Source organism: Vipera ursinii (assembly GCF_947247035.1).
Source record: "Vipera ursinii genome assembly, chromosome: 1".
NCBI classification, from domain to species: domain Eukaryota; kingdom Metazoa; phylum Chordata; class Lepidosauria; order Squamata; family Viperidae; genus Vipera; species Vipera ursinii.
The window spans coordinates 109,746,226-109,890,404 of NC_139512.1; the positions used below are offsets into that span (position 1 = coordinate 109,746,226).

General features: G+C 40.2%; 1 protein-coding gene across 9 annotated transcripts; it reads right to left on the reverse strand.

Annotated features, from left to right (window-relative positions):
• Window positions 1-10,055: 10,055 nt before the first annotated feature.
• RASSF7 (Ras association domain family member 7) lies at window positions 10,056-79,134 on the reverse strand. Of its 9 annotated transcripts, none has more exons than XM_083348289.1 (7): window positions 78,809-79,134; window positions 28,313-28,432; window positions 25,761-25,913; window positions 20,514-21,421; window positions 17,806-17,974; window positions 14,103-14,210; window positions 10,056-12,959 (listed from the first exon to the last, which is right to left on the reverse strand). In XM_083348289.1, the coding sequence occupies exons 3-7, from the start codon at window positions 25,861-25,863 to the stop codon at window positions 12,928-12,930; spliced, it is 1,320 nt and encodes a 439-aa protein (XP_083204415.1). In that variant the 5' UTR covers window positions 25,864-25,913; window positions 28,313-28,432; window positions 78,809-79,134; the 3' UTR covers window positions 10,056-12,927. The 9 variants fall into 9 exon arrangements, with proteins under 9 accessions (XP_083204415.1, XP_083204412.1, XP_083204416.1 ...); XM_083348286.1 differs by lacking the exon at window positions 78,809-79,134 and adding an exon at window positions 41,096-41,201 and having other exon boundaries at window positions 28,317-28,432; XM_083348290.1 differs by lacking the exon at window positions 78,809-79,134 and adding an exon at window positions 41,096-41,181.
• Between the last annotated feature and the right edge of the window lie 65,045 nt (window positions 79,135-144,179).

Sequence of the window (144,179 nt, forward strand, 5' to 3'; positions counted from 1 at the left end):
AGATATAAGGTTCAGATGGGAGATTCCTCAGGGGCTGATGGTGATGCATGAAGGTAAAAGGTACCGGTTGATTACTGTGAAGCAAGCGCGTGATTTCTACAATAATGTCCTAAAAGCAACCCCATTAACGCTCCTGGAAGCTGGAAAGGGATCTGGAGAAGAGGAACAACAAGAGGAGGAAACAGAGGAAAGTGGTGCGGGAGGAGATCAAGTTACAATTTCTTTGGATGATCCTAGAGAGCAAAGAGTGACGCGTGCTGCTTTAAAACGAGCAAAGAAAATAAAAGAACAAGATCAGCAAAAGTCTTCAGTTTCTTCGCAACGTACATACAGTCAAGCTGTGGGAGGAGCACGGCCTAAAGAAGTTAGTCCCATCAAAGCTGTGGTCCAAGAGCTTCTGGAGGATATGCATGGCAACTAAATTTTTAACTTGGAATGTTAATGGACTGAATTCACCGCAGAAGAGGAAGAAAGTTTTTCAATATTTAAAGCAATTTAAGATAGACGTTATATGTTTGCAAGAAACGCATATTAGAGTTTTGGATCAAAAATATTTACTGAACTCGAGACTGGGTACGCATTTTGTTGCCTCTGCAGAGAATAAGAAAAATGGAGTAGTTGTTTATGTTAAAAGTGCCTTAACAGCAGATTTAATTGAAGCAGATAAGCATGGAAGATATGTTATGATTGAGCTGCTGTTAGAAGGTAAAAAGATGCTTCTAGTTGGACTATATGCACCTAACCAACAACAAGCTGATTTTTTTAGCTTACTTCATACAAAGCTTACCCAGTTGGATTATAAATCTTTTATTTTTATGGGAGATTGGAATGGTGTTCTGGATGTACACTTGGATAAAGTTGGAGCCTTTAAGCGTATTCCCAGCCACGCCAGACTGCCTAAAACTTTTTTTGAATTGAAGGATGATCTGGAATTGCGAGATATCTGGCGTGAGAGGCACCTGCAGGAGAAGGATTATACTTTTTACTCTGACAGACACCAATCTTTCTCAAGGATTGATTTTATTTTGTTGACTAATGATTTCTTTTTGAGAACTAAAAAAGTGAAGATATGTGCAAGAACTATTTCAGACCACAGTCCAGTTTGGTTGGAGATTGATAAGGAGAAAAGAGACAGGCGCTCGTGGCGCGTAAATGAGAACTTGTTTAGAGATCAGAGAAATGTGGAAGAATGTAAACAGCGGATGAAGGATTTTTTTGAGATTAACATGAATAAGGGTACCTCTATGGATATGGTTTGGGATGCTAGTAAGGCCTATATGAGAGGTGTGTTGATATATATGAATAATAGACGTAGACGTGTAGTGGAAACTAGAAGGAAAGAACTGGAGAATGAAATAAAGGAAAAAGAAAGGGCTTTGATTTTGAATCCAGGGGACGTGAAGATTAAGGAGGCTATTAGGCTGTTAAGAGGACAATTTGATAAATTAATGGCAGACCAAGTGGCAACCAATCTGCGGTTTGCTAGGCATAATACTTTTTGCAACGCTAATAAACCAGGCAGATGGTTAGCCTATAGACTGAGGAAGAAACAAAGGGCCTCTAATATAGACAAGATTGAATATAAAGGAAGGGTTGTGTTTCAACAGAATCTTATTAAGGATGCTTTTGTGGATTTTTATTCGAAATTATATACCAAAGAGGAAATTGAGGTAAAAGACATTGATAAATATTTGGAGAATGCTAATATTCCGGTCCTTACGCAAGCACAAAGAGAGGGGATTAACCAACTGATCACAGAAGAAGAAATCCTTACAGCAATTAAGGATTTGAAGGTTGATAAGGCGCCCGGTACGGATGGCTTGACTGCGGCCTTTTATAAAAATTTACAATTTGAGATGATAAAACCATTAAAGGAACTGTTCCAGACAATCCAGAGGGGGGGAAAGGTGCCACCGTCTTGGAGAACAGCTTTTATCTCATTGATTCCGAAGGAAGATCAGGATGCTACTCAAGTTAAAAATTACAGACCGATTTCGCTTTTAAATACAGATTATAAGATATTTGCTAAGGTTTTGGCTAATAGACTGATGAGGGTTCTGCAACAGGTGATTCATGGGGATCAAACGGGGTTTATTAGTGGTAGGCAAATGAAAAATAATGTTAGACATATAGTTGATGTGTTAGAGTTTTTGGAAAGACACAACCAGATCTCTGCAGCGCTAATCTTTTTAGATGCTGAAAAGGCTTTTGATCAATTGAATTGGCAATTTCTGTTGAGAATGTTAGAAAAAATGGATTTTGGGGAAAATTTCTTACAGCCGATTAGGGCATTATATCAAAAGCAAACTGCCCGAATCATAGTTAACAATAGCCTGACGGCAGTATGTAATATTGAGAAGGGTACAAGGCAAGGATGTCCGTTATCGCCCTTGTTATTTGTGTTAACTTTAGAGATATTATTGAACAAGATTCGGAATTCGGAAAAAATTAAGGGGATACAAGTTGGAGATCAGGACTATAGATTGAGAGCATTTGCAGATGATCTGGTTGTTACAGTGACCCAGCCAGAGAATTCTGTTGTGGACCTGATAGAGATAATAACACAATATGGGAAGGTTTCTGGATTTAAAGTAAACATACAGAAAACTAAAATTTTGGCTAGAAACATGACAGTTTCACAGAAGGCCTTCTTGGAAGGATTAACTGGATTTGAGATTGTTAAAAGGGTTAAATATTTGGGGGTAATTTTGTCGCCCTCGAATACAAAGCTATATAAAAATAATTATGAAAAATTGTGGGGGAAAATTCAAAAAGAATTGGAGAGTTGGCAAAAATTGCAATTGACTTTGTTGGGACGGATCGCAGCAGTGAAAATGAATGTCCTGCCCAAATTTTTATTTTTATTTCAAATGATACCGATTCTTAAGAAAGATTCTAATTTGGAGGAATGGCAGCGTGGTATCAATAAATTTGTGTGGGCAGGGAAAAAGCCACGAGTTAAACTTAAGATTATGCAGGATATTCGTGAGAGAGGTGGCCTTAAATTGCCTAATTTTAAATTATATTATGAAGCTGCTGCATTAGTAGGAATAAGTGATTGGATCAATTTGACGCAATCGAGGTTATTAAATCTTGAGGGCCATGATTTGTTGTTTGGCTGGCATGCATATTTGTTGTATGATAAGAAGGTAGGTACTGTGTTTAGGACGCATATTTTAAGACAGGCATTGCTGAGAGTTTGGAAGAAGTATAGACATAAGCTAAGTTGTAAGATACCATTGTGGGCAATTCCAAAACACGCAATAGAAAATATACATGCTGGTTTCAAACACGATGAGACTACCTACAAGGAAATTTTAAGTTTGGAAAGGAATGTTTGGTGCTTGAAATCATATAGTTTCTTGCGAGAAGAGAAGGTTGTTCAAACATGGTTTCAATATACTCAGTTACGGGCCAGGTGGAAAGAAGACCAGAAAATTGGATTTGCAACGATTGATGAAAATTTGATAAAGCAAATTAGAAATCAGGGACCTGCACACATTAAACGGATATATCTTGCATTGATAGAGATTGATTCAGAAACAGAGCTTGTTAAGGACTGTATGATAAAATGGGCCCAAAATATCCAGGAAGTTATTACAATGGACATGTGGGAGAAGATTTGGGTGAGGAATGTGAAATTTACTCAAGCTCAAAATTTAAGAGAGAATTTTTATAAGATGTTTTATAGATGGCATTTAGATCCTAAAAAGCTTGCAAGTATGTACCCGAATTATCAGCCTAAGTGTTGGAGGTGCGGGGTTGAAGATGCAACATATTTTCACATATGGTGGACATGTAAAAAGGTTAAGGCCTTTTGGATTAAAATCTGGTGGAATATACAGAAGATTTTTAAAAGGAGGATAAAGTTTTGTCCGCAATTTTTTTTGTTGGGAATAATTGTTGATGCTACAGTGGTGGACTCTAAGTTGATGCTGAATTTAGTTACGGCAGCAAGACTTTTGATAGGACAATATTGGAAGAAAGAGGAGCTGCCGACCATAGAAGAATGGACTTTAAAGGTTTCCGACCTGGCAGAGATGGCGAAGATATCGGCTTATTTGAAAGATCATTCGCAAGAACGTTATATTATGGAATGGAGAAAGTGGATTGAGTTTATCCAGAATAAGTATAGGGTTAAGAAGTTTTATCTAGCATTCGAATAAGTCTTCTTTCGTGTTTTTTCTTCTCTTTTCCTATTTTCTTTTTTATATATATTTAATAATGTTAAGTTTTGTTTGTTCTTATATAAGTTAGAGAGTGATGGATTTTAGAATTTATGGTTGTTAGTATATGGTTGCTTATGATTGCTTTTTATATATATATACCTTGTATTTAGCTCTGGGAAGTCCGGGGGGGGAGGGGGGTGGGGGGGAGGTAGGGGAGGGAAGAGGGAGGGGGGAAGGGGGGAGGTAAGGGGGGAGGGTAGAGGGAGGGGGGAGGTAGGGAGGGGAGGGTGGAGGGGGATGGGGGTTTTTAAAGGAAAATTGTATTGTAAAACTTTTCAATAAAAAAAAAAAGAATTTCACATTCTAGCTTGTAAATGAAGTAGGAACATACCAGCAACATCTCACAAAAAATCAAAATGACATACATGTTACTGTGCAAATAGCATGATTATATAATGAGACCATAACGTTTGAAACAAATACATGATGGCATTTGAGTGATGTCTTGCATGTGCTGTGGATTAAGGCCTCTCCCCCAGATTTCCATAGTTTATACCATTCTTCACATGCTAATTGCCGCAAGTATGATAAAATCTGGTAAATGTAGGATTATTTTTTTAAAAAATTAAGATAAAAAATTAAGCTTGACCATTTGTTTTGGAAAATATAGTCAGTGGAAATATATTAATCTCTAACTTTATAGCATTTTCTATTTTTCTATTCCTTGTTTAGGACAAAGGCTTTAAATACATTAATACGCTCTCTACATGGGGCTTCCCTTGAGGACCACTTGGAGGCTCCAACTGGTACAGAATGCAGCCGCAAGAGTTGTCTTGGGAGTCTCCCGATACTCCCATGTTACACCTCTGCTCCGCGAGCTGCATTGGCTACCAGTTGTCTTCCGAGTGAGATTCAAGGTTTTGGTAATGGTTTTCAAGGCCCTACATGGCATGGGTCCGGAGTACCTCGGGGATCACCTGCTGCCGGCGTCAACTTCCCTCCGCCCTGTGCGTTCCCACAGAGAGGGCCTCCTCAGGGTGCCACCGGTCAGAGAATGTCGTCTGGTGGCCCCCAGGGGGAGGGCCTTCTCTGTGGGCGCCCCAGACTTATGGAATCAGTTGCCGGTTGAGCTCCGGACGGCGCCTGACCTTCGCTCCTTCCGACGCGATCTGAAGACTATTTATTTGAACAAGCCGGCCTGGCCTGATGGGGGATGTGTTGGGGTTTTTATTGTGGTTTTTACACTATATTTATTGTTTTAGCTTGGGCTTTGTATTTAATTCTCTTTTAACTTTTGTATTTTGTATTTTATATGTGCCCTGTTCACCGCCCTGAGTCCTTCGGGAGAAGGGCGGTATACAAATATAATAAACTATAAATTATAAACTATTAATTCCTCAGGATCAGAAAGAAATGGCAATTGTCCTGATAACTAAAGAATCTAATGCATGTTTAGTTACTATCAATTGACCTTTGTTTTAATTCCTATTATTACTTATTTTAACCCAAATAATAATAATAATAATAAAATGTTTTAACTGGTCCCGAGAAGCAGAAGATGCCATACTAACATTATTAGGGTTAGATGTTAAAAAGATACATCTTTATTTTTTACCTGTTTGGCGCAATTAAAGAAATTACATTGAAATTCAATTAGGTTTTAGCTGGCCTCATCCTGTTTTCTTAGTGGTTCCACCTCATGACAGCAATTTTGTGGAAGTGTGGCTGGCAGTGCAAATGCACCCACATGCACCAACAGATTTCCTAATGTTGTGGTACACTATGTCTGGTATTAGTGGAGGACCCCAAGGATTACCTCTTAACATGGTAAAATAATTCAGTAATTCCAGTGACCCTGAGGGCAAATGGTACAGGTAGTCCTTGATTTTTAACCATTCGTTTGGGAACTGTTCACAACAGCACTGGGAAAAATGACTTATGACTGTTTTCACACTTACGACTGTTGCAGCAGCTCCGTGGTCACATGTTCAAAATCCAGATGCTTGGCAGCTGGTTCAGATTTATGATGGTTGCAGTGTGATCACCTTTTGCAACCTTTTGACAAGTAAAGTCATTGGGGAAGCCAGAATCACAACTGCTTACTAACTTAACAATTAGCAGTGATTCACTTAACAATTGTGGCAAGAAAGCTTGTAAAATGGGGCAAAACTCAAAACTGTCTTGCTTAGCAACAGAAATTTTGGATCAATTGTGGCTGTAAGTCAAGGACTACCTGTAATATTTTCTGTATTCCCCCTTCCTCCTTTAAAAAAAAAAGTGAATAAGACTTATTCAGTAAAAGTTTGCCTGGAAGCAGTGCTAGAGACTTAGTCACTTTCCAAACTATTTTTAATTTTGTGCATTTCTTTATTTGTCCTCAATGCAAAGCTGAAAGGACTGAGTATTGTCTTTTCTCATAAGGGAGTTGGTCTATCTGTTGATTAATAATGAATTTAGTGAGCGATAAATTAGTAATCCAGTTTACCCCCATGCCACACAATGAGCTGGTGAATACTGGCTGAATCACTGATCATGCTGTGTAAGGGGCAGTCTGGATGAGTGCTTTTGTTTGCTTGCTCAAGCAACATGCAATGATAAGTTTCCTTTTTGGCAGAAATCCAGATGACACATGCAGCTCCACTGTTTCAGGTTTGAGTGGAATGTGCTTGATTGTTGCAAATATTGTGTGGGAAGTTAATAAAAAAATATAGCAAGGTTTGCTAAAACAGCTCTTAAAAGATATGCAAGTCAGTAAGTCTCCTGTTGTAATGATCTACTATTAAATAAACACTCTTGCTCTTCAATTTATTTCACATTTTGGGGTTTTTTGATGGAGGACACAGGCCTTCTTCATCTGCAAATATGCTGAGCCAAATGTGAACCTAGGTGTTGTGATTAGCTAATTTATAGGTAAGTGAAGTGTCTGAATCTAGCCAACAGTGGCTTATTGAACAAACCTGGTTAATAAAATGGAAGTTTAGTGCAGCATTGACATCCTGCTACTGCACACACACACCCACTCCCCGTTCGCTGTTTGTTCATAAGCATCAATATACTTGGGGAAGCCACAATATGCATTTTTAAGAAATACAGCATTAGCCCATGTTCATCAGTATGTTGTGACAATATATTTTGAAGTGTCTTTCTTCACGTTCTCCACCTTTCATATTTTTTTAGATTTTTAAAAAATGAAATGGAAATTAGTGTGTTGTAAAACAAAGCACCAAGCTGGATTCCTAACTATTGCTAAATGGCTGTAAGCAGCCAGCCCTCCATCAACTTCATCTGATGCAGTTAACAGACCTTATGGAAACATCCAATATGTTCACCTCAGCAGAAACTCTTGCTTCTATCCCACTCCAGGAAGGGAGAAAAGCCAAGGCCAGGCAAGGCTCCTGCTTCATCATCATTGTGGATTTGTGGAATAGACTCCCTTTAGAATTAAGGTTTGCCCCGTGTTACAAACCCTTTGGGGGCTCTTCTGAAGAACATTGGTGGCTAGTGAACTCTCACTCTCTTTTATTTTTACCAATAGTTATCAATCGCTCTGTACTATGTTTTACCTGCTGACTATTAGATTCTCTAATCAATAAAATAACTTCCTTCAGTGCCTTTGAGAATCATCTAGACTCCAAAAACAGGCTGTAGTCCGTGGGTGTCAAACTCTCGACGTCACGTGACGTGTTGCAATGTATCACGACTTTTTTCCCATTGCCGGCAATGGGGTGGGTGCAGTTTTGGCGTGATGCATCTGGCCCATGGGCCGGCAATTTGACACCCTTGCTGTAGTCTAATACTTTCCCTTCCAAGATAGAAGAATTTTGTGACTGGACATCCCTACTATGGCAAATGTGTCCATAATACTCCTGTGGTGGTTTTAAGAAAATGCTAACATTTTGTTTTCAGGTCCTGTTAAGCATCATAAAGATCCATAATTTTCCTCAGTTATTTTTTTATAATTTTCCTCAGCACTTTTTAAAGGCTAGGAGCAAGTGCCATTAACTCAAACTGGGATTGCATTTACTTCCGTACTTACAAATGCAGAGGATATTTATTGGTTAGCTGGAAGTGACCAGTGTGGTTTAATTGCTCTAGTAATGTGTGAGTTTTATTACTCATGAACCCTGGATTGTTTGTCCCAGGTCTAGTTTCTAATGCTGGCTGGCAGGCATGGTAAGAGGGGATAAAAACTTGCTTCATTCTACAAAGGGTGATTGATCTTTTTGCAGAAACAGGCAGACATGATTAGATTATTTTTGAAAGGAGCCTGCAGAGCTGATTAACTTTGCTTGTGAAAAAAGGCACGTAATGTGCTCCACAAAGAAGAGATGTCTACTGTCACCGGACTGTACAACTGTTTAGTGAGAATACAATGAAAAACAGTCTGTTTCACTAGATGGAAACCATATGATTCCAGAAAGTCCTCAGTCTCTCTTAACATTATAAAGTAAGTTCAACTTGCCTTTCTCATTCGGTTTTCCCAGTAGAAATCACATGGGTCTGACAGAGTTCCTCAAAAGGGAAATTCAGCCAGGAAACCAAGAAGCAAGAGTGCCTCTGAGAGTGTGCATGTTGCATACCCTCGTGCTGAACAGTCACAACTGGATAAAAGCAGAAAATATTACTCTGTGTGTCAGTGTGAGGCTGCGTGGGTGGTTGAAAGGGGTGGGGAGAGAGAGGAACCTTATACTGTAGTATCTAATACCACTAGATGGCACTCACTGGCAATTTTTTAAGATTTAGCCAAACTGTCACATAAATTTGGCCATTTAATTATACATACTGTATCTTTGAAATTTTTCTTATAACTCGCGAATTTTGCTGACTTCTCTTATAAAAGGACATATGTTTGGCTTATGCTGAAATCTATGATTATTTCTTGTGCTGTAATCTGATCCAGATGATTGGACCTTGCATCACTTCCCAAGTTTTTAAATGCAGCTCCAATATATCCCTTTTTAAAAGTGGAGAGGAGAGCCATTCCCCACAATATGCATACAAGGCAACGTATTCTTAATCCCATCTTCCTAAAAGATTGGCTGAATGGTGTATGCAACCTGTAGGTAACCACCAGAATACTTTGGCTTAAGACTGCTAGCTTTGTGCACCCTTGAGAGCTGAAAGGGTTTTTAAAAAAATGTTGAAGAGCAAAATAAAATTGGTGCATGCTTGAGGCTTATTGCTGCTTGAATGTAACAAGTACAGGAAGTCCTCGACTTACAACAGTTCATTCAGTGAGCGTTCAAAGTTACCAGTGACTTATGACCATTTTTCATCTTCTGTAGCATCCCCACAATCATGTGATCAAAATTCAGATTCTTGGCAACTGGTTCATACCTAGGACTGTTGCTGTGTCCCAAGGTGATGCGATCACCTTTTGCAACCTTTTGACAAGTAAAATCAATGGGGAAGTCAGATCTACCGAACAACTGTGTTACTAACTTAACTGCGGTGATTCACTTAACAACTGTGGGAAGAAAGGTCATAAAATGGGGCAAAATTCAGTTAACAAATGCCTCCCTTAAGAACAGAAATTTTGAGCTCAGTTGTGGTCCTTGTCGAGGACTACCTGTATTACATACGTCAAATGTGTTATCTGAAACAGGCAACGCTACAAATGTGAGTTCTGCAAGTTCACTGCAATCCCTAATTTGACCTTATGCTGTTTGGAACTACATCTCTTGTCTAAAATGAGATTCTTATTGGGAAATATCCCAGACCTGCAGCTGCCTGTATGACTAGAGAGAATCTCTCTAGAACCGCCATGTGCAAGTACAGAATGTAGAAAAGTTTCCATTGCAGCAAATGTACAGCAGAGGACGGTAGTTGTGTTCTTTGCAATCCTTGCTACAAATTACAAGAGACCCCTTTATGAAATCTTTCCAATGTTTTATTACAGTCTCAATCCAGAAAATATCATTAGTTCATGGGATATATACATTCTTACATGGAACCCCCTCGCCCCACTTTTTAAGCAGGCAATTGTATTTCATATACGATTCATGGACATGATATACATCAAACATTAAAAAAGAAGTTCGGGAATTCCAAGGCTATTTGTGGTCCCCCAGGCCTTTCGTGTATACATTTGCTTTTCTTGGTCATACTTCAGCTGTGAGCAACTAAATGCATACAAACCCTCCCAAATGTACTGGCCAAAAAGAGAGATTGGCAAGAAATGCTACCAAGAATTACTTTCGTAGTTCAGTAATCTGCAGTTATTAAGAGTCTCAACTGCCCATTTCAAAAATGGAGTTACCTTTGTCTACGGCAGGGGTGTCAAACTGCCGGCCCGCGGGCCAGATGCATCATGCCAAAAACGCGCCCACCCCATTGCCAGAGCAATGGAAAAAAAGTCGTGATACGTTGTGACACATCACATAATGTTGCGAGTTTGACACCCCTGGTTTACCGTCAGTGAGACATGACTAGGTTACACAGAGCAAGCTCAATAAAATGTCTGGGTTTTTATTTGGTTCCATTAATGCAGTTCCCCTATGCTGCTGTCATAATGCTGTTTAGTATTTCAAAGTAAACTGAGTTTGCAAGTGAAGATGGTAGTAAAATGCTAATTACTAAGTTAAGTGCAATAATGTCATTTTTTCCATTCTAATCCGTGTTCCAGGCTTCATTTAAAAGTGGTAACCACCACTTGCCTTTAAAAATATGAGCACTTAAAAGAAAAAGAAAGTCCAGAAGGTTTTTTTCTTTAAAAAAAAACAACAAAACTTGAAAATATTTTATCTTGAAAAAAATCAGCTCATTTTTACTGAAGGACAGAGTTTATAGAAAGTATTTTAAAAATGCTAGGTTTTTAAATGGCACACAAGTTCAGAAAAAAAAGAGAATGATTTCACTCTCTGTCCAAAACTGAAGTCCAGATTTTTAGCCTACCTGGGAAGAGCACTTCTGAAAAAGATATTGTGCCCTGGGACTCTTTCTAACATGCCCAATCTTTACTACGTTTTTTTAAAAATTATTTTTCTACCTCAACTACCTCAAAAAGGTTGTACTGGTACTGGGTGGTATATCTGGAGAATAATCTGGCTCATTTAGTGTTCCCACTAAAGATCACTTTAGCTGTTAATCAAAGTTCAACATATCCACACCAGTATTCACATAGCTTCTCAGTCTATTCTGAGAATGGTCAAAAACAACCGACAAAGGAAGAAGCTATTGAAAGCAGCCAGAAAGTCATAATTAGAGGAGAACATATATAATTTTGGGCAGTGGCCATCTCAAAGATTTGTCCAGGCATACACGTGGCCTCTTTCCTTTCCTTGCACTACGTTCAACAGTAGCACAAATTGTATTATTATAAAGCTAAGGTGCTGCTGGGAATGAGAAGGGAAGGGTATATTTTCCTTCCTTTCGTTGCTGCTTTCAGATTTCTCCTTCCTCATGTCCTCGAAATCCTCAGATCAGGTTCCAATACACAGTGAATTAAATCTATTATGAGGCCAAATCAGCTGCAGCTAGTTGGAGGAGCAGAGGTAGCAATATTCTTTATCCTTAAATCAAAGCAAGTATCTTAACAAGAAACACCTTTCAAATGCTATTCAGGCTTTTGCCAAAAATGATCGGGCATAGACAAGCTTCACATTTCAGGATGGACTACAATTCCCATCCATTCCCTATTATTTGTCATGGTAGCAGTTGATGAGACTTATAATCCAAAATATCTGAAAAGTTCTAAATTGCTTATCCCCTGTGGAGACCATAATGTATTGCAGTTTGTTGCACCACCTCTGCATTGGCAATTCTCCTGTGCAACTCAGAATATATAACTAACCCACCAGAAGCTGCTCTGAAAAGAAGAAAGACCACCAGTTGCTCTAAAGTGGAAGACGGTCCTTCTTATGGCTGGCTTCCACTGGAACATATCTATTTTCCACCGTATGAAAGTATCAAGAATTCGTTCACTTGGTAAAATTTTATTTTTACATCTTGGGTTTTAGAATAGTCCAGAATTATTGTGTGAGTAGAGAATATACATTTCTATGCTGGAGCAATTCATATGCAAAATTACATTGTACAACACTGGATGACAAAATACTTGGCATGAGACACAAATGGCAAGACAGGACTAGCACCTTGATCCCATCTTTTATCAGAGCTGAAGGATTTTTATATATATATAAAAGTCTGACTCAGGATCAACCACACCATTAAAGGCATCTGTGGATGGTCAAAAAACCTCTGTCCCAGAGCAGTATTTCTGGTTTTTATATTCTTATCAGGAATGAGATAATTTCTCTCTCATCAAGTTTTTTTTAAAAAACCCAGCCACTTACTTTACAAAATATTATCATCATTCAACAAAAAAATCATCATCCAGCAAACAATAAGAAATGCTCCAGTGCATTGATAGAGTTCAGTAAAGAAATCCAGTTGGTAATACACACCTCCTTTGTTGGACGTTCTCTGCTTTGAACACTTCTCCAGCAGTTTATAGCCCTCCAGGACAATTGCTATTCAGTCCAAAGCATTATCATAGAATGGAGTCTTATATACATTTTCAACAAAGCTGTTCCAGTTTTTTCATTTGAAATTATAACAGGCACATTTTAAAAACAAAAACAAAAACAAGCAGTCTGCTTCCTCCAAGGATCGTTTTTACTTTAAAAAAAAATCCTGTAAAAATATTCTGCACAACCATCTATATCCATCTAAGAAGGCAAATATACATAGGTAAAAAGAGTTTTATCTGTGCATCTGTTAAATTCGCAAAACTATCAGTCCTTCTTGGCTGGCCTTTTTACCTCCAGATGCTCTGCTTTGCTGATACGACTGCAAGACACATAAAAATAAATGAAGTGATCCCATTATTAAAGCTTAACATTTGAGAAACAAAAGGATAATAAAGTGTGGAGTTAAAAATGTTATTCCATGCAACCGAAAAATAGTGATAATCTTTACAATGGTTTCTTCAAAAATAAAGTCCAGATTTGGAACCTGCTACATATTTTAAGCTCCTGGACTTAAAAGCAATCTGAAAATTCAACCTCCTCCAGCAAAGGAAAAACAGTTTGAGGAAGCTAAATCGATTTAACAAAGCAGAACAAAAAGAAAGAGAGAAATATGGAGAATCTGGCTTTTTTATTCTCTTCTTTCTAGAATCATGGTTCAGGAATATACCCAAAGCATTCTAATGAAGGCTGCTGGGATTAAGAATATGATAGCAGAATAATTATTGCAGATTTAAATAAAAGGGACTTGCATAGGAGAAATAAACAGTACAGTATCTGTTTGTAGTAATATATTCTCAAAGCATCAGAGACAATTTCACCAATTAAAACCAATTAGGTTTTCCAAGATTAATATCTGGAGTTTGAGCCTAAGCCTGAACCATGCTCTGAGTTTATCTAACTCAAGGTCATGGAGTATGAGGGTTTTCTGAGAAGTCACCTTTTTCAATTGGAACTATTACTCATTATGAACCAGACCGTTTAAAATTAAGGTAAATTTCCTTCCAAGTACAAATAGCATTTTTTTAAATCGTGGAATATAGTTCCTCAGATGTTTAAATTGTTTTTAAGGACTCTGAATTAAATCCCTTCATTTCCTATTCTTTCATTACTTAAAAAAAACATGGCACCTCAATAACACATACAAGTAGTTCTTGACTTACAACGGTTCAATGACCATTCAAATTTACAATGACACTGAAAAAAATTGACTTATGACTGTTTTTCATACAACCATGGCAGCATCCCCATGGTCACCACCGCCATTTGCCAGGTGTGATTGCCGGCTTTGATAACCATGGAAAGACAAGCCATTCGAGCTCTAAAGAGGAAAGAGGACGAGCTAAAGCATTTGTGATTTCTTGTAGCTGGAAGCTACCCCCACCAAAGGAAGAACATTATATCTGGAGACCTGCTTGACAAGACCAGGCACAAAAGAAACTTAGGCCCCTTCAAACATACACACCCTCGGGGTTCAAGCTGGACACCAGGGGATTCTGCAGGTTCCGTGGATTGCCGAGGAAATGCTTGGCTGTAGTTCTGGGAGGTGAGTCTCTGCCGAGTTCTGACAAATCTAAGGAAAATGATAGTTTAATATAGCTTCCTTGACCCAAAGATTTGATTTTGATTTTGATATGATTTTGATTTTCAAGGCTCACATTTCAATGCACACACACCAACTATTTTACTGTCTTTCCGTACTTCCACTCACAATCCACATTCAGAGATACCCATTTTTATCCATGGTGCTTTTTTATTGGCTGGGTGCAGCGTTGACTAATGGTGGCAGAGTTGTGTCCTAGCTCATAAATCCATCATTTATTCATAAATCAGCATTAGTGAATATTAATAATGCCAATTTTGTTTTCCTTCGCTCTTCTGAGAAAGAAAGGGGGGATCCAAACCTTTGAGCTGGATCAACTGTAATGGGTATGAGAGTGCAAGAGTTGAAGTGGGAACCAATTATTCCCAGGCTAGAAACTTGTGTTATGTAAACATGTGTTTGTTTAGCACATTTCTCCATCGCCCATTACATCTAAGTGACTCTGAGTGGTTTATACAGATAGTCCTCAACTTACAACAGTTCATTTAGTGACCATTCAAAGTTATAAATGCCACTGACAAAAGTAACTTATGACCGTTTTTCACACTTACGACCGCTGCAGTATCCCCCTAGTCACATGATCAAAATTTGGACGCCTGGCAACTGACTTATATTTATGAAGAGTTGCAGTGTCCCAAGGTCATGCAATCACCTTTTGTGACCTTCTTAACAGGAAGGTCAATGGGGAAGTGAGACTCACTTTACAACTGTACAACTTTACAACTCACTTTACACCTTAGCAAGTGCAGTGATTCACTTAACAACTGTGGCAAGAAAGGTCATAAAATGGGGCAAAAATCACTTAACAAATTTTCGCTTAGCCACAGAAAATTTGGGCTCAATCGTGTCGTAAGTCGAGGACTACCTGTAATAAAAAAACATACTGTAATTATAAAAAGCAGAGATAAAAACAGAAATAAAACAAAATATCCCCTCTGGGGGCAAGTGTTCCAAAGGGCAAAGGTAATAGTAGAAAGGGCTCTTTCCCTGGATCCCACCAATTGAAATCTTTAACATATTTCAGCTTATCTCAGCTGCTTCCACCGAAGACCATCAAAGGACCAGCTAAGCATCTGTAAATTTGGAAGGCCAGGAGGCTTTGGAGGGACTTTTATGTGCTTCCCTATGCTGGGCAATCATGTCTGAGGATTCATTCTTATCTGCAATTCGGTTTGTAAATTAGCTGAACTGTATTTTAAAGTCTAGTCAAGAGCTGAATTAAAAGTATCTAGAAACCTGTACAGGTAGTCCTTGACTTACAACCATTTGTTTAGTGACCATTCGCAGTTACGACGACACTGAAAGAAGTAACTTATGACTGTTTTGACACACACTTATGATGATGCAGCATCCTCATGGTCATGATCAAAATTTGGGCACTTGGCAACTGACTTGCATTTATGACTGTTGCACTGTCCCCAGGTCAAACGATCACCATTTGTAACTTTCCCAGCAGGCTTCCGACAAGCAATGTCAATGGGGGAAGCCAGATTCACTTAGCGACCATATGATTCACTTAAAAACTGCAATGATTCACTTAACACCTGTGGCAAAAAAGGTCATAAAATGGGAAAAAGCTCACTTAACAACTGCCTTCTTTAACAACAGAAATTGTAAATTTGATAATGGCAGCTAGATTAGTGATGGTTAAATATTGGAGACGGAATTGGGTTATTCAAAGAAATGAGTGGTATAATGAAATATGAAATATGGCAATAAATGATAAATTAACAACAGAAATTAAGTTTAAAAAAGGGATGATTAAATTAATTATAATGAAGTATGAGAGGATTTTATAAAAACAGTCTTGGTGAAAGGCAAAGGGAATAAACTTTTGTTTTGGAGGAGATAAGGCGACAATTGAAATATATTGTATATTGTTAGTTGTTATATGAGAAGAAATATAGAGGGGCACTATAATATTTGTACTTTTTAATACCGTTTTTTATTTAGACTTATATGTATTGTGTTTGTATTATTTGTATTTGAATAAAATTAAAAAAAATTAAAACAACAACAACAGAGAATTTTGGGCTCAATTGTGGTCAAGAAGACAAGGACTAGTTGTAATTTACTTCTGAGCCTGAATTTGAAGCCTGATAATTAGAAGGCAAATAAAATTCACAATATCGTTTGCACTAGATGGGTCATGCCAAGATAGTGTCAGGGATCAGCAGGATTCACAACAGCTTTGGCTCAGGAAGCTTAACTCAGGTTAAGTGATAGCTAGTCAAATGCTACACTTTACCAAAAAGGCATATTGTTTCTACAGCAATTGTTTATTTAAACTGAGATTTTTGAAGGCTGCACATTGGGGTTACTATCATAATATTCTTCACTGTTTCTTCTAAAGCAAAGATGGGAAACCAACACAAACCCAATTTCCGTAATATGTACTATAAATTCAAGTCAACCACAGATCTTGGTGATCAAATGGACACACCCTATGCAGTTTTCTGGGAAGGCAAAGTATGGATTTTTCAAATGTTCCTAGTCTAACCTGCAGCCCCGGAATTCCTGATGGTCTCCTATTTTTAAGAACTAAGTACATTTAGCCCCGCTTAAGTTCCAAGCCCACATAAATAGCACTAGTCAAGTTCTGACACCTGCTGAGACCAATCTGAAAAATAAAAAAGTGCTGTAGAAGTAAGAAAGAATACATATTTCAAATACCACTACCAAGACTACAATCTTCCACACTTATGTCTGCCTGCTAATGACTGCTGCGCAGAAAAATTAAAATCTGCATAAATAGTTGTGAATGCCTATCATGCCCATTCCCCCAAAAGCAAAAGCCATCTGAAAATGGACTAGGTTGGATGTAAGATAACTAGGGTTGAACCTCCCCTTCTTGAATTGTTAGCTTTTAACTCAGAACCTCCACTGTGCACTATCCTGTTCCATTCTTCTGCAGTTTTAGTCCAGTCAATAATGCACTAAATACTCAACGGAGCTGGGCCTCCACATCTATCCAGAATTTAAAAAGATGGTCAGTTAATTGTTCTTTCACATGCCCCATTACATACAGGGTGTACCAAAAGCCAAGCCCATAGGTCATAGGACAATCACAATATGTTTTATTGATTAAAAAAATCTGCAGAGAAAATGTTGCGGTACTTTGGAATTTTTAAAGATCATGCATTGAACAAGCAAGGAAGTATTTAGAACAAAATAGCAGCCAATTTGAAGGTTTAATGAAATGTATATGCTAAACTGGTATATCCTGTATTTTTATACAGAAAAGGGTTTGTTTTTGCTATTTGCTTCTCTGAAAGATTCTTTCAACTGAGGTTTGAACAGAAATCACTCTCACTCCACTATTTAACTACCATTTCTATGGATTCCATTTACAGCTATCAAAAATGGTTTGATGGAAATACTAATGATAATACTCTTTTTTCTCACATCCTAGTGCCTTCTAAATATGTTGGCTAATGCTTCTCATAATTGCCTAGTGACATGGCCACTACCTGTATATATAAAGCACCTCTGAAGGGGTACCAGACTGGGGAAGCCTTAAAACAATTCTCCTTCCTCTTTCCTGCCCAGTGAGTTATATTCTGACCTCCATTTCTCTGGTAAGTTGGCAACTCTTGGCTAATTTGATCCAGCTGCGATTCTGCCTCTGATCTGGCCTGTGGAGTAGTCACCATGGCTCCTGTCTGCTGGATGAATTGTTGTAAATTACATTGCCTGAGTTCCTTATTCAATTCCTCCAGCTCTTGGTTCTGGGCCTGAAAGACAGAGGAGGAACAGGCAGAGTAAATTCCAAATCTTGTCTTTATTTGAAATAATAATCAACTCAAATTGCAGGGAATAAAAGGTTTGTAATTTCATCTAAGCTCCACTCAGTTTAACTCTTTTCTCTTTGTTCCTTAAATATGTAGTAGAAATCTATCAGAATTTTCAAGGCAAGTGGTAAATGGTATCAAGGCACACCTATCTGATCTTTCAAAAGTGGAGGAGAAAATTGCCTCCTTTGTTATGGAGTCATATTAAACAGGCAGCCCATTGTCTGGTATGTATGTGTGATGGTGCTTATGGAGGGTGTTGGGTAGAAGTGGAAATCCATCCAATACTTCAAGGCAATTTATTATAATTTGTAAGATATCAAAAAGCACATAATCTCAAGATCAGCTCTCTTCCATTCAAACACACTTTGGCAAAGGCAGCCAAAGATAATCTTGCCCAGCTCACATTACCTCACACTGGTCAGTCTTTGGGTGCTTTCCTCATTCCAGGGGTTTGATTAAGATCAGCTGCTGTAAAACTATCTATTCGGGATCAAAGCCGTTGTACTGTAATTAATCCCTTGTTAAGACTTCTATGGTCTATATAAGCAGATGCCATTACCATTAACAGCTCTCTCTCCAGATAGTTGGAAGTCGTGGAAACACCTTTATCATTTAGAAATACCTTTATTGCATGTAGAATAGCTTTCAGCATGGTGAGGTGCACTCAGATGATGTTTGTCAGTATTTCCAAGATCAGAAAATGGTAATACTCCCAGTGTCTGCACATGTCTGCTGTTATCACGTTTGCTGGTTAAAGGAGAAAGAGAAGTCTCTAGGGACAAAGGAGGAGTAAGTCCATCCCAGAAAGGGGAGGGAAGAGGAAATACATGATAGGGTAGGAGGGTCTGACTGCCCACATTGTAAATTCTCCAAAACAGCCATGTGGTGGCAGCACACTATCTCTATTTACAAAGTGGAAAAGAGGGGACCTACTGGTATATCTGTTTTATCACAGATGGAGAATTCAGTGGACAATGATAAGTTTTTCTACCATAAAGGAGGAGAGTTGCTGGGAGGAGGGCATATCAGTGCACTATTTTACAGACGGACACTATTTCTAATGTAGTCCCTATGTTAAAAAAAAGAGCATCTAGGAATCTGATAACCAGCAACATTCCAGTAGGAATAGGCAACAAATTAAGAAAGTATTTGGACACAAATATTTTTGCTTTATAACTCTGCATCCAGTGGAACTAAGCACCCAGAACATGAGATTTTATCTAAATAATATTAAATAAGTTACAGGCTTATTATAGCTGTGCAGAGTATAAAATATGATGCAGGACTGCAGAGAATTTCAGTTTAGAAACTCTCCGTTTTTCTCATCCACTCATAACTAGTGAAGATCTTTACTACTTTTACTTTAGATAGGAGACATAACAAGTTAATACAGATGCCACACTGGATGAATCTTGGAAGAAGTGAGGAAGCAGACAAAAGCTAGACATTTAGTCAGCCTCCAATCAAAAAACTGCCAACAAGATAGCATATTTAGAGGAGTAGACATAAATTGTATGGTGCAAGAAGGAAAAAATAATTATTTATTCCAGGAATAAAGAATTATCTTGAGTTTCCCAATGGCCTAGTAGTACGATATATTTAGTTACTTTTTCCTTTCAGCAAGAATAGAAATTCTCAAGGCTTTTTCTTTGATCACAAAACTGCAAACAAGACCTGTATCAAAGAAGCCAAATTATGGGCTATGGCAAGTTTAGAACGAATCCAAAGCTTTAATCTTTATATGTGCTGAAAATAAATTTATATATAGGAGTTAGTTTATGCCTGGCCGGCCTGCTATACTTCAGGTATTACATTCTTATATGTCCCATTATACCATAAAATGAAAAGCAAGTTGATCTTTGAAGACAAAAAACTGTGAGGAGACAAGGTTTATGTAATGTACAGAATTTCTAGCCAGTATGGATAATGAATGTGCTGGTTGGAAATACTGGGCACTGTAGTATCTTCACACCTGAACAAGGGAAGGCAAAATTAGCTTACCACATGCAATTAATGAAAACTAGCCATCTCCCCCCACTCCCCTCTTCCCAAATCTCATATAGGGCATGAAAGTAGCCAGAATTGCTTTAACAGTCATATAACTTTTAATCATAGGATAGCTTCATGAAGCCATAGCATAGAGCATATGCGTAAGGTGGAGGGAGAGGAAATAAATATCCAGCTTAAATTAAAAATGCAGTTTGGTTATTATGTTGATTTGCAATGATTTTGTTTGGATCACATTATCTCATACTTGAACATAATTTGAAGGTGGTTCCCAAAGAGATATGCATAGGCATCTAATTCTGCTCCTAAGCACTGTCATGGAGGAAACAGGTGTAGCAGAGATGCAGTGTGGAACAGTCATTAGAAGTAAGCAAAATCAGAGAAGCATATCGTGAGTGCACATGGTGAAGGACAATCCTTTGGACTCACGTGTGGCTTGCTAAGAAAAAGATCATTATCTGTAAGCACAAACCTGCAGACTGTGCTCTACTTCCTCCAAGGCCCTCCCAACCGTATCCAGGCTGCTTTCAAGCTGGGCACTTTGCTTGGACTTGGCTTCCAGGTCTCTTTTTATTTTAGCTGCCATCTCCTCTAGCTCAGTAGGATTCACGGTAGAGGTTTCCTTGGTCCTCTTGGCTCTCTCAGCAATTTCCCACTGGATTTCTCTTTCCAAGGTCTCCGTTTTTACCATCAGCTCATGGATTTTTTTTGTATACTCCTCCATTGTGGCCCTCAGGCTGTGCACTTTTTCCCGCCGCTCCCTTTCATGCTCTTTTTCGGACTGTAGCTCCTTCTGCCAAAATTCTTCCTCACTCAGCTGACTCTCGTTTTGGCGGATCAGCTGCTCCAGCTGCAAAATCTCCTCCTCCTGATATGAGCCCTGGCTGCATTCCCAGTGCCTGATGTCCATTTCCAAGGCATCACCTTGCATCTCCAGGGTGCAGAGATGCTCCTGTTGGTGTAAGACAGTCTTGAATAGCTCCTCTTTGGAAAGTAACCCTCCTCTGGCTCCATCTCTAACACCCATCGGGTCCTTTCTGGGCTGCCTGAGTTTGTTTTTAGCGCAGGCATCACTTGAACTCACAGGACCCAAGTTGAAGGTTAAAGATTTTTTGGGTTGCCTGGTTCTAGGTACTTCTGTGCTGAGCGGTCTAGGTTTAATAGGCAAGCTAGCCCTGACAAACGTCCTCTCAGGCATCTGGGGGGCGCTTTCTGAAGACGGCCTCTCTATGAGGCTGGGGCCAGTACGTTGCAATATAAATTGCACATCCTGGGCATACTGGCCACATTTGGATAGAGACTCTGCAGGACATTCATGAGGGAGAAGCTGTCTCTCCTTCTCACGTAGCCTTTGGATGAGAACATAGCGGCCTGTTTGACCTGAGAAAACAAGAGAGAGATTATGAGGAAAAGATTCCTTTGCTACAAAAAAAACGCCAGTAAATTTCCTTTCTCCTATCCAGCTGTATCAGGCTCACATTCCACAGTAATTCCCCTTGCCAGCCCACACCCATTGGCCCCTGAAGGCAAAAAGCTTTGGAGAATGGGGCAACTGATTCCCAAAGAAGCATGGAGAGGCCTGTAAATAGTGAAGTAATAAGAAGGATTGCCAGTGGTCTTCTATTTTTCTTTGCTATTTGAGTCTATATACCTAAACAAGGTACCTCCACACAGAACTAAGATTTAGGGTGTTTTTTTTTTTAACTGGAGGTACCAGTTTTAAAAGCAGTTGTGATTTGGGAAGTGAGAATTTGAGAAGCGGCTTGTGCATTCATGCAGCAACATTTCTTCAAATTAAGCATGACCTTCACAGATACCCTCATCTATGTCGATAGCTCATATGTTAGTATTACAAAAGCACTTTGGAAAAATGTCACAGTAAGTGCATTACTTTTACCTGTGCTCCACATGGTCACTTTAACAAAATGGGCATGCTCTCATCTGCAGCATTTTTGCTCATTTAACAAATATTCTTCACAACATACCACATATTATCCAAAATGTTTCTATCATACTTTCAAGTCTTATTTTTTTTCCATATTTAATAAAAAATCCTGCCAAGTAACAAATTTGGATACTTGCTCTATTTTTCATCATTCATGTATCACTTCCAACTGTTCACTCCATTGTGAAAAATAATTAACTTGGTCTTTGTTATACTAATTTTCAGATATATGCTCCTTGTTCCATCATATAATTTTCTAATATTTGCTGCAAATCAGTTGGACTCTGAGTCAGTTCTATGGCATACAAGAATACATGCTCATTCACATCCCTGATCAACACACTTCTAATGTTGCACAAGCATTTATTTGTAAAATTTGTCACCCGTATCGTATCCAATGACTCTGGGCGGACAAGCATTCCTTAAACAATGATGCAAAAATGCATTAAACCAGGGGTCCCCAACCCCGGTCCACGCACCGGCACCGAACCACGGTATGCCAGAAACTGGGCCGTGCAAACAAGCAAAGCCCCATCCGTGGGATGCAGAGGAAGTACATGAAACCATGCCCCCTCCAGTCCACAGAAAAACCTCTCTCCACGGAACCAGTTCCTGGTGCCCAAAAGGTTGGGGACCTCTGCATTAAACAACCAAGGGACATTATACCCACTTGTCTTACACTGCTCAGAGTTGAACCATTCAGGGAGTTTTCCATTTATTTTTTATGTGTGCTTTGTTTTCATCATACACGGCTCTTAATGTACTGAACAATCAACCTTTGATTCCATATTCATGCAAAATATTCATTTTATTGTACGCTTTCACTAAATCAACAAACCTGCAATAAACTTCCTCTCTCACACTCATGTTTTTCTTGATGATCTGCCAAAGAGCAAAATCTGTTCTTGCATGGGATATAGCCATACAGCATTTCTCAAATTTTGCTCATTGTCAATTTCACATACTCTTTTGGTCAGAATTCTGCCAAACACTTTCCCAAGCATGCTTACAACACACTAATCCTCCTGTAATTTTTTGCATTTTTTTCTTCCTTCCTTCTCTTTGTACGGGGGAACAATAAAAGCATTCTAGCGACTGTTAAGGCAAATATAGGCTTCAAAATATTAATCAAATTGCGCAGCCACTCTATAAGCATATCACATTCATATTTTAACATTTCTCCACTTACACCATCTACAGCTGCAACTTTACAAATTTTCAACATTTTCCTCTTTTTCATTATTTTTTCATGGAGTTCTCTATTTAATCTTACCCTTTTTCTTTGCTGACTATATGCTCTTTCCTATCTCTTCACTTTCCTCTACATACCCATTATCCAGTATCTTTCTCTCATGCTAATTTATAGCAGCAACTGTTCTCTTATGTAGATTTTTATCATCCAGAGGTTTGTTTTTTTTACTTCATCCCACTCGGTGTCTTTTCCATATTCCTTGGAATTAACTTTTTACATTGGATTCTGTAATTTGATTCTCTTCACTCTCTCCAAGCAGCTTCCATGTCCCTCTTTATTACAGGTAGTCCTGGTTTAACGAACTTAATTGGGAGTAGAAATTTCACTGTTAAGTGACATGGCTGTAAGTTGAAAAATCATCTAATTATGCTACTTAGTGACAGCAGTTCTGGCAGCTGACATCATTAAACAAGGGCCACATAAGTCATTAAGCGAGGACCTCCAATGACTGCAACTTTCAACTTCCTGCCAGCTTCCCCACTGACTTTGCTTCTGAGAAGCTGGCAGGGAATGATGCAAATCACAATGATGTGACTGTGGGGATGCTGTGCTGTACAAGATTCCGGTCATAACTACTATTTGCTCAGTGCCATCATAAGTTGGAACTGTCAGCGAACAAGAAGTTCACCTGTACTTCCAACTCAACATTTAATCTAGACTTTCCTCAATAGAGTCCATTTTTTTCTTTCTGTAGTCATTCTATAACAGTATTTGCACTCAAGTTTCCTTTCCTTTTATGCCCATTCCCCTCCCCCTATCTTCTTCTGACTGTATGAATAGCAGTCTGTCCCAAATTCAACAGCCTCTCATCACCTTCTCTCAACATTTCATTATAATCAACCAATTCCATCTTGCTTCAAGATTCTTTCCTTTACCGTATGAATACATGAAAGGACATATGTTTAAACCATGTATTTAAAACAAACAGCCCTTCTTCCAACCAGTTATTCATAATCATTCCCATTCATTCTTGGTTACTTTTCCCCCTCTTGTACTCTTGTCTCATTCCAGGCTTCCATTCATGCCATTTAACAAAAAAAATCACCCCTCCTTACCTCAACAGCATTCATTCAAATTGTTGCATTCAACATAAAAGCTATTACCATCCCATGAATTCCTACCTGTATATTCACCCAAATCATTCTAGATAAGTTACATATTGTACTTTGATACTGAGTTTTGCCCTTTCATTCATAATTAAATGTACATTCTTACTTACATGCATTTATTCATCAATTCCATTCCACAAGATCAGAATACTGTCATGCAAATCTATTCCGTCCTTTTTTAATTTCATTTTTAAAAAAAAATCCTTTGTGAATTCAGGTTTTTTTTAATCTTAAATTTCTTTCACATTCCAAGTTGTAATCATCGCTATATCAGACATTGCATGCTGACCAGTTTTCTTAGTTTTGATATATTGGTTTTTAGTAAGATAAAGGAGCTGTAATCTAGGTGACCAGCTTTTCTTATAGCCATACCACATGCAGTGTTCCATGCTTATATTATGAACAGTACTAGTCAGTTCTGGCATATTTTGGCCAGCATGTTATGAACACAACCGAAGTCCAGTTTTACCCTAGACCTGGCATGATCACCCCGTACAATGCAAAGCAGAATTCCAATCTAGAGACTATCTTGTAAGCCAACATAATGTTTTCTCCTTTGATTTTTTTTCCTGTTGCCAAGTCCACTACTTTTCCCACATGGTCACACATGTGCAGCACTGTAAGGAAGGTGCAATGTAAGGGAGGAGAAAAAAGATTTCACAGCATAAAAGGATATTCTTAGTTTGTGAAAACAAATCTTTATTAGTAAAATCTGTTAAAGATGGAGCAGATGAACAATTACTATACCAGCAGAAAAGAATATTTAAAATAATTTTGCAAATCTTGGCAATAATAATTTTGAACAGTGTTTTTCAACTTTGGCAACATTAAGATGTGTGGACTTCAACTCCCAGAATTCCACCACCATAATTGTGGGAGCAGGAATTGCTTAAAATTGCCAAGGTTAAAAAATGTTGTTTTAGAACAGGGGTTCCCAAACGGGGGTGCTCGCACCCCCTGAGGGTGCGAGATGATATTCCAGGGGGTGTGAAAAATTGGATTTTCAAAATTATAGTTTATATGCATAATTCGTTGCTATTATTTTGAACTTTTGTAAGGGGTGCGTGAATGTATCAGAAGCATTCTATGGGTGTGGGGTATAGAAAAGGTTGGGAGCTGCTGCTTTAGAAGAAAGAAATGTCAACAGACATTGTGAAAAAACTTCCTATCATTCAAGTTGTTGTATTTATACAACTGTTTACACAAACAATTTCCTCTTGGATATCACATCTATACAGCACTATTTTGCCAATCAGTTTTTTAAAAATAATTTTGGACAGGAGACTAATCTGCAATTCTATATACACTTACCTTGGAAGTAAATCCCCTCAGTGATAGATGTTTCTAAGTAAACATGTTTAGGACTGGACTACATAAATCCTATTAGGCATCATGAATATAAAAACTACTTACCAATGGCCCGTGCCAGTGCTATGACAACTTCCTGACACGTTGTCTGATCTGAAACGCCACATACAACCCGCTGGACTCCATCTACCCAGACTTTCAACTCCATCACAAAAAGGTAGAGGATTAAACTTTCTGGATCATTTCTGTGATTTGTTCCTACGACAACAGTTAAAAATACAAACAGAAATGTAAGCACAGTATGTTGTTTGATTTCATTTACATGTAAGCAGTATGGAACAAGGAAACATAGAAGCAACGCTTTGGAATGCTTGAATATGGCTTCTTTCCACATGTCACATTTCTAGCTCTCTTGCTCTAATAGTTTTAGGTAGAGCACTAGTAGAAGTTCAAATGAAAGGATTAGCCATAAGCAAACAAAGCTTTTCAGTTTCACTGCTTCATAGATCCACTACTCCAAAATGTTACATAATATAAATATGAATGTTCAATACTCTAAATAAGCCAGCAATATCTGACTTGAATCTTTAGAAATCAATCCAATTACGTTACTAACTACAATTATGCCATTTTTGCTTGTGCTTGATTTCTCAAAAACTGTATTGGGGCCTTAAGTCAATGAAAAGTAACAGGACTGTACACTGTAGTTTTATTTTTTTAACCACTAGCTCATTGCAATAATGAGCATTATATGGTACCTACATGCCACCCATAAGCATGAAATGAAATAAATTGCTCAATTTAAGAGCTTTGGTAAGCTATGGAGATAAGGTCAACTAAACATATATGGATATAAAGTGGATTTAACTTCTATTTATTATTGATTAGCCTACATGTAAGCTAACATGTAAGCTAACCGAAATGTAAACTTAACATTAAGAAAACCAAGATCATGGCATCCGGCCCTCTCAATTCCTGGCAAATAGATGGGGAAGAAATGGAGGTAGTGGCAGATTTTATTTTCCTGGGCTCCAAGATCACCGCATATGGGGACTGTACCCAAGAAATTAAAAGACGCTTGCTCCTGGGGAGGAAAACAATGGTAAATCTAGACAGCACACTAAAAAGCAGAGACATCACCCTGTCAACAAAAGTGCATATAGTTAAGGCTATGGTCTTCCCAGTTGCAATGTATGGCAGTGAAAGTTGGACCATGGAAGCAGTAGATGTGAGCTTAAATGGACTCCAGAAGATGGTAGAGGACAGAAAGGCCTGGAGGAACATTGTCCATGGGGTTGTGATGGGTTGGATATGACTTCGCAGCTAACAACAACAAGCTAACTAGAGCTAAGGAGAAATTTCCTGACAATTAGAACAATTAATCAGCAGAAGAACCTGCCTCCAGAAGTTGTGAATGCTCCAATACTGGAAGTTTTTAAGAAGAGACTAGACATCCATTTGTCTGAAATTGTAAAGGGTATCCTGCCTGAGCAGGGGGTTGGACTAGATGACCTCTAAGGTACCTTCCAACTTTATTATCATTATTATCATTATCATTCATACACATATAATACAGCATATAAACACTGAAGTCACAGACCTAGAATATGCCAGGCAATGCAAACGCATCTGCATTAGGCTACATGTTATTAATTGCCAGAAATAGGTGTTGCTTAAATATGAACAATTATTAGCACAGAGATTAGTAAAAACTACAATGTCACTTCCATTCTCTTTAAACATCGAATAAAATGGTTTCATCTCTAGCAATATTTCTGTGTTTTTCATATGTATTTAAAGCCTTGGAAGAAAGATGGGTAATTTAGTTGTTTTTTTAATACTGGGTTGGGCTGGAGAGTGAAACAGATCCATTCTAACATGAAACTGATAAAGAGCTAAAAAAAATAATACAAAGCAGTCCAAAAAGCATTTCTGTGCTTTCTCCATTTCTTTCTTCCAATTTTAATTAAATATAAATGGCTAAGTCTTCCAGTACCTCAAATAACAAAAACAAACATTGCATAGATGTTACTGCTAAGCTTGTAAGCCGCCCTGAGTCTTCGGAGAAGGGCGGGATATAAATGGAATTAAAATAAAAAATAAAAATAAAAATAGATATGATTTTGAATAATACAAATATGGTATGAATGAATCAACCACCAAAACTGAAAATAATGAAGACTTAGGATTTGGGGCAGATTATCAACTTGTTGGAATTTAGTCCTGACTAAAAAGACAATACTACACCTAAAAATCCTTCTCCCAACTAGAATAACATGAAACAAATACAATAACCTGAGAAAGGAGAAAACAAAACAAAAACAATACCAACAGCTTAATAGCTGGACATCAACACCCCATCAACAACTAAAAAGCCACACACCCTCAGACATCATATAAATACCACACAGTGAACATAGCCCAAAGCACACGCTCTCTAGAAAGAAGTTCCCTGTGGATGGGCTCCAGCATGGGTCCGAAAGCTTGGAAGACTAAACCTGTGGTCCCAGATTGGATCCTGCAACATTATCCTGGGACACGTGTACTTGTCTTCATTCGTAAAACAAAAACAAAACAAATACATACACTCAACGGCTGCAACATGTTGAAAATACTTTTCTATAAAGTTTTATTTACATATCTCAGCTTTTTCTCACCTACTTCAATAACCAAGTTTTTAGCCCTGGGTCTTCACTTTGTCAATAAAAGGGACAATTTTTTGCTCTAGGCAAAAGGAAGCCAGCCTAACATAATCCTCCTTTAAGGATTTTCAGGGTCTAAGAAGAAATAAATGTAATTAGGCATACATATTTGTGGTATTTATGGAGAGGGGGAAAAGGAAATATTGGTGTACAACATATTTTAAATTTGAAACATCTCAAAATACTCCACTCTGAATTTAAAATGCTCTGTTCTGAATTCAAAACAGCTATTGTGATATTGCCAGAAGTATTTTGATATTATTGATATTCCTGGAGGCTGTATATAGATAGAATTAGAATGAACTAATAACTGAAGGATAAAGTTAATTCATCAGAAAATCTTGTTCCATGACTTCCAAAAGTACATTTTTAAAAGGATGGTTGTCAATTTTTTATGTTGGCAATGTGAAAAATTCAAAGGCACTCTGACTTATGATCTGATCTGTTCTATCCTGGTTCTTTTTTGATTTCAAGTCATCACTTCTGTAAATACAGCTATGGCAAAAAAAAAAATTCTTAATGTTTAAAGATGTAAAGGTCATGCTTCAAAATTACATAGTACTTTGCCACTGTATGCTGCTCTGTATAGTGTGGCTATCAAAATGAGAATTTTGTTATTATTGCTTCTTTGGCTATTGTCCTGATTGTTTTATCTTTTAAATTTTATTTTGGTTTTACTTGCTTATAAACTGCTATGATTTTATCTGATTTAGAAGCATATGTCTATTGTGAATTGATAAATAAGAGCTGAAGATCTATTCTAAGGTCATATTGTTTTTTTAAGCTTTGAGTCTTTTTGTTTTGGCTGCCATACAAGTCAAATAAAGAAATGTTTTGCCCTTAGCCAAGTCAGAACACTCCCAATGGAATATTTTAATGGGGATGTTTTGTTCTGTGTGTAAACTGAAACATTTATTTTTGCACACTTATATTCACATGGTCATTTCCAAAATCATCCTTTTTCAGGGACATATCTTTAAAAATCATGTGTTTGGGACAGACCCTTAAACAGAGGAACATTACACCAGAATATGTCACATTATACTCTTGCCTAATGAATGAGAAGATTCATTTCAATTTCAGGATGCTGATGTGTGGGGGTTAAGCAAAGTCCAGAGGCACAACCTAATAGGAAACAATCAGGCTTGGCCAACATACTTGGAACTCAAATGAATCATAAACAAGAAGCAGCAAATATAGAAGCATTTCCAGATGACAAACTAAAACAAAAAGTTATGTAATAAGCATGTATAGAATGTTATATTTTATAGAGAGCATCAATAACATTTTAGAACAAAAACAAAGATTACTCAATCTGTAGCAGAAAATCCTTAAAACTAAACTAAAATATTAACAAAAGTACAATGAATATTTTTTTCCTCAGCTTTCCCTTGAACCTTGAATTTGTATTAAACTGTATTCATTAAATTCAAGTTCAAGGGAAAGCTGAGGAATTATTACAGAATAAAAATATTAAAATCACAGCAATTCACTTCAGAATTACATACTATTTTTCACTACAAGCTATTGGCTATGAACTATTAGAGAATATAGGCATTACTTTCCTGTCCACTTAATAATCTCCACCTAGCACTCTCCTGAAAAATCCCCATTCCTAGTTGAGCTGCCTCTAAAAAACGTTGTAAAAGACTTCTTGATTTTGAGTTATATTCTTATTATATACAACTTCTCCCCCACCCACTAATGAAGGCATTGTGCGGAAAGTTGAGCCAACCTCTTTTGAACAATAAATGGAAAGATACTGTAAAGAGATACCTCTATTAACATCAGGTAGTTAATGAAACCACTTTTAGACTTCTAAACTAAGAGATATGTAATTTTGATTTTGGAATTTGATGATTAGAATTGTATGAGATTAGAGAAATAATATAGACTACTGTTAATTTTAGAGTAAGATTTGGATATATTTTTTATCTGTACCAAAAACTGTTGAAATTCTTCCTTTACTCTCATTTTTTGCACCTTTATGTTGCTTTTTGTCTCTTTTTGTCTTGCTTGTTTACTTTTTATTCATGTTTTCAATATTTAATAAATTATACCTGAAAAACCTATCATAAACTAAGATAACAAAATGAAATGTTCTTAATTACTTTGAACTGAGAGGTTATTTTCTATTGCCACTTTAAAAAATGTTAATTTTATCTGTACCATGTTGCAAAACATTATAAAGTTGCATCCCCCAAAATTTAATCATAACACATCTGACTTGCTAATTTTTTTAATTTTCATTTACAGATGAAATCTACATATTCACTTCTTGAGAGATAAAAATACAATTGGGGGAGGTGGTGGAAGAAAAGGAGTACTGTGTACATAAATTGCAGGAATATGCAGGTGTTTTTAGCATCCAGTCCAATACACAGTGTGTGTGTGTGTGTACACACATACATACATTTTATATATATAAAAATATAAAATATAAAAATAGAAGTAACTATGATTGCCTGTGTGTGTAGAATATATACCACTATGCAACTATGGCCTTTTGTGCTTCTATCCATCCATCCAAATAAAAATAGTTGCAGTGTTACACATTATATTGCAGAATCACTAATCACAAAAGCAACTAATGTTTTAAAAGCAGAGAAGACATAAGCAATTTATCAGACCAATTCCAAAGGGACCATATATCTCTCTGTCTTCAGAGATTATACAAAAGTCTTTAATTTATTTTTTAAAATTAGAGATAGAACTATCAAGGATTTGTACCAGATACAACTATTAGAATCTCTTTGCACTCTGCATTCCCAAACAGACTCAAAAAGCTTAAAGACGTCGTCTCTGCCTTCCTTTTCCACTGTATTCTCTCCCCCCCAACTCCCGGTGTTACTCATTCCTTGTCTCTTCCATCCTTAGGAGTGTAGAATGTTCATTTATTCCATCCAAGTGCAGATATTATGAGGGAAGAAAAACTCCCTCTTTCTTGGCTGGATCTGAAGGGGATTATAGCCTTGTGACTTTTCTAATCCTTTCTGTAATGCCATCTTCCCAATCAGATCCATATTCCCTCAGAATTGTTAACAGATGCCAAGGTCAGAACATGTGGCTTGTCAGGAGGCATAAGTTGTGAGGATACTGCAGTTGCAACTACTGAACTAGGAGAAGACATGTACATCCTGTTCCTCCCCTCTTTCTGAGTTCTGGGTAATCTTCCAAATGAATGAAACATTTACCTCTTCTGTGCTGGGTCAACAATTTATACAACTTTGAATTCTTTCTTCCTCTATCAAAACAGGGAATGATATAATAGAAGTACTTAAGATGCAAAGATGACATCCCAACATTAAGAGGGTTGAGGAAAACAGGATATATCTTCAGTGTGGGCGGAAGCTACACATAAAACAGGTTCACATCAGTGTGTGTAAATATAAGAAAATGTTTGGTACATTTGGCATCTGGTATGTCCAGGGGAGAAGTTCTGCAGAAAGATACTTGTAGATTTCTACAGAAATGGGAGGGCCTTCCAGAAATGCCAGTTCCTAAAAACCTAAGTAGGAGCCCTATCATGATCTACATGATCTTCGAAGTGATGCTAAATGGTCTGAATAGAAAATGGGAGGACTCTGGGATGGGAGGGAACTGGGAAGCATTACGGTAAGTAGCAGTGTCAGGCAATGATTGTAGGTGTCCTGAAATGATGACATCTGATTAAAGATATGAAGTCAATTATTTAGTGAACTCAGCCTCAGTAAATTATTAGGTCAGTTGGTATTTAACCTAGCAATGCAAGTAGCATTTGTCCTCTCTGTATACCATCCCACTGTGCATGATGGGCACAGAATAGGTGACATTGTACATCCAAGAGATGACATAGAGATTTCCAACAGTGTGCTGCAAAGTGTGTGAGTCTCTATCAGAAATCAGATCATTAAGCAAGCTATGTTTCTGGAAAACCTATCAAACAAATAGACAAGTTGTCTCAGAAGCACAGAGGAAGCTGCAATACAGAATCAAATGGGCCAGCTTAGAGCCAGGCCAGGCACTGCTAAATCATCCAGGCTGTCTAGACACATGACAGGCCAGTAATAAAAATTTAAGGAAAATGTGTCCCAAGCTCCCTGATGAGATGAATTTGAGATAGATGGAGCCACTTAAGATGCCCTAAATACCAACCTCAAAGGGAATGGCCCAGAATTACCCTGTGGTAAGTTGGGCAGCCAATATATTTGATAAAAAACAAACAAACAAAACTAGCAAGCAGGCACCTCAGGCTTGCATGCGGCTGGAGGCAGCACGAGCATCTGGATCTAGGATCTCCTCATAGCCCTCTTCAATTAATACTGAATGAACTTCAGTGAGTTGAAATACAATTTATCAAGATTTATAACAACCTAATAAAGAAAAGAAAAAACAAAACCCTACTCCTTGGAACCTGGACCAGTTGATGACTTTTATTTGGATTTCTGGACTGGGATATGACTGCCCACTTTGGACTCTGGCTCTTTGGAACTCAACAGTGGGTAAGCTCCCCAAAGATTTGGAAATTTGCTCCTATATATGCGCACGAATGCCTTGCCTGCTAAATCCTAAGTAACGCTTTTTTCAAACTACTATTTGGTGCTTCTGCACACGTGGCCTAGGAGAGGACACTGAGGAGAGGAGAGCCAACATCAATCCAGTTGGTGTGTGGTTAAGAGGCATGGTGTGGTAGAAAGAATATCACTTTAACCAGAGACCACAGTAAGACATGGAAAACAAGATGCTTCATTTTAAAGGTCTTAGTGATGGTTTTTAAGTCCCTACATGGCATGGGTCCGGAATACCTCGGGGACCACCTGCTGCCGGCGTCAACTCCCCTCCGCCCTGTGCGTTCCCACAGAGAGGGCCTCCTCAGGGTGCCTCCGGTCAGAGAATGCCGGCTGGTGGCCCCCAGGGGGAGGGCCTTCTCTGTGGGCGCCCCGGCTTTGTGGAATCAACTGCCGGTGGAGCTCCGGATGGCACCGGATCTCCGCTCCTTCCGGCGCGGGTTAAAGACCCACCTATTTGAACAAGCTGGCCTGGCCTGATGGGGAGTTAATTTGGGTTTTAAATATTTGTATATTTTATTGTTTTATCTTGGGCATTAATTTAATTCTATTTTAACTTTTGTAGTTTTGTATTTTTATTATATGCCCTGTTCACCGCCCTGAGTCCTTCGGGAGAAGGGCGGTATAAAAATTTAATAAAACTAAAAACTAACTAAACTAAATTTCCAAAATGTCCAGCTGGCTAGCTGTCAAGGAAGAGATGAGATTTCTTCCATCAGAGGAGGGATATATAGTTGTTTCTTTTGATGCAGTTCTCTTTTGTTCCCAACAGAAGAGGATGGGGAAGATGCAGGACTTCTGAAGTTGATTTATTTGAGTTGGCACAAATGGTCTCATTGATGCCGAGTATAGATTAGAGAGGTTAGAGAAGAAATGTCCCCTCCACCTCCAAGCATCTCACATGAGGAGGGGTGGGATGGGACAGAAGATTTGGGGAAGTTTATAGGACAAGAAATATGATCTTATGTGACAAAATATTAATCTATTCTGGAACTAGAAATGTAAAATATAGAAAAAGGAAAAAGAATTGTGCTTGCTGAACTTGCTAGTTAACTGGTCCATCTCAAGTGCACCAATAACGCATTGGTGACTTGATTCATGAACAACAGGTTTGCAAGAGGATCTATTTATAGTTGCTTAATCTCAGACTATTCTCTTGTAGTAATGGGAGCATCCCCTTTATGGATTACTGCCTTGTCGTGGCGAAGGGGCTTGCGTAACTCAATGAAGCTATGAGCTATGCCGTGCAGGGCCACCCAAGACGGAAAGGTCATAGCAGAGAGTTCTGACAAAACGTGATCCACTGGAGAAGGAAATGGCAAACCACTCCAGTATCTTTGCCATGAAAACCCTATGGACAGTACTAAAAGGCAAAACGATATGACGCTGGAAGATGAGCCCCTCAGGTCGGAAGGCGTCCAATATGCTACTGGGGAAGAGCAGAGGGCTAGTACTAGTAGCGCCAGAAAGAATGAAACGACTGGGCCAAAGCCGAAAGGACGCTCAGCTGTGGATGTGTCTGGTGGTGAAAGGAAAGTTTGATGCTGTAAAGATCTATTCTCCATAGGAACCTGGAATGTAAGATCCATGAATCAAGGAAAGCTGGAGGTGGTCAAAGAAGAGATGACAAGACTGAACATCGACATCTTAGGAATCAGCAAACTAAAATGGACAGGAATGGGTGAATTTAACTCAGATGACCATCAGGTATACTACTGCGGGCAAGAATCCCTAAGAAGAAATGGAGTAGCCTTCATAGTCAATAAAAGAGTAGGAAAAGCAATACTGTGATACAATTCCCAAAATGACAGAATGATCTCAGTGCAAATCCAAGGCAAACCATTCAATATCACAGTAGTCCAAGTCTATGCCCCAACCACTGGTGCTGAAGAGGATGAAATTGACTAGTTCTATGAAGCCCTACAGCACCTTATAGAACTAACACCAAAAAATGATGTCCTTATCATCATGGGGGATTGGAATGCTAAAGTAGAAAGCCAAAAGATAACCGGAATAACAGGCAAGTTTGACCTTGAAATACAAAATGAAGCAGGGAACAGGCTGATAGAATTTTGTCAAGAGAATATGATGGTCATAGCAAACACTATTTTCCAACAACCCAAGAGACGGCTCTACACATGGACATCACCAGATGGTCAACACAAAAATCAGATTGACTATATGCTCTGCAGCCAAAGTTGGAGAAGCTCTATACAGTCAGTAAAAACAAAACCAGGAGCTCACTGTGGCTCAGATCATGAGCTTCTCACTGCAAAATTTAGGCTTAAATTGAAGAAACTAGGGAGAAGCACTAGGCCACTCAGATATGAACTAAATCATATCCCTGATGAATATACAGTAGAGGTGACAAATAGATTTAAGGAAATAGATCTGATAGACAGATTGCCTGAAGAATTATGGACGGAGTTTCGCAACATTGTACAAGAGGTAGCAACTTAAACCATCCCAAAGAAAAAGAAATGCAAGAAAGCAAAATGGCTGTCTGAGGAAGCTTTGTAGTAGCTGAGGAAAGAAGGGAAGTGAAAGGTAAGGGAGAAAGAGAAAGATACACCCAATTGAATGCAGAATTCCAGAGAACAGCTAGAAGAGATAAGAATGCCTTCTTAAATAAACAGTGCAAAGAAATAGAAGAAAACAATAGAATAGGGAGGACCAGAGATCTCTTCAAGAAAATTGGAGATGAAGGGAACGTTTCATGCAAAGATGGGCATGATACAGGAACAAAATGGCAGGGACCTAACAGAGGCAGAAGAGATTAAGAAGAAGTGGCAAAACTACACAGAAGAACTACCGTATATACTTGAGTATAAGCCGACTCGAGTATAAGCCGAGACCCCAAATTTCACCCCCAAAAACTGGAAAAAGTTGTTGACTCGAGTATAAGCCGATCCGCCGTTCTGCAAGCCTCTGCCGCCAGCAGAGGCTCGATCCGCCATTTTGCAAGCCTGAATACACAGTCGCCGGGTCTCCGTTCCTCTGTGCCCTGCCTGCCTGCTTCTTTCCACAACGGAAAGAAGCAGGCAGGCAGGGGGCGGAGGAACGGAGACCCGGCGACGTTTGGGGAGGTTTGGGCGCCTCTCCAAATATCCCCAAACGTCGCCGGGTCTCCGTTCCTCTGTGCCCTGCCTGCCTGCTTCTTTCCACAGCGGAAAGAAGCAGGCAGGCAGGGGGCGGAGGAACGGAGACCCGGCGACGTTTGGGGAGGTTTGGGCGCCTCTCCAAATATCCCCAAACGTCGCCGGGTCTCCGTTCCTCTGTGCCCTGCCTGCCTGCTTCTTTCCACAGCGGAAAGAAGCAGGCAGGCAGGGGGCGGAGGAACGGAGACCCGGCGACGTTTGGGGAGGTTTGGGCGCCTCTCCAAATATCCCCAAACGTCGCCGGGTCTCCGTTCCTCTGTGCCCTGCCTGCCTGCTTCTTTCCACAGCGGAAAGAAGCAGGCAGGCAGGGGGCGGAGGAACGGAGACCCGGCGACGTTTGGGGAGGTTTGGGCGCCTCTCCAAATATCCCCAAACGTCGCCGGGTCTCCGTTCCTCTGTGCCCTGCCTGCCTGCTTCTTTCCACAGCGGAAAGAAGCAGGCAGGCAGGGGGCGGAGGAACGGAGACCCGGCGACGTTTGGGGAGGTTTGGGCGCCTCTCCAAATATCCCCAAACGTCGCCGGGTCTCCGTTCCTCTGCGCCCTGCCTGCCTGCTTCTTTCCACAGCGGAAAGAAGCAGGCAGGCAGGGGGCGGAGGAACGGAGACCCGGCGACGTTTGGGGAGGTTTGGGCGCCTCTCCAAATATCCCCAAACGTCGCCGGGTCTCCGTTCCTCTGTGCCCTGCCTGCCTGCTTCTTTCCACAGCGGAAAGAAGCAGGCAGGCAGGGGGCGGAGGAACGGAGACCCGGCGACGAAGAAGCAGGCAGGCAGGGCACGGAGGAACAGAGACCCGGCGACGTTTGGGGATATTTGGAGAGGCGCCCAAACCTCCCCAAACGTCGCCGGGTCTCCGTTCCTCCGCCCCCTGCCTGCCTGCTTCTTTCCGCTGTGGAAAGAAGCAGGCAGGCAGGGCGCAGAGGAACGGAGACCCGGCGACGTTTGGGGATATTTGGAGAGGCGCCCAAACCTCCCCAAACGTCGCCGGGTCTCCGTTCCTCCGCCCCCTGCCTGCCTGCTTCTTTCCGCTGTGGAAAGAAGCAGGCAGGCAGGGCGCAGAGGAACGGAGACCCGGCGACGTTTGGGGATATTTGGAGAGGCGCCCAAACCTCCCCAAACGTCGCCGGGTCTCCGTTCCTCCGAGCCCTGCCTGCCTGCTTCTTTCCGCTGTGGAAAGAAGCAGGCAGGCAGGGCGCAGAGGAACGGAGACCCGGCTTCGTTTGGGGAGGTTTGGGGAGGTGCGCGCGCACCTCCCCAAACCTCCCCAAACTTCGGCAGGTCTACGGACGGCGGTGGCTTGGGAGAGGTGAGCGCGATCCCGGAAGCTCCAAAGCCTCGGCCGCGCACAAGTCCTTGGTAAGTTTTTTTTGTTGACTGGAGTATAAGCCGAAGTGGAATTTTTCAGCCCAAAAAGTGGGCTGAAAAATTCGGCTTATACTCAAGTATATACGGTATACAAGAATGAGTTTAACGTCCCAAATAACCACGATGGGGCGGTCACTGACCCTGAGCCAGACATCCTAGAATGTGAAGTGAAATGGGCCTTAGGAAATCTGAGCAACAACAAAGCTAGTGGAGGTGACAGTATTCCAGCTGAGCTATTCAAAATCTTAAAAGACGATGCAGTAAAGGTGCTACACGCAATTTGCCAGCAAATTTGGAAAACTCAACAGTGACCACAGGATTGGAAAAGGTCAGTTTACATTTCAGTTCCAAAGAAAAGTAATGCCAAAGAATGTTCAAACTATCGCACCATTGCACTCATTTCACATGCTAGTAAAGTTATGCTTAAAATCCTACCAGCTAGACTCCAGCAGTATGCAGATTGAGAACTACCAGAAGTACAGGCAGGATTTCGAAGAGTCAGAGGAATACGCGGGATCATGGAGAAAGTAGGGAGTTGCAGAAAAACATCTACTTCTGCTTCATTGACTATGCCAAAGCCTTTGATTGTGTGGATCACAACAAATTGTGGCAAGTTCTTAAAGAGATGGGAGTACCAGACCATCTTATTTGTCTCTTGAGAAACCTATATGCGGGCCAAGAAGCAACAGTGAAAACTGGACACAGAACCACTGATTGGTTCAAAATTGGGAAAGGAGTCCGGCAAGGCTGTATACTGTCACCCTGCCTATTTAACTTATATGCAGAGCACATCATGAGAAAGGCAGGGATAGATGAATCAAAAGTTGGAATTAAGATTGCCGGGAGAAATATCAACAACCTAAGATATGCAGATGATACGACTCTAATAGCAGAAAGTGAAGAGGAACTAAAAAACTTCTTGTTGCGGGTGAAGAAGGAGAGTGCAAAAGTTGGCTTAAAACTTAACATTAAGAAAACCAAGATCATGGCATCCGGCCCTCTCAATTCCTGGCAAATAGATGGGGAAGAAATGGAGGTAGTGACAGATTTTATTTTCCTGGGCTCCAAGATCACTGCACATTGGGACTGCAGCCAAGAAATTAAAAGATGCTTGGCTCCTGGAGAGGAAAGCTATGGCAAATCTAGACAGCATACTAAAAAGCAGAGACATCACCCTGCCTACAAAAGTGTGTATAGTCAAGGCCATGGTTTTCCCAGTTGCAATGTATGGTTGTGAAAGTTGGACCAGTAAGAAAGGCTGAGTGCCAAAGAATTGAGGCCTTTGAACTATGGTGCTGGAGAAGACTCCTGCGACTCCCTTGGACTGCAAGGCATTCAAACCAGTCAGTCCTAGAGGAGATCAACCCTGACTGCTCTTTAGAAGGCCAGATCCTGAAGTTGAAACTCAAATACTTTGGCCACCTAATGAGAAGGAAGGACTCACTGGGAAAGATTGAGGGCAATAGAAGAAGGGGATGCCAGAGAAGGAGATGGATGGATGGAGTCACTGAAGCAGTAGGTGTGAGCTTAAATGGACTGCAGAAGATGGTAGAGGGCAGGAAGGCCTGGAGGAACATTGTCCATGGGGTTGTGATGGGTCAGACACGACTTCACAACTAACAACAACAATGGGAGCAGTGATCTGACAATCTGCTCTTCATTTCACCAACAACAGACTTTCTCACTTTGCAGACTAGACAAGTTTAGATGACTTTATTGCATAGAATTAGGAAGTCCTACAATACAAGATATGTTCAAACTAAAATAACAAAAAAAACATTCTTTTTTATAGTTTCAACTTTAGTTCCAAGGTTTGAACTTATGTATTCTTCCGATTCTCTTGAGGCAACAACTGTGTCACTACTCATTTCGTGGTTTTGAATGTTTCTGTGATCTGGTCCACATTCAGAAAATGACTTACTTTGGCAGCAGAATCAGAAACTTTTACCTTACTAGCCTCTATCTTTAAAGTACAAGAATCATTGGATTAAAACTTTTATAGGTTATGATTACTGAAAATGTGGGTGGTAGCTGATTGATCACTGAAATTATTTTATCTGGAACCTTCAAGCTACTAAGCAATAAGTGAAACAGAAAAATATAAGCTTACTTTGCTTCACTCTATAAGGACAGCAATGGAAGTCTAGTAAAGATTATATTTTCATCACAGTGTGCTAACCTATAATCCAAGCCTCCATTACATCTTCACACTGGTACTATAATTAATGTAACCCATGATTCACTTCATTTTAAGAAAAGATAAGGGTGAAAAACGCAGCCTTCTACAAATCAGCACTAATGGGAGATAAGAAGCTCTCTTTGGATGCCTACCTATCTAGGATTTACTGTTGCTCCTTATGGTAATTATGTCTTCTAGGTACTTCACAAAGTCAAATCTCAATCTAATTTTATTATGTGATTTATAAACATGAAGAAAATTGCATATGTAATGAATTACCAACAACAAAAAGTAGATTGAGAAAGGTAAGGTAGGAAGAAGACAGCAAAGCAAGGCAAGGTAATGTTTAATCAGGTCTACAACTACTGGTAGGAATCTATATAAATTCAGATTAAGCCCCCACACAAACCACAATGCCCTCCAAGAGAATGAAAATACTGCCATTTCTTAGATGGGAAAGCCAAAATGAGAAGTCAATGAAAAACCATCTCTATATTATGTCCAAAAAACAATGTCTATATAGTTGAGCTCAGGTTGAAGGGATCTTCACTAATCAGCTTCTGCAACTCAGGTCTCTCTTCAGAGGGCTCCTTAATCTACTAGCCAAGTATTTGCAGAAATTGTATATAGTACCTCAGGGAGTATATCAAAAGAGCCATTGTGGTACAAAGGTTAAAGTGTTGGACCAGGAACAGAGAGCACCAAATACTAACTTACTATAAGCCATGGAAGTTTTACCAGGCAACTTTGGGCGAGTTACTCATTCTCAGCACAAGCCATCTCACAGGTTATCATGGAGAGAAATAGGATGAGGGATTCATAAACCATTTGAGCTCGTGAATGAAGGACAGGACTTATAAGCTGACAAATAAACACTCCAACATAAAATTAACTGGCATATAAAATTCTATGTAATTTTACAACTTTTGAAATCTATGCTAGCAAAGTTCATCAAGCTTGCTATTCCACCAATATAAATTGTGATAAAAATTACATTGTACATTTGTTTGTCTGGTGAATATAGTTTTCAATAATACTAAAATTTCTACTTCCTTATCAATTTAGATGCAAAGTGCACCTTTCTAATTCAGTAAATAACAAAGGAAAACAAAAGGCTGTATTTTGAGGATGTTAATTAGTCAAACAACAAACTGAGAATATTTCAATTATAAACTTTTTCTTTTCTCTAGCCTGCCACTAACTAATCCAGCACTTAATCAGTTATTTTGGGGCCCACTTCATATTCTAAGCATTATGTGGCGCGTCATATAAAGAATGCTACATTTCCTGAAAACGAAACAGTAAATTAAAAAGCCATGCAGTTATTACTAACCAGTCAATGCTTCTTTCTTTCTAAGGAAGAAGGAAAGTCAGAAATAAATGGTGGAGTGGGGGCAGGGGAGGAAGCACCATTAAAGAACACAAGCTGCTGCTAAGTGCAGCTGTGTTCAATCTATTCAAGCAGAAAGAACCAGCTATTTTTACATACTTACATTATCAAATTTGTTTCAAACATTTCAAACAGGAAAAATTATCTCAGCTTACTGCTTCGTTTCTGTTCTGCCCTAGTCACTCATTTACCACCCGTGGCAATCATTAACCAGCCTTCTTCTGCAGTACTTCCAAACAAAATGTAGGAAAAACAAAATGAACTACGTTTACTTTGAACGTATAATTGTTTTCACTAAGAATGAAAAAGGAAAAAAAAACTCATTCCAAACAACTTGCGTAATCAAAATTGCTCTTTCATTCTGGGTAATATCACAATGCTCCTTTATTCCCTGCTCTGCTTCCTGTTGGCTCTGCCCATGTGTATATACACACAAAAACTATTTAAAATATTTCAAGGAATTTATTTTTTTTACCTGGGGTTTTGGTGAAAACTTCCATTCACCAGGTAATAATAGGCCATGGTTTCAATCTTCCAACTCAGTTCAAGCTACAAATTGACTCATCCTTAAAAAGTAAAGAGGCACAACAGCACTTGGAAAGTGGGCAGTTGTATGACTGAGCAGATGAACTTGTTCAAAATGAGTTTTGCAGATAATGTTATTGCTGTATGAACAATATTTTTCCCCTCTACAGATTTAAGGAGTAAAGAAGGGAGCTTGAAGACAGCAGCCAAGGAAGGATAACAAAACAGCAACAATTGTTTGATAAATAACACATCTCTGCTATAAGACCAACTAGACCAGGGGTCGGCAACCTCGGCTCTTTTATGACTCGTGGACTTCAACTCCCAGAATTCCTGAGCCAGCATAGCTGGCTCAGGAATTCTGGGAGTTGAAGTCCACGAGTCATAAAAGAGCCGAGGTTGCCGACCCCTGAACTAGACTATCCTTCAGAGAAACAAAGATGGAAGACAGTAGTCCCAACAGAGTGCTGATATGAATGGGATCAATATGCCATTAGGTTTTGGAACAGTTACATTAATAGCAATAGGATAGAGTTGTTGTATTAACAACAATATAACTGTACTAATGTGACTACGATAGAGAGAGAGAGAGCAGGATAGGAATGGAAGAAAGTCAAATTGCCTTCAGAGGATTAGAGTTAATTTGGTATAGTGGTTAAGGCACCAGCCTAGAAAATGGGAGACGTGAATTCAAGTCTCGTCTTAGCTATGAATACTAGCTGTGTGACTTTGGGCCAGTCACTCTTCTCTTAGCCCAACCCACCTCACAGGGTTGCTGTGGGGAAAATAAGAGGAAGGTATGTTATACATGTTCATTGCTTTGAGTTATTTGTAAAAAAAAATAAAAATAAAGATGGGATATCAATAAATAAATTAGCATTGAGAAGTCTTATAGCAACACTGCATACCTATAGTAGTTACTGTAAAAACATTTTTCCTGAAATTGCATTTTTTTCTTCCGATACTACCCTGACTCCCATTAATCAGTATCCAATAAATGAACCACTCCCACAGGTGAGATATTAAGAAATGTAATAATAATGTGACTATTCAACATATCTGAGAAGGAAACGCCTCTAAATTAACAGCTGTTGATTCTCAAGCTCTTGATCCCTCAGTTCTAATGGCTGACTTAGTCCCGAATATACTGAGTTACCTGAACTCAACTTTATCTTCTTAAAAAACCTCAGATAGTAATGATGCCCTATACTTGGAAGAAGACCAATTTAGACTCATATTGAGTAGAAACAGAACAATGAAAGAACTGACTTTTCCCCAGCCTTATTTTAAGACATATGATCTCAAAGTTTCTAGAGTCAAAGTTCAAATGGCTGTAATCAGGCACCACACTTCCTTCAACCAGCTGTTCCATTAACAAGTCAATGGAACTTTCAAGATAGCACTACATTCTGTTTTTTCTATGTCTGAATCTAAAACTTCAAATCCTTCTCTTAAAAAGCCCTGAAGAAAGATACTTTGCTTCTCCTTCCTTTCCTAGGGCAATATGGTATTCTTCAAATGATTGTGACTAGATCTTTCATTACCCAGATAATTAAAGGTAAAGGTAAAGGTTCCCCTGTACATGCGTACTAGTCGTTTCCAACTCTAGGGGCCGGTGCTCATCTCCGTTTCAAAGCCGAAGAGCCAGCGGTTGTCCGAGGACGTCTCCGTGGTCATGTGGCCAGCATGACTAGACGCCAAAGGCGGACAGAACGCTGTTACCTTCTCACCGTAGTGGTCCCTATTTTTCTACTTGCATTTTTACGTGCTTTCGAACTGCTAGGTTGGCAGAAGCTGGGACGAGTAACAAGCACTCACTCTGCTACGCGGCACTCGGGATTCGACCCGCCAAACTGCCGATCTTCTGATCGACAAGCTCAGTGTCCTAACCCACTGAGCCACCGCGTCCCTTACCCAGATAATTAGGGCATACTAAAATCTAGCTGCAAACTACTGACTTTCATGAATCAGCGAAGTAAGTCTTTGGATGGATTTCTAGTTTACACATGAACATTCATTCCACTGAGCTTCTCTAAAGGAAAACAACTTTTTGTGCCATAGACAGTGAATGTGCTGAAGAGGTCAAGCAGAAGTACCAGAAAAAGATCCAAAAGGAAATGACACACTAGAGTGTTTATGGAGAGAATCAATCATCCAGATCATGGATGTCCCAAAGGTGCTTTTCAAAAGGCAACTGGACTTTCTTGGGTTTTTTTTTCCTTGAAAAGTCCAGTTGCCTTTTGAAAAGCACCCTTGGGACACACCAGAATATTAAAAATGAATATTGTCAACAAAATGAGGATTCAAAACTTTCTGAAATATTCTGCACTATCAAACCACTACGGCATATGGGGACATGTTCTATTGATAAAGGAGAATGTTTGTAGCTCAAGAGAGCTCAGGATCCTTGGAGCTCTCTGGGCTTTGGGTGGGTTTTTGTTGTTGTTGTTGTTTTGGTAGATGTTTCATAAACCAAACTGATGATGTTACCTAGTTTGGGTAACAAAATGTCTGCAAGAAAACAACCAAGTTCAGAGAGCACCAAGACTCCCACATGTACTATTGTTCTGAAAGTTACTATGGAATTGTAGGGCGAAAAAGCCCATATGCGTCTACTGGTCTATGTGTTCTATCAAGATGGCTACTAAGGAAGAAAAATCTCTCTTGTTAAATATAATAAACCAAAGAAGCAAAGGCAAGAAAAGAAATGATCGGTCAAATATTTTTTTTCCAGTTTTTGGGAGCTTGACAACTTTGTTCTAAATTATGCTGGGAAATGGAGAAAGTTGAAATGTTATATTTCCAACTTTTTCTGGACATTGGATGCACAATTGAAAAAATCCTTCCAAGCAGGAAACTACATTAAGGAAAGACATTACCTGTGGATTCTTTGCCCCAGGATCACAATTCTGCGGTCTAACTGCAGGAAACAGGTCCAGGCTAAAAATAATAATAATAAAGGGCACAACAGTGCAGGTTCGCGTCCCACCAGGCTCAAGGTTGACTCAGCCTTCCATCCTTCTGAGGTAGGTAAAATGAGGACCCAGATTGTTGGGGGCAATAAGCTGACTTTGTAATAATGCCGCTTTGGGGGGGGGGAAAGCCCTAATAAGCAGGCATATACATAGAATGAAGGCTATTGCTAAGCACATTGATTTGTGCTTTAGATTGTAAGCCGCCCTGAGTCTTCGGAGAAGGGCGGGATATAAATGGGATTAAAAAAAACACAATGCGAGGTTTAAAACCAGAGCCTAGTTCTGAGCAAGTAATTTTCACACAGAGGGTGTGTGTGTGTGTGTGTGTGTTACAAAACAAACAAAAAAAGGAGGAGAATTTAGAGATTAAGTTTACTTTAAATATAAAACATAATTTGAAAAAATCCAATTGTTTTCAGTTTGGCACACAAATTGGTGTAAAAGAATTTAAAACATGACTGAAAAGAGAGCAGGAAACAATTTTTAAAAAGTAACATAACAAAAGGGTTTTCCAAGGATATGGGATTGGTTTTGTAAGGTGCATTTGTAAGCTTGCCAAATCAGCAAGCAAACACATTCCAAAGACTCATAACTAGAAAAAACGCTGATAACAGTAAGTCAATTAGCAGTTAGATTAAATGTAACCATTCAGGAAAAGGTTTCACTATGGTAATATTAAGAGGATGCTATTCTCCCTATGAAAGAATATTGAGCCATAGGATTTTCTGTTTTGGGGTCTTTGTAGCAATACATTTTAAAGAACCCACATTAGCAAGAACAATTGAAATATGCTTTAGTTGTTTAATCTACAGCTACAATTACCACTTGGGGAACAAGTGGTAATTGAATTAAGGGTAATTTTCCTACTCTTAGAACAAACAGTTAAAGGTTACAGCCAGTTTGCTAAATAAGCAGGAATAGGAAAGTAAGCAGGCAGGCAAGAAGCCTTAGGGCAGAGGTCCCCAACCTTTTGGGCACCAGGTTTTTCCGTGGACCAGAGGGTGCGTGTTTTTGTGTGCTGCCTGCATCCTGCAGATGGGGCCTTGCTTGTTTGTGCGGACCGGTTGCTGGCATGCCGTGGCCCGGTACTGTTCCATGGACTGAGGGTTGGGGACCCCTGCCTTAGGGCATGTGTGTAAGTGTAAATTTGGAATGGACATCTGGTAGCAAATACCATATCTACGTTATTTACACAGTAATTAAAATTAATATTAATCAAGCATAGCAAATCAGTTTAATTTACTTGGTGTTGTTAGCTGCGAAGTCGTGTCCAACCCATCGCGACCCCATGGACAACATTCTTCCAGGCCTTCCTGTCCTCTACCATCTTCTGGAGTCCATTTAACCTCACGCCTACTGCTTCAGTGACTCCATCCAGCCACCTCATTCTCTGTTGTCCCCTTCTTCTCTTGCCCTCAACCTTTCCCAGCATTTGGCTCTTCTCCAGTGAGTCCTTCCTTCTCATTAGGTGGCCAAAGTATTTGAGTTTCAACTTCAGGATCTGGCCTTCTAAAGAACAGTCAGGATTGATCTCCTCTAAGACTGACCGATTTGATCACCTTGCAGTCCAAGGAACTTGCAGGAATCTTCTCCAGCACCATAGTTCAAAGTCCTCAATTCTTTGGCACTCTTTCTTATGGTCCAACTTTCACATCCATACATTGCAACTGGGAAGACCATAGCCTTGAATATATGCACTTTGGTTGGCAGGGTGATGTCTCTGCTTTTAGTGTGCTGTCTAGATTTGCCATGGCTTTCCGCCCTAGGAGCAAGCGTCTTGGCTGCAGTCCCCATCTGCAGTGATCTTGGAGCCCAGGAAAATAAAATCTGTTTAATTTACTTAAGTACAGTGCATTACATGATCAACTTGATCATGCAGAAGATAAAAATGCAGAAACAAAGGTCCCAGGGCATTATCTGCTTCCAAAAACACTCTGGTTTCCAATAACTTTTCTAAAATTAATTACAAATGTGATTTTTAATGTTCAAAAATGGTAAATATTATTAAAAATTAGGAGAATAAATCATACTAAGTGTAGTAAAGTAATCCAGTGCCACTATACCATTACATTTAAAATTAAATCCATTTAAATGTGTGTCCTGAGGTCACCAGGGAAATCTTTTGGCCCATCCACAGAATTATGCACCCTTGTTCTGAGAGAAAACTGCAATTCGTATGTAACTTCCATTCCATTATATATTTCTAATGCCTATAAAACTGGCTCAGTTACAGAACAATAATTTCTCATGCTACTTATAAGACAATGGGAGACATAACCTACCCTGCATCCTCACCACATGGCACAAAATATTTTATTTTTTCTATATATAAATGGTTGGCTTCTTCCAAACATCATCTAAAAAGCTATTTTTTCTTTTCTCTGTTCTCTGCAACCAAAATCAGCAGAAAAAATAGAATACAAGGCCTATTAATCCTTGTGCAAGAGAATGCAGGGCTTATCTTCAATGTTTATATCACGGAGTTTAATTAAGTGACTCCCAAATAGTAGGAAGATCCATGCCAACACTCCCCATATGTACATTATGTTGTGATTTTTAGCAGCAGGACACATCAACACTTCCACGATACCAGGAAGTATAACTCAAACCAGATGAGCAAGTGTATTTACATTTAAACAAGTTCTTATAAAGATAAACGGCTGTAACACTGCTTCTAAGAACAGGTATTTCCAGTTGCTGGGAAACATCAAGTAGGTCATCACAGACTTGGGGTTACAGTACTTTTTTAAAATAACCAGATCACAGGTAACAAAAACCTCTTTATCTCTTCAACTGTGAGGCTTTCTTTATGCTTATCCCTAATTCCAGAGATACTCACTCATTGTATAAGATACTCATCCCCAGCCCCCACTCCTTTTAAAAGCCTGGCTTCAAGTAAACTGAATCTGCTCATTTGTCTTCTCAGAATGATAAATTCCTCTTCTATTCTTGTTTCATTCTTCATGCTAGTTCTAGTCAGCGAGCGGTTCATTTAAAATATATTCTCAAGGATTCCTTTAACACTTCGGATTTAGGAGACAATGATGGAATACGGTAATTTGCTGTTTGCAACCCAGAAATAAAAAGAGGAGGATATGTGATACAAATCACAGTGGTAGTTATCAATACAGTAGTATGAAATAGCTTTTCTGAATAGACTATGGTCAGCAAAACAGGCAATGCAAAAGTAATGATTAATACAAATTCTTTAATAATCTAACAAATTTATACTGCCGGTAAAATCTGGGAGAAAACAATCTCTAAATAGATATTTAAATTAGCATGCTAGTAACTAAATAAGGGACGCGGTGGCTCAGTGGGTTAGGACGCTGAGCTTGTCGATCGGAAGGTCGGCAGTTTGGCAGGTCGAATCCCGAGTGCCGCGTAACAAAGTGAGTGCCTGTTACTCATCCCAGCTTCTGCCAACCTAGCAGTTCGAAAGCACGTAAAAATGCAAGCAGAAAAATAGGGACCACTACGGTGAGAAGGTAACAGCGTTCCGTGCGCCTTTGGCGTCTAGTCATGCCGGCCACATGACCACGGAGACGTCCTCGGACAAGCGCTCGCTCTTCAGCTTTGAAACGGAGATGAGCACTGGCCCCTAGAGTCGGAAACGACTAGCACGCATGTGCGGGGGAACCTTTACCTTTACCTTTAACTAAATAAAACCAAAAACAAGATAAAGCCTTCAGGAGATCTGGTCTAGAATCCGCTTAAGGATGCTAAGGAAATGCTGGCAGATGTGGCCTCTATGATAGATATCAAAATAATATGGACTCATTCCATAGAAATAAACAATATGACTTTAGAAATAAAACATAGATCTTGTCTTCAAAGGCTAAAGGTTTGGAGAATTAAGAAAGAGTAAACAATATCTTTCCAATATAACTTTCAAGTGACCTGGATCTTGAAAATAGGTATAATTGTTTGAACATGGGCACTATTCTAACAATGGCTTTCATTTCTTCCAGAAGATAAAAAAAAATCTGGAAAACACTTAGTTCATGAGGAAGCTTCTAAGGGCAGTGGGAAACTGAAACACCAGACCTTTTCTGGGAGTACCAGGGCACACTGAGACATTGATAAAAAACAGAATAAACTACCACTGGGGATTCCCCTTTCATCTTACTGTTTCACAGAACAAAGTTTACACTGCTTAAAACATAGAATTATGCAACCTGCTGATCTTAGTTCTGATATTCCAAAACATCTGGCACAAGTGGATGTTAATATAGACCAGCAAAGCACTCTCATTAATGAATAAAAATTGTTAACGTTGCTTCATAATATTTGCAAATTTTCTCATGTCCTAAAATAGTTTTGGCAGTTTTACTTTCATAGAACAGATCTTTGATGTCAGAAATCTTGTTCTAAACTTAAACCTAAATCTTCTTAACAGGTTCCCATTTCATGGAACATTTATATATATGTTTATTTTTGACAGCAGTAAATTGAGGGAGGGGAGGATCAAAAGTATCTTATACTTACAATGTATTTTTAATTTTCTTGGTATTTTTATATAAATACTACATACTATTTCCGCTGAACCAGAATGGACAAAAAATGTTCGGGTAATGTTATAGTCCAAGAATGTACATTAAAAAAAAATCCCAATCTTAAATCCACTAATTTTATCAAACAATTTTCATTAGCAGATCTATTCAAAGGATAGAGCATATCTGTTCTGTCAATGTTCGGCTTTAATGCATGTGGCTTTAATGGAAGTGCCTCTTCATAAGTGGTTAGCAAGGCCTCTTATCAATACACAGCAAAAAAAAAACCAACTTTAAACTTTTTTCAGGAATTTACAAATAATACTCAATACTTACTAAAGAACAGTAACAAATTAAACAAGACTGCCATCAGAAAAATTATTTGCTTTCAATTTTTGCCAAGATGTTATTAAAAAATACACAAATTTCAGATACCAGCAATATGAAACTTATTATAATCATCTTCATGTCAGCATCCACAGCATTTCTACAGCAGATGATACAGTATATTTTGGCCCAATTTACAATCTCTCTCTCTCTCTCTCTCTCTCTCTCAGAATATATCTTTATTCTTAAGATGTTGATCTAACAATGATTCTAGCACAAAAAAACAAAAACCCAGACCATACACTTTTGCTAAGTACAACTAAGTGTAACAGGGCTGTTCATAGCTTCAACATAAACAGTAAATTTTTACTCACTCCCCAGGCCACCGGCATTGCTGATGTTTGAGATAAAAATGGGAGAAAGAAGGTTTAGTTGCTTGATTATAGTCTGCAGAGGTGAAGGGCCTAATAGTAGAAAATGTCAGCAGTGAAAAAAACAAGATAAAGTCAATTTCATGCCATTTATATTTGCAACTCATTTTTAAACTGAATACTGTTCTGATCTGTTATTGTACTGTAAGACATTTTTTATGTGTTATAAACACTTTAAAAAGCTGTTTGTATCGGATAGCATTTAAAAGCTTTGCTTTTAAAGTTCCAAACAAACTCAAATGTACGTCAAATGATTATTATTTGGAGTCTCAATCTTGGGACTCAAAACAGAAAGTGACACTTTTAACATGGTTGTGCATAATTTAATCCAAAAGTTCTTTGTTTATTGTCTTGGAGAAAAATCCATCTATCTGTGTGGTCACTAAGAGTAGACATTGACTTGATGGTACATAATTAATCGTCAATCTTTTTTTTTTTTTTTTGCTTAAAAATGTTGCCAGGTACAGACACTTCAGACAGGAACATCTGAGGCATGCAGAGCAGATGGAGTAATGAGATCACACTATTTGGCTTAAGTTTATATTTGGCTTATAATCAAGTGGGAAAAAAGGAAGTGTATGCATGTGCAGCAAATATATAAAGTAGGTGAGAAAGAAACATTTAAAGATCAACAGCATAGCTAGAACTTGACACTGCAGGTCAGGAGTCCCTATTCTCAAATTAGAAGAGCGTTGAAACGGACGTGGGGATGCTGAGGGAAACCTGGATGCTGCCATTTTTTTTAAAAAAAAATTGAAAACAAGTCTGTCTGTACCCAGATAGAGTATACATTACAGGCATGATAGCAAGTTAGATTCCAATTAACTGCATTTAAGTCCTCCTGAAATCAGCAATGGATCACATGTACTCCTCAATCCACCTCCTCTGTCTTTGTAATATTTATTGGACAGCTTAACATGATTTTGTTCTGTTACTTTCATTGTTCTCTTTTCAAGAAAAGAGGAAGCCTGCAAAAATCTAGAGTTCCTTCAACCATTCTGAGCCAAGATTCAATGAAAGTTGATTCTTGACTATTTCTATCATGATTGTCCAATATCAGACTAAAATGCTGTGGCCAAGTGCTTTAAAACTTTAAAGAGAAAGCTCAAGTATGGCCATGGAGAGGGTAAAAGTACCTGGTTCTAATAACTTAACCTATCACCACAAAAGAAAAAGTTAAAATGAAAATCTGAATACACTTGATATAACATTTTGCTTTGCCGATATTCAAACTGGAGAGCCAGTTTGGTCTACTACAGGTAGTCCTTAAGTTACGACCACAATTGAGCCTAAAATTTCTGTTGCAAAATGAGACATGTGTTAAGTGAGTTTTGCTCCATTTTACGACCTATCTTGCCTCAGTTATCAAGTGAATCACTGTAGTTAATAAGTCAGTAACCCAACTGTTAAGTGAACCTGTCTTTCTCATTCACTTTGCTTGTTAGGCAGTTGCAAAAGGCGATCACATGACCTTGAGACACAGCAACAGTCATAAATATGAACCAGTTGCCAAGCATCTGAATTTTGATCATGGGAATTTTGATGATGGGGATGCTGCAAAGATTGTAACTGTGAAAAAAGGTCGTGTCACTTTTTACAGTGCTGTTGTAACTTTGAATGGTCACTAAATGAACTGTTGTAAGTTGAAGACTACCTGTAGTTAAAGACCAGTAGACCCTGAGGCAGGCAGGCAGATGACTTTGAGCAGTCAATCTCACATCTAGGAAAAAGACATTGGCAACCAAAGTCTAAAAAAGTTGGCAAGAAAACTCCTGGGAGCCAAAATTCACTTGGAGAAATAAAAATCACATAAAATATTATTAGCTTGTGATTTTGGCTAGAGGTGATCACAGATAGATCAGAAAAGGACACGTGTTATTAGCCTTCTCAAGAATATCCTTGTTCAACTAAACTTGGTTTGGAGGTAAGAAAGAGATCTGTGTTTTCTTTATGCACCGTACACTAAAGTATTACTAGCACGAGATTTTTGTAAGTGGAAAGAGAAGGATGAAGCACCCTAATAATGAATTCCCAAAGAGACAGCTGTATTGCATTAAGGTGTGGACTTCAAAAAGTAACAAATGCAATATAGCTGGCAGGCATATAATGGGAGTGCTCAATGTCTATTCCATATGACTAAATCTGATGGGGACTGTCATAGGCAATGTGACTGCAGGAATTAAAAATAATAAAAATAAATGAGGACGTGCAATAAGTGAAAGGGGCCAGTTTCTAAAATAATGAAGTTTGGGCTTGAACAAAATCCATTCACATCTGCAGTACTAAATATGGACATCCTTAGGCAGATTTATTTATTTATTTATTTATTTGATTTATATACCGCCCTTCTCCTGATGTGAATGGGTTTTGATTAAAAATAAATGTAAAGTAAATTTACAAAATGGTTTTTGTAAAAGATACAAACAAATGAATAGCCAGCTGGAGCTTAAGCTCACAATACTTCACAAAAATAGAAGAAATAATTTTTTGTAGCTGGAAGGAAACTTATTCTACAGTATGTAATTCCAATTGTAACATCATGATCATCATCATCATAATCCACTTAGTTGATGACAACCTGTTGATTCTGTCTAAAACTGAATTTAAAAGAAAAATGTAAGATAATGAAGTGGAGACAAAAGTGGACAAAAATCACATAGAATTATTTGATACAAAGAACTCAATCCTATAATGACATTAAGTACTACTATAATAATGTACACAGAACATCTCTGAAATCTTTCATCCTCCTGAATTATTTATTCTACGTTTCTGAGGCTTTCAGATGGAGAGCAGCTATAGCTTTTATTAATTCAACATAAGGTGTTAGAATATGAGTTGTTATACTGTATTTTTCAGAACTCTTCTTTGGTAATAAGTATTAAAGCCAAATTAAAATAGCTATTCCCCCTCACCTCCCATACAAACAATGTAATGAAAGAAAGTGAGCGAAGGATCTAACTATTGACAATTGGTATATTCATTCTCTCTCTGATGTAAACGTTTTAGATTTAAAACATCTTGTCTTTTAAAATTCAGATGCTGTAATGTTACATTTTAATTAGAAACAGTAGACTAAATGGACAAATATTCTAATTCAAATTTGTTTAGGCGGTATTACATGGCAGACTTAACCTGATAATATATGGTATGCTTTAAGACAAAAGACAGATAGTAAATATAATAGGCCCATATTAAGCAGATCAAATACATTGCAGATTTGCTACAGCAACATTACAGATACCAGAAAGCCCTCAATCAAAAAACTCCAACACGCTCTTTATGCAAGTGTATATATTATACGCAGCATTGTTCACAGTGGAGGTCAACATATTCCCCTTCCTGATACAATATGCTCATTCTTCCAGCTCTGTCACTCTCCACTTTACCTAACTTATTCATGCTTAAAATTACATGCCCACCATCTTTTCCATACAATGATTTCATCTCTGTAAAAAAAGAGCTCCTCAACAACATTCCAGGAAACTTTCAAAGCTGGTGAAGTTATTACATCAGGCTCCTAATCAGTTCTGACTTTTTTTAAAGTGAAGTATAGGTTTCTATTCATTTACTGAAAATGCCTTCTTAATCATTAAACACATATCTGCATCAGCTCATTCTTTGCCAAATCAACTATCTGGACCCGTACCAATTATTATCTGGACCTGTACCAATCAGGTTTCAGGCCCGGGCACAGCATGGAGACGGCATTGGTCGCGCTGGTGAATGATCTCTGGCGGGCTCGGGACAGGGGTTGTTCCTCTGTCCTAGTCCTATTAGACCTCTCAGCGGCTTTTAATACCATCGACCATGGTATCCTACTGCAGCGTCTCAGGGGGTTGGGAGTGGGAGGCACCGTTTTACGGTGGTTCTCCTCCTATCTCCTGGGCCGCTTGCAGCTGGTGTTGACGGGAGGGCAGAGATCCGCCCCGAGGCCTCTCGTTTGTGGAGTCCCTCAGGGGTCGGTTCTCTCTCCCCTCCTGTTCAACATCTATATCAGGGGTCGGCAACCTAAAAAAGAAAAAGAGCCACTGGGAACCGGTTCCATCACAAATTAAAAAAAGAGGGAGCCGCGTGCGTGTGTCCATGCACGCGCATGCGCAAAAAGGTTTTTTGCGCATGCGCGGACGCATGCGGCTGCCATTTTTTTAAAAATGAGATGGAACCGGTTCCCGGTTGCCCGATGGCGACGGCCCGTCTGCAAAGCTGCCGCTTTCGGCAGCTTTGCAGACGGGCCGTGGCAGCTTCCTCAAAGAGCGGCGCCCCTGCCCATTCCGAGAGGTGCGCGCGCACCTCTCCGAACGACCGGAGTTGCGCGCGCACCTCCCCAAACCTTTGGGGAGGTGCGCGCGTACCTCCGTGCGAAGGGGCAGCGGCGTCGCTCTTTGAGGAAGCTGCCGAAAGCGGCAGCTTCCTGAAAGAGCGGCACCGCTGCCCGTTCGCGCGGAGGTACGCGCGCACCTCCCCAAAGGTTTGGGGAGGTGCGCGCGCACCTCCGGTCGTTCGGAGAGGTGCACGCGCACCTCTCGGAATGGGCAGGGGCGCCGCTCTTTGCGGAAGCTGCCGCGGCCCGTCTGCTAAGCTGCCGCTTTCGACAGCTTCACAGACGGGCCGCGGCGGGCTTCCTGAAAGAGCGGCACCGCTGCCCATTCGCGCGGAGGTACGCGCGCACCTCCGGTCGTTCGGAGAGGTGCGCGCGCACCTCTCGGAATGGGCAGGGGCGCCGCTCTTTGCGGAAGCTGCCGCGGCCCGTCTGCTAAGCTGCCGCTTTCGGCAGCTTCACAGACGGGCCGCGGCGGGCTTCCTGAAAGAGCGGCACCGCTGCCCATTTGCGCGGAGGTACGCGCGCACCTCCGGTCGTTCGGAGAGGTGCGCGCGCACCTCTCGGAATGGGCAGGGGCGCCGCTCTTTGCGGAAGCTGCCACGGCCCGTCTGCTAAGCTGCCGCTTTCGGCAGCTTCACAGACGGGCCGCGGCAGCTTCCTCAAAGAGCGGCACCGCTGCCCATTCGCACGGAGGTACGCGCGCACCTCTCCAAAGGTTTGGGGAGGTGCGCGCGCACCTCCGCCCATTCGGGGAGGTGCGCGTGCACCTCTCCAAATGGGCGGTGCCACTCTCCATTTGGAGAGGTGCGCGCGCACCACTGCCCGTTGGAAGAGGTGCGCGCGCACCGGGCGGCTGGGAGCCGCAAGAGACGGCTCAAAGAGCCGCATGCGGCTCCGGAGCCGCAGGTTGCCGACCTGTGATCTATATGAAGCCGCTGGGCGAGATCATTTGTGGTTTTGGGGTGGGGTATCATCAGTACGCTGATGATACCCAACTTTTTGTGTCCACCCCGAACCAACCCAGTGATGCCCTCACCGTGATGTCCCTCTGCCTGGAGGCGGTCCGGGTTTGGATGGGGAGAAACAGGCTTCATCTCAATCCTGCCAAGACTGAGTGGCTGTGCATACCGGCATCTTGGGTTAACCAGACTATTCCATCATTAACGATGGGGGGGTGAGGTGTTACCCCCCCCGTTGATAGGGCTCGCAACTTGGGTGTCCTCCTGGATTCGCGGCTCAGTTTTGAAGACCATATAGGAGCCGTGACCAGGGGGGCTTTTGCCCAGGTTCGCCTGGTGTGCCAGTTGCGACCCTATCTGGACCAAGATGCCCTACGCACAGTCACTCATGCGCTCGTGACCTCCCGTTTAGACTACTGCAACGCTTTCTACATGGGGCTGCCCTTGAGGACCACTTGGAAGCTTCAGCTGGTGCAAAATGCAGCCGCGCGAGTTGTGATGGGGGTTTCCCGTTACTCCCATGTAACACCTCTGCTCTACGAGCTGCATTGGCTTCTGGTTGCCCTCCGGGTGAGATTCAAGGTGCTGGTGATGACCTATAAAGCCCTAAATGGCTTGAGTCCGGGATATCTGAGGGAACACCTGCTGCCGGCCTCAAGCTCCCTTCGTCCTGTGTGCTCCCACAGGGAGGGCCTTCTCAGGGTGCCGCCGGTAAAAGAATGCCGGCGGATAACAACCAGGGGGAGGGCCTTCTCTGTGGGGGCGCCTGCCCTTTGGAACCAGCTGCCCGTGGAGCTTAGGACTGCCCCCGACCTTCGATCATTTCGCCGAGACCTGAAGACCTGGCTCTTCGAGCTTTTCGGCCCAGGCTGAGTTTTAATTGGGGTTTTAACTGGGGTTTTATATTTTTTCAGGGATTTAGTTTAATCTTTTTAAATTGCTCTTAATTTTTGTATTGATGTTTTATATACCCTGTAAACTGCCCTGAGTCCTATGGGAAAGGGCGGTATATAAATTCAATAAAATTCAAATAAATTCAAACTAACCAATTTCTTCATAGCTTCTAAGACAGCCAAAATGACTGCTAACAATTTACAGTGACACAGTTGTTTCTCCAGTCACATGAGTTTAAATTCTTAAAACAGGGACAGAAAACCATTTTAAGTTTAAATAATTACTATTTGTGTGGAGTGGACTTAGAAGGCACTGGTGAAACTGGTCTAAAACAAGTTAGTTAAAAAAAATATGAGTATACATCAGGGGTGTCAAACTGCCGGCCCACGGGCCGGATGCATCATAGCAAAACCGCGCCCACCCTATTGCCGGCAATGGCAAAAAAATATCACGATATGTCACGTGACATTGTGAGTTTGACACCCCAGTATACATCATGCTAATATTTTTCGTTCATGATTTATTGGATAAGCTATAATTGGCTTAGTTCATCTAAATACCCTACAGCAGGGGTCCCCAACCCCCGGTCCATGGACCAGTACCAGGCCACGTGGCAAGTCAGCAACCAGGTCCGCACAAACAAGCAAAGGCCCATCCCCAGGATGCAGGCAGCACACAAAACTACACATTCTCCAGTCCATGGAAAAACCTTTCTGCAGGGAACTGGCCTCTGGTGCCCCAAAGGGTGGGGACCTCTGCCCTACAGTAACCCTTAACATAGTATATCAGAACAGCCATTAAATGAAATAATCTTGTAACATGATGTGCTCAAATGGTTTTTAGTTACCAGTTACCAGTTTTAACAGATGATTTCTAAATTCATCTGAAAAATTGAACTCTTCCCTCCTTCAACATCACTGTTTTAGCTTACACAGAATGCAAAACACTGGCAAAAAAAAGGATAAGGAGTTTTTATCCAATCACCACTACAAGTAGGAAGCATAATGCTAATGCTTTTCTAATATTATTGCTATTATTGAAATCTCTATTAGGATGGTCTTAGAAGAATCCTATTAAGACAGAAATGGTGTAGCCCACATTATTTTGATAAAAGCAAACAGGAGAATTCTTGAGATAATCCTGCATTTTTCTTTTTTCCCCTGGGAATTATTTATTTTATTACATTTATATACCATCTATCCTTCAGGAGCTCAAGGTGACGCATAGAACACTAGAATAGAGTAGAGCTGGAAAGGACCTTGGAGGTCTTCTAGTCCAGCCCCCTGCTCAAGCAGGAGAACCTATACCATCTCTGACCCCCCTCTTCCAATTTTTCCCCACAACAAACTTGTGAGATATGGTAAATTAAACTGAGGGACTGTGACTGGTCCAAAGTCAACTAATGAGTTTAGTATCAGAGCTGGATTTACACTGTGGGTTTTCCTGATGCTAGTCCAATACTATGTAGATATGAAGTAATTTCTAATATATTTAAATATCTAACAAGAGATACTACATATGTTAGCAAGCACTTCACAGAATCAGCTACAGTGATTAGACTATATTTATCAGTGCTTATCCTCAGTAAGAAGCATGTTTTTCCTTATGGACTCAAATCTTATCGACAGAATACTCTACTTTTGAATTGCTTTTGTCAGCATCTGAAGCATTAAAAAGAAGATCAATAAATCACAAATAATGAGACACAAATTAATAGTATCAATATCAATAATTCAGTATGAATTTGGCAATTCATTCAACAACTCTTAATAGGCATTATGATTGAAATAAGACATAAAACATCTTCAATGAGACAACTGATTAAAATTCATTCTCACTGGTCATTCAGTAATCAGCTAAGAAGTATTCTACTTTATGTCATTTAAATCCCATCAATTTACCTTTTTAAAAAAAAATGTGATATTTTAATCAATCCAGAATAATTTATTTTATTTCACTTCAAATCAGATAATTCTTCAAATAGCATAAATCCTAAATCAGATAAGTTTTAATTTGTCTAAAATATGTACTTATAATTTATTTTGCTAGACTTATTTGCTGCTCTAATTGTTGACCAATTCTGAGGCTCACAATGTTATCATACATAAATAAGACTAAAATATCCAATTAAATAGCAAAAACTAACAAAATAACAGCAATCTAGTCCTATGCCAACGAACCATAAAAACAATATAATCAATACTCATACCCAGGAGGACTCTTTTTCAACTGATCTCTCAAGCAAAGGTCTGATATAACTAGTTTTTAATTTCCTTTCTAATTCTTAATTTTATGTCAAGGCAAGTAAAATTTCTGAGAGGATGCCACTGCAGAGAAGTGATGTAGTGATTAAACAAGGCCTGCCTCTGAATCACCTGTCTTTAAAAGAGGGAACCTGGTGGTTGGACAAAAAATTGCAAGCAGGTAGTCCTGAATACATACGTGTTTACAACTATGAAGGGCTGCAAAAATCACAAACAGCACCTTCAATTGTATCTGGAGTTGTATACCACTAGAGCTCCTCATATATCCCACCTGCTACAGTGCCCTTTGTCCATAAAGTTTTACTACCTTCAGCCTCAAACTGTGGGGCTGCACAATGACTTCCCTCAGTCCTTTTCTTCACTAGCAGGCCTCAGAAGTGGAGGCCATGCAACAAAAGAGGTCACAGCATCCCAAGGCCACCCATAAAAAAAACCTCTCTGGTACACTGCCAGCATCTCCACAGCTGTAGATTCCTTTACCCTGCCTCTACACCTAGAGACTCGTTCAGTAACCCCATACCCCATAGGAATACTGGCTTCTCCTTAACACATCTACCTCTGCAGCCCACCATTTCAGCCCTGAAATAAGGGACTCTCTAAGTATGTATACACTACATCCTCATTCATACAAGACAAGAACCAAGGGATGGAGGAATAACAGGAATAATAGAATTATAGAATCATACAGCTGGAAATGGCCTTGGAGGTTTTCCATTCCTCAGGGCAGGAATCTCCATACTATTCCAGCCCCAATAGCTGTCCAACCTTTGTTCCAAAACCTCCAGGAATGAAGCATCCATAACTCCAGGAAGTAATTTGTATTATTGCTTAATAGGTCATATATTGTATATGGATGTTTGATCAAATGTGAATTCATCTGACAGTGATATCATATTCTTCTGTACATCAAACCCTTTTCCGATTTGTTTTAAACTCATTTCGTCTTTCTAGTAATTATATGTCTGTGTGTCTGTGTAAGGTCAGGAAACAGAAATGTAATGGAAACAGAAGATGGTTGTTGCCAGTCTGTTGAACTATGTTAGCAGTTTGCTAAAGGGCTTCTTCATCTTAGCAGGAAAAATAACAGCAACCATCTGTAGAATGAATAAAATGTATGGACACAAGTTTTAAGTTCTATATGGATGATGTGATAAATAAAATACAGAATTCATTTAAAAACATTAGTTAAAAGTAGCCTTTTTTTACTATGCTTTATTTCTATCAGCAGAAGTACAATTATTATCATATGGGATCCAGGTATTCTTTTAATGATCAAGATAGAACTATCTCAAGATAGTTCTTTTTTACTGAGAGTCTAATTTTCCTTCCCCTCCATGTCTAGCCTAAAGGTCAAAGACAATCTTTGCTGCTCATGTATGTCACAGGCATATTCTCCATTTCTCACCTCCGAAAGAAAACCAACTTGAACAGAAATTTCTGTAGGCTTATAGCTCCAACTACAATGGACAGCAGAAAGTTGGTTACACCAGCAGTAATGTCTTCTAAGGAAGAAGTATGCCATACTCCAGATGAAAATATTGTGCATTGCTCTCTCAAATTTGTAATTTGGATTGTAAAATAATATACTTTGTTATCAAACAAATCTCAGTTACGGCAGCAATGAGTGCACTGTTTAAAGAGCTGAAGGAGCAAGTTAGGGATCACCATGGTGAAAATCTGTGTAGTTGCCAGGAGTGACAACTATTTGATGGCATGTAATCACCATGAAACAAATGAATATTAAGTGGAAGAAACTGCACAATCACATACTGGAGGAAATAACAAGTGGATATTAGGAATCAAGATTTTTCTGGCGCAGTAGAGAAATCAAGAAGCTAGTTTTGTACTCTTATGTATGATTAATCCCTGCAGCAATTCTAGGAATCATGATGTCCTTACCATTTAAAAAAGCAGGGCCATTTCCTGCCCAGCTAAAGTTAAGAGCAGTTAAGTGTGTAATGTTTAGGATTTTACCTCCGAGTTCTTGAAAGGTTATGAATGGCTAGCAAATAATGCTGGAACTACAAGATAATCCTGATCCTTATTCATTGATCTAAATAACCCTCACCCCCCAAAAAAACAACATTAACACAACCCCACCTCAGCTGCACTCATGCACCTGCCAGCCTACTTGTGACCTACCCAGGACTTCCTGCCAGCTTCTCCATTGGCTTTTCTTGTAGGAAGTTAAAAAATGCAAGTCGCTATTACACAAAGTCCTCATTTAATAACCCATGATCTTTGCTTAACAGGGGCAACAGGGACTGCTGGGATTGTAATCGCTAAGTAATGCAGTCACACTTTAGAACTGCATTGCTTAGTGATGGAAATCCTGGCCCCAATTGCTGCAGTTAAGCAAGAACTACCTGTAGTTTAGAAGAAACTTCAAAATAGCTCATTAACTGTTACTATTGAAGAGGGATTAGCGGGCAAATCGTACAATGCTTTTGGTCATAAAATGATTGAATTGTCATTAAATATAAATAAAAACTAGAGGGATGGAGTAAGTCTGCCCGATCATGCATTACAGTACAACCAGAACAGCGGCTATATTACATCTAATCAAAAGGGCTAAAGTAACAACATCCCCCTTGAAAGTTCCTATAATTCTAAACAATTTTCTCAGTAAAATCGAAAACCTTATTTTCATAAAATCTGAGGAGGGATTATACATTTTGAAGGATGTAAATGCCCTTCCAGTCATTAGGCTATTATGAACAATTTTGCTAGATTTTTTAACTACTGAAGCAGCCAAAGTTACTAAGCAACTTTTCTGATACACTGTTACGATTGTCCCTATTTTCTCCCAGGAAATGAATCCGTAAAAGCCTGGGGTGTTAAAGTGCCGGCTCATGGGCCAGATGTGTCACGTGGAAGCCGCGGCCACCTCATTGCTGGCAATGGCAAAACTGTCCCAATATGTTGTGTGACGTCACGTGACGTTGCGAGTTTGACGTGTCTGCTGTAAGCTATTTCATTCATTCTTTCAATTCATGTAGTCACCCATCGCACATATATGACTCTTGGCAGTTGATAACAAAACATTATATACACAATATAAAAATCCATCATAGCCAAACACTAACAAAGCCAAAAGATGGGCTCCATCATATATTCAAAGACCCAGACCAGGTTCTGAGAGCCCAATGAAAGGCCAATAGGATTGAGGTCAACCTTATCTCAGGTGGAATGGTGTTCCACACAGGTGGGTGCTATGGCAAAAAAAGGCTTTCCTTCCGGTTCCCATAAATAACCTGGTCCCAAACCATAAAGGAAGAAGATAAAGGAATGGATTCAGTGCATTCTGAACTGGGAGCACCGTAATTTTCTGCCTGTAAATCCCTGCCCAGAAAAGCAATGTTGCAAGCAACATATTATAACCCCACTACTATAGACTTGAAGATCTAGGAAGGAAGTTCAAGACCTTAGGGGCTCGATATGGAAGAGGACTAAAGGGGAAAATATTGCAAGTGAATGGCTGCAGAAATGGCATCAGTGGATAAGACTTGACTTAAAACTATGGTCAGAATTACTTCGATAATGATCTGTTGGTACATGGTAGTTGAACCTTCACAAAGAGAAGTAAAAGCATGGTCAAAGCATGGTGAGTTAGATCAAGAAAACTCTGCACTAAATTCTGTGGTGGTTAGTAACAAAAGTCCTCAAATAAAAGCTTATGCACTGTAGAAGAATGTGGAAGTATTATCATAATGGAGGCTTTTCATCAAGTTAAACTACTCGATGAAAAACTATAAAAGCTCATGAAGTTCACACCCTTTGCTATATATACAATATGGGAAGTAAATGACTGTAAATTTCTAGTGGCAAATTGATTAAAAAGTATAATCGAGACAACCCTCAATTTTTATGTTGTCCCCATACCACTAGTTGTTTTTTTTAAGAAACTCAATCTTCTAATATTTTATGATATGATAAAAATTTATATTCTTTAATATGTGTACTCCTTTCTGTTAGTTCTGTAAAATTTATATCCAGAAACAATTGTACCTCATTCATGTTTCCATTCTACCCGATTTCTGTCATACCCGGTATTTGTTTCATTCACAATTAAACATTCTAAGTGTCTCATTTTGGCTCAGAGATTTCTGTCATTTACATAAAGATACTCCATGTCCCTTTTTCAAAATATTGTTGAAACAAGCCCTTTTCCATATCCTTGTTGTCTCCTGTCATGTCTGCCCAATAATCCACTTCTAACATTGGCTTTGCCTTATGGTATTTTCTGAAACATCAATATCCTTCTGAACCAGATCCTGCCCAAGTGCCTGTTGGCTTTCCCCCCAGGGATCAGTGCAAACTGATCTGGTTCAATCAGGCTCTGAGGATTTTAAGAGAACATTGGCTTGAACAAATGTTTTCATGCCTCCTATCTAGTTTAACAGTGGAAAAATATCAAACATGCACTGCAATCTCTTCTACAGTATCTCCAAATCCAAGGATTTGCAAATGAGTATCTAACAGCTTATCCTCTGGAAAACAAAACGATCATCATCAGTGACTAAGCATAAAATATCATTAAGAGTTAGGATTAGATAACCTACTGAAATGCAATGGTGAAAGACTGATGCAGAGATCAAATGTTACTTAGCTTCTGAAAAGAAAAGAAGTATACATCAATATGTCCTCCACTGCAATTCATTGTCCATCCACATCACTGTCAGAACCAATAATGTGTGTACAGCATTTGTTTTGAGTCAGGTCCCAATTAATTCCAACAATTGCTACTAATACGCTGTATGTACAGTATATTTACTACCGCAAGGTGTTTGCCTTGGACATTCAGTCACAACAAAAGAAAGGGCTGATAATGTTACCAGCTGCAGACTGCAATTAGGTGATAAAAACCAATCCAGTTTCCATTAGCATATGATAGATAGCCAGCACCAGCACATGAAGATCTGTTGAATTTGTAAGGATGAGAAAAAAATGTAAGTGGCTACAGTCATATACATAGGACACTGAATAACAAGGTTGGAAGGGACTTGCAGGCCTTCTAGTAGTCTAAACCCCTGCTCAAGCAGAAGACCTTATAGCACTCTAGACAAATGGTTGTCTAATCTTTTCTTGAAAATCTCCAGTGATGGAGCACCCACAATTTCTGGAGCCAAGCAGTTGCATTCATTAATTGCTCTTACTGTCAGGAAATTTCTCCTTAGTTCTAGGCTGGATCTCTTTTTAATTATTTTCGAGCCATTACTTCTTATCCTGTTCTCAGATGCTTTGGAGAACAGGTCAGTCCCCCCCGCCCACTTTCTCTGATACCCGCTCAAATATTGGAAGACTGCTATCATGTCACCTCTAGTCCTTCTCTTTATTAGGCTAGGCCACGGGTCGGCAACCCGCGGCTCCAGAGCCGCATGCGGCTCTTTGAGCCGTCTCCTGCGGCTCCCAGTCGCCTGGTGCGCGCGCACCTCTTCGAATGGGCAGTGGTGCGCGTGCACCTCTCAAAATGGAGTGGCACCGCCCGTTCCGAGAGGTGCGCGCGCACCTTTCCGAAGGGCAGAGGTGCGCGCGCACCTCTCCCAAGCCGCCGCCGTCCCTTTCAGAGACCTGCCGCGTTCGTCAAACATGGACGAACGCGGCAGCTGTGCAAACGGGACAGCTTTTTGTTTTTTGCGCATGTGTGTGAGTGGACGCACGCATGCACACTTTTTGCGGCTCCCACTTTTTTGTTTGTGTGATGGAACCGGTTCTGAGTGGCTCTTTTCCTTTTTCCGGTTGCCGACCCTTGGGCTAGGCATACCTAGTTTTCAACATTCATTGTACAGTTTAGCCTTTGTAGCCCTTTTCAACTTCGTTGCATTTCTTGGTACTCTTTCTAGGGTCTCAACATCTTTTTTTTGTATCCTGCTGACCAGAACTGGATGCAGTATTCCAAGTGTGGTCTCATCAGTGCTATATAAAGCAGTACCATCACTTTACATGATCTGTAGATTATCCCTTTGTTGATCTAGCCTAAGACTGCATTGGCTTTTTTGGCAACTGCAGCACATTGTTGGTTCAAATTAAATAGTGTGAAAAGAAAAATTAATACTGTGGCATGTATGTCCAGATATTAAAATTCTAAGGAGATTTGCTGATTGTTTTCACAATATATTACTATCCAGCATTCCAATGTTAAGAAATATCCAATTGACCTTGGGCTGTAATACAATTTCAAAATAAAATTCTTCATCAGAAATCATTTAGTCATATAATGAACCGAAATGTGCATTATACTAGGTTACCACATCTAACCACAAACCTAACAGATTAACAAGTAGTTTAACAAAAAAAGACCAGCATCATGCTGATAATGGTTTTCCTTAGTAGTCTATGGAAGCTGACTTTGAAGAAACAGGACTGGAAGAGTATTAAGTGCCTTTGAATTTTGGGTTGCAGAAGATTCCTGTAAATACTATGGATAACCAAGAAAACAAACAAGAAAATCATAAATCAATTATTCTCATGACCAAGCTCAAATTATCATATTTTGGTCATATTATGTGAAAATTCTTGAGAAGTTCATTGTACAGAAATGTGAGAAAAGAGAAGAAAAATATGATCAGCAGCAAGGTATATGGATTCAATTATAGCAGTGATGGATGTACCTTAGAAGATCTGAAGGACAATCATCCTGGAGAAGATCTATGTAGTTAACAAGAGTCAACACCAACTTGATGGTGCATAATAAACAAATAAAACATATAGTAAAGGTAAAGGTAAAGGTTCCCCCGCACATGTGTGCTAGTCGTTTCCAACTCTAGGGGCCAGTGCTCATCTCCGTTTCAAAGCCGAAGAGCCAGCGCTTGTCCGAGGACATCTCTGTGGTCATGTGGCCAGCATGACTAGACGCCAAAGGCACATGGAACGCTGTTACCTTCCCACTGTAGTGGTCCCTATTTTTCTACTTGCATTTTTACGTGCTTTCGAACTGCTAGGTTGGCAGAAGCTGGGATGAGTAACAGGCGCTCACTCTGTTACGTGGCATTTGGGATTCGACCCGCCAAACTGCCGACCTTCTGATCGACAAGCTCAGCGTCCTAACCCACTGAGCCACTGCGTCCCTAATAAAACATATACAAACTTAGCATTTATCTATATTATTTTTACTTGCAGGTATGATACTGAAGGTGAAATAAACAGAGGTCCCCTTGTACAGAGTTTTAAATAATGAGTTCCAAGAACACGCCCTCATACTTGCCTCACCTAGATAGAAACAGCTTTCATTACTATCTGAAGTTGGCAAAATGATATCTCGAGAAGAGGATCAATTTTCAGGTTTTATCTACTAAGCTTTGAGAAGAAATCGCAGCATATTATGGGAGTGTTTTTATTTTCTGCAGAGCACAAAAATGCCTATTTACTGTAAAGGGGGTAGAAAGAAAATTCTAACTTCTCAGAAACTCCCTTAAGTAAAAAATATAAACACACATATGCTAAAGGAGAAAAATATAAATAATGAAAGAAGTATGGTGTATTTTTCCAAAATGCTAGAATGCTGCTGAATGATGCAAAGGTCTTTTTTTTTTTTCAAATGCAGACCCTGAAAATATTAATGGAAGAGCCAGTGTAGTCTAGTGGTTAAGGCATCAAACTACTAGAAAGCGGGAGATCGTGAACTCTAGTCGCACCTGAAAGCCAGCTGGGTGACTTTGGGCCAGTCGCTCTCTCCTAGACCCACCCCACCTCACAAGGTATTGTCGGGGGCAAAAGAGGAGAAGGAAAGAGTGTTAGGTATCTTTGTGATTTTGAGTTATTTATGAAAATAATGAAGATGGGATAAATTTAAAACAAAAGATAAATGTTTTTTTTATTATTTATTAAGCAAGTGGCACCAGGATTCTGAGCATTGGAAGGTGCAGGGGTAGTCCTCAACATATGACCATAATTGGGCCCAAAATTTCTACTGCTCAGCAAAGCAGTTGTTAAATGAATTGTGCCTCATTTTATAACCTTTTTTTTATCACAGTTGTTAAGCAAATCACTGCTATTGCTAAGTGAATCATGTGGTCATTAAGTGAATTTGGCTTCCCCCATTGACTTGGCTTGTACAAAGCCAGGTGGGAAGCTTACAGATGATGATCACATGACTGCGGGATAGCGTAACTGTCATGAATACATGCCAATTGCCAAGCACACAAATTTTGATCATGTAACCATGGGGATGATGCAATGGTTGTAAGTGTGAAAAAACGGCCATAAGTCACTTTTTTCCGTACCACTGTTAATTTCAAATGGTCAAAAACAAATGGTTGTAAGTGAAGTACTACCTGTAGTTAAAAACAGCAAAAAGATGCCAGAAGGTGGCAAGGACCAACTATTTCTGTTTTGCTACTGAGAAAATGTGTGTCATACAGTGGACAAGAATCCAGTTTAATTCAAAGAAGCCTTTATCTTTATATTGGAAGTCATGTGCTTGAAAACGCATTGCGATAAATTCCCATTCCACTCATAATAGTTAAATAATAACTGAAGCGAACTTAAATACTACAGCGTTTTCTAGCTGTGTGTAAAAGCAACTTTCTTTTATTTCTTGACAAATGCAGAGCAAAAAATATTGATGACAGAACCACTTTTTAATGGCCTAGTGACAAATTATGATTGGTCAAGTGAAAAATGTTGACTACTTTCCCATTTTACATTCAGCACATTGCTAGTAATGCTTATTAAAATAATTTAGCTTTTTTTTCTATGCTGTATTTATGATTCAGAATGAAACTGTAATGATCTGACTTTAGCATTCAAGTTTTGGAGAAGCAGACCACCATCAACTAGGCCACTATCAACTGTATTTCCCAACCAGAATTATACCTAGGCTTTGCCAGCAAATTAAAGAACATTATATTGTCCCTAAAACATTTTACACGTGAGTTTTTGCAAATCACTGCACAGCACATAAACAGAAGGGCAAAGGAGGACAATCCCATTTTTTTCTCACACCTCCACATATCACAGATGTTTTTCAGTGCAGCAATATCAGCAAGTGCAAGTCAAGACAACTGTGCAAGATCCAGATTAGTAAACTAATACTTGCTAGGCTGTAAGCCTGTGATTCTGAAAATACAAAATACTTTCTGGCAAATGCAAATCATGGGGAAATGCATATATTTATATTGTACTCACTTAATTCTAGAACTGTAATTAGTCACTGTGGATAAATAAGTATACGTAAAGTGCAAATGGCTGGGTGGAAACACAAAATCTAAAGTGACTTTTTAAAAAGCGTACTAGCCATTACCCTACAAGTTTCAAAGACATAGCTGAGCATGGCAAACCTGCACCACAGAGCAGAATTTCAGGATTTCTATCAGGTAAAAAAGGGTTTTGATATGTGAAATGCAAAGCTGGCTTGATTGCTTTAAATATCTCATGGGACAGCCATGCACTTTTCATCCAACTTGGAAGAAAAACTTGCCAGGATAGCTAGAAAGAAACTGTATACTGTACTATCAGTAAAGCTTCTACAGGCCTTACATTTCATTCTTTTAATGTCACTTCATTTCATGAACAGAGTAGCTTTCAACAGTTAACCTTATGGTGGGCTACACAGTTTCATGGTGATTTTTAAAAGGTCTTAAAAACTGTTCTTAATAGCATGGAATAATATTTGAATGTGAGCAGGGGCCACTGATGGGTTCTACAGAGTACAAGTGAGAGCTACTGAGGGAGCAGGGTCAGAGTGGGTGTTACGGAGTGTGAGGAGGCACAACTCAGAGTGCAGGTAGGCAAGCAGGGGGATGTTACAGAGCATAAGATCCCAAGGATCTTGTACACTGAAGCTAGAACCTTGGGAAAAAAGTAGGCGGGAGCAATTTGTGATTTTCCCTAGTATCTTTTCCACTGATTTTGCTTGTGAGAAGCTGGCACAGAAGGCTACAAATGATCATGTGATTGTCAGATACTGCAACTGTCATAAATGCAAGCCAAGTGCCTGAATCATAATCCCTTGACTGGAGGGATGCTGCAACGACTAGAACTTCCAATTACAAATAATAAATATGTACCATCCATTCAGCGCCATCACAACTTTGAACAGACACTGATAAGTGGTCATAACTACCTGTACTGTAGATAAGCATTCTTGATTCTTTAAACAGTGGTTAATATGTGTTTTTGTTGAAATAAATTTTGCATATTACTGAAATTAACTGACATACCGGTAAATGCTGAACTGTGTTAACTTTTTGTCATACATATAGTAAACACGATAATATTGCCAGGTAGTTTTAAAAGCATGCCATAGAAACTTCACATGTCATGTAATTTTCATATGTTTGTTCTCTGTACATAAACATATGTTTTAGCCTGCAGAATTGAAATCTTTGTTGATGGAAATTCAACAGTTGGATCTTGTAGATGTGTATTCTCAATTCTTTCTTTTAAAGTGCTTATGTTTGTTCCTGCTGAAATAATTGTGCATATTACTGAATTCAACTGACATAAATGCTTAACTGTGTTAACATTTTCTCAGTTTAATTACAAATATTCTCCTTTTTCCTAATGTGTTTTCAAAATCCATCTTCCTGAAAATGTCAGTTAAGGTTGCTATCTCTCCTACAGCTTCTGAAATGAAAACAGTTGCAACAAATAGCATTATCCATAGCTAATTTCCTGTTTTGTGTGTTTATTTTTTAAATTATTGGTTTAAAAGCTCATATTAGATACCAGTAAATTTACTACATAGTATACTCATATATTTGGTATATTAACTAAAAAGTATAGTAATGATGTCATTAACGTACTTTGTTCTCAAAGTCCTTTTCTGTATTCGCTATTGCACATTTGCATTATTTTTGTACAAATTGGTATTCCTTTTTTTTCCCCATTTGACCCAAACTTATGTTTTTGAAGGAAGACTTTTGTTCAGTATCTTCCTTGACATAAATTAGTTAACTTTAATCGTAATGTTACTGACTTGCAGTATGTGTCCTAGCTAAACTTCCATTATTGAGCAGTATAACTAAAATTGAAATTTGGCATCCTTTCCGAGAACTGTACAAAAGTTCTGAGACAGTTTTCTGTATGTTTGTACTAAGTATGTTTTATACTGCCACCCATTGATATGCATGATCTTGGAGTGTTCAGTATGTTTCTACACTGAGTGGCTGTTAATATTCTTTTGGATAAGTATAATATTCAGCATTTGTGTCACAAAACAGCATAAAACACATTTCTGAAAGTTAAAGGATTATATTTAATAGATCCATATTACTGTGAACGATATCTAACATCCTTTTTACTCTTACGTTTTAACCAGGGTTCACAGTTTCGATCCAATCAGGCTGGATTTCTGGACAATTTTCCTCTTAAACATGAACTAAATTGAATAATACTACAGTAGTTAGTGGGAGATGCATTTTTATAAAACCTACACAATCTTAGTTGATTGTCAGGAAGTCCAAGGGCTGTAGAACAGATTGAGAAGTTGAAGAAGCATCCGAGAAGAAGGTAACAACAATTACCTTGTCCACATTATTGCCAAGAAAATTATGTGGGAGTGACCCACAGAGACAAAAGAAACTGAGCTTGACAGGAAGGAATCTTTATCTTTATGGTAATAATTTCAATAACATCAGCAACGCTGATACAATTATCCTGAATCAGTACAAGCATCTTATAACCACTAACACAATCATTTAGAAAATGTAGAAAACTAATCTCCATCATCACTGGGTTAATTTTTATCCTGTTTGTCTGAACCTAATTAAACTTACTTCCTGCTATCTTTTCTCCTTTGGATCCCTTATTCCTTCTATTCTTCATCCCCATATCACTCTAAGCATTTGCATTAGGGTAATTATAGCTCCCAGCATATGGTGACATCTCTATTTTGCTTTCTTGAGTTTCCCAGTTTGACATCATAACTGGTCTCACGTATTGCACTAAATTATGATGTATTATATAAATCATACTTTATTATTTAGCATTATATATGAACATAAAATTATACATTCAATAAAACAATAGTTAAAATGTAACTTAGCAAGCTGTTAAGTAATGTTACTCTTAATACTATTTAATTTTCCCTACATATCTTACAATTTTTAATACATGTGACTAGCTCTCTCCATTTCTCCATGTTTTCTGAATTCACTTTATTCACTTTATATCTATTCTTTTCATTAAAACCAATGCTCTACCTCTTGTGTCTGATTCTGTGCATTAGTGTGTAAGGTCTACAAATGATGTCCTATTCTAAATATCTTTAGCAGACACATTTTCCCCCATAGCCAATCAGACTGCATATGGCTTTTTCCTGTACCCTTTCTACCTGGGCAATCAAAACATTTTCCAATTCAATCCTTAGGGATAGCTCTTTCTGCACCAGATATTTCCCATTGTCTATTGATATTCTCCTAGGAATCTGTTTAAAGCAGCTTTGTTAGTTTCTCTCTGTGTCTTAAGTCTAAGAGAAAATGAAATACTATTAGCAGTTGATTAATTGTTGCTAAAGCCTATTACTCCTAGTTTCTTCTGAGTTGCTCCCCAACCTTGCTTATAATCACCCAGAGTTGCTGGGATATTATTATTAGCCTTTCATATTAATAGCAAAATCTTATAAATGCACTGAAATCTTTTAACTTTCTTGCTGCAAATAACATTTTATTATTTCTTTATGTAATTTCTACTGAGACTTCTAAACAAAAAACCCTAACACAAAGTAATATAAAGTAGGGAAAAGAAAGAAACGGAAGATCAAGTACAGGGGGGAAAAATGGAAGGAAAATAGAAAAAGAAAAAAGATACAAAGAAGTGGATTCTGATATTCTTCACAGCAGCGATAAGTACAAATATATTTTAACCTTATATATTCTGGTTCTAAGAATAATCTCCCATCTAATCATCAAAACCATTAAATCACAATTTCATTCCCCCCCCCCCATTTTTACGCAGGAAGACCATAAGAAACTTCCAGTCATCAATAAATATATCTTTTTCTCTAAACAAAGAAATTAAGTTGTCCTTTTCAACAACAAATGATATTTTAAAGGGAATTATGTCTGGAAGAGTTCGATTCAAAGCAGACTCAATAGTTTCATCCTGGAAGTTCTGCCTTTCAACCTTCAACCTAGCAACTGGAATTTGGTTTCCAGAACAAAAGCTAGATTTCTCCTTTGATGCCAACCTTTGCAAACTTTGTGCCAGGCAAATAAGTCATCATGGCCTCTGACTGCTCTTCCATTACAAGCTGAACTGTATCTGTCTTTAAAGGCAACACCCAGTACCATCACCCCATTCCCAGAGGCAAAGCTCTGGTAAATAACTTCTCTGTTTATTCCCCAAAGATCAATCTTCAAGATTATTTTGAAGATTGACCCTCTTTCCCTCCCCGAAACCATCCTTTATTAAGACAACAAAGGAGCCATCACTCTGGGAAAAGATCTTTACTGTCCCTCGTTGACATAAAAAAATACACAAAAATACTGAATAATTTATCTTATCTTTCCATTCCAGCTTGGAATCATTTGTAAGTTTGATGAAGAAAAAAATTATTTGTAAGTTTGATGAAGAAAAAAATTATTTTCTGCAGGTTTTTTTAAAAAATTACACAATAATTGTTTGGAGATAAATTGTCTGTGTGTGCCTTTTGATAAAAATGTGATGAAAAGAAACATTTTAAAAAATGTGCTGCAATAAACTTTCCCAACCTGAGGATTTCTAGGTTTGTGGATTTTAAATCCCCAAATTCTGTTAACAAGCATGATTATTGCTGAATATTGTGAATATTTTCATGTCTCACCTACACACAGATTGGGGAAGACTGCAAGACATTTTCATAACCTTAATAATAAGTTGGAAGGGACCTTGGAGGTCATCTAGTCCAACCCCCTGCTCAGGCAGGAAACCCTATACCATTTCAGACAAGTGGCTGGCCAGTCTCCTCTTAAAAACTTCCAGTGTTGGAGCATTCACCGCTTCTGGAGGCAGGCTGTTCCACTGGTTAATTGTTCTAACAGTCAGGAAGTTTCTCCTTAGTTCTAGGTTGCTTCTCTCCTTGACTAGTTTCCATCCGTTGCTTCTTGTCCTGCTTTCAGGTGCTTTGGAGAATAGCTTGACTCCCTCTTCTTTGTGGCAGCCCCTGAGATATTGGAACACTGCTATCATGTCACCCCTCACCCTTCTCTTCGTTAAACTACACATACCCAATTCCAGCAACCGTTCCCTATATGTTTTAGCCTCCAGTCCCCCAATCATCTTTGTTGCTCTTCTCTGTACTCTTTCTAGAGTCTCGACATCTTTTTTACATCGTGGTGACCAAAACTGGATGCAGTATTCTAGGTGTGGCTTTACCAAGCAAGGCATTGTAAAGTGGTATTAGTATTTCATGCGATCTTGATTCTATCCCTCCGTTAATGCAGCCTAGCACTGTGTTGGCTTTTTTGGCAGCTGCAGCACACTGCTGGCTCATATTGAAGTGATTGTCCACTAGGACTCCGAGATCTCTCTCACAGTTGCTACTATTGAGCAAGGTACCACCTATACTATACCTGTGCATTTGATTTTTCCTGCCTAAATGTAGAACCTTACTTTTTTCACAACTGAATTTCATTTTGTTAGATAGTGCCCAGTGTTCGAGTCTGTCCAGATCCTCCTGTATCTTAAGCCTATCTTTTGGAGTATTGGCTATTCCTGCCAGCTTAGTGTCGTCTGCAAATTTGATGAGTTCCCCATCTATCCCCTCATCCAAATCGTTGATGAAGATGTTGAAGAGCACTGGGCCCAGAACAGAGCCCTGGGGCACCCCACTACACACTTCCTTCCATGTAGATGCGGTTCCATTGAGGACCACACACTGAGTACGGCCTGTCAGCCAGCTATGAATCCATCTGGTGGTGATGCTATCTAACCCACATTTTTCTATCTTATCAAGTAGAAGGTTGTGATCTACTTTATCAAATGCCTTACTGAAGTCCAAGTAAATTATATCTAAAGATAGAAGAGAAGGTGTATGTGTGCTCTAGATATTTTTCCCAGCATGTGCATTCTCAAAATATAAAGTTCAAATAGGGCCTGCAGTTTAAATATTTTTTTAATTACTATTGGTGTATCCTTGAAATAGGAAATACAATGAATATGTGCAAAGGGTATATATGCCACTTCCAACCATGTTAGGGTTAAGAATACTGTAATATTAATATTTGAGGAAAAACTAGCAAATATAGCTTTTAAGAAATACTTTTTTTGTAATTGCAGCATTCTAAATGCTTACATTTGAAACTGACAATCGATGTATTCAGTTAAGATACGTATATTGCAGTTTGTTAGATATTGGCTTTGTGTCTTTTGTGAACCAACTGCTTAATGATAAGCTTAACATTAATTTATGTTCAGAAGATATACAAGTTGAGGTCACATATTACACTAAGCTACTTGTTTATTAAATAAATCACAACTGGGTACACACAGCACATAAGCCAATACTAAATACTCTGAAGCTCAGTGTGATTTATAAATCCAACTATCAGGATAATCCTCACAACACATAAATGAAGCGGGTCATTTTCAATTAAAATCAAGCCAGACCAAACTCATCCTCTCCTGTGGTTGTCATCTGTATAGATTTCCACAAAAATTGCAAATTATTGCACAATTTAAATTTTCTGCAGGGGCAGGTAATGCTCTAAATGTAACTGTCCAAATTCAAAATCTGATGCAAATTGTCCTTTTTGCCTCCCTTGCTGTGAGAAAGAACTGTTCCATGCTTGTGACCCACATGCAATGGGATTCTGGGGAAAAAATTATGTATGATTCACTGCATATATTTTATTTTATTTTAATTCCATTTATATTCCGCCCTTCTCCAAAGACTCAGGGCGGCTTACAAGCTTAGCAGTAGCCTTCATATGAATGGATTACAAGCATAGAACATGGCTTTCTCACAGCAAGTAGGAAATGAAAAAATATATTAGAACAGTCAATATTTCTGGAATGAATTTCAATCCATTAGCAGCAACACAGTCATTCACAAAATATGATAGGTCAATTGACAGACTGAACTAACAATTTGAAAAGCAGAAGACAACTATTTGGTCAGAAAACAATCGGAGAAGTTTAAAGAATTCAGGCAAGTGAATTTAAAGCAGTCTTTTATATTCATTTATTTTGTAATGAATGGGCATGTGCTTTTCTAATCTTTCCAAACCATACTCCTAATCAACAAAATTAGCAGTCTCTTTATCTGCTTTAAGATACATAATTACCTATTATACAGGATCTGATATTTAAAACCAGGATAATTAAATGTAAATAATAGATGTAAGATTTTTATCCCGCCTTATTTTTCCAATACAACTCAAGATGGCAAACATACCAATACTCATTCCTCCTCCTACTTTCCACACAATAACAACAACCCTGTGAGGTGGTTGGGCTGAAACAGAGTGATTGGCCCAAAGTTACCCAGCTGGTTTTTCATGCCTAAAATGAGACTAGAACTCCATCTCCTAGTTTCTAAGTTAGCCCTTAACCATTACACCAAACTGGCCAGCACCTTTACCATACATTAGCATAAAGCAGTTTATGACACAATACAAAGTGTTATAAAACTGCCCTTTTGCAATCCCCTTGTCCATTCTTCCGGACTCTCCTGGTGGTCTCCCATCCTATTGCTGAGGATACTTTGGTTACAAAGCCAGGTCTCCTCGCATGGAGAGGGAGTGGGCCTCCCTCTGACCCACTCATTTTGCCATCCCACACACACACCATGAGCAACCTGGCCAAGGAGAGCTAGCCAAGCAGCAGCCTCGAGGAGAAGGTAGTGTAGCTGGGGGTCCCCTTGGGGAAGGCTGGGCTGGGTGTTTGCCCTCCACTGCCCAGGGCTCTGGGCATCCTGCACTGCCGGGGGTCCTCTGCGTGGCCTTGAGAGCAAAGGAACCGCCACCAAAAAAATTAAAACCGGTACATTTTTCCTTTTTTAAAAAACGGTTTGTAATGTTTTACTAGATTGTGGAATAAAATACAATTCCTCTAGTTGCAGTAAAATGAAGCATTAACATCAAACCTCAACTTTTTTTCTTTTCCATAATAGTATAAACTAGCTAGCCATTTCTATAACAACAAATGAATCTAAACAGTAAAAACAGTGGGATTCAGCTGGTTCGCACCACTTCGGCAGAACCGGTAGCTAATTTTTTGTTGCCCGTGCCCAGAATGGACTTTCGGAAGTGGCATCCACACAGAGAACTGGTTGTTCACATATCTGAATCCCACCACTGAATAAAACCCAAAGTCCCGCGCACCCACTTTTTCAGTCATCAAGTTTTTGACACCTTGCTAATCACTGGTGGTACTCAAATATTGTCATGTCCTAAAAGTGGTACAATCTGTGAAAAGGTTGAAAAGCCCTGGTTTAGTAGTTCCTCCTTAAATGCTAAGGAGTAAGTGATAAGCCAGCTGATCATGCTGTAAAAACAAAAAGCAGTCTGATATTACTTAATAAAATTAACTTCATTAGTTCTAGCTTTTACCAAAATGTTATCTTTAAAGAAGAAAAAACCTAACTCCTCCAGCTTATTTTTGCTTACAAAATGTATTTTAATTGCTTTTGTTTTACAGTAATACTATCCCAAAAACTGTTCAATAGGTAGTGCCTTTATCTTTGATGCTTTGGACATCAATACAGTACTAAAGTATCTGGGTGAATATAATAAAGTGGCAATGTGAAAGTCATCTGAAGAGTGTGCTTATTTCTATAACATGCTAAGCAATCGTTTGTTTGCTTCATACAGTGTGATAGAATAGATGGTTTACAGCAACAGACCATTGCAGTTTAGAGTATGATTCAAACAGAACATGGCCTAATCACATCCCTTTGCACTACAGTATCATTCCAAAAAATGAATCACAGAATTTTATTTGTATTTAATATCCATTGTATGTTGCACTAAGTTTTTCACTGACCAAATATTCCTTAGCAACAGTAATGCTGCTTCTGTCAGGCTGATTATAATTACAGCCCAGTAAGTCTGAGCAATTCAGACTAATCCTGATAATGCTCATTATTACTTTAACGTTTCTTTAAAATAGGATGATCAACTTGAGTAAGATTATAATTAATGTCAGTAATAGGAATTTGGAATCGGGTTTAGAGAATTTCAATCCTCAGGAACATGATTCAATAATGTTACCTAATATGAAATGTCAATATGAAAAACAGGCAAATACAGGCAAACACTAAGTGAACAACCAGATCTGTATAACATACAGCAAAAAGACTTAGGCCTCCAATACTTAGGATAGTTTCCTGACATGGAAAATCTTGAAAGAAGACACACACAGTAACTTCTAAAATGTAGCCCATCCTACAAAAAATGAAAAGGGTTGAGTGCTATATTAAGAAAAATGCAAGGAGAAATAAGAAGCTGATCAACTCCCAATTAAATTGACAGATACTACAGGATTTGCCTAAAATATACATTCTTTGCAATTTTTCATGTCTACAAATCAGAGCAAGCAGAAGACAACTGGTACTTCTGCACCGGTTGCAAAGAGATTCAGCTAATGTTAATAGCTGTATAAAGTTACATAATAAAAAAACCCCTATTTTTTCATCTCCTTAACTTTAGAGCCATGGTAAGACTGGAATCATGTTGCCAGGGTGAGAGCAAATATATTAGCACCATGAAAGCTAAGTCTGCTGCACTGTTGGTGCCACCTGGGCCCACTCATTTCATCATTTACCAATCATCTGCTGAGTACTGAATGATAACAATAAAATATTTCTAATTTAAAGAAATTTTAGCAGAAACAAACAAGTAATTCTATCTCTAAAGCTGTCACTTTCAAAAACAGAGGGGTAAAAAATGCTACTGTCAGTATAACTATTTTACTTGGGGGGGAAAGTACATAGGATTGTAATTTTAGACCCTGGTGCTATGCATGATTGTATTCATTACAATTGTAATTTCAACTCACATGCTTTTACATACTAGGTTACAATAGCTGTTGATACATGCTCTAAAGCCTTAGGGATAGGGCAGGCCAAATACCTAAATGGAAGAGTTCAAGGAAGAGGCCACATGCTTATAAATCAAGGGTAACAAAGTGTGTGTATGAATGTATGTAGGTGCATGTGTATGTGTGTGTGTGTGTGTGTGTGTGTGTATATATATATATATATATATATATATATATATATATATATATATATGTATATATATGTATATATATATAGGGACGCGGTAGCTCAGTGGGTTAGGACGCTGAGCTTGTCGATCAGAAGGTCGGCAGTTTGGCGGGTCGAATCCCGAGTGCCGCGTAACAGAGTGAGCGCCTGTTACTCGTCCCAGCTTCTGCCAACCTAGCAGTTCGAAAGCACGTAAAAAATGCAAGTGGAAAAATAGGGACCACTACGGTGGGAAGGTAACAGCGTTCCGTGCGCCTTTGGCATCTAGTCATGCCGGCCACATGACCACGGAGACGTCCTCGGACAAGCGCTGGCTCTTCGGCTTTGAAACGGAGATGAGCACCGGCCCCTAGAGTCGGAAACGACTAGCACGCATGTGCGGGGGAACCTTTACCTTTACTATCTATCTATCTATCTATCTATCTATCTATACATACACGCACATGTATATATATGTATGTGTGTATACACACACACACACAAATTTGAACTCCAGCTGATCGTGTATGCTGGAGGTTAAGAATTTCATTGCTGTACTCATGCTTTAATTTCAATCATTCAGTTTTTTTCTTAAGATTTAAATTCAGAGAGGAAACCCCACACGGATTGTCAAATAATGCAAGAGGAACTCCAGATAACCCTTTGTCATGCTGGCAAAATCATCTAAAACACTAAGAAACAATAATGAAAAATAGAAAAGTGATTCTGCCCTCCAAAAATATTCGCTAAAATTACCAGGATCTGCAACTCGGACGGGGGGGGGACGGGGGGGGGAAAGAAGAGAGGGAATGAAGCAGGAAGAACAGGCTAAGCCACTCATAAGAGGACTTAGGAGGCAGATTGCCAAATGGCCCCACCCTCCCTCAGAAAGGGAGGACCAAATAATAACAATAAACATGAAAAAGTGTTCAGATCAGTTCAACTGGCTGAACCCTCACTTGTGGAAGGGGCCAGCCTATCCCGGAAGACAGGTCTGTTAACAAGAGCGAGTTCGACCCTACCTTCAAAGACATAGGAAAGGAGAAAGACTATCGGGCTAAGAAGATGCGAGTCCAAATTTGTGGGTCCCTCGAGAACACCGAGTCGGGCGCCCATCCGCAAATCTTGTGGCTGTAGCGTTGGCGATAAAGCGCTAGCCTACTCAGACGGAAGTCCGCGCTGACTTCCAAGGATTTTTTTTTTTTTACTCACAGGTGCGTGTTCCGGATTACAGCCCAGGACAGGGGTCGGCAACCTCGGCTCTTTTATGACTCGTGGACTTCAACTCCCAGAATTCCTGAGCCAGCTATGCTGGCTCAGGAATTCTGGGAGTTGAAGTCCACGAGTCATAAAAGAGCCGAGGTTGCCGACCCCTGGCCCAGGAGTTTGGGGGCTGCAAAAAGTAAGGACGCGCGCACACACACACACACACACAAAATGCAGATCTGACGAAATAGGAAGGGGGAAAAAAAGAGACTTCGGGATCTATTGGTCCGTCGCGCTTCGGTTCAGTTACCTGGACGAACCTTGGGCGAAGCAGATCCTCTTCCTCGCGCGGCTTCTTTGCCGCCTCCTCGCCCTCTCGGAGCAGCCAGCCGAGTCCTCCCCTTGCGCAAAGGTCACAGGCTCCGCTCTCCCTAGGCGAGAGAGATACTTCGCGTTTCGTTCCTCCGGCTTCCCCGCCGAGGGGAGCCCCCCCACCCCACCCGCGAGTTGGCGAATTCGTCGCGCGCCTCCTTCCAGGCGGAGTAGCGGCTAGGGCGCCCGAGCGACCGGCTTTTTTTTTTTTTTTTCCTTCTCCGCCCGCCACCTGCAGCCTCTCCTCGCCACACCGGTCCGGGGGAAGGGGAGTTGTTTCCCTTCGTCTCATGGGTGAAACCCCGCCTTCCGTCCTGGACTAAGCTCCGCCCCGAATGCTGCTCTCCGCCAGCAGGTATGGGCAGAGCTACAACGGAACAGGGAAGCCCAGAAGGACAGCCTGGCGGACCAACCACCGTTTTGCTTCCAACTGCTCCGGGCCAAGTTTGGGCCTTTCTTGAACGGAGGGTTAAAAGGCGCTCGGTTTCAGCTCGTCCTTTACCTGCCTCTTTTCCTCAAGCGTTATAAAAGCCAGGAACCACAGCATGGCTTTAAAAATTGGTGGAACGTTCAAAAGATGTTTAAGGGAAAGATAAAGTTTCCCCCCTCCCCCCGCAATTGTTTTTATTGGGCATTGTTGTAGATTGCGATGTTAAAGAAACTAACTTGATGTTTTGAACGTGATAACGGCAGCACGGTTACTGGTGGGACAATATTGGAAGAAGGATAAGTTTGCCCGCTGTAGAAGAATGGGTGTTTCAAGTTTCGAATCTTGCAGAAATGTCGAAGATTTCTGCTTATATGAAGGATCATTCACAGGAAAGATATATTTCAGTTTGGAGGAGATGGATAAATTACATTCAGAACAAATATTTATTTTATTTATTTATTTTGATTCCATTTATATCCCGCCCTTCTCCCAAGACTCAGGGCGACTTACAAGCTTAGCAGTAGCCTTCATTCTATGTATATGCCTGCTTATTAGGGCTTTCACACACACACCCAAGCAGCATTATTACAAAGTTAGCTTATTGCCCCCAACAATCTGGGTCCTCATTTTACCTACCTCGGAAGGATGGAAGGCTGAGTCAACCTTGAGCCTGGTGGGATGCGAACCTGCACTAATTGCAGGCAGCTGGTGTTACTTAAGGAGGCATTAGCCCACTGAGCCACCAAGGCTTTATGGGACTAAAAAGTTCCATTTAGCTTATGAGTAGATTTTAGTGGGATATTGTTATTGGTACGTTGTTTGTAGTTATGTTAAAAGAGAGTTAAAGCGCATTATGAATTTGGTTAATTGTATATTATGCATAATTTTTATTTAGAATATGATTATTGTAACTATAATCCTGTATTTAGCTCTGGGAAGTGGGGGGGGAAGTGGGGGTTTTTTGGGTGGGAGGGATTTGGGGATATATTGTAAAATTTTGTTTTTGTAAAACTCTTTAATAAAAAAAAAACAGCATGGCTTTCGGGAACCACTTGCTTTCACGGGCCAATTACACAGTTCTCGTTGTAGCATTTAAAACACAAGTCGGGACAAATCAACGTGCATTTGTTTGTAGCTAGGATTCCTGGCACAATTCAGCCAAATCCCGAGAGCGCGCCTCCCAAATTGTTTTTAAGAACCCAGCAACAACCAGGCAATAGTAGCCTCCCAGACATTTAGCCGGCAAGATCACCATGTTGCTCAGCATTTACAGTACAAAGATTGAACTTGCCTAACTAACCTTGTAAGTCCTGTGCAGGGACTTGAGTTGCTTGGCAAATACAGCATACGGGAGGTCAAGGGTGACATTTCCCACAAGAATGTAGACTATAATATGGGTGGCATCAGTCCGCCATGAAAGCAGTTGCCAAACTGAACTTTCTGTGAAGTGCCATTTTGGGCGCCATAAAATGAACCTGACAAGAATGAATTAATTCTATTTTTTCCAGGCAAAGCTAAACTTTTGCAACCCACCGAGGGACACACACACCCCATTCAATTCCCAATTGTCCCATTGACTTCAGAGCAAAAATAAATCTGTTTACATCTTAATTGATTCTAAAATCTGTGTCTCTTTCAAATCGTCGTTCAATTCCATGGGGGGGGGGAATCCAGCAGCTCTGAAATGCAATCCTTTCTCATACCCAGCCTCTTCCCATGTAATAGCATCCAAAGGTCCTCCGGTACATTCTCACTATGCTTGGTCAATTGCATGCTAAGATGGCCTTCAGAAGCTGTTCCCATTGAGGTTTTTGGCACGAAGATGGTGCCATTGTGTGTTTGGGTGAAGGAAGGGGCCCTGACTCAGAAAGCCTGAATGCAAAAAGAATGCCATTCTTCCACTACACTCATCATAATTAAAGCTGAGAACCAAGACTTCCACAGCCAGAAAGAAATGATTAAGTTCATTTGTGCTCCAAGCATCTTTGTGAATTATTTTTCTCAAGGTAGGAACTGGCAACCACAGACAGCAATCTCTCTGACCAAAGAACAACAAGGGATCAGTCCTGTTTAACTCATCATCCTAAAAGCAAGCAAAGAAGCAACTAATATTTTCTGCTGCAGCAAATAAACTGATAATCTGCAATTTTTTGGAAGATGTAAGGATGGCACCCTAGTCAGCCTTAGAAAAGCTCTATTGGCTCAACTAGTCTGCTATTTTCCACTTGCGTAACAGATGCCACCCCACTCAAGACAGATGAGATACCTCCCTCTGGAGTCCCTTTGATTTGTATTCCCCTGGCTGTTAATGTAAAGATTTCAGAAATCTTGCCCATTCAAAATAGTGTACGAAGCCTCTCCATTGGGTGAGCCAGAGTTTCGAACATCAAATGCGTTAACCTCAACTCCAATTATTGGGTTCATACTAGGACCAATGGCCCTTAGTTCAGTGGTTCATCAAGTGAGCTACCCAATCAGTTAAGCTGGCATTTGTCACAATCTGGTCTTGACCAACTACCTTAATGGCATTTCCTAAGATAGATTGGATGGAACAGGTTACCAGTGCAGAGATTTGATCACACTCTCTGATACCTCTAGACCACGGGCCACCAGTTTGACACCCCTGCTCTAGATTAAACAAATTCTGATGGTGATCTGTTCCTGGAGTGGCAACAGAATCCATTGAAGTAGTCTGGCATAAAAAGTGCCCGCAATAGAGTGTCCCATTCCACAATTATCTTTCCCTGTAGTTTTGCAAGGGCCATGAGCAATTTCCTCTTGGATGTCAGGACTCCCATAATGTGTTCTTGAGTCTAAGCAAAACAAATTTCTCTTCTGCTTAGTGTTTATTAGAAGCCCCAGGTACAAAATCTGTCCTAAGGAAGGTAAGAAATTCTTTCAATTTCCATGATCCCTTCCTCATTTGTACATGGGCTGAACAGCCTGACTGATGCACAATCATAAACAAATTATATAGGTATGCATAAATATGGAAAAAAACCCACCGGGTCTTCAAATGTCCATTAATTTTGTGTATTATCTGGATACCAATGTAGGATCAAATATAAGGGGCCTGGATTGAAACTGTTACTTTCTGTAAGGAAACGTGATGAACCTGCAGTGCTTTGATCTGATGAAAAGATAAAGGTGCACCTTGAACAGGTCTATTGATGCAAGGCAATTGTTCAAAATGATAGCTTCATTTGGAGTCCAATGTAATTGTCCAGTGCCTTTAGGTTCAAATGACTCTTCAGATCCCTTTCCATTTTGGAACTATGAACATATTGAAAAAATAGGCAATCTAGTCTCTTGAAAACTATAATTTGCTCTATAGTATTGATTATTCTTAAAGATGGAGTTTTTCTTCTAACATTTTGTAATGCTTCTCTGCTTTCTTGGAAATGGGCTACAAAAGAAACCATCTCCTGAATTTTTGGTTCTCCATATTCCCTGTCCTTGTTCAATTTTTTGTTTGTTTTCTTTTTCTCCCTTTGTACTGAACCATTTTTACATTCAGAACTGTAATCTGAATTTTAGGAGTCCCAAATAAAAGTACAATCTCTTGATTTCCCCATCCCTCCTTTAGTACCACTTCTGACTGCCCTTTTTATGGCACAAATATTTGCTTGCTTTCAATTTTGTTTAATATAGGTAACAACCTTTTAAAAGCCTAACCCCCCAAAGTGCAAGAGAATGAATCAGACACAACTATGAAAGACAGTGTTATTCCTCTGGAAACCCTCTAGGAAAAAAAACATCTACTGTATACTATAGGTTTAAAATGATCACAATATTTTGAAGCATTTTGAATACACGTATAGCATTTGTTTCTTTCCTGAAATATGTTTATTGAGCAATTGCTTGCAGAAAAAAATGATCAAATAAAAATTTTGCACTTATCTTCATTTTATTTGGCAAAAGTAAAGGAATATGATAAGAAATTAGCACCTCATCCATGAACAGATGGCAATTACTCATTTTCTTAACTTTATATTAAACAAAACAACTGTAGATCAATGACTAGTGTCAAATAACTAAGATAAAGAATCCTGCTGGAAACCACATGGAATTGTAACTAGAGCTGATATGACCTGTCTCATAGCAAAGGTTATTTAGCTCTACAAATAAGGGAACAACCAGTTATACCATATGATCAGCTGACTTCTTTATTTTTAGTTGAGTCAAACATATTAATTGATCTACAATTTATTAAAGTCATTAAAACAGAAGAAATAAATTAGTGGAACCAATGAAATTATTTGTTCAATTACTATGCTGATATTATAGATGCCACAGTCAATTTTGGGATTCATTGTCACTTTTAGAATAAGATAATGGCAGTGTAGGGCATCAGTGACTGGTAATCTTTATAGCTACATCTGCAATAAGTGTCCATAGCAAGCCATAACAACAAAATAAAAGAAAACATGGATCTGGTGATATCATAGCACAAATTCTAGTTTCATCTATTTACATTCCATCATCTAGCCAAAGTTCTTAAGTCAGGATTTGCATCATGATATGTGTTTTGTCACTTGATTCCCCTTGCTGTCTCCCCTCCCAGATTCTTACTCTTGTTTATGCTATTTATTTTACTTCAATAGTGCTCTTCCTGCTAAAGAAATTCAAAATGTTATATGAAAAGAACAAGCAATAAAAACCATTTATCATAAAACAAGACAAGGAAACAAGAATACAAATTATTAACACATTAATCTGTTAATTTTAATGTTTGGAAAAATGGCCTTTGATTACATTCACCGCACTGTTGACTTGTTTAGCCTTTTAATCTTATAAATTTGAGTTTCATATTCCTCCCTCAAACCTGTTATTTATTTTACAGGGAAAATAAAAAGTTAACTGAATGCATGTTTTTCCATACAGTTCAAATGCATGTTTGGGAAACAGTGATTGTGGGAATATAGAGATTAGCCAAGCAAATGACTATTATTTCATTTTGTTTTTCATTACTGGATAGACATAAATATTTCACAATAAAAATAGTGTCAATTAAAATCTTTGTTAAATAAAATCTTTTTCTTAAAATCTTAAAATTTTCCCTACAGTTTCAATAGGTTTTATCCATCCTTCCCAGACAGCTTTGATTTTGAAGAGCAGGAGTTAATTTAGAGCCTCTGGGCACCTATTCTTGTAGACACCTCCTTTGACACTTCCCAGGATCATTGCCCCATCTGACTTCAATTTCTTTTCTAGAAACATTTCATTAATAAAAGAAATAGGAAATTGGTATGCAGAAAAGCAAACATAAGCATCTACACATTTCTGTTTGCTTTCACAAGGATAATGTTAATGTCTGCAAGCACATTTAGAAATCATTTGGTATTGGCAATAGTTGTTCAGTGTTTTGTTTGGGTATGTGCCAGCTGTGAGATAAAAGTAATCAAGGTACACAGCATCAGAGATACTAGAGGGAGTGGCAGCAGCAGCGTCCTCACTTGCCTTTCTGAAACATGCATGTTTGTGAACTTTGACTAAGTAGCAGCCATTTTGTGAATAGGCAACTCCTCTAGACTTCAAAAGTGCCTATCTACACAAATAGGTTGCCTTTTCTCCGATGCAGAATAAGTGGAAGAATCAGTAGGAGATGCTAATGATGAATTTCTTGCATTACATTATAAACTAAAAAAATATTGAAAGTTTATAAATGTATGAATTTCTAGCACAAGGCCCTATCGCCTAAATGCTGAGTTAAAATTGTATACTCTTGTAAAACTGAGGAAATAACTTCAGAGGAAATTAGGATTTAGGTCATACTCCATACCTTGGTGGAGCAGTGGGCTAATGCCTCCTTAAGTAACACCAGCTGCCTGCAATTAGTGCAGATTCGAGTCCCACCAGGCTCAAGGTTGACTCAGCCTTCCATCCTTCCGAGGTAGGTAAAATGAGGACCCAGATTGTTGGGGGCAATTAAGCTGACTTTGTAATAATGCCGCTTGGGGGGTGTATGAAAGCCCTAATAAGCAGGCATATACATAGAATGAAGGCTACTGCTAAGCTTGTAAGCCGCCCTGAGTCTTCGGAGAAGGGCGGGATATAAATGGAATTAAAATAAAAATAAAAAAAATAAAAATACTTGACAACGCATTCCTTATTGGGTCACTGTTTCAAAGATATTTCCTTAATTAAACAGAGAAAGAGAATGACAACAGGTGGGCAAAAAAATCAGTGGGAGCAGGAGCAACTTCTGAATTCCTGCTGGCTTCCTTATTGAGTTTCTTTCCAGGAAAGGAAACCGTTTTTCCTGCTTTCAGCCTTCCTTCCCTCTTTCCTTTCTCCCTCCACTTTCCTTTCATCCTTCTTTCCTCTCTCCTTCCTCTCTTCCTTGCCTCCTTCCGTCTCCTTCCCCTCCCTCCCTCCCTTTCATTAGCTTCCTTCTTTCTTTCCTACTTTCCTCCCTCCCTCCCTCCAATTACTGCAGGCTTCCCTATTTACTTTGCTGGTGGAAAGCTTACAACGAGAAAGTCAATGGGGAAGGCAGCAGGAAGTTGCAAGTCCAAGGCCAGCAAGCAAGTAAATGGCTGCTGCTGGGTAGGGGAGGGAACAAGCAGGTGTTGAGGAGGTGTGGATCAGGAATGGTCCATGGGTATGTATGAGAGAAGCTGGATGGGTTGGGAAGGGTGCGTGGGACTGCACTAGAGATGCCGCACAGAAGTATGTAGGTTGGGAAGAGTGCCTGGGAGTGTGTGAAAGATACTGCATGCGTTGGGTGGACCCTGCGGGGAGTGGCACAGGTCAAGAAGGGTGCATGGGGTCATGAAGGTGCATTAGAGGTGCTGGTCTAGTAGGACTCATGGAGGCAGTATGGGTCAGGAAGATGGCCATGTAATTTCAACAACAGCCCAGTAGAACAGCAGGAGCCAGTAGCACTGAAGCAACCACAACTTCCCCAAATTTCATTCCCTCAGAATCATGGGTCTCGGACTCACGACTGTAAGTTAGCCCATTTGAGGTACTTGATTCAAAAATTGTTGTATTGTGATGCACCGTTTCACTGAGTTAAAGATCATGACGACAAGCGTTTTAGTAATATATAAATAAATAAATAAATAAAATAAATAAATATTCTTAACTCAATACTTTTTCTGTGTCAATTTTTACATTTGCAGCATCATAAAAATGCACACGATCTCTCTTTGGGTTCTTTAAATCAAAATGTCTTATTTTCTGGAAGTAATATGCAAAGTTGTTTCAGCAATAGGACTTGGAAGAGCCACTTCAATGAGAAATGTCAACATGTCAAAACAATTAAATCACCTCATCTTATAAGAACTGGATTCTTTAATTATAAGCCATAACTGCTGTATTTTTTAAAGGAGAAATCCCTGTGGCACATTGATTTTGATGATATTCTTAAAGAAAATACAACAGGGAACTTCTGTTGAGAACTAGTTAAACATACTTCATAGAAATAATTAAAAGCCTGTGTTTTTCTGAAGATAAGGCCACACCATCAAACTATCACTTTTCTTGGCAGTAATCAACATGGGGGCTTGAAAAAACAATCTCTGTTTGGAGAACTGCCAAGAGTGAAATATGTCTGCTTGATGTTTTCTAAACTCCAGTCATTTGCTAAAGCCTTTGCAGATTAGAAACTTTAAGAAGCTGGGCACGGAATCAAAAGCTTTTCAAATGGCCCTAATTTTCAGGTACTCTATAATCCAAATTTTACAGATTATATAAAGGCAGAACGATTAGAAGGGCAAAACGAACAGGAAAATATTAGATTATCCCATTATTAGAGCAAAGGGCTGAAATATTTCCAAAACATAAGCACTACTGTAGACAAGTAGCCCCCCCTGCCAGAAAACCTCTTCTCTCTCATTTTTTCAGAAAACTGGGTGTAGAAAGAGACTTCAAATCACAAAGACTGCATGTTGAGAAGAAGACTCCCGTTATCATCTGCACTGCAAAAGCAAGCACCAGTGGTTGGCAGCAGGGCTAAGTATTTGATTTAAAACATAGTGGCATTTGAGATTGTAGTTTCAAATGGTATTTATGTGGTAAACCCAACAATAAATTAAATAAATGTACTGTGTGCTGATCCAGATTCAACCATAGTTTCATTCCATACAGCATTAACCTTGTGAACTCTAAGGCTTCCTCCTTCTGTTATATATTCAAGTTGGACAGTATTTAATATTTTATTGTTATGTATATGTCAGGGTGTGGGTCTATACATATGTTGTATGTAGTATGTTTTGGGGGTATGTCATGTATGTGCCTCACTTTGAGAGCAGGCAACTAAATTTCATTTTTGATGTGCGCCATTGTGCCTACAGTAAAAAATGACAATAAAGATTCTTATCTTAATGTTGCAGGCAAATTTACCATCAGAGGCATGTAACTGTGGAGCTGATTCTGCGTACAAATGTTGGTGTTAGTTTCTATACCAACTTAATCACAAGGAACTGAATGGTATTATTACTACAAACTACGACGCCTAATACTGTGAAATATTGTCCCATACAGAATATAAATCTGTAAGAGCAGAGAATAAACAATTTATCTATTAGTCTTCACATAGCATGCCTTAACATATCTGGGATGCCATAAAGAAGATTAAAGGCAATAAAGAATGGAAGCTTGACCTACTGATCTCCAGCATAGATAACACTGGAGAGAACTTGTATTGCAGTAAAAGGCATTATGCTCTTGAATAGGGGTCCCCAACCCCCCGGTCCATGGACCAGTACTGGGCCGTAGCATGCCAGCAACCAGGCTGCACAAACAAGCAAAGCCTCATCTGCAGGATGCAGGCAGCACACAAAACCATGCCTCCTCTGGTCTGCAGAAAAATGTCTCTTCACGTAATCGGTCCCTGGTGCCCAAAAGGTTGGGGATCTCTGCTCTTGAGCATGATACAAAGAGAGGAACTAGTACTTTCCCTGGAAACAATCCTAATACAGATCCAGCACTCAGTCAGAAAATAACTTCTCTGAGACATATTATTAGCCTCACACCAAACAAGTTTGGACCTGGCTATTAGTTGGAGAAAATACTATACAAGAGATACAAAAAGCAGCACTTAACTCCTCAAGGGAAGAGCATAATATGATTTAGGAAATAAAAAGATAGTGTGAAAGCAATGTAATTTTCTATTGACTATAGCTAAAATTTCTCTAGCTGATGTAATCTGAAAAGAGCAAAATGCAGTAACTTTTTAATGATATTTCTAATGGTTCAGTATTTTTCATATTTCATTTGATTAGTTAAGCAAGTTTTTCTGGAAACTTTGCATATGATGCAAATGAAATAAGTTTTTGGCACTTCATTAGAATAAACTTCCTTGCTATATGGGAACTATCAAGTGCATACATTATCCTTCAGGATGTATTTATTAATTGAAATAAATTCTTAATTGCAAAGAGGGTGTATGATACAATGTCATTCAACAACTTTAATTGCTTCTTAATTTTTTATTTGTTTTTTATAATATTTAAATATAAGCAGTACTGTAAAGACAGTATAATTTTTTTGAAGCACTTATATTCTAAAATGCAGTAAACATTTGTTTTTCAAACTTGCTGTTTTTACTTAGAATATACAATTGAGATTCGGCAAGACAATTGTGTATGATTTCTCGGTTCATAGAATGGAGATCTACTTCAACCCATGAGCAATGCAGAAGCCTTATACCAGGGGTGTCAAACTGCCAGCCTGCGGGCCAGATGCAGCATAGCGAAACCGCGCCCACCCCATTGCCGGCAATGGCAAAAAAGTCACGATGCGTTGCAACACGTCACATGACATTGCGCATTTGACACCCCTGCCTTATACCATCCCAATCAAAGTTTGCACCAGGCTGCACTTTTAAGGTTTCATCAGAGTATCTTAGTAAACTTTAAGCTCATGAAAGTTTAATATTTGTCATACAGCAGTGACACTTTTCTGTTAAAACTGTGCAATTATGTGCATCCCTTGAAAGTAATATTGCTGAAAGATATCTTCAGGAAAGCATTTTCAGCCAGATATCATTCAATATTTAAAAGAAAAAGAGAGAGAGCATCCATTGGGGTCATTGCCAACAGAAATCAAAAACTAACCAGATCTCTCAGACTGGGTCTGCAAAACGAGTAAGGAACTGCTAGTGAAAAACAGCACTGTTAACTGCCTTGAATTGCCAAGAAACCTGATTGTGTGATTATGTATGTGTATATTTTGGTCATAACTCCAGCTATTTTCCATCACTACATGACTACGGAAGCACCTTCTGCCAATGTCAACACCCCACCGTCCTGTGCGCTCCCACAGAGAGGGCCTCCTCAGGGTGCCACCGCTCAAGGAATGTCGGCTGGTGACCCCCAGGGGGAGGGCATTCTCAGTGGGTGCGCCAGCCCTCTGGAACTGCTTGCCAACTGAAATCCGGATGGCCCCCGACCTCCGCACCTTCCGGTGCGACTTAAAAACTTACCTGTTCCAGCAGTCCGGTCTGGCCTGATAGCTCTAATTGGGGTCCCAGTTTGTTTTGACTATTGTTTTTCAGTATTGTTTCAATCTGTATACCTACCTTACTCTGTACACCGCCCTGAGTCCCTCGGGAGAAGGGCGGTTTATAAAAACAAATAAAAATAAATAAATAAATAAATAAATAAATAAAAGAATTAGAAGAAATATGACTTGTAGTCCAATATCAAGGAGGCCACAAACCCTAATTCCTTAGCAGTTTTTTTCCCCTATGAGTTAGATAGGCACATTTAATGATTTTTCTAAGAATACAGTGCATTTGTCTGCCTGAGATACTGAGCCACATCACTTTTTAAGCTATCTTGTGAAAATCTAACCCATGCGCTCAGTTACGGGTTGAACTCATAGAGAAAAATCCTCAAAATTGGTCTAATTCAATGAACCAAGATTCAGTTAATCACAGAGAAGTGTGTCATGTGAAGACAGTGTGGTAGCCAATTAAGATTGCTACAGATTTCTGCCTGCTTGAATAAGAGATAAATTTAAGTCTGATAGGTTTTTTTTTTAATTTTATGATAAGGACGAACATTACTGTGTGATAAGCCTTTACCTTAGATGAAAGATATACAATAACAGACCTATTGTCAGGAATCAGCATGTTGGAAGCTTTTTGAAAAAAGGCCCTATTAAATTCTACTATTCCTTTCCTTCCCTTGTTAAGTAGCAGCAATTTTTTTTATAATTTACTAGCAAGAGTTCCAGCTGGGCCTGCTTGCCATCTAATTCTCCTACAATGTCCCATAACTCCTTTAGTGAATAGTTTTGCACAGCAACAATCCATCAAGATTACAGAGACATCAGCAGCAGTTATAATCTGTGCAGTAATAACACATGCTGGCACAAGTGGCTTTTTGCTGGACATGTTTCAACAATGTAATGGGATGATGGTAAGGGCAATTATACCAACTGCAGACTTGTTTGTTTTTTTTCTGCCACTTTCACCAGCTCTTGTATATATATTTTTTCCATTCCCAAGTGAAGAAGAGAGATATTGTCACTCTGACACTTCTGGTACCTGTGGGAATCTCCACCATCATCAAGGGAATTTTCTTTAGGCTAAACTACTGAGATGATGAAATATATGCTACCTTTCCCTATGATATGCCCTATATTGGCATCTAGCTTGAATGAAAAAGATGGCGTGAGAACAAGCTAAGGGAATGCATGAATCCATTTGTGCATTTGTAACCTTGCACTGGAATAGGAATTCAATCACTCTGTGCTTAGGATTTCAGGAGAAAGGGAGAGGGAAAGAGGGAAAGGTGGGAGACTTATCTCTAGATTGTCTTCCCCTGGAATCTCTAGGGCTATAGTTGTTATGTTGAAAGACCAAATAATTTGTTGTGCCATGAATTGCTTACTGAAATTTTAAAGAATGTGTTTCCATGTTACTTGTAAGCTGCCTTGAAAGTTTTGCATCCTAAAAGATGTAGTAATTGTTACTAATATTTTTACTGTTAATTACAATAATTCAGTTAATCACTTACACACTGATACAATGCAAACACTATTATAGCACTCTTCTACATTTCTAAACATTCAGTTGAAAACTTCAAACAGGTTGTGTCCGAGTATAAATTAAATTCTGCTGACCTGTGAAAACAGCTCTGCCTGAACAACTCTGTGAATGGTTACCTGATTTGATGTCTACAGCTTCAAAGCTTTGTGACCTTTTACACTGCAGGTGAACCCCACACCCAAGCTGCTTTTGTTTTTTATCCTATGACCTCCACAATCTGATGAACTATACCAGTTAGCCATCCTTTTCACCTCTCAGGCCTAATAACTGAGTAAACAAACATATCTCTTGGAAAATAACTTCATATCTCCCGCTACATTTAAACTAGTGACTGAAAGCACCATATATATATTTCAGAGAGAAGAAGACATTGAAATTCCAACTGATCTCAGTTGGAAATATTTGTTCAACACCTGCAATCACACAATCTTATCTACAAATATGTTCTTTGGTGCATTTTCATGTACCCAATGAAGAGTTGAGGGGAAAAGCAGCATAGGATAAATATCTCTTTGGCATAGCACTACTATTGGAACATGTTAATAATTGCTGAACATATATTTTTTGCATAGGTATAAATTAAATTATGAAACATATGACAACAGTTTTGAATATCTACATTTCCAGAAGCTGTGGAAGAGTAACCAGATCTTCTCTGGATGCAGCAATAAATTTCAACCCAAATGGAAAACCGGATTGGCAAATAGGTGTGCTTCTGAACAAGGTTTTTGTCAGTGGGTAAATCATAAAAAGTTATGTGAGGTATTAATGTTACTGTTAATACCTTTCTACTAATGGAGCCCCATGGATACTGCAAATCTAAAGCCAAATAAAAGAATAGTGGCTTTAGTTTCACAATTACTGTTCTGTGCACTAGGCATTTCACTGTTTAATAAGTGTGTGGTTGAAATCTGGGTATTAAAATAATCAAGTCTCTTACTTTTTTTTCCTGTACCCCAAATCACAGATATTCTTTCTAGCAATTTTGAAAATTGGACACATGAAAATTGGATTGAGATATCCTGTGAAGCTAGTTAGATTGAGAAAGTTTCACTAGCCCCAAATTTCCCAGTGTGTTTCCTTGGCTGAGGGTGGACCTGAAGATAAATCTCTTCTAGACTAACATTCTAATTATTGTACTGCACTGGCTCTCAACATACCTCAACTGTGACTCTCAGGGTTAAGAGTCTGAGATTTGATTCAATACTTCTCTGAAGGGACTCTAAGTACACAGTCTCATGTAACATTTCCAGATCTGTTTTATGGAGTGATTTAGTGAGTACCTAAAGCAGGGGTCAGCAACCTTGGCTCTTTTATGACTCGCGGACTTCAACTCCCAGAATTCCTGAGCCAGCTATGCTGGCTCAGGAATTCTGGGAGTTGAAGTCCGCGAGTCATAAAAGAGCCAAGGTTGCCGACCCCTGACCTAAAGGAACACACAATTGAAATGAGAAACAGAATCCCAGATTGATGGGTTTTTTATTATTATTTCTGCTTGTGTATTAAAGGGGGGGGAAAAGAATACAGTAAATTGAGCGTGTCGAAGCCCAGTTCATAGGAGTTAACCATCTGAGGAAAACACACTTAACTGGATTCGCAAATTGTGCTAGCCAGTAATTTGCTTAATCCTATTTTACTGAATAAAACATTGTTTGGTTTACATGACAAATTAAACAAAACCAAACTGACCACATTATTATTTAATGCCTTGCGTGAACCCAGTCATTATGCTGGAACAGAGTCTAGATCTGCACTCATGTATCCATTTACAGGAGAATCAGCACCACAGAATTCTGAGCATGCATGTATGCATGAATGCTAGGCAGAAAATGAACCAGACTCTTTCTAATATGATAGTTGGGAATATCTGATCCTCACTTTTTTTATCAGTAGCAATTAAAAAAGTTACATTATTAGAGTATATGATCAACCCAAATGTAAATTATCCTTTTCAGGCAAAAAAAAAGCATCTGAAATACTTTTAGGTTGCTTTGCGACATTTTTAACCATTTTCTTCCCTTCTTAGAGTAGTGTCCATTGTAAGCTATCTTAACATACTTGTTGAACAGAAGGGTAGAATATAAAAAACGTAGTTAATAAATATCAGTAAATAAATGTAGCATTCCAGTTGTAAAGTAGGCCCTGCAAATCTTAAGTCTTCCAATATTTAACATGTAGGACTACACTTTAGGTTAATTATTTGGTTCATGCATCATGATAAGCCAAAACCCACAGCTTACATTTGCAATAGTTATATTCTTACAGCATGCTAAATCAGAGCCAAACAAAAAACATTGAGACTTAGCAGAATGTATGAATCAGATTTATAAGTAATGAATGTAAAGCTCACAAAGTTCAATGAAGCTTGCCTTCCACTCAGATGAATTAACCATTACCCTCTTTATAGTAGTCTAAAACCAATTGGTGAAGGAAAACAAGGCTGAAGCAAGTCAGCTGGTTAACATTTATTCTTCATCAGAAGCATGTTTGTTCTTCACAGGTACTAACATCAAGCCTCTTCTTTCTTTCTAACAATATTTATTATACTACCCAGTATGGGAATAAAAACAACTTTTACGGCCTCTGCTTACAAGAAAACTGATGACTTGGCCACCTGGATTTCTCAAAGCAGTTAGCAATACCAGTCGTACTACTTTAGTTAAGAGTTTAAAATATTTTCTAAGAGAAGCTTCCCCTTTCCCAGGGATATTCGGAATAGTAACCGACTAATCTTAATAACTAGATTCAAAAGCAAATGCATTAGCTGTTGACAATTATCTTTCTTGACCAGTGCCAATGTTTGAAGAGAATTAAGGCTATTGGAATAATGTAACTAGTTCTCTTTCACAAAAATAAGGATACTGTATTTCGTTTTGCTCCTCAACCAAACATTTTCTCTGGCAGCCAAAAGGTTGGCTGCTGTCAACCTTTTGACAGATTTTGTAGCATCTAATACAGACATGTCAAACTCGCAACATCACGTGACGTCACGCAACGTATCAGAGCTTTTTCTCCATTGCCGGCAATGGGGTGTGCGCGGTTTTGGGATGACGCATCCGGCCCACAAGCCAGCAGTTTGACACCCCTGATCTAATAGGTAGCAGGGATGAGTAAACAAAGAGCTGTGATCCACATCTTGACTTTGCTCAGAGCTTACTATATGTTAGACTAGAGAAACCATTTTACTGATGTTCAACTGTCTAACTAATCTTATTTCCAGAACTGTGATAAAACTGCTGAGGAATAAGCCACCTAGCTGGCAGGGCCATCAAGGTCATGCCATCTACCGTGCTATATTTGTAAAAATGCCATTTTCAGGTAGTGTGAAATCTTGAACGAATAGATGTTTTTCCTATCATCACATAAATCCTAGCCTAGGCTAGCAATAGAAACCAGGGAACACAGCAGGCCTCTTTACAGGAAACCCTGCAAATCTGACTGACTCAGTTAAATCTGTTAAGGATTATGTCTAAAGTGTTTTGAATGGACTAAACATATGAAAAGTATCATCATTCATTCATTCGTTCATTTGTTCGTTCATTCATTCATTCAATTTATATGCTGCTCATCCTACTGTCTGAAGTTGACTCTGGGAGGTTATAAACCAAAGTTTCATTTAGCCGAAGTGTTTAGATATGAAATGAACACAGAGGATCAATTAATGGGTAAATTCCAAGTAGTTTTCCATAAAATGTAGATTAAAGTATAAGTACGGTAGTCTTCAACCTACAATCACAATCGAGCCCAAGATTTCTGTTGCTACACAAGACATTTGTCAAGTGAATTTTGCTCCATTTTATGACTTTTCTTACCACCGCTGTTAAGTAAATCATTGCAATTAAGTTAGTAACAAGGTTATTAAGTAAATCTGGCTTCCCCATTGACTCTGCTCATCAGAAGGTCGTAAAAGACTGCAGCCATCATAAATACATGTCAGCTGCCAAGCATCTGAATTTTGATCACACAACCATAACAATGCTGCAACAGCTGTAAGTGTGAAGTCATAAGTCACTTCTTTCAGTGCTGTGTAACTTTCAATGGTCACTAAATTAACCATTGTAAGTTGAGGACTACCTGTATAGTTCCTATATATTACATTATCAAAACTATTCCCTTCCTCAGATGGGTATAAAATATCACATAGTGTTCTTAAAAAAGAGCAATTCTTCTATAAATAGATAATATTATTTACACAAGAGTACAGGGTACAAAACTTATAAAGAGAAATAAAATGGATTCTAAAGTTTGGAATGACATTTTGAGTTTTTACTTTGTAAAAATTATCAGGCAAATTAAAATCACTTTTTTTATAAGTAACATTTTCTCTAGATCAGAGTTCCCCAACATTTCCGGCTTTGCGGACCGACAGAGGGGGGGGGGTAGAGGGGATGGTTCAATGCAAGTGGCTGACAAGTGCACGCGCAGCTCCATTTGCACGAGCAGCGTGCGCACATGCCTGCCACTCTCTTAAATGGAGCGTGCGTGCTTGCCCACTACTTGCACAAGTGAAGATGTGTGTACGCACACACATGCTCGCTGGCTGTTTCGACAGCCCAGTTGCAAACCCCTCACACCCCATTAGTGAGCTGTGGCCAACAGGATGGGGACCTCTGCTCTAGATATATTGCCTTTTATCTTCAAAATGTGCACGTATAATAATAAGTAACAGAGATACTGGAAGTTCTTCTATGAAAGGTAGGTGGCATTATGAAAACCACTTCATTTCAGATTTGATAAATATTATTTAGTGCAAGGTCAATTTATTTCTATACAATTAATATGATAGTTATCTCATTCAACAGGTTTTGTTATTTCTTATATAGTTCAATATTATTTCAATGAACACTGTAATGTAAGCATAAAGAGGTTATAAAATAAGAGAAAATTGTTGTTATTGTAAAGCAGGCTAATAATTATTTTATTTTATTTCTGTTAATTATATACAACAACTTTCAGCTCCTTCTCTAAAAGAGAAATACCGTATTTTCCGGCGTATAAGATGACTTTTTAACCCACGAAAATCTTCTCAAAAGTTGGGGGTCGTCTTATACGCCCAGTCGTCTTATACGCCGGAAAATACTATTCACCTCTCTGATCTTTTCTCTTTTCTGCTGGATGGCGGGATCGCTGGGTGAATGGAGGTAGGCAATGGCGACCCGTGGTTAAGCGGCCGATGGCGAACGGGTAATGGAGGGCAAACTCTCGTCAGCTCCTGGGGCGGCTACTGCAGCCGCCGCCGTTGTTCTCTGTAGGACTGGCCATGCTGGCGCTTCCAATGCTGGCTGTCAGGTCCCTGAAAAGAGGAGGGGCAGGTGGTCCCCAGAGGCGCGCTGCTCGACAGTAGGAAGGGAGCACCTTTACTCCTGCCGAGGCACCACCTGACCCGCGCCGACCGGAAGAATCGCTTGCCCGGTCATGGAGTGCAGAACAGCGGTACTTAGCGCCCCTCTTGCCTGCAGACCATGCAGCAGCCCTCGCCAGCTGGCCTCGGCATGGCCGCCCCAAGCCCGGCTCTCTAGCGCGTCTTCCGAGTCCGCCTGGCCAACCGTCTCCTGGGCGGGGCTTGGCTCCAGACGTGGCAGCTGCTCCGTCTGCAAATGCTATCTCAAAGCCGGATCGCTCTTGGCCGTGCAGGCTGCCAAAAGGCGGGGACTCACTCGAGTTCCCACGGTGGTTGCGGCTTCTGGCATGCTGTTTGCAGAGTCTGGCCTGGAAGAGCACATGGCTTTGCACCATTTGCATCAGATGGGGCTCAATCGGGCTTGTGTCGGACACTTGGCAACTGGCATGTAAGTATTTTCCGGCGTATAAGACGAAAAATCTTGAAAATCTTCTCAAAAGTCAGGGGTTGTCTTATACGCCCAGTCGTCTTATACGCCGGAAAATATGGTACATTCTGTATCTACTACTTTTTATGTTTTTGTTTTATGGTCACATCCTTTGAAAACAAATCTTTTGTTTATTTATTTATTTATTTATTTATTTATTAGTTTTTATAAACCGCCCTTCTCCCGAGGGACTCGGGGCGGTGTACAGAGGAAGGAAGGTATACAGATTGAACAATAAAGATAATAAGAAACACTAATGAACACAAACTGGGACCCCAATTAACGCTATCATGCCAGGCCAGCCTGCTGAAACAGGAAAGTTTTTAAGTCGCGACGGAAGGTACGGAGGTCAGGGGCCATCCGGATTTCTGTTGGTAAGGTGTTCCAGAGGGCTGGCGCACCCACTGAGAATGCCCTCCCCCTGGGGGCCACCAGCCGACATTCCTTGAGCGGTGGCACCCTGAGGAGGCCCTCTCTGTGGGAGCGCACAGGACGGTGGGGTGCTGACATCGGCAGAAGGTGCTCCCGAAGGTAGTCCGGACCCATGCCATGTAGGGCTTTGTAAGTCATCGTTAGCACCTTGAACTTCACACGGAAGGCAGCCGGAAGCCAGTGCAGCGCACGGAGGAGTGGTGTGATATGGGAGTATCGGGAGGCTCCCAAGAGTGTCCGTGCCGCCGCACTTTGCACCAGTTGAAGCTTCCGAGTGGATCTCAAGGGCAGCCCCATGTAGAGAGCGTTACAATAGTCTAGGCGAGATGTCACAAGGGCATGGGTGACTGTACGTAAGGAATCCAGGTCCAGATAAGGCCGTAGTTTGCGAATTAGTCGAACCCGGGAGAAGGCCCCCTTGGTCACAGCTCCAATGTGGTCTTCCAGGGAGAGCTGCGAGTCTAGGAGGACACCCAGGTTGCGGGCCCTATCAACAGGGGGAAGTAACTTGTCCCCAATGTTAAGCAGTGGGACGTTCTGAATCTCCTGGCTTCCCGGTACGTACAGCCATTCAGTCTTGTCCGGGTTCAGTTGAAGCCTGTTTCTCCCCATCCATTCCCGGACCGCTTTCAGGCAGCGGGACATCACGTCTAGGGCATCACTGATATTGTTTGGAGTTGAGATAAAAAGCTGGGTGTCATCAGCATACTGATGGTACCCTACTCCAAAACTGCGAATGATCTCACCCAGCGGTTTCATGTAGATGTTGAACAGGAGAGGCGAGAGGACCGACCCCTGAGGGACTCCGCAAGCGAGAGGCCTCGGGGTCGACCTCTGTCCCCCTGTCAGCACCGACTGCGAGCGACCCTGGAGAAAGGAGGAGAACCAACGCAGAACCGTGCCTCCCACTCCCAGTCCCCTGAGGCGTCGCAGCAAGATACCATGGTCGATGGTATCGAAAGCCGCCGAGAGGTCTAATAAGACTAGGACAGAGGAATGGCCCCTGTCCCAGGCTCTCCAGAGATCATTCATCAGAGCGACCAATGCCGTCTCCGTGCTGTAGCCCGGCCTGAAACCCGATTGGTACGGGTCTAGATAAACCGCTTCATCCAGGATCTGAGGAAGTTGGTGCGCCACCACGCTCTCAACAACCTTCGCAAGGAAGCGAAGATTGGAGACTGGACGAAAGTTATTCAAAGAGGATGGGTCCAAGGTGGGCTTCTTGAGGAGAGGTCTCACCACCGCCTCCTTCAAGGCGGTGGGGAAGTGACCCTCACTCAGAGAAGCAGAGATGACCGCTAGGAACCAGCCTCGTGTCGCCTCTCGAGCTGCATAGGCCAGCCAGGAAGGGCACGGGTCCAGTAAGCATGTGGAGGAGCTTAACCTTCTCATAATCCTGTCCACTTCCTTAGGAGTTACAGGATCAAATTCTTCCCAGATGACGTCGACAAGACTGTCCATGTCTTGTTCTTCCATCTCAGCCCAGTTGGAGTCCAGACCAGTTCGAATCCGAGCGATTTTATCCAGCAGATATTGACCAAATTCCTCGGCTCGACCCTGCAAGAGTTCCTCCCTCACCTCTTGGTTTAATAGGGAGCGAGTCACCCTGAACAAGGCAGCTGGGCGATTATCTGCGGACGCGATGAGGGTGGAAAAGTAGTTGGATTTTGCCACCCTTATCGCAGCGAGATAAGACCTGGTGAGGATTCTTAGTCGCAATCGGGCGGATTCGGATCGACTGGACCTCCAACGGCTCTCTAGGCCCCGTCTCCGACGCTTCATCTCCCGGAGCTCCTCGGTGAACCATGGGGCTCGCTGGGATCTGCGCCGGGTCAGAGGCCGCAAGGGTACAACTCGGTCCAGAGCCTCCGTGGCTGCCTTTTCCCAGGCTTCCACTAAGGCTTCCGCCGAGCTGTGAGCAGGGGGTGCATGCGAGTCCCTAAGCGCTGCCTGGAACTTATCAGGGTCCATTAGGCGCCTAGGGCGGTACCATCTGACTGGCACCGTGCACCCACGGTGGGGGGTGGCAAGGGGGAAGTCTAGCCGCAGGAGGTGGTGATCGGTCCATGACAGGGGCGTAACAGTTGTGGCACCCCCACCGACATCATCACGCCACCGTCCAGACAAGAACACCAAGTCTGGGTTGTGGCCTCTCTCATGAGTCGGCCCAGAAATTATTTGCAACAGGTCCATGGCCGTCATGGAAGCCATGAACTCCCGAGCCAGTTCGGACGATCCTCCCAGGGACGGTAGATTAAAGTCGCCCAAGACCATGAGTCTTGGGAATTCAACCACCAACCCTGAGAGGACATCGAGTAGCTCGGGTAGGGCCGCCGCTGCACGATTAGGTGGTAGGTACGCCAGCAGCAGACCCAGCTGCGCCCCTGGGCCGAATCTCAGTAGGAGAGACTCACACCCGACCATCTGAGGGACGGTGGTCTCTCGCGGGCTAAGGGATTCCCTGATGATAACTGCCACTCCCCCGCCCCTCCCATGAGCCCGGGGCTGGTGCAGTACCTGGAAACCTGGCGGGCAGAGGTCAACCAGAGGAACACCCCCCTCTGGGCCCAGCCAGGTTTCCGTGATGCAGGCCAGGTCCGCATGCTCACTCTCCAATAGGTCACGAATGAGGTGAGCTTTGTTGGCTGCGGACCTTGCATTCAGGTAGACCAGCCTCAGCATGGGAGGGTGCGCACCTTTGCTCCCGGGTCCTCCGGGGGAGAACAGAGGGTCGGAGCGTCTCACCGCCTCTACAGAGCGGAGATGACACTCCCGGTGACGATACGGCCCTCTGTCTGTGCACCTTCTGCCATTCCCCACCATCCTAGGGATGGGACGTTCGTCAGTACGCCACTGGGTGTTATCGGCGACTGGCCCTCGTTGTACGCCGTCGCGAACGGCCGTGGGCCAGGCATGCGTTATGGTGGCTGGAAGGTGTGCCTTTCCCGTGCAACCATAGTCTCCTCCCTCCCCCCTCCCTAACCCTACAAAAAACTTAGCTAAGAACTTAATCAGGGGCCTCTTGATGGGAATGTGCTGGAGGCCCCTGACCCTGCCCGGCCATCTCTCAGAGGCCCAGTGGTTGGGCCCGTCATCAAGATTGGATGTGATGCAGGCGGGTCGCACCCAGGAGAGTGGGGAACCCCTGAGGGCGTGCAGTGCTATGCTAGAGTATTGAACGGGCATAGTCACAGGTGGTTCCGGGAAGGCTGTCCCCTGGATGGTGAATTTGCAGGAGGGTCGAGCCGGGTAGGTGCGTATCTGGATCGTCGCCCTGCCACTGCCACTTGGCCGGGCGAACCCCCAGAAGCAGGCCACTCCTCATCCTCTCACGATGGGTTGTGTCTCTGCTTCCGGAGGTGGTCCAGAACGTACTCTGGGTGAGGCATACCCCATAGAGCTCTCACCACTATGGGGTAGCAGGTGTATGGCCCAGCCACTCTGCCACCGTGGCTAGCACCCAGGCCCGTTATGTCCTGTGGGGAAAGAATGGGCAAAGATGGGTGAGAATGGGCAGAAGGCAGGATGGAGGGATCCATTAATTGGCGTCAGCTCCGGTGGTTCAGCCGCCCCAAACAGTTCCCTCCCTGATCCTCTGGGCGTTGTTCCCGGCCGCAGTTCCATGGCCCCTATTGGTTGGGGACCGTCCAGAGCGTGGCATCTCAGAGGTACGGGAGTCCCTGGTGTCATGCCCCTGGTGTTGCCGTCTCCGATCAAGATGTTTCGAGGAGGTGGGTCGGGCCGTCGCCTCCATTGTCCAGCGTCTCCTTTGGTGCGCATCTTTCGGAGGCACCGCCGTCCAGGGGCAGCCCACGGTGGTCGAGACGCCGCACCGCTGCTCTTACCGCCGAAGATGCCGCCGCCATCCGGGAGCCGGTCAGGGGCAGAGCAGAGCCTTCGGCCCCTCCTGTATGGCTGCGAGGGCTGCCGTGGTCCAGGGTTGTTGTGGTCCAGGGGCGGGTCTCTCACCTCCGGCGCCGCCGATGCCTCCGCCTCCGCCACCCAGCTGGTCCAGCTGGTCCGCGGCGTCTCCGCTGATAACCTGGAGACGCCGCCGTCGCCCGGGAGCCGGTGGGGGGGGCCGGGGCAGAGCAGAGCCTCCGGCCCCTCCTGGATGGCTGCGACGGCTGCCGTGGTCCAGGGGCGGGTCTCTCACCTCCGGCGCCGCCGATGCCTTCGCCTCCGCCACCCAGCTGGTCCAGCTGGTCCGCGGCGTCTCCGCTGATGACCTGGAGACGCCGCCGTCGCCTGGGAGCCGGTGGGGGGGGGGCCGGGGCAGAGCAGAGCCTCCGGCCCCTCCTGGATGGCTGCGACGGCTGTCGTGGTCCAGGGGCGGGTCTCTCACCTCCGGCGCCGCCGATGCCTTCGCCTCCGCCACCCAGCTGGTCCAGCTGGTCCGCGGCGTCTCCGCTGATAACCTGGAGACGCCGCCGTCGCCCGGGAGCCGGTGGGGGGGGGGCCGGGGCAGAGCAGAGCCTCCGGCCCCTCCTGGATGGCTGCGACGGCTGCCGTGGTCCAGGGGCGGGTCTCTCACCTCCGGCGCCGCCGGTGCCTTCGCCTCCGCCACCCAGCTGGTCCAGCTGGTCCGCGGCGTCTCCGCTGATAACCTGGAGACGCCGCCGTCGCCCGGGAGCCTGTGGGGGGGCCGGGGCAGAGCAGAGCCTCCGTCCCCTCCTCGATGGCCAGGGGGGGGGCCTGGAGGCGCCCCGCCGCCACCGCCATCGCCGTTGCCAGCCTCCCTGGATCCACGACCAGCCTGGGGGCTTGAAAAAAATCGTTGTCGCAGCCGCTGCCATCCTTCCCGCCGGGGCCTCCGCCGCACAGCTGATCGGCGGAGGCGCCGCCCTTGCTCAGCAGTTGACAGCGGCAGAGGCAGGGCGGAGGGTGCTGGCTCCGTTATAACGGTCGCCAGCGGCCCAGGCGGCGGGGCAGGGGTGTCCTGGCACCCCTGCAGTTGTTCCGGGAGGCAGCGGGCGGCATAGATTACCCAGCTGTTTTGCCCGAAATTCTTGCCCCACCCCAGGGGTCCATTGACGTCCCTGGGGGGCTCCTGGGGGGACGCCTTACTGTTGGGGGCTACGGAGCTCTCCCCAGCGCGTCCGCCATCTTCGGAGCCGGCAAAAAAAAAAAAAAAAAAAAAAAAAGAATATTAGTAGTCAACGGAAAACCAAGTGGGTTGCTGAACGCCCAGAACATAAACGCCCACAAAAAAAGTGTCAGGCTTTGTATTATCATGTCAGCAATGGACAATCCTGAAGAGAATTTGCACCTCCCATGCTGTATGCCGGGGCTGTCTGCTATGGGGCATAGAATCAGTGGTAGGATTCAAATATGTGAACAACCAGTTCTCTGTGTGGATGCCACTTCCGGAAGTCCATTCTGGGCCTGGGCAACAAAAAATTAGCTACTGGTTCTGCCAAAGTGGTGTGAACTGGCTGAATCCCACCACTGTATAGGATCTTCTCCTCTGTGTGACTGCGGGGGTCTCATGTCAAACTGTAGATCACTTCAGGAGTGGCCATAAGTTGAAGGCATATGCTGGTCCAGTATCTGATTTTTCAAAAATATAAACAATGCTGGGCTTCAATGGTTAGATGACCTAGATATTGGTATTTGAACACAGACTTTTTAACATTTATATTTTATTTACAATAAAGATTAAATATTAATATATATTGCTAGTGCATGTACAACAGGGGTGTCAAACTGCCGGCCCGCGGACCGGACGTGTCAGTTGGAAGCCGCGCCCACCCCATTGCTGGCAATGGAGAAAAAGCTCCAATACGTCAGGCGACGTCACATGATGTCATGAGTTTGACATGTATGATGTACAATATGTCATATGCTAAACATCATATTGTTAACAACAACAAAATACATTTCTTATTTTGCTTCTTTTTTGTTAAAAATGAAAAGTAATATAGAATAGTTGGCCATCTCCAATTCGATACTCTCCTCATGTATTAGAATAATATACTCAGCTAGAGCAGCAGATTGAGGAAAGATGGCATATATAATTTTATAACTTTTTATTCCTGTAAAGCTAAATAGAGCAGTTTAGGGTTCTTTAAAGTACATATTCAGAATTATAATTTATAAATAATCTTTATAGGTAATAATATTTATCATCAAATAAATATAATAATTAAAACATTTCAATTATAGCATTTCACTTTACAGTGAACATTATTACTGAGCATTACTTTACATCCTCACTGGAAAAAAATTCCTGGAAGTGTAATCACGCAATCAAATTTATTTCCTCCTTTTTAAAAATAAAATAATACAACACTATAATGTAATGCTCCATTTTAGGGTTAGCTGCTGGATTGAGAAACCTCAAAAGAACATTTTGTCTGGCATGTTTCCAGCCACAATAGACTACTGTTGTAAAATACTCTAATGTTCTAACAACATTACAACTGGGCTTTGTGGGGAATTTTAAATGACAACTCATTCAGCTTAGACAGCTGGAATGAGACCCAAACAAAGTCAACATTGGTGGGTCCTGTGAGGATGCTGGAATTTGCATTTTTGCTTTTGCTTGGTTTTTTAAATGATAATTTTCTTATGTTAGAACATAGTTGGCTTATGTACAATCACAGAATCTATTATGTTGCTTATACATTATGTTTGTTACGATGTTTGATCACTAATTTAATTCTAACCAAGTGGAAGAAATTCACCCACAGAATGAGCAGAGAGGTAGATTGATACGAAGGTTCAATTGATGAGAGTAAAAAGAGAGATGAGAGGAAAGAAAGACAGGAGAAGACTGAAGGAGAGGAAGAGATTGCTGATTACTGCTGCCTTTTTCCAGATAATTGCCAGTTGTGATTCTGGTGATTGCCCTCTTTGTGTAATTGGGGTATGATTTCCTGCTGACTTAGATGGACAGCTTCAAGAGTCATGTAAAGAAATCAGCTCTCCACAGAATTAGTATATAGGAACTTGACAAGCTAGGCCAAAGGGAAGATCCTTTTGGTTTTTTTTAAATTGTTCATTTAACAGCCACTTATATTTTAGTTTAAGGCTGAGGAAACTGGTGGAAGCCCACCCTCAACCACGGAAACCTACTGAGTGATTTGGGGTTAGTCATAGTTCATTCCAACAAAACTTACAGAACTGATTGCCACAAGAAAAAAAATATGAGAAGATACTAAGTATGCTACTTTGAACTTCTAGAGAAAAGATGGAGTAAAAATTTAATCCACAAAAGGATACATTTTTTTGTGGCAGCCAGGCTAATTTTATACTGAATAAATCATTTATCTTCTCAATTAATTTTTATTTTTCTCTTTGCAACATTCATAATTTCATACATTTCTACCATATTCTCCATCATTTTCTAAGTTAAGAAGCCCCAATAATGTATTATGTGCTAAGTATGATTGTACCACAGATTTACATAACAATTATCTCTGATATAAGGGTCAAACTAGCAAGGTATACAGAGCCAAGTCCTTTTAGACAGATCGTTCCCTATTCCAATTTGCTCATCAAGAAGTTTTGATATACTAGCTGCTTTGCAAGAAAGGAGAGACCATGACTAGCAATTAAAAAAAATCTGGATTTGAGACTCTTAAACTGAGAGGATCAATTTCATGTGAATATGGATGGCATATCTATTAGATGAATCCACAGTTAGCTTGAATACCATATGCAAATAGCGCTCATTAATTGTTTCTTCTCAGAGTGAGGTAGCAAGTGGGGTGCCACTGAGTTTGGCTCTGTGGATGGCATTCTTCATTTCATTAATTGCTGAATAAAGAAGTACAGGGAAGGCTTACTAAATTTGCAAATGATACAATAGTAGGTGGATAGATATTTTTGAACACGGGAACAAAACACGGGGATTGGTTAGAAAAGTGGGCTGAAAAATAACATATTAAATTTGAACCAAGATAAATGCAAAATTCTTCATTAAAGAAAAGGGAGTCAAATTCAGGGTATAGTAGAGGAGATTGGTAACAGCATATGTGAAAAGCTCGTGGAACTGTAAAGGTAACAGTAAAGACGCATACGAATTAGAAGATCAGTTTTCAAATTATAGGACTTTATATTTAACTGCAATACGTATAGATCAGATTTCAATTAAAGACATGGCACAACTCAGTGCTACAGATTTTAAGAAGGATTCAGAGCACTATACCAATAATGAAGATGTCTGGTAGGCTGAAATTAGTTCTTAAAAGGAATGGCAATATTTCTTGAGAAAAGACAATGAGGATATATGTGACAGTATTTTTTTTAGCACTTAAAAGACTGATGCATAGAAAGTCAATACCTGTTCTTTATAATTCCAATATTTGGATAGGAAATAATGTCTTTGAGTTACACAAGATAGATTTGAATTGAATATTAGGAAAAACCTGTAAATAATAAATAGCTCAATAGAGTATCTAATTAACAAGGGAGGTGATAAGTTGCCCTTTGCTGGATGGATTCAATCAGAAGCCAGACACTAATCTATCTGGGATGCTTATGTTTGGATTTCTGCACAGAGCAGGGTATTAATATTCAGTAGCCCAAATTGCTCCTTCAAATTACCGTATATGAGTTTGTGATATTTATGGAGCCAGCTCTTTGGTGGCTTTTCAAAATATTTGATGGAAAAAAGGAATCTATTAATATAATCTATTAATGTATTCAATATTTTGAGAGTTGTTCTATAAGCAGGAGAGGGAGGGAGGAAAGAATTTTGAGAAGGGAATTAACATCAAAAATAAAACAGTATGTGTTTAGACAGAGATTAGACTGTGTAGTGTGGTAGAAACAAGAACCTTAGAAGTCATCAAGACATTTTAATACAAAAAAGAACAGCACACTTGGGATTTCAATTATTATCTTGAAAGAAAATCAGTGATATTCACAAACCTTATATACAACACAGGTCTATTTTGAAATTACATCATTCAAGACAGAAATCTAAATTGATAAATCAACTATAATAATAGGGGAATGCAAATATTCTAAAACTGAATCCTAACATTCAACAGCCTATCACATAAATTGTGGGGGGAAATCAATAAAGATGTGTTTAGATTAGAAGACTTATGAATTGCTACACTTACATCAAATTGTACAATCGGAGCTGTGTGTGTTTATTCACAACTAACACGGTGGCTCAGTGGGTTAGGACGCTGAGCTTGTTGATCAGAAGATCGGCAGTTTGGCGGGTCGAATCCCGAGTGCTGCGTAACAGAGTGAGCACCTGTTACTCATCCCAGCTTCTGCCAACCTAGCAGTTCGAAAGCACGTAAAAATGCAAGTAGAAAAATAGGGACCACTACGGTGGGGAGGTAACAGTGTTCCGTGCGCCTTTGGCGTCTAGTCATGCCGGCCACATGACCACGGAGACGTCCTTGGACAAGCACTGTCTCTTCGGCTTTGAAACAGAGATGAGCACCGGCCCCTAGAGTTGGAAACGACTAGCACGCATGTGCGGGGGAACCTTTACCTTTACCTTTTAAAGTCTTAATTACTTCATAACCTCTTTGTCTATGATAGCATATTTCTTTGTAGAACAACTATCCAATCTAGGAATTTGGGGCCTTCAATTAAGCAAGATCAACACTATATTCTCCTGAATCTTCAAGTAACTTCTGCTTGCAGACACAGAGATTGATGAAGCACAGCTAGTATTTCGGGATCGTAAATGATTATACTGTCTATAATTGTCTGCAATTAGTAATGCAGGTTCTCTCACTTGGGTCCTATACATACAGCAAAAATTATCTTCAAAAAATAACTGTATAACTGTAATAAAAGACATAATTATGCTGCAAAGCATCTGCCACAAAACAAGCAAATAAATTTTGAATGGAATGTTTACATAGCAATTATCAGAAGCACGTATACATAAGAAAAGTTAAAATAACCTTTTAATATAACAGTGAGAGTAAGTTTTACACAAAATTGTCAGAGGCTGTGCTATGTTGTTTCAGTCCACAATTTCCTGATTTCTTGTATCCCTGGAGGATAATATTGTATTTGATTGCAGCTCAGAAAAACATGTGCCAAAATCGTTAGTTTTTGAGGGACCATGGCATACTGTTTTTCTTTTCTAAAAGTTTTTCAACCCTAACAAAATAATTGGTTGCTTCTGGCAAATACAGTATAACAAAAAATTCCCAAAACTATATTATGGAAATTTTATATTTTTCTTAGTTCAAATGTTACATGCCATTTTAACATCTAGATGTGTTAGAGAAGAATCTAATAATCAGAAAACAGGATCTGGGATTGGGAGGGAGCCAGAAAACAGATGATAGGGTATTAAAGTGAAATAAAGAAATCTGCACAGCCAGAGTGCAATGTGCAATAAAAAATGCATACATTCAAATTGCGTTTTACTCAATCTATTGATTTCGGATGTTTTGCCACATAAGACATAATGGAACAATACTTGTATTGAGAGATCTTGAATTTGCCCTTATGTATTTCCACACAAATTTATTATACTAAATCTCAACAGTTTAATTTGGATAAAAACAATTCTCTCATCATCTCTGCTATTTGGCAGGTATTAAACAATGGACTTTGAGAGAAAGAATTATTGGCAGGTATAGTATGTTTACTAAACTTTAATAAAACTGAAGATGCAAAATTGCAAAATAATATTAGTAGTAATAAAACTGTAAAAACTCACAAAGACAGTACAATTTATGAAAGGGACAGATATCCACGTCTTGGTTCCATCCTACACAATGATGGTGAACCTTTTAAAGACCGAGTGCCCCAAAACCGCCTCAACCCTGCCCCGACCCTGCCTCTCCTGCCTGCAGGGCCACCCACCGCCTCCATGGCCCACCACAGCAGATCGCCCAGGCGGCCCAGCAGCGTCATGGCAGCCACGCCCTCAGTCCGCAGCCCGCAGCAGCATCTGCCCACGATGGGACACGAGGGCGGAGTCTTGTCCCTGCAGCTCGGCTGTCATGTCCTTGGCTGTGCTGCTCCGCGCAGGCTACGCACTGGGCAACTCTCCTCCAGGGGGGGCTGCTGGTGAGGAGGGGGCCACGGGGGGTGGCGGGGCTGGGGCAACGGCATGCGTGCCCATAGAGAGGGCTCTGAGTGCTGCCCATGGCATGCGTGCCATAGGTTTGCCACCATTGCCATATAGGTTACGGCAACACAGTTTTTTTTACACCTATCCTTGAAAACTATCTTGCAGTTGTAGCAAGTTGATCAGGCTGCTAGTCAAACTGGTTATCAACTAACAAGTGCATGATGTCATGATCACATTAAAGGTGGAATATATGCACTGGTTACCAATTTTTCCAGACCCACACAGGGTGCAAATATTTAATTTTATAGCTTTATTTGACAACGAAGTTGCATGTCAGATTATGAGACCACTATCTACCTGAAGTATCCTATTGAGGACACTGTCACTCACAGAACTCCTGTTTGTCAGCCATGAAAGGACTTTCTTGTTTCACTTCTAAATTACAGAGTGTGAATGAGAAAAAAAGTCTCAGTTTTCCAGAAAGAAGTTAAGCTGTATCTACTTAAGCCTTCTTAAAGTGTTAATAGTGTTTCAGTATTAGGTTTTTCTTCTTTATTTTTATCATACCAAAGGAAAATGCTCTTTTGTATAAAGGCAAATAGCTACAAAAAAATAAAATACGAAATTGGATACTACTTGTAAACGATATGCTAGATAGCACACTGGGAAATTCATGTTTCCATGTAGTAATGAAAAGTAGTATTTACATTATAATCTAGAAAAACACAAAAAAAAAATTTCAACACAACAACTAAGATATACTATGTAACTATTATTTATTTATTATAAATAATTAATTTTAATTAATTTAAACAATATTATTTCTACTTGTAGACTACTATAAAAAGAAATGATACATTACAGGATGAGAAGGTTACTTACTAAATAGTAATAGAAAGCTTCTTACACTGCTTAGCTTATAATAAGAAAAAAGAAAGTGGAAAGAAAAGGAAAAATTATATAAGATGCTGAGGGTGCAGGGTCAGTTCTCCTGGTGTATCTTTTTCCTCAAAAGCATAACAAGAAGATGAATTTGGACTAACGGCTGCTCCCAGTAAGGACAATTAGCACTCAGTTCCACGGCATTTCTCTAATATAAATCAACACCTCAAAATACCGGTAAACAATAGAAATTTACAATCTGATACATATAGGGAGGCACATTCTAAACATATTTAGCGGAAAAACTAATTCAAAAATTGCTAATTCTGAGTGTTGTTAAGTCAACACACAGAACAGTCTACATACTCCTATAAAATTTCCTATACAAATACAGGTAAGGCTCACAACCATTTGTTTAGTGACCATTTGAAGTTACGACGGCACTGAAAAAAGGAACTTATGACTGGTTTTCACGTTTACGAACATTGCATCCCCATAATCACGTAACCAAAATTCAGGCACAAGGCAACTGGTCATGTGATCACCATTTGCAGCCTTCCCAGCTGGCTTCCAACAAGCAAAGTCAATGGGCAAAGGTGGATTCACTTAACAATTGTATGATTCACTTAACAACTGCAATGATTTGCTTAACTACTGGGGGGAAAAAGGTCATAAAATGGGGCAAAACAACCGTCTCACATAGCAATGGAAATTTGGGGCTTAATTGTGGTCATAAGTTGAGGACTATCTGTAATAAATCGTGTCATTTTGATAACATCCATAGTCACTGTTTCCCTCACCTTTACCCTCCTCCAATTTTTTTAGTCTAACATTACACATTTATTTTCTCTAAAATATTTCCTTTTTTCAGAGCTTCAGAATCATCTTTTAAAAATGACTGCTGCAGGAGATTGAAAGAAAATGAACTTTCTATCTTAACAATAATAATAATAGGAGGCTCCAGCAGAAAATTGCAAATCCTGGATCAATTACCACAATAACGACAGGTTGTCAGTTCTACCTGATTAGCTGCTACATTGATTAAACGGTAGCAATCTTTCAACACTTTCAAAATTTCATTATCCTAGTTCTATTGAGTACAGTATTTTTAAAGGGCATATTTTTAAAAAGGTGAAGAGAAAAATGTGATTTAAGAGTCAGTTTAAAGAAGTAGAATTTAGCTAACCTGATACATTAATAGAGCTCCCCACCCTGCATTACAAGCATCACCCATCCTCAAATTTGCACCAAAAAGTTAGAAATGCTCTGGAATAGAAATTGTAGTGTGTTTGTGTGTGTGAAGGAAAGGGATGAGGAAATTCTGTACTGCAACCACAGGTAGTCCTTGACTTACAACCACAATTGAGTCCAAAATTTATGTTGCTAAGTGAGAAATTTGTTAAGTGAGTTTTGCCCCATTTTACAACTTTTCTTGCCACATTTGTTAAAGTGAATCATTGCAGTTCTTAAATTAGTAACATGGTTGCTACTAATTTGGTTACTAACACTGGTTTTCCCATTGACTTTGGTTGTTAGAAGGTCGCAAAAGGGGATCACATGACCCTGGGGCACTGCAACCGTCATAAATGTGAGTCAGTTATCAAGCATCCAAATGTAAATCACATGACTATGGCGATGCTGGAATGGTCATAAGTGTGAAAAATGGTCATAAGTCACTTTTTTCAGTGCTGTTGTAACTTCAGACAGTCACTAAATGAACAGTTGTAAGCTGAGCACTGCCTGCATAACATTTGAGAAGTTGAGGAGCTTATTGTTCTAAACATACAAGATGGAACAAAAAGAAAATTTTTATTTTTGCATCCTTTTCCAAAAATGAGATTTTTGATTCCAAGCAGGAGTGCAAGGATAAATTTCTTAGGCATTTTTCTTTCTTTTATAAGGCTCTGGAAACTGAGAGAATAGCTACCATTTAACTTGTTGAAGGAATACAAACTTATAAAACTTTAGGCACATTTGAGTGTAGGAGGAGAGAGGCTAAAGAAGCCTGTAACAACTTAAAACCCAATAGATAAAGAAATTTCAGAATGCAAAAGTTGAGTTTGCAACAGTTTTGCAGATTACATACTCTGCTCTGGACTTTTATTGCTGATAAAAAAAATTACAGCTACCAAACTATGAACAAGAAAATGTAAAGAGGTACATTTGCAAAGAAACCACTGCAAAAAAAATGGTTGCAAAAAGACAGACATGAACAAATATGTGAACAAGTGGAAGACCTGGATTTGTCATGAACACTTTTGCATTTGAAACAGAAGTTACTCCTCATGAAAATTTCATTTAACATTATTTTTATTCACCTAATTTTTTTTAAAAAAATAAGCCTTTGGTTAAGGTACTTCTTGCAGCTCCTACGTCTTGTTGCAGTTGCCTTGGAATTTTTTAAATTAGGGGTTGTCACATTTCAAACTTGTCAGATTTATTTTTGTTCCTATTAGCACTCAGAATTTGCTACAATGATACAAATGCACAAATGCACATTTAGCTATTTCCACATCACTATTCCTATTCCATTCAAAAGGTTTTTTTAAAAAAATAAACTGCTTGCACAGATACTATTCCATCCACATACTCATGTCATGTAATCTAATGTTCATTTGCCATGTGATTGCATCCCCTCCCCTCCCCCTCTTCTCATGAGATGAAGCTAAAAAGACATCAATGATTACACAAAGCAGACATTTCAATTTGTTTAGCTGTAGCAATGAAATTTTATCTGATGCAATATTTTCAGAAATATATAATATTGAAAAAACAATTACAAGGAAGTGAATTCTGTTGATCTCAATGGTATACAGTAGTTTCAAAATTAAAAATGATATACTACATCAGTTCTTAATTCTAATATATGCAATCTCTTAAGGAGATAAGAATTAAGTTTTACATTGCAATAGTGCTTTGCAATTTGGATTCCACAATTCTACATATTCTGCATAGTTCTGAAATAATGAATTAAAAGGAAGATCTTTGACTCTGTGTCATGGTTCCGACAAATGCAATTCATCAAAGGCATTGTTTACCTTAAGGAGTCTTTAATCAAAAGAGCATAGCTTCGGCAAGTACATGGTCAAGCCGAAATCTGTATTCCCCTCCCCTAAGCACACAGTATCAAAGCACAGTTCCTCCCTCTAATTAACCGTCATAAATCACATTCTCCAATTAGTTTGAATTGTAAGCTTTCCTTCCTGTTAAACAACCCACCGAATTCTTATCTTCTCTTATTTCAAAACAGCTTTGAGAGACATTCTTCCTATTCCCCCCAGCATCAACTAATTCTAGCTCTAAAAGTAACAAACAAGTTTTAAAGAAGCAAAGCTGCCTCGCCACATGTTTTCAAAGCAAGAACATCTAATGTTCAGCGTTGACACTCTGAATCAATAAACCCAGCATTTGTATTGTGAGGCAAAACCCTCGAGCTGAGATATCTGTGGAACTCTAACATAACTATATGCCACTAAAGATTATAGTGGAAAATGATTATTATTAATAACTATATTCTGTCTAATATTTTATGCATCCAGTTAATAGTACAACTTTACTGTATTATATGGAAAGGATGTTTTCTAACTCTTCAGGCTTTTTTAACTTTTTCAGAACTTGAAAATGTCACGTACTGATTGTAAACGCACTGCAAGCAACATCTACAGTATACAATTTAAGACACTATTTTGCAAATAAAAAAAACTTGTGCAAAGAGAACTCTTGAAGCAAGAATCGGCCAATTTTTAAATATCGTTTCTTTCACGCAAACTCAAATATCATTTCTAACATCCCCTGCTGCAATGATACTTTAAAAATGTTGATTTTCAATTACACAAGCCTTCACCTACTGCACGGGCACTCCTTGACAATTACACCTTTATTTTATGCATTATTCTAACCTAATCAATTTTGCCACAAATTTAGAAAATGATGTTGTTGGAAGAAAATTTTCTCCCACCCATACTATTATTGGAGCAATAACTTGTGTCATATTAGGCAGAGTGAAACTTTGCAAATAGCAATACCATAGTGATTTATGATATTTCATTATATTACAGGGAAAGACAAATTGCAAAACTTGCTGTGATGCATTTAGAAGGGATTTTTCTTCACATGTATGTAACTATGGCACATAGAGACTCGTAACTTTATTTACTGCTGCATCCTCATTCCACTGCTTTCATGTGGTCCTAGCTCATAGCTGAGATGGCCTTATATTGTCCATGTGCTTCCCAAATTAGTGTTTTCCTTCTGATACTCCATAATTTTTGCTGGGAATATAATCTGACATGCTTCACAAGCTACTCCAGTGGCGGTACTGTCAGATGGCTCCCAAGGCATTATATCAAGCTGGTACTTATTGTAATGGTATATGGGAAGGACGCTGGGAAAAGGGACAAAGAGATGCTGCCTAGAGAATGGTCAGATAAATCATAGTCTGAAGGTGGATAAAGGGAAAAGCAAGAGTCTCAGAAGGGATGCTCCCCAGATTCTTGAACTGTAAAAGAGAATTGGTTAAAACCTGCAAGATTCTGTTAATGTAGCTTTACAATAAAGTAAAATTATCTTAGCATTTTTCTTGTCAGTCCACTTGGTAAGGCTGACACCTATTAACCACTTTATGCTATGGGGACACCCGCCTTTCCTTCTTGGGCACTTTCTTTGTCCTGTACCCGTAAATGACATCAGCTATTGAGGAATGAATAGCAGTCTTCTTATTCAAAGTTCTTTTGAATAGCAACTGATGGACAGTGGTAATACAAAGAACTGTGTGGTAAAACAACAAAGAGAGTTTCTTCTGGAATGGCAAAGAAGAATGCACAGTCAGCCTGTAATAAAGCTCATTTATGAATCTATAATTTAACTGTGGTTAACTTTCTTTGCATCATTGAACTTGATGGGCCCAGAGGAACGGATTCTTTTCCTGGAGATATGTTCTGTTGGGTTTCATGTTTGACATCAGCTGCAAACCCAGACTCCAGGTGAAGTTGTGGCAACTGTTAACTAAGAATCTCTAGTGGCTGTTCAGGGGTGCTGCACCTTAGATTGCCAGGTATGCAATGTTGTTTGAGAAGTTGGGCTGTAGAGATTAAATGGGCTTATTGCTTGTGTACCACCTTTCCTGTGGCACAGCAATCTCCCTACCAGAGCTACTAGAGTTTGTGGCTGGGTTTGGCAGCTAAGTTGACCAGGCTTACGGCCCTAGGGGAGTAAAATCTGCATGAACATGGCAGTGGCTTGGGAGTTCATGACCATCATAGACCTGACACATGTTATCCTTAGCCTGAATCATGTTGGAGGCTATACATTAGACCTGGTTTTCTTTTAATATATCAGAAAAATGCCAACCTGCTCTGGCATTTGGAGATGCTACCATCAGTTTCTTGTCATGGACAGATCACTCTGTGTTGATTCTAGACTTATTTGATGCCTCACTTCTTCCCAGGGAGGCTGAACCTATTTGAACAGTCCTTTCCAGGCACCTGAGGGGTGTTCCAGAGGGAGTATGAGGTTGTTACTGGGTTCCAGAGGGAGTATGGGATTGTTGCTGAGGTTCTGGTAGAGGATTTGACCAAGGCTTTGTTCAACACTTGACGGTCACTAGCCTTGTATCAGATCAAACTAATGAGGACTCTCTATGCGCATGAGAGTTCCCTGGTTTTCAGAGGAAATCCAGGTGATGAAAGATGCAAGAGACATTTAGAACATACTGGAGGAAGAGTGAACCCGACTGAACACAGTAAGAGCCTTTCTTCATGATGATACTTCATGATAATAGAATAGAATAGAATAGAATAGAATAGAATAGAATAGAATAGAATAGAATAGAATAGAATAGAATAGAATAGAATAGAATAGAATAGAATAGAATAGAATAAGAGCTGGAAGGGACTTTGGAGGTCTTCTAGTCCAGCCCCCTGCTCAAGCAGGAGGACCTATACCAGACAGGTGATTGTCCAGTCTCTTTTTAAAAACTTCCAGCAATGGAGCGCCCACAATTTCTGGGTGTAAGCTGTTCCACTGGTTGATTGTTCTCACTGTCAGGAAGGATGATAATGACAGAACTGTAGTTATTTATTCACCCTTATTGTGACTGCAGAGAGCTGCTTGTGGCTGTTTAGGGTAACCCAGTCCCATCTGAGAAAGCTGCAGGGCTGTTCTGAGGATTATTTTAGTCATTTGCTTAGATTCATTTGCTTAGACTCATGACTTAATCATCTCCTCTTTGGATTAGTGTAATGTGCTGTACCTATGCCTTTGAAGGGCACTCAGAAGTTGTACTTGGCATTTTTTGTGCTTCTCATTATGCTTATATAATGCTGCTGTTTTGTTTTGTTCCCAGTAGGCTTCTAGGCATGATTCAAGGACTATTGGTAGGACTGTCTTTCTATCACTGTCTCAGGTTGCTCCCTCAAATTTAGGTATGAGGGTCTGCTCTGGGTCTCTTCCATCATACAATACCATCTTTTGAGCCCTACAGGCATGTCTTCTCTGTGGCTGTACCTGCCCATTGGAACAGTTTCCTTCCAGAGATCCAGATGGCCCTTTTATCAGGCATTGAAAACCTAACTGCTCTCCCAGCTATTTGGGCCAGGAAATTAAATGAGTTCTGTTGGTGGTGTGGGTTTTCAGTTTCATTTTATCCAAAGTATCATGTATTATATGTTCTTATGATGGTTTTAATTTTTGTGCACTGCCCAGAGTCACTACTGTGAAATATGTTGTTGTTAGTTGCGAAGTCGTGTCCGACCCATCGCAACCCTATAGACAACGTTCCTCCAGGCCTTCCTGTCCTCTGCTGGAGTCCATTTAAGCTTACGCCTACTGCTTCAGTGACTCCATCCAGCCACCTCATTCTCTGTCGTCCCCTTCTTCTATTGCCCTCAATCTTTCCCAGCATTAGGCTCCAGTGAGTCCTTCCTTCTCATTAGGTGGCCAAAGTATTTGAGTTTCAACTTCAGGATCTGCCCTTCTAAAGAGCAGTCAGGGTTGATCTCCTCTAGGACTGACCGGTTTGATCGCCTTGCAGTCCAAGGGACTCGCAGGAGTCTTCTCCAGCACCATAGTTCAAAGGCCTCAATTCTTTGGCGCTCAGCCTTTTTTATGGTCCAACTTTCACTGCCATACATTGCAACTGGGAAGACCATAGCCTTGACTATACATACTTTTGTTGACAGGGTGATGTCTCTGCTCTTTAGAGTGTTGTGTAGATTTGCCATGGCTTTCCTCCCGAGGAGCAAGCGTCTTTTAATTTCTTGGCTACAGTCCCCATCTGTAGTGATCTTGGAGCCCACGAAAATAAAATCTGTCACTACCTCCATTTCTTCCCCATCTATTTGCCAGGAATAGAGAGGGCCAGATGCCATGATCTTGGTTTTCTTAATGTTTAGTTTCAAACCAAGTTTTGCACTCTCCTTCACTCACAACAAGAGGCTCTTTAGTTCCTCTTCACTTTCTGCCATTAGAGTGGTATCATCTGCATATCTTAGGTTGTTGATATTTCTTCCAGCAATCTTAATTCCAACTTTTGATTCATCTAGCCCTGCCTTTTTCATGATGTGCTCTGCATATAAGTTAAATAGGCAGGGTGACAGTATACAGCCTTGCCGGACTCCTTTCCCAATTTGGAACCAATCAGTGGTTCCGTGTCCAGTTCTCACTGTTGCTTCTTGGCCCGCATATAGGTTTCTCAAGAGACAAATAAGATGGTCTGGTACACCCATCTCTTCAAGGACTTGCCACAGTTTGTTATGATCCACACAATCAAAGGCTTTAGCATAGTCAATGAAGCAGAAGTAGATGTTTTTCTGGAACTCTCTAGCTTTCTCCATGATCCAGCGTATGTTGGCAATTTGATCTCTAGTTCCTTTGCCTCTTCAAAATCCTGCCTGTACTTCTGGTAGTTCTCGATCTACATACTGCTGGAGTCTAGCTTGTAGGATTTTAAGCATAACTTTACTAGCATGTGAAATGAGTGCAATGGTGCAGTAGTTTGAACATTCTTTGGCACTGCCTTTCTTTGGAATTGGAATGTAAACTGATCTTTTCCAATCCTGTGGCCACTGTTGAGTTTTCCAAATTTGCTGGCAAATTGAGTGTAGGACTCAAAAGTGTTACACTGTGAAATATAACACTTTATAAATAATATAAATAAATAAGTAGAAATTGGGGGTATAATTCTATATGGGACAGGTCTGTGCCATATTTCAAAAATAATTAAGATGCCTCACAATATGCAGCATAAACATACAGTAGTACCTCACTGCAACTCTTTAAAAGGGCCATTTTTCACAAAATAAAGCACAATCAACAATATTGTAGAAAAAATGTGCTTGCGTTAAGGAATTAAACTGATGCCAAATTCATGCACTCTCCTGGTTGGAGCATCAAGCTGGAAGCACTGAATTTGAAACTTGCATAACATTTACTGATACAGAGTAAATTAAACACTTTAAGTGTTAGGAGAGATAAGTTTAATATCTAGATCAGGGGTGTCAAACTCGTAACGTCATGTGACATGTCGCAAGGTATTGTGACTTTTTTTTCTATTGCTGGCAGTGGGGTGGGCCAGCAGTTTGACACCCCTAATCTAGATGAATAACCTCACTTGGTGACCTTGAACTGGTCATGGAAGGTTTAACCTACCCTGTAGGATTTCTGTGAGGGACAAAACAAGACTAGAAAAATATGCATGCTGTTTTAACAAATGAGAGGTGAAATATAAATTTAGTAAATGATTTTAAATTGCCTGAAGCAAAATTTAGGTCATATTAATACAGCAGGATGCATGCTTATTGAATGAATATTCTGCTTAAGGGATCAAACTATTCATATGTATTTTTATTCATGTAAAACAAAGTAAGAGATGTGGAATCATCCTCATTCCTTTGCCTCCAAGGCTTTTCTAATAGTCAAGCCCTCAGAGCTTATGTAGTTAATTACAGGTTATAAATCTACACAGGAACAGAAAGAAGGGAAGGATCTCCTCCTCCTCCACCTGCTTCCCTATACACTGCTTGAAAAATGGCAAATCATTCAGCACGATCTACTTTGGCATTAAAGAGTCCCGGTTTTTCTGAAAATGTATTTCTGTTCCTGTGTACAGTTACAACTATAATTAATGACATAAGACTCTCGAGGGCTTTTCAGCATTTCAGGAACGATGGATTCATTTCAGAAGCTCCCCATTTCAAGCGTACCTGTTGGGAAGCCAATTCTACGAGTCCTCGTAGCATTACTTCCACTGTAGTTGCCTGTGCACAACCTGTGCTCCGGATTGTTGTGTAAATCAAGAGCTTTGAGTTCCTTTCGAACTCCGTTTCGCCCGCTACCGAGAATCAAACTACTAAACCATCACAATGCCTGACTGGGATGAGCCAAAAGGCTCCATTCTCAATGCAGGGAGGCAAGATGGAAAGGCATTCTTCTCCCAGGCTTTGAGGGGCAGGTGCAATTCCCAAGAGTGCCGCAGCACTTGGGAAAAGGGCCCGAGGGCGTGCAACCCCCCCGGATTAAACACTCGTGTCTTTTTTTTTTTTTAGCACACGCGCAACACGTGTTCTTTCCCACGCCGACCTTTGCCTAGAAAGGTACCCAACGGCTGATGCATACCTGGAGAAGCTCTTGGTGCTGCTGCCGCTGCCTGCCGCCGCCGCTGCCGCCGTTGCCGCCGTGTATCGCGTTTCTGGTCTTTCCTCTGCCCGGGTCGCCCTTCTCCGAAAGGCCAGAAAAGTATGGCTGAGCCGCCTCTCGTTGCCACGGCCACATAAAAGCTTTCAAAAAAAAAAGGAGCCGGGGACCAATCAGGCCTCGGGGCTAGAACCGCACAGCCCCGGGTCATGTGACCCGGAGCGCGAAAAGCGTGGCCAGAGTCATCCAGGACCGACGCGAGCGGCCTTTGTATCCCACTTTCAACCGTTTCTTCCTCCCACCAGAGCCCTTCGTTGCCGGGCTTTTCTTTACGCTGTCCCACAGGCACGCGGGGGATGGGGGAGATTACAGAGCCCCGGGGAAGAGGAGAGCCCATGGACGGAACTGGCTTTTAGCGCAGCTTCCAAAACTCCCGATTTTCAACTTTGGGGACAGGTTTAACTGCTGCCCCCAAACGGCTGCTTTCATGCGGAAAGTTACTGACTAAGCTACCCTGACCGGAGATGAAAGGCCTGTCACTCAAGCCCCCCCACCCCCCCGAGAGACAAATCCGAGATGCCATCGGTGCTGTAGGTCAGGGGTCGGCAACCTCGGCTCTTTTATGACTCGTGGACTTCAACTCCCAGAATTCCTGAGCCAGCTATGCTGGCTCAGGAATTCTGGGAGTTGAAGTCCACGAGTCATAAAAGAGCCGAGGTTGCCGACCCCTGCTATAGGTCAAAGCCTGCTCCAGCTGCGTTTCAACTTTTGCATGAGCTCCCATTTCCAGGGACAGCAGCACAATTGCGCAGCCTGCCTAGGTTATTCACAGACTCTATTTGCCCTTTCTGAAAATAATAGATATACACTCCAGCAAAAAAAAGAGGGGAGGTGGGAAAGTAGATAACTTTCAAATGATATAAATTTAAAAAATGGCAGAATGGCAGGGCACTGTGAGGGAAGAGGTTGCCACAAACTTGCCAAAAGATGATTTTTTTTTAAGTGTCAAAAAAAACCGACACTTAAGAACACAAAGAGGGGCTGCTTCGTGATCTTTCTGCTGCTATGCCATCCTAGCGTCATGTTTTTTTGCTGCAATGGCCACATTTTATTGTCAAAGACTATCTTAAATTCTCTAGACAGCACCGATTTCAGGGGCTTATGATTAAAGTTTCTTCATTGGAGATTGTATTCCAATGCAAACTGCAAACAAAAAAGGACTTACGGCAAGAAGTGAGTACCAGGAGGTTAGTGACCATTGATACATAAATATATTCTGTATAAAAACATTCTTTTTGCACTTTTAACTAAGGGACAGGGAGCATAATATTTATTGAGATGCTGTTTTTTGAATTCTGCAGCAATAAAGTATATCAAAAGGGGGAGAAACCCTCAAGAAGAAGTACGGTATGTCCTAGGTACTTAAGAAATTATATGAGAGGGCTAGTTTTTCCTAATAGGAGCCAAGAGAAAGCACTGATTCATATTGAGTATGCTCACTGTAGTTATTATTAACTATATTAACTAATCTGCTTAACTCTACTGTATTTTGTTGAATAAATCAGAAGTGAATACATAAAATAATGGTTACACAGGATGTTAAGCCAAAACAAAACAACAGGCCAGCATAGTAAGACATACAATGCCTTTACACCTGTCTTCTTTAAACAAAATGTATAATTGCATAATACATTTCCACTCTGATACAGAGCTGTACCTACCTTACTCTTCAGAATACTTTTGTATTTATCAATTCATTTAGCAAATTTATATTTTTAAACCACCCATTTCCCTCACAGGTGCATACATACATCACATCTGAAATAAATTACATCATACATGACCTGGGAAAAGTAGATTTGAGTTTTTATCCTACTATCATATTTGTGGTGGAAATGGAATCCATCCTTTGGAATGAGACACAAGGAGATTTATATCAAGTAATTGGAAGAACTTATTTATAGAACGCATAATTAACAGAAATGGCTATCAACAGTTAGGCAGTGACTTTCAATTTAGATAATTTTAAAAGGAGACTAAACAATGGCAGAAAGTTGATAGCTGCATACTACCTCTTGAATTAAAGGCAGCATGACTAAATATCAGTTGCTAGGGAACCAAAGTGAGGGAGGGTCACTATCCTTAAATGTGAATTTGTTTGTTAATTTCATGGATGCATCTGTTTGGCTTCTGCTTGAGAGAATGTAAGGATAAAATGTAGTAAGATATGCAACTCCCCACAAATTCAGTAAGTATGGAGCACACTCACTAGCTCTGAAATGAAAAAATTACCAGTGAAACATATGATAATTGGGGATGGGGGAGACAAATAGAAAGCCCTCCTTAAAGTAAATCACAGTATAGAAATACTATAGAACTTTCTCTTGGGAGAATCCACTGCAATATTCTATTGAAGACATCCCTTGAATTTCAGTCTGCATATTATAAATGCAGTTCATGCATACTTACTGATGGTTAATGGTAATATTGTCAGATACAAAACCCTCTAAATGCTATTAAATTCTTTGAGTTTGCAGAAATCTCTGCCAAAGTACATAATATAAATCTTTCACTTATTCCCTAGGTTTGCAGTGATTATGTTTGGCTCATCATTTTTTGTTTCAATTCATGCTGTCGACCAAGCAAAGCAGATCTTAGATATATTTTAGAGGGGTAAGACTGCCAGTGAGGTATCTCTTCCCAAAAGAAAATAAATTCACATAAGCTGGTTTTCTCTGTCCTTACCAGGACACACAGATACTCTCACACAAACACAAATTGTATGCCCTTCTGCCCTATAATTAGAAATTTTAACTGATTGATCATGTACATCAACAAAATCCATATGTTTATAATATTTTGTTTCAGTTTAGCTTAGTTATACTACTGGGACCACAATTTCATTCAATTTTTTTTGAAACCAGGCAATATGTATTTATTTATTATACTACTGTACATCTTGGAAGAGAAACTAAAAATTTATGGATACCCCTTCTCCATATTACAGTGGTATTCAATATATTATATTGCCACAATATCACAAAGAGCAATAAAATGTAAAATGGTTTGGATGTTGGATGTAAAGCTACACATTGATTACATGCCATCAAATCATTAATTGCACATGTGATTTTGATTCACTATGTTCCATGATGATACTACAGACCATGGCTCTCAGCTAAGCATGTTATATGAAATAAATGATATATCATCAAATCACTATCTAAAACAAAGTAGGGCTAAGTGCAATATATCAGTCTGGAATCTTTGAGTAGAGAAAATGTCTATGATGCTAGGTTAATTTACCCATTTTTCCTAATTTCTTTAAATTCACAACTTCTAAGTTTTTTTTTAAGAAATATGAAAGTCAACAGACAAAAACACAAGAAGATACACACAACCTGTATTTTTGCCCAAGATTCAAACCCTGTTCAACCTGTCATTCAACCCCCACGCCTGAAAAGGATTTGGAAGGTACAGCTGGAGTAGAATGCAGCTGCAAGGACAGTTCAAAGGAGCCTTTGGGTGGGGGGGGGGCACATAGCACCGCTCTTGTGCGAGCTGCTTGATTGCTGGTCTGCTTCCAGGTTCAGTTCAAAGTATTAGTTATGACCCTTAAAGTCTTTATGATATGATTCCAGGCTACCTGAGGAATCATCTCATCCCAATGGGATTAGTCGGCCCCATTCATTCCAGCAGAAGAGGCATGTTGAGGACCCCAACGGTCAAGAAATTTCCCTGATGGGGTCCAGGAGAAGAAACTTTCTTGCAGGGGTTTCCTCCCTCTGGATCATGTCCCTTATGGCCTTCCTTAAGAATCTCAAACCTGGCTCTGCCAACTAGCCTGAGGCTTTGCCTGGAATTCCATGTTGGAAGTGGTTAGTGAACTAGGAATAAGATTCCACCTCTACCCCATAGTATTCTGTTTTATTTTTAACTTATTTAATTTCTGTTCAATATTTAATGTTTTGATGTTTTGTACCTTTGTTTTTATGATATTTATAAGTGCCCAGAATCATTTAACAGTGAGAGGGATGGCATATAAATTTAATAAATAAATGAATAAGCTGATTACCACCATTCACTCAGAAATAGTCTTTTTCAACAAGCTTTGTTTAGCTGGCTGACACGAGTTTATATTCATACAAACCTCCTAGCATTTAAGCTCAACAAACAAGCAGTCCTCTAATCTTTTCCTGATAAATGCTTTTAGTGATAATCTTACTGTATGCGATCAAATCCAAGACCATTATGGCTATGTTGGGTTTCAATTAATATTCGGATTCTTCAACATCATTCCATTTTGTTCCATCTTTGGTCTAGTGGTTAAGACACCAGGCTAGCAAGTGAGAGACCGTGAATTCAAGTTGCGCGCTAGCCATGAAAGCCAGGGAGCGGGACCTGGGGCCAGTCACTTCCTTTCTGCCGAACCCACCCCACAAGGTTGCTGTTGTAGGGAAAATAGGAGGAGGAAGGTGTGTTGGTATGTTGACTGCCTTGACTCTTTTTTAAAAAAATAGTAAAGGCAGGATATAAATAAATAAATAAAATAAAAAATAATAAAAAATAAATATTCAGAGTCAGGTACTTTCTTGAACAAACTTGGTGTTTTGATCAGATGAGATGTTTAAACAAAAATTCTTTATTCATTCCATTGTCGTGCCTTCCCAATGACAAGATTTTTTAATTACTTTAATTGACAATAAGTGTGGTTGCTGTTGCTTTGCATTTCTAAGCCATCAGGTTATCCTTGCATTAATAAATAGTCAACTGCCACATAAAACAACCAAAAAGCTATTATACATTCTCCTGACTTGACAAAATTCTGGTGTTTTATTCCACCCATTAGAAACTATGTCAGGCTAATTTTTCCTTGATTTGCCTGTATGTGTGGTCTGAGATGAAATAACAAGAGAATACATTATCTCATATGAGTGAAGGTGTGGAACGTAAGAGAATCACGCAATAAGCAAACATCAAGGGACAAAGGAGCATAGTTTTAGAAATGACTCAAGCTATCACTTAAAAACAAAATATAATTTCTTTGTTAGTGTAAAGGCTAGAAAGCCAGAAACTGGGCGAGGTTACACTAGCCCTCTAAAATGGGTCAAGGTTTAGTAATGACAGAAAGAACAACTACTGTACCTCAACTCTTGAGATCCTTTGATTTTGTTCAAATTCCCAACTTTATCTGAGACATTGTTCCATCTCTCAGCAGAATTACCTCAAAGAAAGATTCTGACAAACTTAAATGTATTACAAGAAGGTCTTCAGTCATCCCTATCACATCACTGGATATTGCTCCCTCCTATTCTTTTGGCCCTTTGTATTCATGTGGTCATTGAAAATTGACAACTTTATGACATAATCAATAGCACTGTTCAGCAATCAATGAAAAGAGGATATGTGAAGAGGCATCATCAACTGTTGAATATCAACTGGACCCATATCTTAAATGTCAACTCACGTAGGCACCCTTTAGAGCAGGGGTGTCAAACTTGTAATGTCACATGATGTGTTGTGACGTATCGCAACTATTTTTCTATTGCCAGCAATGGGGTGGGCGTGGTTTCGGCATGACGCATCTGGCCTGCAGGCTGGCAGTTTGACACCCCTGCTTTAGAGTGATACAAATTGCACATTGTCCAAGTATATATGGATAGATAATTATCTGGTTACATCCAGGAAGCAAATTTAGTCTGGGTTTTTGTTTTTTTTCAGGGGGTAGTGGTGTCGTTATGTGTTTGGTTTCCAGAGGTTTTAAAGTGGCTAAAAAGACTATTATTAAATATTCCATATTTCGTCAAATCCTAGAGATAGTCCTATCAAAAGATAAATAATAATTTAAAGTATAACTCTTATAGTAAAGAGAAATTTAGATTTTCTCCCAGCAATCAGCTCTCATTCTGCAGTCTTAAATGTGACAAACATGGTAGAAAGCTATAATATTATAATAGAAGGTGGTTAGAAGATAATCCTAAGAAGTCCTTTTAGCTCTCAGTTGAATTGCATTGAGGGCAGAACTGATTTTTATTATTATAAATATCGTCAACTTCTTGAGAGAAGTATGACAAAAATTGATATGTTGTAAGCCTGTGTCATTTTTCAGTATTTCGCTTCCTCTTTGGGCTAGCAATCCAGTCAGTAGAAAAGATGTCTCTGTGGTGGGTAGATCTGTCCAAATTATACAGAGATTTATATTTATTTCAAAACTATACTCCATTCAAATAGCCAGTGTTGTACTCAAATCTAACAAATGGAGAAGCTATCTAGATTTCAAACAATAATAGAAAATTAGAAACAATATTGGAGCTGTGGTATCCTACTAAACGCATCACTAATGTTATGATTGAAACAAGAATATAGTAATGAAGCAAGAAAACAGAAAAGGCATTTTTGCCTCACTACTCAGCAGCAAAATACCATAATCCATGTATGAGTAGGTGTGAGGTTGAACAGCAAGTGTTCATTATGATGCAAAGCTGATATGTATTCATTAGTTACTGTTATAAGTGTTCACATGTTATTAACCTTTTAATAAGTTGTGTTCTGTAAGTTGGAAAAAAAGGTTCGTGAGGTAATTCCCATTGACAGTTCAGCACGCGGCAATTTGACAGCTGTCAAATTGCCGGCAGCCAACACGCAGGCACAGCTTTTGACAGATCCACACGTGGTTCCTCGCTGCCAAGAACCAACGCAGACGATTGGCCCTGCAGTCAAGCGGGAAAGCTGCGGGTCCAGTGATTGGCGGAACCAACACTCAGCGGACTATATAAGGGAGTTGTAACCCCTTTGTTTTTGCCTTGGTGTACCCCAATAAACCGAATAGCTGAACCTGCTGTCTCCGCGTAATCCCTGGCTAAGACTACTCACTGGCGACGAGGATGGGATCGGCTTGCTAGCTGAAGTCACTGAGCTTAGGAAGGGTTCCTTCTGGAGGCTCTGAGCTAAGTCACGGGAAGTTGTAACTTCCACCCCAAGCAAGCCGAAGGAGAACCGAGACAGTATGGCAGCGTTCGGTCAGATTCGTGAGTTTGATACTCGATTTCCCGAGCGTTGGGAATCGCACCTTGGCCAAATTGAAGGTTACCTACTTGTAAGCAAGATAACAGACGACCGAGCTAAGGCGGCGGCACTCTTGTACCTCAGCGGGACCGCAGTATACGATGTGGCCGTCGGTCTGTGTAGCCCAGAGCCGGTCGCGCAGGTGACCTACGCGGAGCTGACAGAGAAGCTCAGCAAACACTACATGCCGACCCATTCCGAAATCTACTGGAGGGTCCAGTTCGCGAGGCGTCGCCAAAAACCCGGGGAATCGGCAGCCGACTTCATATCGGGAGTGAGACAGGCCGCCAGATGGTGCCGTTTTCCGGACCTGGAGGACCGGATAAGGGACCAACTGGTCATCGGCCTTCGAGAGGAGCACCTCCAAAAGAAAATAATGGCAAAACCGGCCCTGAATCTAGCTGAGGTCACTAGAGAGATTCAGGCATACGAAGACACGCACTCGGAAGACTTCACCAAGGCTCAACAAAATCAAACCAGGGCCGCAAATCATGGGGAAACAGTCCCCAGAGACCACGACGAAATAGAAGATCTTACCGACGTGGATGCCATCCACCGCCGCTTCGAAAAACTCCAAAGCCGGAAAACCGACAACAAGGAAGGGGCAAGACCCAAGAATTCCAACCGAGACCCCCGAGTAACGTGCGCCAGCTGCGGAGGAAACCACATCAGGTCCTCCTGCAGATTTAGAAACGCTCGGTGCCACAACTGCGGAAGATTGGGGCACATCAAAACCGCATGCAGAAGCCGCAACCGGGGGGAGCTACACGAAGTGGAAACTACAGCCCCAGGTATGATACCCCGAAGTGGGAAAAAAATCAGACCCCCAAACCACCTAGAACAGGCTGTTAACAAAACGGAAGGGGGGGGACAACCACAGGTTAACCCCTAAAGTAAAAATTAAAGCCAAACTGCAAGGGGTACCCTGTGAACTAGAGGTAGACTCAGGATCTGCTGTCACCCTCATATCAGGACAGACCTTCAAGGAAATTTGCCGGATAAACAAGAGGCAAATTCCCTTAAAACCACCCCTGGTGAACTTAGCGGATTACCAGAAGTCCCCAATACCCCTAAAGGGCCAAGCAGAAATTCTAGTGGAATTCAAAAAATTCCGAGGGCCCCTCAAAGTCCTAGTGACACAAGAAAACAGGTCGAACCTAATCGGCCTAGATTGGTTCAAGGCACTAGGCATTCAACTAACAGGCATCAATAGGGTACAGGCCGCAACCCTCGAAGACGTCTGCAAACAATTTGCAGACGTCTTTGACGGTTCCCTAGGAACTTATACAGGGCCCCCCATCAACCTTAAGTTAAAACCAGACATACCTCCCATCAGAATCCGAGCCCGAAGGGTCCCGTTCGCCCTCAAACAAAAAATTGAGGACGAGCTGGACCGCCTCGTCAAAATAGGAGTCCTTGAACCCACCGAGGGAGGGACCTGGGAAACCCCTATAGTTACTCCTATTAAACCTAATGGCCAAATCCGCGTATGCGCGGATTATAAAGCGACACTAAATAGGGCGCTCAACGCACATGCTTACCCGGTTCCCGCAGTGAGGGACGTCCTCTCTTCGATCAGGTCCGGCGCCATGTTTGCCAAACTGGATTTGGCGCAAGCGTATTTGCAGCTTCCAGTAACTCCTGAAACCGCAGATGCGCAAACGATCGTAACCCACCGCGGGGCTTTTAAAGTCAAACGCTTGCAGTTTGGCATTTCGGCTGCCCCAGGAATTTTTCAAGAAATAATGGAAAAGACGTTAAAAGGAATTCCTGGGGTATGCCCCTATTTTGATGATGTCCTAATTGCGGGTGAAAACGAAGAAAACTTAGCAGAGCGCTTGTCAGCTGTTCTGACTAGATTCAGAACAGCTGGTCTCAAACTACATAAACAAAAATGCCAGATAGGAGTCCCTTCAACAGAATTCTTAGGTTATAAAATTGATGCCAAAGGGATACACCCCACTGATGCTAAAATTAAAGCTATCAAATCTGCCCCAACACCAAAAAATAAGCAGGAATTACAAGCGTTCTTAGGACTCTTAAACTTTTATCATGCATTCCTACCACACAAAGCAACCCTAGCCGAGCCATTGCACCGCCTCCTTGACAAGGGTCGCCCTTGGCTCTGGACATCGGAACACGATGCCAGTTTCAAAAAACTATACTCCATTCAAATAGCCAGTGTTGTACTCAAATCTAACAAATGGAGAAGCTATCTAGATTTCAAACAATAATAGAAAATTAGAAACAATATTGGAGCTGTGGTATCCTACTAAACGCATCACTAATGTTATGATTGAAACAAGAATATAGTAATGAAGCAAGAAAACAGAAAAGGCATTTTTGCCTCACTACTCAGCAGCAAAATACCATAATCCATGTATGAGTAGGTGTGAGGTTGAACAGCAAGTGTTCGTTATGATGCAAAGCAATGGGATGGAAGGGACGATTATTCATTAAACTAGCCTTGGTTGTTTTGCTACTCAATAATCACCTCTTCATGTGGTTAGAAAAATAAATTATCTAATGAACTGAATATATTAAATGAGAAATGCAATCTAATTACATGTACATGTATAAATATAAATCTACATTACAATTAATTAATGCAGTGGAAAGGTGCTGACAATTGAATGTTAGCTTTTAGCTTCATAAGCTGGAGCTTTTATAGCTCATACTAACCTTTATTCTATAGAAGCTTTGCTTTTGTCTTCCTGATTACAAAACAAACTGGAGAGACTCTAGATTGTATTGCTTTGCTTTAGAGTACAGCTGATTTGTTTTGTTTCACTTGTAGATCTGAAAGCATTTAGTTGGCTGGTAGACCTCTTCACCTAAACACAGTCTTGGCAGGAATGACATTTGCTACCACTCATTACTGAATGTAATATGCTGAATAAACAACCTCACCTAAACTCAGAGATTGTACAAAGTATCCTTTCATTCACCTTGCATCTGATGAAATGATCTATAGTCCATTAGAATTCGTACTATAATAAACTTACTTGGCATGTTATCCCAAGAACATTTGTTGTTTCACTATTCTGGATTACTTTTTGGTATTTCTGTAACTTACTAGCATGAAGAAATCAGATTTGCTTAATTCATTCTTTGTATCTTTCTTCACACAAAAGGAAAAAATAGACCAACCTACCAAAAGCAGGATTGTAGGGGACAGAATAGGAATGCAGTCAAAATAGGCAAGAAAATGGTAAGAGAATATCTATCCACTTTAGGTGAGTTCAATTGCCAGGACCAGATGGATTATATCCCAGGAGCTGGCAGACGTGATCTGGCAACCACTGAACATAATCTTTCAGAGCTCCTGGAGGATCTACCAGAGGACTGGAAAATAGCTGATGTGGTCCCAAGCTACAAAAAGGGTAAAAAGGAGATCCAGGAAACTGCAGAACAATTAGCCTCAATACCTGGGAAGATCGTGGAAAAGATAATCAAGTAGCACATTTGTGACCATTTAGAAATGAACAAGACAATTAATAGAAACTGGCATTGGAGTGTCAAAAACAGATCATGTCAGACAAAAACCTTGTTGCCTTCTTTGACAAAGTGACTAAATTAGTGGATAAGGAAAAGTTGTGAACATAGTTTACTTAGACATCAGTAAAGCATTTGACAAAGTAGACCACAGCCTACTTTTTGGTAGGACAAAACTGTTGAAAGAAAAGTCTTTATCGGGATCCAGTTCAAGTCGGGAATAAAGAAAATGGAGACTGCTTTAGAAAGAAGGTTGGAGTTTATTGAAGAGCAAAACCACAAGACATGAGGCTCTGGAGCAGTTGACCACATATTGCTGGGAGTGGGGGGTTTTTATACCTTCTTGGGCTTTTGTTTGAAGTGGTTTCCTGTTCCTGTGGCATGAACTTTGACTTGAGGTTTTGAGTGTGTCCTTTTTGGTATTGGTGGGATAATCCTATTATGTCCCAAAGGTCATATCCTGCTTCTCTGGGGCTGGGGCTGATGGCTTACTTCCTTTGTTGGATATTTTGGGTGAGGGATTGCTGGTTCTAATTCTATCACTCTGCTATTGTTAGTTTTCAGTTTTGTTGCAGGGGATTTTTCAAGATATTTTGTCCTGAATGGTCTGCTTGGTGGTATTTGCTCATGAATGGGGCTGAATGGGATTATCAAATCTGCATTTCTAAAAATGCAGATTTGCTGAGTTTCTACTGGGGGCTATTAAGAAAAACTGGGCCTGCTTTTCTTTGGAGAAATATAATATTCTGCCTTTTAATATTTCCTTCTCTGAGTGGGGCTGACTTCCCACAGAACAATGTAGGATAGACAGTACCACCACCAGATGGATTCACAACTAGTTGACCAACCATATTCAGTAGGTAGTCCTCAATGGAATTAGATCTGCATGGAGGAAAGCATGCAGTGGGGTACCTCAAGGTTGTGTCTTAGGCCCAGTACTCTTCAACAATTTCATAAATGATCTGGATGAGGGTATAGAATAGGAACTCATCCAATTTGCAGATGATACCAAGCTGGGGGAATAGCTAACACTTTAGATGATAGAGTCAAGATTCAAAAGGACTCTGTCAGACTTGAACACTGGACCCTATCCAACAAAATGCAATTCAGTGGTGGGAAAAGTAGGTCCTACACTTAGATAAGAAAAACCAAATATACTCATATAGAATATGTGACACCTGTATAAATAGTAGTAACTGAGAGAGATCTAGGTGTCCTAGTAGACTACAACGTACTATAAGTATGAGCCAGCAGTGTGCTGCAGCTGTCAAAAAAGCTAATACAGTCCTTGGTTGCATCAGCAGAGGGATAGTTTCAAAATCATGTGAAGTGATTGTACTGCTTTATACTGCACTGGTGAGACCACTCTTGGAATACTGTATCCAGTTTAGGTCACCACAACACAAACAAGATTTTGAGAACCATGAAATAATGCAGAGAAGAGCAACAAAAATGATAAGCGGTCTGAAGTCTAACCCATATGTTAAACAATTAAGGGAATTATATATGTCTAGCTAATGAAGAAAAAGACTAGGGGTGATATGCTGGTGATGACCTATAAAGCCCTAAATGGCTTGGGTCCAGGACATCTGAGGGTACACCTGCTGCCGGCATCAAGCTCCCTTCGTCCTGTGCACTCCCACAGGGAGGGTCTTCTCAGGGTACCGCCAGTAAAAGATTGCCGGTGGATAACACCCAGGGGAAGGGCCTTCTCTGTGGGTGCGCCTGCCCTTTGGAACCAGCTGCCCGTAGAGCTTAGGACTGCCCCCCGACCTTCGTTCATTCCGCCAGGACCTGAAGACTTGGCTCTTTGAGCTTTCTGGCCTGGACTGAGAGTATGAATTGGGGTTTTAATTGGATTTTAATTGGGGTTTTATATTTATTCAAGGTCTAAATGTAATTATTTTTAATTCTTCTTAATTTTTGTAATTGTTGTATTGTTATTTTAATAAAACCTTGTGAACCACCCTGAGTCCTACGGGAGAAGGGCGGTATATAAGTCCAATAAAGATAAAGATAAAGATATGACAACAGTCTTCCAGTACTGGAGGGGGTGTAACAGAGAAGAGAGGGTCACGCTATTCTCCAAAATACCTGAGGGCAGGACAAGAACTAACAGATAGAAGATTATTCAAGAGAGATCCAATGTAGAACTAAGGAGAAATTTCCCAAGCAATTAATCAATGGAACACCTTACCTCCAGATGTTGTGAGTGCTCCATCACTGGAGGTTTTCAAGAAGAGACTGGACAGTCATTTGCCTGTAACAGTATAGAATCTCCTGCCGTGGACAGGGGCAGAGGGTTGGACTAGAAGACCTCCAATGTCCCTTCCAACCCTGTTATTCTATATTGTATGTTCTAATTTAAGAGAACCAACATCCTTTGTTATAAATTTATTGTGACTGTCGTATTAAGTGAGTGAAAACCCCTTAAATACATTACATTATATACTGAGTGCCATGTTGCTAAAAAACATAACTTTTAAAAGCTACTATTTCAAAGAGGAAATCCAAGAGTAAACATAAGAAAAAGAAAAACACAGAAATGCAAAAGCGTAAATGAATACATTGCATAGTCTCAGTTCTGGGGAATAGCCTAGATGTATGGATTAAAAAAAAAACACAATACAATTCTGAAGAAGCTTCTTGGATGCAAAGCAAAACGTTTTCAAGGAACTCCCCCCCCAAAAAAAGACTAGTTGCCTTTTGAAAAGCACCTTTAGGACAACCATGACCTGGATGATTGAGAATCTCCATAGACACGTTTGTGTGAAGTACTTCAACATTGTACCATCAGCTTAATATTAGATTATTTCTATATTCTACATGATGGAGTATTTTTATACACTGTACCTATTCAGCCCCAGTGACTTTGCTTGTCAGAAGCCAGCTGGGAAAGTTACAAATGGTGATCACAGGACCCTGGAACAGTGTAATTTGCATAAATACATGGCAGTTGTCAAATGGCTAAATTTTGATCATGTGACCATGGGGCTGCTGCATTGGTTGTAATTATGAAAACTAGCCATAAGTCACTTTTCTTCAGTGCTGTTGTAACTTTGAACAGTCAATAAATGAATGGTTGTAAATCGAGGATTACCTATATTCCAAAAAGGAGCCTGCCATATTCCCTAACCAAGGGCCTGGGGGAAAAGCTAAGTCTTCAAGACTTCCTTAAAGAAGGCACTAGTAACAGTAAAAGTGTTAGTCCTTAAGATACCACATGATCATTTAATACAAAAAGCTGCTATTCCCATTCAATTCAATATCATCTCTGTTTAGTTATTGAAATTATGAGTTGAGTACCATTCTACCATCTACCCTCCTGTGTTAACTCTCACATCCAAGTGAATCCCATTTTTCTTGTATTTGGGGGCTCAGTGGGTTAGGACGCTGAGCTTGTCGATCAGAAGGTCGGCAGTTTGGCGGGTCGAATCCCGAGTGCCGCATAACAGAGTGAGCGCCTGTTACTCGTCCCAGCTTCTGCCAACCTAGCAGTTCGAAAGCATGTAAAAATGCAAGTAGAAAAATAGGGACCACTACGGTGGGAAGGTAACAGTGTTCTGTGCGCCTTTGGCGTCTACTCATGCTGGCCACATGACCACGGAGATATCCTCGGACAAGCGCTGGCTCTTCGGCTTTGAAACGGAGATGAGCACCGGCCCCTAGAGTTGGAAACGACTAGCACGCATGTGCGGGGGAACCTTTACCTTTACCTTTATCTTTCTGAATACAGCTCCTTTTCATTCAGAGTAAAATGGTCTCTTTCCCTGAAACAGCTGTCATCATAATTGCAAGTGAGCAGAAAGGCAGATAAAGCAAACAGCTATATATAGCTACAGACTGTCTTAGTTAAGATAAAAATGTTGTTTTGAATTGCATCCATAGGAACATGCCACTGTGCCGTAAAGTAAAAAGACATTGCAGTCAAAAGATAGGAAAAAGAAAATGCAGGCCACAACCTTGGGGAAAAAGGTTGGGGAAAAAATACTAAGTACAAATGTCTTTTTCCCCTCTCTTCTCCAAATAAATATAATGAGGTGTGTTATTCACGGCACCTGTGCACTGTTATCAAGGCCTTCTATAGGAACGTAAATATTCTGCTTTAACCCTTATAGAAACAACAAATTTTCCATTATAGAAGAATCACCAAAAAACATACGGCAAACAAAACGTTTAAAAATAAATAGTGGTACATCAGAGTTTGGGTTGTGAAAGAAACCTGATACCACAGCACCACTCCACCATATTAAACATTTATCTGGGCTGATTTATTCCACCTCCCTGAGGGTTGCCTGTTCAAAATAACCATTTCTATTTATCCTAACTGATGTACCTTTCAGTTTTCTTCTATGTCATATTAACGTGTATGCAACAGGCACAACAAAGTAGGAGGCTGTCTGCCATTGAGTCATTCACTCGGCCTACAGTCTGTAACGAAAACATCTAAGAATGCAAATGCTGCATCCTTGTTGTTGTTGTTAGTTGCGAAGTCATGTCCGACCCATCGTGACCCTATGGACAACGTTCCTCTAGGCCTTTCTGTCCTCTACCATCTTCTGGAGTCCATTTAAGCTCACGCCTACTGCTTCAGTGACTCCATCCAGCCACCTCATTCTCTGTCGTCCCCTTCTTCTATTGCCCTCAATCTTTCCCAGCCTAAGCCTAAACTTTGCAACAAGAAGCTCATGGTCTGAGCCACAGTCAGCTCCTGGTCTTGTTTTTACTGACTGTATAGAGCTTCTCCATCTTTGGCTGCAGAGCATATAGTCAATCTGATTTCTGTGTTGACCGTCTGGTGATGTCCATGTGTAGAGCCGTCTCTTGGGTTGTTGGAAAAGAGTGTTTGCTATGACCATCATATTCTCTTGACAAAATTCTATCAGCCTGTGCCCTGCTTCATTTTGTACTCCAAGGCCAAACTTGCCTGTTATTCCAGTTATCTTTTGGCTTCCTACTTTAGCATTCCAATCCCCCATGACGATAAGGACATCATTTTTGGGTGTTAGTTCTATAAGGTGCTGTAGGGCTTCATAGAACCGGTCAATTTCATCCTCTTCAGCACCGGTGGTTGGGGCATAGACTTGGACTACTGTGATATTGAATGGTTTGCCTTGGATTCGAACTGAGATCATTCTGTCATTTTGAGGATTGCATCCTTACACGATGCTAAAAAAATTAGTTTAACAAGGATCAGCCTGTGCAGTACAGTAATAAGAACTTCAGAAGCATCTGCTTTTGCTTTCCATTAAGTACTGGTGTGCTACCAAGTCAGTGTTGACTCATAGTTACCATATATATATGATGGTGCTATCTTGTCTTCATGATGATCTGTCCCCAACCCAGCCTGCAACTCTACCTATGGTGCAATCATTGCAGCCTAACTGAGGCCATTCATTTTGCTGTTATCCTCTTCTCTTTCTTTCCTTCTTCCCCCAAACTTTTCAAGAGAGCTAGGTTTTTTTTTCTCATGTGTCTAAAATATGATAATCTGAGCTGGTCATTTGTGCCTCAATTAATGGGAAACCAAAGGAAGTGTGAAATAAAAGCAAAGAAGCTGTTAAGGGTAAATGTGAAAATAGGCTGCCAAAAAAAAAGGAACAGAGGAAAACTAACTGGATATCAGGGGGAAAAATGATAGAAATTGCCAAGAAACCACGAAAGATACAGATCTCAGGAAGGAACTGAACAAAGAATTTCAGACAGTTGTTCCAAAAGATCTACCAATTCAGTAGGTGGTTCTAGTCTCCAAATAGTATGCTAAAGGATGCCAAAGGACAAATTCATAGTAACCTATTCAAAGAAGACCAAACAAGATGAAGGAGTAGCAACATCCAAGATTCTTTAGGAAATACAGTCTACTTATAATAACTTCCAATAGTGTATTGGAAGATAAAGTTGCATTAGCAGGGCAGTTGCTACCAAGTTAGTAGGCTACAGCAATTGATGGAGCATCTAAAATAATCTGACAAGCAACAAAAGAAGAATCGGTAAAGGTTCTAACCAAACTGTACCAACAAATCTGCAGAATGACACAATGACCAACAGATTAGAAGAGGTTAATTTACATACCAACAACAAAGAAATGAGACTGAACAGAGTACTATACAATAGTCCTTGTTTTATGACGGAGCTGATGGAGATGACTTATCACTCATCACCTTTCTCACTTTCTGCATAAGTGAATGGGCCAAAATTTAGATAAACATTTATTAAAGGGTTTCAAAATCTCATTAATATTTGGTTATTGGCTGCAACATACCCAAGTATACGGTCTTTGCTATATCCTTCTTAACTATGAAAACAATGCCGTTCCTTGTTTTTTGTGTCCTCAGTAGCAACAGTGCGTTCTTTTCATTGCAAGACTCCAGTTCCAGTCCATTTCAATCTGCTTAATACACAAGATGTCAATTTATAATTGATATAGTTCATCTTCCACTATACTGAGCTTCCCAATGTTCAGACTTCTTATATTCCATGTTTCTACTATAATTCTGACTCTGCAGCTTCAGAGTTTATTTTCCTCTATCATGGTAACTGTTGTGATTCACGGTCAGCCTGTGGGTTTGGCAGTTGGGTCGGACGACTCAGAGGAGGAGGGGGGTGTTGAAGACCTTGCTGAGGGGGTTGAAGATCTTGCTGATGAGAGCCCTCAGCCAGGCCCCTCCCACTTGGTCACCATGGAGACCCAGCTGTGTGAGCCTGACAGCGTGGATGAAGATGACCCACAGCTGGCCCTGTTCAAGGACGCCCGACGCAGGAGGCAGTCAATCAGGAGTAAACAGAGGAAGGCAATGGGGCACCTCGGAAGGAGGCAGAGAGAGGCCACGCCCTGAACTGTATTTAAGGGGAATGTGTGGGAGGGCTGGTTTGCTGAAGGCAACCGCTTGGATAGTTCCTGTTTCTTAAAGCTCCTGTTTCTTGGTTTGTCTTGTTCCGTTTGTTTTTGTAGCATAATTCCAGCCTCTTGCCTTCTTGTAAAAGGGGTTGTCCCTGCCTTTTCTGCAGGGCCGGTAGCAGGCTGGTACAGAACAGTAACATCAGTAACTGGATGGCAAACAGTAGGAGCAGGGCAGCATTTTAAAAAATATTTCTGCATCAAAACCCAAAGTATTGCACACAGATAAATGTCTACATATGTCTAGTGAAGGCATTTTTTAAAAAAATCCAGCAAACTCATTTTAGCTTACCACAAAAAGATGAATCAAAATATGATGTGAAACTTGGATTTTGTGTTCTCATTCTCTAAATACCACTCCACACATGTTGTGTGCTATTTGCACAATTAAAATATATGGAAGGAAAGAGTAACGTTGCTGTTCATTTAATTTCCAGCTAAGACAAAATTACTTTTATAAGCAATTCATAAATTTTATTTATATCAGGTGGGGATGGGGGTGGGGGAATAAAATAGCTTTACTTACATGAAAAGCACTGAGTGTTCACTCCTCTGCAGTCATAAGATAGCAAAATGTCTAGATAATGTTAAAAAGGAACAAAACACATCACTCCTTCTCCAGGGGTAAAGTCCTAAGAGTCAAAGAAAAATATAAGCCTATTACACAATCATCTTAATTGCTATTACTGAAATTGAATAGAATCATGGGAAGTGGATTGTAGCCAGAGTGAAACTGAAATCGTTGGACTGCAATAAGAGTTTTCTATCTTACTATTTTTTTAAAAAAAAAAAAGCTGTATTGTCTAACTACAGGCAATAGTGAGTATCCCTAGTGAATAATGAATAGAACAACACATTAATGAATAGAACAACACATTAAGCCATAAAGTGGTTGATGTTGTTTGGACTTAGTCTGTTGCATAAGTAAAGGTAGTGAATGTGTGGACCCAGCTATTGTGGTCTGAATAGTGTACGGATGAATAAGCAGTGCAATCCTAGACATATCTTAATTATTTTAATTTCTATTTACCCTTCAGTCTATGTGAAAGAGTGTTCAAATAATGCCTTAGAATGGGATGCTTCTAGCAGCAAGGATTGTATTTGCTCAGCACTGGGAGAAGGAAGAAACACCATCAGATGAAGAGATAATTAAGAAGATACTGGACTGTGTTGAAATGGACAGACTCAGGCTGAGGATTAAAGAGAAAGAACATTCAGAATATTTTCAAACATGGAATTTATTTTATCAGTGGCTGAAAAAACGGTGTAGAGACTAGGAATATAATTTGTATTACTATGCAAAACAAAAAGTAACCCAGATAATACGATGTTTATCAAGCACTAATGAAATGTAATAATAATAATAATAATAATAATAATAATAATAATAATAATAAAAACAACAACAATAATAATAATAAAGAATGGGGTGCTTGTGTGTGCATATGTGTTTGTGTACATGTACGAAAGACATTCTGAATTCCAAGCAAAAACAATGGCTGCCCCCACCTTAGTGGTCTCCAGATCTGTGAATAATGCAGTTTAATTTGTATATCTGAAGACTCGGCATCAATTTGTTTAAGCATGCAATCTGGCATTTCCTCCCACTCTCTCTCTCTCTCTTTGCCTGATGAAGAGTTCTTGAAACTTGAAAGCTTGGAGCAATTTTCTACAGAACCAATTGACTTATAAAGATATTGCCTCTTTTGGTGTTGTGTTTGGAACAGAACGTGCATATCTGCTTTCACATTCTCTAGCATTTATTTGCAACAAGGAAAAAAGAAAATAACACTGATATTTTTAGGAGGCTAAATGCCAGCTTTCTTGGCTCATTATATAGAAGAGATGAAGAATGTGCTGTACAAGTGTGCTGCAATTCCTCACCTCCTACAAATCTAACCACATTTTTCTTATTTAAATAAATAACAATAGTCGTACACCCAAGAGTTAAGATTCCCCCTTAAGATTGCATTGACTTTCTAGCACTGCATAACCAACTAAAATTATTAATGTGAAAATCTGTGATCATTAAAGGAACGATTAATGCTCCATTGTCGTAAACACAAAAGGGGATAAAGTAGTATTCAAGTCAAATGTGAAGCAAATGACAACCTGCTGCAAATATGCTTTGTTGTATTTTCTTTTCTAAGATTAAAGGAAAGAGGTATAAAGAAGCAAAGTTAAACCTTAACATTAGATCAACATACCTTCATTTGGCTAAGAAGATAAAGATCAGAAAATACTAAATAAAAGAAGAATAAGGACATGATGGTAGGAGTCTTGGGGATTATCTTTACCCATACAAATTTTGGGAAACAACCTAACGTATTCTAATGGGCAATTTCTGAAACGTGTAGGATTACCTTGTATTAAGCCATAACCTGGTTGTTTGATTTTGGCTTAGAGGATACATGGACTCACACACTGTGTTTTGCATTCTGGGAACCCATCCAACTGTGGTTTATTAAAGAGATCATTGTTGAACCATATAGCGCGGCATGAAAATTAATTTAAACCTGACCCAGCAATTTGTGCTGCCATTTCAAAATCAAGCTCTTTCCTTTTCCTGGTATAGCATACTGTATTTGGACATTTACAGACCACATATACAAGAGGAATGAAAGGTAAAAAATATCTTGAATAAAGTCCCAAATCTAATTAACTACCTGGATACAGTCCATATGGTATCCTTAGCAGTTATTCTATATGGAAATAAATTTGCCATCACCCTAGGGCAGGGGTGGGCAACCTTGGCTCTTTTATGACTCATGGACTTCAATTCCCATAGCTGGCTCAGGAATTCTGGGAGCTGAAGTCCACGAGTCATAAAAGAGCCAAGGTTGCCTACCCCTGCCCTAGGGCATTTACGCGAGGTGGTTGCTATAGTGGGATTGAAGCCCTGCTCCTTTTTAATGTGCATAACAGTATGCATATAGAGGGTTTCAATCACACTGTCACAACCGTCATCTTAATTTTTTTGGTGATCTCTTTTCAAAGTGCTACCTGGATCTGATCCTCATTACCTTTTTTCAACATCAACCAAGACCACACGGCAGCATGTAGCAAATTCCATAGCAGAGGAAGAGATGGCAAGAAAAAACTTACAAACCAATAAATCTGTGTCATGGCTAGATGACTGAAGCTGCTACTTTGAAATTAGACTGTTTCTGTGCTGACAAGATCTAATTTCCAGCAAATATGAAATGGGTGGCACACAGTTGTTTTGCATATTCTACAAACATTGCAAGTTATGCTGAGGAAGGTTTATATATACATATGTGTACATGTATGTATATACCACCTTCATTATTTTTATAAACAATGCAAGGTGGCAAATATATCTAATATTCCTCCTTCCTCCTATTTTTCCCACAACAGGTTTGTGAGATGGGTTGGGCTGAAACAAAGTAAGTGGCTCAAAGTCACCCATCTGGCTTTCATACCTAAGGCAGAATTAGAACCCAGTCTTCTGGTTTCTAGCCTGGTGCCTTAACTGCTAGGCCAAACTGGCACCTTCTATAATGCAATTTTAACAGAAATTTATTTATTTGATTATTAGATGTTTTTATTTTGTACCACTCAAGGCAGAGAACATCGTGTTGCCTCCTCTGTTTTCCCCACATCAACCCTGTGAAGTAGATTGGGCTGAAGATGACAGCTTCCATAGGACTACAATTCACAGCTTCTTTGTTTCAAGACCTTCATCTTAACTATTGCATCAAACTCGCGTCTAGAAGCATGGCAATTTTTTGACCCTACTCTCTTCATTTCTCACAAAATGTTCATTTCTCTTTCTTTTTGTAAGGGTGCAAAGGAAGAAATAATATAATGTAGCAATAGATTGATCAGAGGAGAGGGAAAGTGAAAAACCCAAGCCACTCAAGGCCGTAGATTTTTTTGCAGGATGAAAAAAAAACACAAAGAAACATAAAGGAAAGGATTCTTAAAAGCAGGGCTTTTTTTCTCATAGAACGCTCAGAACGGAGTTCCGGCACCTTTTTTGGATGGAACCTTGTAGGGTAGGCAAGGCGGGTTGTATGACATGTGTGAGTTCCGGCACCTTTTTCTTTTACAAAAAAAGCACTGCTTAAAAGGAAACACAAAAAGTTCCAAGAAACTTTTTTAGAAACTATTGGAAACTACCGTGTTGGAAACAAGTCATACTGAACGCCATGAGAAGCAAAGAGATGAAAGGCAATATGTGGAGAGTAAAAGAGAAGCAAAGGGATTCCTGCTACAGAATAGTCAATTCAATCTGTGAGTAATTAACTGAGATTACAGTCCCAGAAATTCTAGAATGGCTTTTTCTATCCTGGCCCCTATAGATGCATCAAGTCAACAGCCAGGGTGTCTGGGAATTCTGGAAGTTATCCTCGAACAAAACTGGAAGGCATCGGATTAAGAACAGATGCTCCAGGGCAAAAAAAGAAAAATTGTGCAAGAGAGTTATCAACTCTGTTGATAGGAAAAGGAGAACTTTTTGTAACACTACAGCACCTGCATAAGTTTTAATGAAGTACTGAATTAGAAGCCAGATTGAAAATGGTCAAATATAGAATTAGAAGGAACGAGTTCTAGGAGTTTGCAATAAAATGCAGACAGGAAAGGTTGGTGGTAATTTAGAGGAGGAGGAAGAGGCAGTAAATTGTGATAATTTGATAATATGGGAAACATTGTAACGTGGTGGCTTGCACATTTAATTGACCTAGTCTGAGTCTGGACAACTTCTTTAACCACAGTAAACCCATTTTAAGTTAAGGAGCCACATGAGAGAGGAACAGGATAACAGCACATATATTCACTTTGACAAGCAAAGTGGGCAGCAGCATGTTATGTGACTGCATCTAGTAGAGTATCTGAATATAGAAGCGGTAGAGTCTAAACTGGACAATAGGGAGAGATGGTAAAATACTGTATGTCATATTGGCACAGCATTCATTTTACGGACTGATGAAAAAAGGGTTAAATAAGGCATAGGAATAATTCATTTTTAAAAATCAGTTTAGGCTGTTTTTATTAAATTTGCACATTGGCTGCAGACTTAAACCGCTGTTTTGAGCAACTAACTCTCAATAATGTGTTACTTTGGCTGCTTTATCAATATGACATGTTGCCCTGCAATCTCAGCAAAAGTATTTGCCTTGGGGAATCCAGCCAAGTAGCATTTGAAGTCTGTTCCAAGCTTGTTCTTAAACCAGCTTTGATTAAGCAAAAATGATTTAACTGAACAATCCCATCCATGTAAATAGGAAGAATCCCATTTTAATAGCCTTGAGATGCTTCTGTTGTTCTGAGAAAGATAGTTTAACACTTTCTGTTTTGTACTGTTCTAAGGTCTGCTACCTTCTTCCTGCCCTTTCTGAACCCACAGACACCTTTTGTTCTGTACCAGCCTGCTACCGGCCCTGCAGAAAAGGCAGGGACAACCCCTTTTACAAGAAGACAAGAGGCTGGAATTACGCCTGCCAAATTTATAGCTACAAAAACAAACAAGACACGAACCAAGAAACAGGAGCTTTAAGAAACAGGAACTATCCAAGCGGTTGCCTTCAGCAAACCAGCCCTCCCACACATTCCCCTTATATAGAGTTCAGGGCGTGGCTTCTCTCTGCCTCCTTCCGAGGAGCCCCATTGCCTTCCTCTGTTTACTCCTAATAGACTGCCTCCTGTGTCGGGCGTCCTTGAACAGGGCCAGCTGTGGGTCATCTTCATTCACGCTGTCAGGCTCACACAGCTGGGTCTCCGTGGTGACCAAGTGGGAGGGGCCTGGCTGAGGGCTCTCATCAGCAAGATCTTCAACCCCCTCAGCAAGGTCTTCAACACCCCCCTCCTCCTCTGAGTCGTCCAACCCAACTGCCGAACCCACAGGCTGACCCTGAATCACAACACCTTTAGTCCTTGGTTTGAATGGGAGGTGGGGATGGAGGGAGTTCTCACATTATGAAGGTGAGAAAGACATTTCTGGAATCACATGTTAATGTTGCTGAGAAGCAATACCAACTTGATAGCCCTCAATCCATCAGTCATGTATTGCACATTTGTATTGTGCCTCATTTGCCTACCTTTCCTTCAAGTTAAAAGGCCTCAGGCTGAACTCTGTCCTCACAAGGAAATATTTTCATTATTTTTGTTGCCCTGCTTTATACTTTTTTCATCTCTCTGGGTGATTGGAACAGAGAGCATACTCCAAATATTGTTGCACCATAGATTTTTACAATGTTATTGCTATCTTGACTTTATTATTTTTCATGCTTCCATGGATTAATTCCAAGCATGGAATTCTCCATTTTTATAACATCTACGACTTACGTTGATGTTTTTGTTTCGAAATATATCCATTGTCATTCCAAGATCCTCTTCCTAATCAATCATAGCCACACAGATCCCATTAATGAATGGGAAGGCTGGATCTTCTGTATCAAAATGTATCAATCATTCCTATCATTTAAAGAGATCCTTTTGAAGTTCTTTGGAATCCCTGACTGGATAAATTTTCCTTCATCCCAAATATTTATAAAGAAGCCCATATATTACTGTTTAAAATGTTTAAAATTCTTGCAGTACTTGCCGTATCTTTAATACATTAAACTTTACTAAAATAGTTATACACACATTAACATATGAAAGCCTCTTTCTTTTCTAGGATACCTCTTCTGACTGGATTAGGACATTCACATTTACCATGCATTTGGTCAAACTTTATACATGTGAATGAGCCCACAGGTCCAGCAGTCACTTCTTTTTAATGCTCATGGCACCATTTCATCATATATGAAGCTGAGGGCACTGCATGCCCACTGCATGCACACCTGGGTCTTGAGGGATCCCAAATGAAGCAAATGATTGTCTCTAAACTCCATGATCATCCAGTTGGAGCTGAAGAAGCTTCTCGGATGAGAAGCAAAATGTCTTCAAAGAAAAACAAGAAAGTCCAGTTGCCTCCTGAAAAAGTATCTTTGAGATAACTGTGACCTGGATGACTGAGAATCTCCATAGACATATGAGCAAGAACTAATAATTCACCAGTGTCATTTACTTACCAATGGTTCAATCAGCCTAACAGCTCAAGATTTTAATTCCTCCTATGGGGCCTAAATCCCTTCTAAATAGGGTTCTTCCAGTCTCCTTCCTTGCTACAGATTACATTGGTTTCCCCTCCCTTTTCTTATGTTACCATGGTGACCTCAACAAAGACCTTCCTAGGACTCTGGGACAGAGATGCAAGCAATGGGACTTGCATCACAAAGCCTCTAGTGCATCTTCTGCAAGGGGCTACAGCAGCCATAAAATGTGAGTTGAAGGGCAGGGGATAAAAGGAACACTTTATTTGGGAGAAACACAACCCAGACACTATTTTGGGTTTTAAATCCCCTGGCAGACAATGGGGAGGGGAAGGAAGATTCCATACAAACTATTTTTAACAGGTTTCATTTCTATTGCTATAACATGAATATCTAGACTCTGTGTGACATTTTTTTAAAAAATGATGCAACAATTATGTGAGAGTAATGCTTGTTTTTCACTCACTACGTACTAGAAATAAAAATGGGAGAAAACTTAGTTCAGCAATTATCAGATTGCAGCCTAAACAGATTTTTGAATATCTTTAGTTACAGTGATTATGCTGTACATTTTGC

Bases quoted from the DNA above. Each gene is read 5' to 3' on its own strand.
- RASSF7 (XM_083348288.1), bottom strand. From the start codon at position 25,863: ATGGAGTTGAAAGTCTGGGTAGATGGAGTCCAGCGGGTTGTATGTGGC. The intron at 17,975-20,513 runs GTTTGTGCTTAC...TCTGTCTTTCAG, and splicing joins AAGTAGAGCACAGTCTGCAG to GCCCAGAACCAAGAGCTGGA. The intron at 14,211-17,805 runs GTCAGAATATAA...CATTTTCCTTAG, and splicing joins AACTTACCAGAGAAATGGAG to ATTTGTCAGAACTCGGCAGA.